At 47.0% G+C, this 139,079-nt stretch overlaps 12 protein-coding genes across 17 annotated transcripts in view; 6 read left to right on the top strand and 6 right to left on the bottom strand.

Moving 5' to 3' along the window:
• The window catches only part of LOC143010795 (forkhead box protein J3-like), a 30,159-nt gene extending 12,420 nt beyond the window's left edge, over positions 1-17,739 (bottom strand). The window contains exons 1-4 of the mRNA XM_076163324.1: positions 17,371-17,739; positions 6,558-6,632; positions 4,526-4,609; positions 770-871 (exon numbers count right to left, since the gene is read on the bottom strand). Coding sequence (XP_076019439.1) covers positions 770-871; positions 4,526-4,609; positions 6,558-6,632; positions 17,371-17,739 — 630 coding nt within the window. The remainder of the gene's footprint in view (positions 1-769; positions 872-4,525; positions 4,610-6,557; positions 6,633-17,370) is intronic.
• Positions 17,740-30,923: 13,184 nt separating this feature from the next.
• rimkla (ribosomal modification protein rimK-like family member A) lies at positions 30,924-42,129 on the top strand. Its single transcript, XM_076163322.1, has 5 exons — positions 30,924-31,708; positions 37,571-37,801; positions 39,463-39,549; positions 41,147-41,350; positions 41,477-42,129. The coding sequence occupies exons 1-5, from the start codon at positions 31,546-31,548 to the stop codon at positions 42,001-42,003; spliced, it is 1,212 nt and encodes a 403-aa protein (XP_076019437.1). The 5' UTR covers positions 30,924-31,545; the 3' UTR covers positions 42,004-42,129.
• A 3,009-nt stretch (positions 42,130-45,138) lies between these two features.
• zmynd12 (zinc finger, MYND-type containing 12) lies at positions 45,139-52,559 on the bottom strand. The gene is made up of 8 exons (XM_076163373.1): positions 52,420-52,559; positions 50,436-50,577; positions 50,087-50,258; positions 49,801-49,970; positions 49,377-49,499; positions 49,193-49,277; positions 47,811-47,956; positions 45,139-46,243 (listed from the first exon to the last, which is right to left on the bottom strand). The coding sequence occupies exons 1-8, from the start codon at positions 52,557-52,559 to the stop codon at positions 46,121-46,123; spliced, it is 1,101 nt and encodes a 366-aa protein (XP_076019488.1). The 3' UTR covers positions 45,139-46,120.
• Positions 52,560-52,977: 418 nt separating this feature from the next.
• Positions 52,978-55,401, bottom strand: emp3b (epithelial membrane protein 3b (MAM blood group)). Its single transcript, XM_076163407.1, has 5 exons — positions 55,259-55,401; positions 54,236-54,323; positions 54,027-54,129; positions 53,796-53,936; positions 52,978-53,559 (listed from the first exon to the last, which is right to left on the bottom strand). Exons 2-5 carry the CDS (start codon positions 54,311-54,313, stop codon positions 53,384-53,386), a joined length of 498 nt encoding a protein of 165 aa, XP_076019522.1. The 5' UTR covers positions 54,314-54,323; positions 55,259-55,401; the 3' UTR covers positions 52,978-53,383.
• Positions 55,402-56,704: 1,303 nt separating this feature from the next.
• Positions 56,705-68,903, top strand: ccdc30 (coiled-coil domain containing 30). The gene is made up of 28 exons (XM_076163323.1): positions 56,705-56,886; positions 57,458-57,679; positions 58,429-58,611; positions 58,696-58,816; positions 59,010-59,200; positions 59,449-59,538; positions 59,664-59,738; positions 60,178-60,334; positions 60,651-60,722; positions 61,166-61,275; positions 61,362-61,453; positions 61,562-61,754; positions 61,888-61,986; positions 62,118-62,246; positions 62,413-62,550; positions 62,711-62,889; positions 63,005-63,272; positions 63,465-63,587; positions 63,683-63,853; positions 63,937-64,146; positions 64,638-64,795; positions 64,928-65,093; positions 65,275-65,396; positions 65,576-65,717; positions 65,843-65,979; positions 66,127-66,244; positions 66,366-66,430; positions 66,552-68,903. Exons 2-28 carry the CDS (start codon positions 57,665-57,667, stop codon positions 66,766-66,768), a joined length of 3,741 nt encoding a protein of 1,246 aa, XP_076019438.1. The 5' UTR covers positions 56,705-56,886; positions 57,458-57,664; the 3' UTR covers positions 66,769-68,903.
• A 1,230-nt stretch (positions 68,904-70,133) lies between these two features.
• Positions 70,134-76,364, bottom strand: znf362b (zinc finger protein 362b). Its single transcript, XM_076163450.1, has 9 exons — positions 76,014-76,364; positions 74,264-74,327; positions 73,782-74,043; positions 73,341-73,445; positions 72,873-73,188; positions 72,462-72,686; positions 72,249-72,327; positions 71,974-72,132; positions 70,134-71,632 (listed from the first exon to the last, which is right to left on the bottom strand). The coding sequence occupies exons 2-9, from the start codon at positions 74,324-74,326 to the stop codon at positions 71,516-71,518; spliced, it is 1,326 nt and encodes a 441-aa protein (XP_076019565.1). The 5' UTR covers position 74,327; positions 76,014-76,364; the 3' UTR covers positions 70,134-71,515.
• A 1,349-nt stretch (positions 76,365-77,713) lies between these two features.
• Positions 77,714-84,299, top strand: LOC143010876 (tumor necrosis factor receptor superfamily member 1A). Of its 2 annotated transcripts, none has more exons than XM_076163451.1 (10): positions 77,714-77,941; positions 78,592-78,685; positions 78,779-78,910; positions 79,224-79,355; positions 79,494-79,533; positions 79,864-79,976; positions 80,334-80,462; positions 80,799-80,836; positions 81,072-81,180; positions 82,485-84,299. In XM_076163451.1, exons 1-10 carry the CDS (start codon positions 77,927-77,929, stop codon positions 82,787-82,789), a joined length of 1,107 nt encoding a protein of 368 aa, XP_076019566.1. In that variant the 5' UTR covers positions 77,714-77,926; the 3' UTR covers positions 82,790-84,299. The 2 variants fall into 2 exon arrangements, with proteins under 2 accessions (XP_076019566.1, XP_076019567.1); XM_076163452.1 differs by having other exon boundaries at positions 82,488-84,298.
• A 1,571-nt stretch (positions 84,300-85,870) lies between these two features.
• On the top strand, positions 85,871-91,038 carry ttc34 (tetratricopeptide repeat domain 34). Its single transcript, XM_076163372.1, has 7 exons — positions 85,871-87,561; positions 87,641-87,863; positions 88,550-88,742; positions 88,835-89,001; positions 89,126-89,399; positions 89,496-89,710; positions 90,396-91,038. The coding sequence occupies exons 1-7, from the start codon at positions 85,871-85,873 to the stop codon at positions 90,939-90,941; spliced, it is 3,309 nt and encodes a 1,102-aa protein (XP_076019487.1). The 3' UTR covers positions 90,942-91,038.
• Positions 91,039-91,134: 96 nt separating this feature from the next.
• alas2 (aminolevulinate, delta-, synthase 2) lies at positions 91,135-97,036 on the bottom strand. The gene is made up of 10 exons (XM_076163349.1): positions 96,894-97,036; positions 95,153-95,506; positions 94,951-95,043; positions 94,619-94,841; positions 94,301-94,485; positions 93,959-94,138; positions 93,365-93,529; positions 92,300-92,568; positions 92,002-92,164; positions 91,135-91,754 (listed from the first exon to the last, which is right to left on the bottom strand). The coding sequence occupies exons 2-10, from the start codon at positions 95,490-95,492 to the stop codon at positions 91,591-91,593; spliced, it is 1,782 nt and encodes a 593-aa protein (XP_076019464.1). The 5' UTR covers positions 95,493-95,506; positions 96,894-97,036; the 3' UTR covers positions 91,135-91,590.
• A 126-nt stretch (positions 97,037-97,162) lies between these two features.
• On the top strand, positions 97,163-111,765 carry LOC143010814 (N-terminal EF-hand calcium-binding protein 1-like). Its single transcript, XM_076163354.1, has 12 exons — positions 97,163-97,682; positions 100,957-100,981; positions 105,137-105,245; positions 105,717-105,742; positions 105,950-106,047; positions 108,745-109,003; positions 109,091-109,170; positions 109,617-109,670; positions 109,790-109,902; positions 110,089-110,166; positions 110,343-110,434; positions 110,607-111,765. The coding sequence occupies exons 1-12, from the start codon at positions 97,569-97,571 to the stop codon at positions 110,633-110,635; spliced, it is 1,077 nt and encodes a 358-aa protein (XP_076019469.1). The 5' UTR covers positions 97,163-97,568; the 3' UTR covers positions 110,636-111,765.
• Positions 111,766-114,557: 2,792 nt separating this feature from the next.
• On the top strand, positions 114,558-124,035 carry LOC143010813 (large neutral amino acids transporter small subunit 1-like). 4 transcript variants are annotated; one of them, XM_076163353.1, is made up of 11 exons: positions 114,558-115,863; positions 117,688-118,200; positions 118,308-118,433; positions 119,746-119,851; positions 119,969-120,013; positions 120,097-120,220; positions 120,306-120,409; positions 120,913-121,009; positions 121,358-121,507; positions 122,759-122,933; positions 123,719-124,035. In XM_076163353.1, exons 2-11 carry the CDS (start codon positions 117,750-117,752, stop codon positions 123,793-123,795), a joined length of 1,455 nt encoding a protein of 484 aa, XP_076019468.1. In that variant the 5' UTR covers positions 114,558-115,863; positions 117,688-117,749; the 3' UTR covers positions 123,796-124,035. The 4 variants fall into 4 exon arrangements, with proteins under 4 accessions (XP_076019468.1, XP_076019467.1, XP_076019466.1 ...); XM_076163352.1 differs by having other exon boundaries at positions 117,685-118,200; XM_076163351.1 differs by lacking the exon at positions 114,558-115,863 and adding an exon at positions 115,870-117,110.
• A 3,913-nt stretch (positions 124,036-127,948) lies between these two features.
• Positions 127,949-139,079, bottom strand: part of LOC143010885 (TOX high mobility group box family member 2-like) — a 73,987-nt gene continuing 62,856 nt past the window's right edge. For both annotated transcript variants that reach the window (XM_076163467.1, XM_076163466.1), the window contains 5 exons: positions 138,120-138,350; positions 135,023-135,103; positions 132,629-133,033; positions 131,582-131,721; positions 127,949-129,643 (listed from right to left, as the gene is read on the bottom strand). In XM_076163467.1, coding sequence (XP_076019582.1) covers positions 129,601-129,643; positions 131,582-131,721; positions 132,629-133,033; positions 135,023-135,103; positions 138,120-138,350 — 900 coding nt within the window. In that variant the 3' untranslated portion in view covers positions 127,949-129,600. The remainder of the gene's footprint in view (positions 129,644-131,581; positions 131,722-132,628; positions 133,034-135,022; positions 135,104-138,119; positions 138,351-139,079) is intronic.

Raw genomic sequence — 139,079 nt, 5'->3', positions numbered from 1 at the left:
TATTTTATAAATTTGTCAAATTTGGACAAATCAGGGGCAGAGAGCAGAGACGAGGAGTGGAGGAAACGAGGAGAGGAAAGGAGACGAGGAGAGGAGACGAGGAGCAGTGGAATAAGCTGTCAGGTCCAGACGTGACGTGCTCGGCTTATACGAGCGTCTGCTGCCACGGGACAAATATTCACTTTGGTCGGGGTCAGAGAGAGAGGGCACCTACCACACACCATCATTCTGAATGTGTGTGTGTGTGTGTGTGTGGGCAAGAGTAGACAGGCGTCAGAGGTCCCAGTGGCTGCTTGATCTCTGACCCCCACACACACACACACACACATATGGGGAAACACCCAGCACAGCTTCTTTTACCGAGACAGAATGTGTGTGAATGTGTGTGAAAGTGAGGCCACTAATGGTGTGTGTGAGGGACAGAGATGACTTACTGTAGCAGAGCCCACAAGCGCCCACATCTGAGGTATGACACAAGCACTACACACACATCCCTGTCAGAACTTTCATCGCTTTTTACACTTCTTACACTCATGTCGTCGCACTCTTCTTCTTCTCTTCCTTTATTGGTGTATTGCTACTGTTCTGTCACCAACAGACACTATGTGTAATTGCATGAAACAGCCTTGGGACCGAAATGGACATTTTATTTACCAAAACATGGAAAGTGAAGCGAGTTAACGGCCAGCAGCAGCAACTCAGCAGCTCCAACAGTGTGTGTGTGTGTGTGTGTGTGTGTCTCCTCATGCTGCAGTATTCGGTGTGTTACCTTGTTGGTGACAGCGTTGATGGCCAGGGTGGGCGACGCCGCTCCTGACATGATGCAGTCCATTCTCAGGGACTCTGACTCCAGGCTGTAAGGAGTGGACGCCTGGAAGGAGACAGAGGAGTGAGGAGGAGGAGGAGGAGGAGGAGGAGGAGGAGGAGGAGGAGGACGACAGAGGGAGCCTTCATACAGCATGTTAAAGTTTTGCAAGTTTATTATTGCAGACTCCAGGCCTGATAACGCCAACATCAGGTCGAGTAATGCTTCATATTGTACATCAGAAGTGAGAGCAAATGTTCACCAAATTTGGTCACAATAGACTCATTCAAGAGCAAAGCCTGAGCAAAGACTGATGAGTGTGAATCTGCATGTTTACTTCTGCTCCCACTGCTTTGTTTGTTTCCCTGTTTGTTAGTTACTATGATAACAAGAGTTCAGTGAGATCCGATGGAAAGTTAAGTCATCAGCCAAAGCAGCCAGTGATTCGTCTTTGGTGAAGGTCCAGGAAATGTTTTGAAGGACATCTCCGCCTTGCCAGATATCTACTAAAGGCATTTACGTGAATGAAACCCTGGCACAAGGATCCGGGTCTCTGACTCAGACCTGGATCCAAACGCAGTCTGGTCATTGCGTCGGGATTAAAAGAGACATTTGTCAACCGTCCTGATGTCGACCGGTCCTTTGCTTCCAGTTTCACTCAGCGTGCACAGCGGTGAATACCAGAACAAGAAAATCTCTGCAATAAATTCAAATCAACGACAATAAAGTTAGATGTGCGAGCAGCTTCGATGGAGGCAGAGCACGTCAGCGCTCAGTCGTTGCTTTTCGGTTGGGCGACGTTTTAAGTCGGTTATGTCTGTTCATTAGCATGCGGGGATATTTCAGATACGCTCGCTGCCTCGTTGGAAATATGCAGACGAGAGTGACGGGAAAAATGAGGGAGGAAATGAGATGTGACAAAAGGTTATGAGACTTTTTTTTCTGTTTTTTTTTTTTTTGCACACGGCAACTTCATGCTTCTGCACGGAGCCTCCTGAATCACCACGACGCCCCGGGCGCAAACTGTGTGGACTAGTTGAGGTGCACTTCATTTAACTTGGCGAACAGTTAAACAGCCTGGAAAGTGGACACATCACTCGCACTTGATAAGATAAATCACGAATCATGAATCATTCAAGCGTGCCCGAATATATTCAGCAGCGGTTTGCTCTGTGTTGTCCTGGCGAGGAGGCAGAGGAGGGTTAACTGAGTGTGAGGATAGGAGGAAGTCTTCAAAGATGGATGGAAGGCGAAATTGATGAAAAAAGGGAAAAATAAAGGAGAAATAAGGATTTTCCCCCCCTCTTGTCTCACTCTTTTCACGGTTGGAGACAGCTTGCGTGCCTCCCCAAACTGCTTACAGTAAGAGGATTGGTTGGTAACAATGCAATCTTTAATATATGATAAACTCCCAGGGAAGCGGGTCGTCGGTTGCCTGGTGGAGGCGAGAGAAGGAGCGGTGAAGGCAGGGAGCGAGGGAGGGAGGCTGCTGGAGAAAAAGGGAAGATAATTGAGTTGTGACGGACAGACGGGAGGGCGGAAAATGAAAGAGCGGCGCCGGGAGACGCAGGTACTAAACTAAGTGTTCTCACGGTGCCTGTCTGCACGTCGGCACACCGCATTCACACGCTGACGTTTAGCCCCGCAGACGCCGTCACATCTTTCCCATTTAAGCGCTTTCATGGTGCTCACAAACCCTCAAACGCACTGAGCCCACCTTCCTCTGACGCCGCCGCCGCTGTAACTCTCTGCGTTTACAAGAAGAAGAAGAAGAAGAAGAGGTTCCTTCCCCCTGTCTTTTCCCGGCCCATGTGACGGCCCCCAGTGTGTCTGCCAGCAGTGTAAGTGAGGCGTAAGGAAAGAGGTCGGAGGGCCCATCCATGTAAGACGAGATGACAAGGCTCTGAATTAATTAATGTTTGTAATGAAAAAAAATTGTTGGTGAAGAAAATATGTCTAACGGCAGCCCCGGGGCCTTCTGTGGTAATTAACTGGAACACAAGCCTAGAAAACGCTTCCTCCTCCTCCCCCTCCTCCTCTTCTTCTTTCTCTCCTCTCTCTTCCCCCCTCGTTTCCCTCGCAGCTTTCTGACTTTTTCCCCTTTTGCTCGATGCTTTTCTCTTGTCTTACACCTTCCTCATCTTTTGTGCCGTCACTCTCTCTCTCTCTCTCTCTCTCTCCCTCTCTCTCTCTCTCTCTCTCTCACTTGGAAGGATGGCACAGATGAGGCGGCGATTGGGGCGGACGGGAAGAGAGATGAAGGGAGGAAACAGACAAACAGAGAGAGAAACGTGACGATGAAGATGCAGTAAGTGAGACGGGCCGATGAAGACGAGTGCCAACTTGCAGGATTTCTACCACACACACACACACACACACACACCTCGGCGGGTCAGCAGCTGGATGAAACGATCAATGCAACACAAAAAGAAAAAGGTATCCACACGCTGGAATTAATGCTCCCCTGTGAAAAAGGCTCGGCGAGGAGGAGGCCGAGGAAGAGATGCTGCGTTCAAGGCGGCTTTGACTCCAACTTACAGCTATACTTCTATTTTTTCTCCCGTTGATCCGCACAAACCCCAACACCGACCGTTTTCACTAATAAGCTCCTCAACCTTGGCTCAATATCGTGCTGCTGTTATTGTTTCATAAGTCAGATTCAATACAACGGCTGAACGACGCAATGATTTTTGAAAAACACAAAGCGTGAACGTAATTATTGTTTTTTACCTTTGTGGTCGTATTGGCAAGATTCTGGTTATGATTTTTAATGAATTATGTCAATCCAAGAGCCTAACATGGATTAAATCCTATTGATCTGCATCCGTCTACAATCTGAACATGTGAGGATGAAGAAATCACCCTCTCTCCGTGTGTGTGTGTGTATGTGTGTGCGTGTGTGTGTGTCAGATTTCGGGATTTTGGAGCAGACACTGGCCATTAAAGGGCCAGTCTGCGGTGATCAAGTGATCAAGTGGCCCAGGCGATTGTGTTGTCAAGGATCCCTGAGAGCGGCGCTGGCAGCTCCCGCCTGCTCAGACCGGGCTGAGGGCACACAAAGTCCTTTGCTGAACAGAATCTTTGACTTGCAGAAAACCTCCAAACAAGCACAAAGCAGAGCGGGAAATAAAAGCAAAAAGCCAGCAGAAAAATTAAGCATTTTTCATCGTCCTCATAGAGATTAATCTGCTCACGCGGCCGCCCAGCTGTGGTCTGAATGAGTCAGGAGGGGTTGTATCTCCTACAGATGACAGGAGCGGCCAGCAGATTCCCCTCCTGTAATTAAAACGGCCCTGCTGTCATACCCCCCAACAGGCGCCACAGAGCCCACACCAAGTGCCGACACAACAATATATGTGCCATTCTGACAGCGTAATGTATTTGTTCATTTGTTCATATGTGATTACGGTTTGGTTTGCATTATTCAGTGTTCTGTCTGAGCGGTTTTAACATTTCCAGCACATCAAAGGCTCCTACCTGGTCCTCTGCTCTGTCTTGGCATCATACTTCATATTACACTGAAGTTTTCTACAATATATAGGAGGTACAACTGAAATGGAGCAAAGAAAGACCAAAGTCTGGAGTATGGACCCCACAAAAAGTCCAAAAGTTACAGTGAGAGTCTTTGTCTGTTTTTGAGATATCTGAAGAACTGCAGCTTGAATATCAACACAGAATACAAGACGTAGGGACAAAGGTACTACACAGTCCAATACTTACTCTTTCTCCAGAGCGTGGCCTCTTCTTCGGCCTGCTGGGTACTGTGTCCTCTTTAGGGTTGGTGTCTATGGCCCAGTAGGAACCCTGGATAAGGAAGACAACATCCATATTCAGAGACATTGCAACCAAAATTAGACCTCATTCCACAGGCGTCCCTCAGGGCTCCATTCTAGGCCCTCTGCTGTTCAGTTTCAGTTCGTCATTTACATACAGATGTTTATATAAAGCTGTACGCTGATGACATCATTATCTATTCACACATGCTTATAGGTCCCTATGTCTTTCTCAATTACAAAACTCCTCCCGAAATGCTCATGAGTGGAGTTGACCAGCAATTTAAATATTTTGTCTTATTGTTGAGGTTTAATGGTCAAATGTTTACAGTGATGGTCTTGTTACCAGTATAAGTTTGATTCTGCTTCTATAATAGAGCTACATACTGATAGATTTGTGTCCATCTCTTGCAGATTCCTTGTATCGATATGTAATTGAGTTTCTTCAGGTACAAACTGCTGTAGAGAATCCTCCATCACGTCCAGGAGAATCAATGCACCGTACAGTTTTCTCTAAGTTTAGTTTTCCTGCTGCACGTCCGCTCTTCCCATCCCCAGAAAATCCTGCCAAATCCTTTTGATACACAATGTTAACCCACAGCAGCCTCCAAAATAAACGTATACAGGACGAGTGGAGGAAATCAATTGCTTTTAGGTCCTTGATTTCCTCCCGGTCTGCTCTTTCCCTTTCACTTTCACCCTCCTCTCCCACAGAGGCCCAACGCTCGCTGCAAACAGAATTCAGGATTCATCTAGGCCACACACACACACACACACATACACACACACACACACCATCCTTACCTCTACTCCTCCCCTTGTCTCTCAGTCCCACATCGCTGTGAACAGCGCGCAGCCAATTAACGTTAGCACATGCATGATTTAGCTGCTCCTCTCTCTCTGCCCGGCTTGAAACAGAACATGTATTCGGCTCCTCTCCACACCGATGACCTCCCCCCATGCTGAGATATCGATTACTTCGATCGGTGGTGTGAATTAAGGTGCTGGTCAGGTCCAAGTCAGGCTAATCAGGGGGGAGCCGCTCTCATTGTGTCTTTGCAGGCTATAGGCCTGCGCTCAAGCCCCAGGATTTGCTTTGAATTATTTAGACTTTCTGCACTCTTAATTCATTTTTCAATGGTTTGGAATTCTCTGAAGCCTGGAGAGATCTGCCCCCCCCCCAACAGAAATGAGTTCTGAGCACTCGATGAAAAGTTCTGGCTTGTCGGTTTGTCAAAGTAGTGGACAGCTTCTCACGTTAGCTCGGTATCAGTTAAAATGCAGACATTCAAGCTTTTATTAAAAATCTTGTAAGGACAAGCTTCAGTGATCAGCAGTAATTATATACTTTCCCCGTCTGAGCGATTCCTTCGATTCAGCACAAACAAGGAACTTGACAAATCACTGTTATCAAACTGTGGCCGCGGCAACTCTGCTACCGAACCACCAGAGCGGCAGTGGAGGAGCAAGCAGCTCTACGGCTCCTTGTGATGCGTACGGCCCTCCGACAGAGATACAGAGCGAGGGAGAGAGAGAGAGATGGAGCCTAATAAAGCATAACAGATGCGTGAGCGGCCTCACATCTGAGGAAGTGTACCTACATATACTTATTATTCATTACTCCCTGTACCGCATTATTACTTGGCAGAATCAATATCGGAAGAGCAGCTGAAAACAGAGAAAGCTGCATTAGGCATTCAGCACAGCCGCCTATGGAGCTACAAATTGCTTTTAAGTGCAGACACTGCATGTCTATGTGTGAGAGACAAAGGAGCCAAACGAGATAGCGAGGGAGTCTACGCGCGCGCCTGCGGTAAGAGGGCAGCGGAACACGTGAAAAGCAATCGGCAGCTGCGGTGGCTGCCCGGCCTCATTCGCCAGCTCAGGCGAGGAGGCGCGCCTTCTCATTGTGCGGCGCGGCGGCGGCGTAATTCAAGGTGAGCTTTTTAGCCGCGTTATATTGTTCAGGAAATACTTACTTTTCCAGGGTCGTCTTTGGAGCGAGGCACTTTGAGAAAACACTTGTTCAAGGACAGGTTGTGTCGTATCGAATTCTGTAGGGAGAGAGGGGGGGGGGGGGGGGAGAGAGAGAGGGCGAATGAGTGAGGCAGGGAAATAGGAGTGATAGGCACAGGCAAGGCACATAACACATCTATAGCACTCGGCCATAATGAGAAACACAAACGCTTTGGAACACATCCCCCCAATCTTAACACCTCGCGTTGTTTGTGTATATATTTTAAAAGAAAGAGAGTGAAGAGAGAGAGACAGAGAGAGGGAGGCCAATAGAGAGAAAAGGCCCTGGAACGGCGCTGGCTAACCTGACATGAACCTGTTCTCCCTTCAGGCTCCCATTCTCCACTCATCTGCCGCTGCTAATTAATACCACTGGGGAGGAGGAGGAGGAGGAGGAGGGGGAGAGAAGACAGAGGCTGGAGGAGGAAGAGCGCTCATCCTTCCCCCATACTTCTCGCTGGTTGCCTCGTCTCTCTCTCTCCAGCTCCAGCCCACCGTGACGCCTCTGCCTTCCCACCTCGGCCTCGTCCCGATCCTGCCTGGAGAAGCTCGGGGAGGTGTTTCAGGCTGCTCCACTTAGCGGGTCACTGGGCTGTTAGCGACGGCCCGTCAAGGAAGCGCGTGACAGCATGCGGGGAGGGGGACGAGTCGCGGAGGATCATCACCGCCACGTAAACGCAACCATCTGTTCCAAAACGCTCTGTCTGACGCGGCGGCGGGTTCATTACCGCCATGACTCCAGCGGGCCCCGACCAGCTCACCTCTCACCTCTGCTTGTTTATTTACATACGACTTCTTACCACTCCAGCAGTTCTGGCACACCTGCGCCTTAGTTGCACTGTCTGCACATCTGTGTGTTCCTCAGGCTTTGCACTCTGGCACTTTTCACTTTTAAAGGAATGCGTGTTCTCTAAAGTTCTCGCCGAAGATTAGTGGGACGCCGAAAACTCACCAATAATGATGCAGAGGTGTTGGGGGGTGTGTGTGTGTGTGTGTGTGTGTGTGTGTGTGTGTGTGTGTGTGTGTGTGTGTGTGTGTGTGTGTGTGTGTGTGTGTGTGTGTGTGTGTGTGTGTGTGTGTGTGTGTGTGTTGGGCCAGAGCTCCCTCCTACGTGCAGCCTGGACTGGATCCATCAAACCAGCTTTACTGGTGGGAAAGAAAATCTTCGTTTATGATTTATTTAACAACTTTAAAAGATATTGTTGCATTTTCTTTACAAAGTCAATTCAGAAACCAATTATACATGAAGTAGTTTGATCTATTTTGAAGCCATTTTGATCCTTCGGTGTTAGAAAAACACATTGATCCACGTCTTCGCTTACTGCAGCACTGCTATGCACACTGAGTGAAACTGACAGTTGTTAGATACCAGACCACTCTGTGAATAGCTTGTTTTTTAGTTTAGGAGAGAAGCTTCCATCACGGAGCTCTCTGCTTGTTCTACAAACACTCGATGCAGCGCTACAACATGAAAAGGCGGAGAAACTCAAACTCAAAACGCTCAACATTGAAATGAATTAGTCTAAGCTCCATTAAGCAGCTTTTGTTGGCAGGAAATCCAGAAAAGGAGAGGCATACATTCAAACGCAGACACGAGCACTCAGACTTAGAACAACAGAACCACAGATAGAACAGAAATATCAAAGTTGCCCCTGTATTCTACATTTATTTACCCTAAAAACTCAACTATGGAACAGAAAAATGCCCTTTAAAGACCTGAAGAACTGACTGTGTGTGTGTGTGTGTGTGTGTGTGTGTATGTGTGTGTGTGTGTGTGTGTGTGTGTGTGTGTGTGTGGTGCCTATACGTCCTGTAGCTGAATACTCATTATCAGTGAACGTACTGATTAGCAGTGCTGTGAAGTCAGATAATGAGATTGGCTGCCGTGTCGTCCTTCGCCCACTCCTCCTCTCCTGCCTGATTAATGAGCGTATGGGGCCGGTCTGGGCCGGCGCCACGGCTGCCCAGTCGCTGATGGATCACACAGACATCTCCCGTGATTGTGTCTCTGCTTTTTGCTTCCTCTGTGTGTGTGTGTGTGTGTGTGTGTGTGTTTGTGTGTGTGTGTGTGTGTGTGTGTGTGAAATGTAGGAAGGGCGAGCGGTTCAGTCGCCATAACTTTGGCACAAACAAAATTATATAGGCGTGCATATAAACGCTCACTGTTTCCACTTTGGGAAAACGTCCAGCGCTCTCAGAAATAGACGGCGTGGCGGCGGCAGCGGAGTCGTCTGGGGCCGACACGCATCCAGCAGTCTGCGGAACCAACGCAAGTCCATAGGTTCCCATCCCACTCACTCTTAACTCATGGAAAAAGCTCTCCTGGTGGGTGTGTTTGTGTGCTGATCCAGGGATTCAAACCTTTAGTCTCTCGAAGCCGCTCATGCTGTGTGGCCCAGCTTTGTTCAAGCCCGCCGTGCTATTTGACATTCAGCTAGAGAGGGCAAAGTTTCCAAAGATACAAAACATGTCAGAGTGAATTCTGGGGAAATGTTGCAAAAGTCCTCCAGAAATATTTTCCATTAGTCTGTTTTGATATCCGGCTGAAATAAGGTGTGTTTTTTTTTGGAATATTTGACTCTGTAAGCTTCATAAAGCTCAAATGTAGAGCTGGGAAAAGGAAATACAGAACAAGTTTGTGTCGTTTCTCTTCAGGAGGAATTTCAATACGGCGTTGGGCAGAAATTCAAATATGTCACAATTCACTTCCAACAGAATCACTTGATCAGGATTCATCTAGGCCAGACAGACAGACAGACAGACAGACAGACAGATTGTGCTCTGGGCCATTTCCTTGTCATTCATCAAAGCTTAAAAAAAGGAAAAAATCAATCAAGCGCTGGTCATTAAGTCTCAAACGCAGCTTCCTCGTGAGTGTGTGTGTGTATGTATTTGTGCGTGCGTCCGCATGTACACACTCTATACATCATCTCGAGCCACGACACGCCGGCACCTGCATCCATTCATTTGGAAGCCTATACAGTTACAGCATAATGCCTCCTGATTGTGGAGGCAGGAGATTAAAAGCTGCGTCGCCGAAAAATAAGGTCGAGCAACCACTTACTTACTTACAACTATAATTAGAAACACAAGACTGTGTGTGTTATAGATACACTGTATATGTGAGCGTGGAGATACATGGATCCATTTATCACAATCTCTCTCTCTCTCCAACACAGATATGAACACACACACACACACACACACACACACACACATCCTCGTAGATGGCATTTCTACTAAACTGAATTTAACTGTCTTACAAAATTACATTTCGCAGCTCTGACATCGCTGATCAGAGCTAAACGGCTGGTTTGGTGAGTCTGCCTCCATGTTACAGTCACTATTAGAGAGCTGGAGTGATGAAGACACACACAGGACAGATGCAACATCTCTAAGGACGCCGTATTCAGATCTCTGCGTATCAGAGTTAGTTTGAGAGCCCATTCCCTAACGTGGCTTGGCGAGCCGTAACTCAGAGGTCTAAGAATGGAAGGCTTTCATCCCCGCGTGTTGCGTAAATGCCACCAACAGCCTCTGCTTCTGTGTGTGTCAGCAGGAAGCAGGAGGTCAAAGGCCGCAGGTGGTTCGCTGGCCTGGGCTTTAACCTTCCAGGGCCCTACGGAGCTCGACAGACGCAACACAAACGCACACCCACACAGCCACATCTCTCTCTCTCTCTCTCTCTCTCTCCCCCTGTGCCCTTCAGCATAAACGCAGTGTTGTGTCAAAGAGGGAGTCCTTGTGCACCCACGGACGGATATTGCGAGCGGAGCGAGAAGAGATGAGCGAGAGAAGGAAGAGATTTTATTAACTTTCAGCTGAACCCGTACAGTGCATAAAGAGGGTAAAATGTGGAGAAGTTTGAAGGTAAGGCACAGGAGAAGGAGCGGAGGAGGAGGAGGAGGAGGAGGAGAGCGAAGGAGGGAGGGCGCGCCGAGCACAAAGGAATAAAGAAGTGGAGTCGGCTGGTAGAGGGAGTGTGGGGGTACGCACACACACGGACAGGTGTCTTAGATGTGAAAGTCTCCTGGGTTCTAAAGCATCATTGAGACACCTTATTATATCCTGACGGTGAAGGAGTGACAGACGCTCGCTGAGAATGCCAGGTTGAATACAAGTCACCACTTCAAACCCCATCTTATCCATATTCATTCCATTTGATGGACCCTTCCCCCGCCCTCTCCACTCCTCACCCGGCTGCTTCACACCAGCCAGCTATAGGATGAGAGGCGGGCGGGCGGGCGGGCGGGTGTGTGTGTGCGGGTGTGTGAGCATAGCTGCATGCGTGTGCGTACTCAGGTGTGCGTTCCCTTGCACCTGTGTGTTTCTGTGTGTCTGTGGCCGTGTGTGTTCCAGCATCCGCTCCTGCAGTTTTGCTTGTGCATGCACCTGTGCACGTACGTGTGTGTGTGTGTGTGTGTGTGTGTGAGTGAACGAGTGCAGCTGTGGGTCCACACCTGTGCAAGCCTGTGACTGTGTAGGAGTGGGCCCACCTGTTCATCCATGGGACTGTGTGTGTCTGTGTGTGTGTGTGGGTGTGTGTGTGTGTGTGTGTGTGCCTGTTTTACAACATGAGTGTGTGTCTGCTGGTGTGATGGAAAGAGAGAGTGAGAAGAGCAAGAATGTGTCTGTTTGTGTGTGTGTGTGTGTGTGTGTGTGTGTGTGTGTGTGTGTGTGTGTTTGACTGACAGGCACAAAGACGTCTCAGATGAGGTGGAAGCAGGGTTGTGCTGCCGTCTCGGGGGGATCTGGCAAAAAAGAAGCTCCCATACAGTAAAACGCTGAATATCAGTGAGAATCCTGCAGCATAACGTGTCCTAATCTGTCCTCCACCGCCAGTCAGAGACACTCGGGGACACTCAGGGACACTCAGAGACGCTGGCTAACTGTCACTGCTCCTCATGTGTCACGACGGCAGGATTTCTCATCAACAACTGATTTAGAATGACAAATCCTCTCAGCTGTGGTTTTAATATAGACTTTCAAAAATAACGCCGGAGCACCAAACTGGGTTGGAGGGCGGCCAGAGTTCAGGGTGGCAGACTGACTTCCTGCTGCTGCTCGTGTCTGTGGAGAAAGGTGATGGCTTCTGTCCACAGAGTCCTGATCGTAGTCCAGAAAACTCCCAACTAGATCACTAACTTTGAGTTTTGCGATCACTTCCCAGGACTCTAACGGAGCTCTAGACCTCTAGACCTCTAAAGCTTCTCAACATGGAGCTCAAACTCTAATTCCATACAAGTAGGCTCCAAAGTAAATGTGTTTTACAAAGTGTTAGGGTCATTAGAGCACAACACCTGATAATAAATGGAAACCTGCAAACAAATTACAAATTGCGTTCTCTCTCTCTCCAGACTCTCTGCATGCACACTGCAGTGATGCAGCACCAGGCAGTTACTATACGATGGCCGTCTACACAAAACACAGATGTTTCAGCGCTAACAACGGCGCCAACAGCTGCAGAACGCTACAAGTTTAGTATAACAATCGTCACTTTAAGGTTACAGCCAACACAGTCGCGAACAGACGAACACGTAACGCCTGCGTACGTTAAGGCGACACTTCCTCGCCTCGTGTCTCTCGTCTGCTGAGGAGTGCGACGCCTTTGTTGTTCTTATTTGGGTCCTGACGAGAAACAGGCATCATTCTGAGACGGTCGACCGTTTTTTTTTTTTGGGAAACCAGAGGCTGTGGAATAAGCTCATTCTCTGGTATAATTGTTGCATTCCACAGCGCTTGGGAAAGCAGCTTTAAGCCTATTATTAGCCATATGGAGAGAGCTACAGGCCGCGCTGCTTAGAGGGGAAATGCAGAGCTGGATGGGCGCCAAATCCTCCAGGAGATAGAGGAGAGAAATTCCTCGCTTTTAATTAAGAATTTAATACTGAGACTCCTATTAGTGATTAGTGTGTAATTAAAAGCTCTAGCAGTGTTACACACACAAGTATAATTAATAGCTGCGTGCATGTGTGTGTGTGTGTGTGTGTGTGTGTGTGTGTGTGTGTGTGTGTGTGTGTGTGTGTGTGTGTGTGCGGGAAGGGAAGGGAGGAAGAGGAGGGCAAGATATGACAACGACGCCAACGGTAAGATTTAGCGGTAAACGTGTCGGAGGAAGAGCGGCTCCTCCTCATCGTCACCACTTCAACCATTTTGGCAGCATAAAGGAGCTGCAGTGAATGAGAGGCATGAGCTTTATGATGGGGGGGAGACCATGTTTGGTTGCTGTATTAAGTCTTTATTTATTGAACTGTAAACTCCAGTGAAAAGGACAATTGGATTCTTGAAGTTTGAGAATTTATTTGACTAAAATAAAAATGTGCTCCAACTTTCATAAGCAAAGTATTAATAAATCATTGGAGGTGCAGGGAGGAACGAGGAGTTCAGACATCAATGCTACATTTTACATTCACCAATGTGATGCCTGATGAGACTACGACCTTGAGATCTGCTGTTAACACACACGCGCACGCACGCACGCACACACACACACACACACACACGCACACAAAGAGAGAGAGAGAGAGTCGTCACAGGCACCTCGTGTGTGTGTGTGTGTGTGTGTGTGTGCGTTAGTGAGAGCAGCTCAATAAAACATTTGAACTTTTACACGACACATTAATTAAACTAAGATCATTTGATTGAATAAAGTATATTGTGTGTTTTATCTTCTGTATACTGGATGTTGTGCTTCATGAAAAAAGGTTTAGTCTGACGCATGAGGGAGCAGTTCACCTTATTTTGCTGATATATACAGTACAGTAAATGTCAGACGGCCTCGCTGCAGTGGAGCTCAATATGCTCCATGACGCTCTGTGGTGCTCTATGTGATGCTCTATCTATAGTATTAGAAGCCCTGAGCTCTGAGCCCTAATAGGACCTAATGTAGTGAAGGTGTTAATCATTATTCATCTATAAGGAGGTGTAACTATTGATTCAGGAAGGAGCTGAAATGTTGCATGCCTGACACACACACACACACACACACACGTATGCATGTACATATATAGACAGATTTGTATCACAGATGAATCTCACTAAGCATATTAGCAGTGACAAAATCTTTGCTCCCGAGCCTCTGGAGCCTCAGTGCAGTGACATAATGACATCCAGCAGCCAATGACAGCAGCCGGCCTCCATCTAAGTGCACTTGACACTGTGCACAGACCTCCACTGCGCTCAGTCACAGATCTTCCGTAGAGAGGGCACGAGGGGATGGAATCCAGAATAATGACCCGGCGCTGATTCATATCAGCCGATTGTCTGTGACATGCAGTGTTCAGCCAAAGGCCAAAGGCCGCCGCAGCCGCGCTGCCCTTTGCAACGTCACATTAGGCCTTGCTAATTCGCAGGCAATTAGCCTGCCTGCATAGGAGTTAGCCTGAGGCGACCGGGGTCACAGGAGAGCAGATTAGTCAGCACAGACTGCAGAGCGGCGCTGAGGACACAGGCTGCATTTCTGAGGTGGTAAATAATGGGGAAGCATTCATTTCAATAATAGAATAATGGTGAATAAGTAAGTCAGTATCCAGGTCAGTTAGAGAAAATGCCAACGTGTCTGTGTGGATTCATGCTGGAGAGGCAGCAACAGCCAGACAGGAATGAATACCTCAGTCAAGGCCCAGAGGTAGTTATGTATCCTCCCACAGAGACAGACGTTTGATGTCCGCTTCCAAAACTTAACTGTTGTTGTTACAACGCCACCATCAGGTTGATCGATGTATCAGTGTTTGCCTAAGCGGTGATGTCACACGTGTCTCTTCTGAATACAGCCTCAATGAAGCGTGTCAAGAATAGAAGAACAGACAAAGTCACTACAACCTGATTACGTGTGGCAAAAGCTGGACCCCAGGGACAAAGAGGTGCAGGGTCACATGGGTGCAGGGACACAGGGGTGCAGGGACACAGGGGTGCAGGGACAGGAGTGTGTGAAGGGACTGCAGAGGTCAAAGACACTACAGGGACAATCTGAGGCAGCATGTCTCTCTTCCGTAAGCGGGATGCTTTCGGCCCGAGCTTCGTAAACAAACGGCTCATGGATGCATGCAGCGTTTAATTCCATGATTTGGGATCTTTATTTTGCTGCGGATTTAAAGCTGCGGTCCTCTCTGCTGCAGACGATGCTGCTGCTCATTATTTCGCGGATCATATCCATATTCATTTCCAGCTAGCACACAAACACACACGCGCACACACACACACACACACACACGCACACATCTCATGACCTTGGCAAGCTACCTGATTATAACTGCTGGCTAGATTGGGCGGGCTGGTGTGTGTGTGTGTGTGTCTGCATTTCTGCGGCTGTATCACACACACACACAAACACACACACACACACACACACACACACACACACACACACACACACACACACACACACTATCAGTAAGGTTGTAGTCTACAACCGGCGTACATTATTCTGGGAAGCTCATATGTGTGTGTGCATGCGTGCGTGCATGCGTTTGTGTGTGTGTGTGTGTGTTGTCCTGGTTTCAACTCTAGCGTTCCTGCATTCTCACATTATCATACAGAGCAGACGGCGTGCGTGTGCTGGGTAGTAAAACTCTCCTCTGCTCCCTGACAGTCTCTTCTCTCCCCTCTCTCCTTTCTCCCCTCCTCTCCCTCCTGCCTCCTCCCCCGCCGCCGCCGCCGCCGCCGCCGCCTCTCCCGCTGAGCTCCCTGTGAGTAATCTGCAGACTGCACACGTACTCGGCCTACCTGAGCGGGAGTCTCTCGGCACGTGCACGTGTGTGTGGCGGAGGGCGAATGGGAGCGGCGAGCGCGGCAGAATCTCCCCCCCGCCCCCCCCAACACGAGGCCATTTTGAAAGCTGGAGCGGTTGCGTGTACAAACAGGAAACAGGCGTGGGGGGAAAGCGTGTTCTCAGGACGCGTGCCCGCCATGACAGCTGACAGCAATCACCTGAACTGGAATGAACCGGACTCGTGTAAGTGTCCCCCCAGCGACGCACGCGGCCGCTACAAAAACAGGCCCAGTGCGGCGAGCTGGGGGTCCGTGTGTGTGTGTGTGTGTGTGTGTGTGTTATCAGAGGCACAGACTTGATTTGTGCTCTTCCTCTTCACTTCTATTAAACACAGCAGAGCTTCATTTGTTTGGTTTTGCTTTGAAAAAGTCGGTTCAGGCTCAGGTCAGTGATGATGAAGATGTGACTTCACCGCTTCAGAAACACACAACAATGCAAACACACGGTTCAAGTGTTTCAGCTGTGAAAACCCTCAATCTAATAAAGAGACTGATCAGTGTGAACAAAGGGTGTGAATGTTGAGGGATTCGATCCGATCAGGAAACTTCATTCCTCACCATCAGCTGAGGATGAAGAGGAGGAGGAATGTGCTTTTTGTCTCATATAGGCCTTCATTGACACACAGGTCTTAACACCCCAAGTGTGCAATAGAAACAGCAGGGGTTCTCAAACCGTGGTATGTGTACCACTGAGGTGACTGCACCAGATGTCTGGAAGGAATTCTGCAGAGAATCAAAACAACCCAATTCTATATAAATGTCTTTAAATCCTCTCTGCTGCTTCCACACAATGTACTTCTGCTTTATGTGGGCGCCTGTAACGTTCTGTGCTCAAACTGTAACACACTGATCTCAGTTTACATAACACACACACACACACACACACACACACACACAAGGTGATTCTGTGATTCTGCTGGCGGTGCTCAGATGTGTCGGCTTGTTCACAGGCGGCGGTGGCGGCGAGTTGAAAAAGTTCTGAGGAGCAGAATCTCGCCCCGATCTTACAAAAATCTCTCGCAGTAAAACGCCAGAACATGTGAAAGCAAAAACCCGCCTGGCCGTCACTATAGAGCTTAATGATGCTGCTAGGATGCGGCCGCACGCACAAATCAATAAATCTAGAGGTGTAATTACGGGATAGTACAACATCCTGGCACGCAAACGCAAACCACACCAACAAGAGGAGGCAGGCACGAGCGGCGGCGGGAGCCGAGCTGAGCGGTATCAATAACCCCGCGCCTCTCTCTGAACAGAAAACTAATTGACTGAATCTCACTTGCAGGTAAGAAGCTTCTGCCAACAAAACCCGGCTTGTATCGTAACCTTTTTGTCTGTTTCCCTGGCATGCGTCTGCGCTCGGGGAACGGCGTGCTGAATATAATAGACGGGGAACAAATGCAGGTTTGTGAAAGGAAAAGGGAAGGAAGAGGAGAGAGAGAGAGAGAGAGAGAGAGGAGGGAGTGAGTGATGAAGAAGGAGAGAGAGAGAGAGAGAGAGAGAGCGAGAGAGAGAGAGAGGAGGGGTAGAAGTGCTTGAGAGATGAAGATAGGGAAACGGGGAAAGAGGGAGAAATAATGAGAGGAGAAGAAAAATGTCCCGGCGCTCAGAGAGAGATGAATTGGTTGATAGTTTGCAGACAACCTCTCAGTGTTTCAGAGGAAGGACTATATCCATCCTCTTCCTCACTAATAAGGTAGAGAATCCCCCAGACGCAGCGGTGGGGATCTATTCATCCGTCTCCAATAACACTGCCACCTTTCTGCTCCCATTAGCCGGGATTTGCATAGCAATGTTTGCATGTGGACTTAATAACGCCCCGACCAGAACCAGAGACATCTGCCAATCTGTCCCGCTTTGCTAAAAGGTTCTCCGGCTCCTCCGAGTCGCCGCAGGATCAGATTGTTGCACATGAAAGCTTTGTAACGAGCGCCAGGAAGATTCCACATCCCATAACTCTCTCTCTCTCTCTCTCTCTCTCTCTGTCTGTCTGTCTCTGTCTCCTACCTTCCAGCCGCTGCCCGCCTCTCTGTAGTACGGGAAGTTGTCGCAGATCCACTGGTAGATCTCGCTGAGGGTCATCCGTTTGCGCGGCGAGCCGTTGATGGCGAAGGTGATGAGGCTGGCGTAGCTGTAGGGCGGCTTGCCGTCCCGGTGCTGCGCCGCCTCCTCCTGGTCCAGCGTGGTCCCCGGGTCCAGGTGGGTCACCTTCTTGCCGGGGCCGTGCCCGTGGTGGTGGTGGCCGTGGTGCAGGTGGTGCCCTTGGTGGTGCCCGTGGTTGTGGTGTCCCGGCTCCGCCTTCTGGATGGCCGCCCTCATGCTGAGCTGGGGGAGCCAGTCCATGGAGGTCAGGCTGCTCTCCAGTTCAGAGGTCATGGCGCTCGGGGGGGCGGGGGGGCGGTGGGGGAGGTCGGCGGGGGTTGGAAGGGTGCGGGCTGCAGTGACGTGGCGTGCGGGAGGTCTGGGTGGCTTCACTGGATGGGTGCTGTGCGGCGGCCTTGGCTCATGCCTGGAAGAGCGGGAGGATTGTTTACTACGCCTGCTCCCCCCTTCAGCTGGAGCAGACGGGAGCACACTTGGCACAAACACACAGCTGCTAACATGCACATGAGTTTCCATATACAGTAACTGCATGTGTGTGTGTTCTGTGTGTACAGTACGCAGCTTTATACAACGGAAAACTGAACATTCTGACGTCACTGAGTCTTTAATATCATGCACAGATATGACTTGATGCTAGTCTGTGGATAAATGCTTGTATTCTTTTGCATTATAGTGAGAAGCTAAACATGTGGTGTTGTGTGTGTGTGTGTGTGTGTGTGTGTGTGTGTGTGTGTGTGTGTGTGTGTGTGTGTGTGTGTGTGTGTGTGTGTGTGTGTGTGTATGTGAGAGAGTGTGTGAGTGTCTTACTCTTCCCATTCCTTTCCATCTTTCTTTGGGCCCGAGCATCTGGGGAAGTCTCAGAAGTGAAAGGTAGAGTCCTTCCCTCGTGCATGTTCACAAGTTCTTCATTGAGCCACTGCAATGGCCGCCGCTGCTGCTGCTGCAACGCACAAACACAGACCCACACGAGTCGGTGAGCTCGCTCTGCCAGACAGCCTTCATAAGATATTAATATCGCACAACAGCTCAACTGGCCTCGGCATCCATCCAACCCGATTAAAACTCTCCTCTCCTTCTCTCTCAGTGCGCTGTCTATCTGGATTGCCTCTCCCTCTCACTCTGCTTCCCTCCAAAGTGGAAATGGCAATTGGATCTGCAGAGTGACTAAAAGCTGGGGAATTGTTTTCACAAGTGCCTGCCAAATGGGGGGAACAGCTCGGGAGGAATTCCAACCCTCTGGAGGAGCTGAAAGGCTCGTCCCATTTCCCTCTCTGCAGCCCCCCCACTCCACTCCCCCCCCCCCCCCCGTTCTACGATTCTCGACGTGCCTCACTCTACTGTCAAGTCCGTAACAACCCCCCCTCCTACGCCTCCCCCCCCTCCCCTCCCTTCAGATCCCGATCAGAAGGACGCAAACCATGAAAAAAAATACTCCGGCAGCCTCCAGATTTTAATTCGTTGGCTATTTTTAGAGAGAGGCTGGACTTAAAACGAATCCCGCGGAAGTGGAGCAGGAACTTTTTATTTGTAACGGGGGCTTTTGCAAATACTTGTCGTCGCGTGATTCAGGGTAAAAACAAATGCGAGTCGCTGCCAAACGTGAGATATTACTCACCAATTGTTCTGTCAGTCACAGAACATTCGTAGATTTATCACTAATGGACTGAGAATGTCATGTAACTGTTACTCATCGCCGGAGTGAAGATGCTGCATTCAGACCAGCGCTGATTCACAACAAAGACGCTGCTTTGTTTGGCGCTCGGACGCTCGATGGTTTAGATTCTGGAAAATGTAGAAGTCAAAGTAAAGGCGGAAGTTTTAGCTGAGAAAGGGAGAAGCCGGTTTGTCTAAACTAGGTCATCGCTTTGTTTGGAAGTTGTACCTTTGTGAAGACATCTGGGACCTGAGCAGGTCTGCAGGTCCAGAGATCTGGTCTGTAGTCCATAGAACTGAACAGAACCACAGAACCAGGGAACGCAACCAGAAGCTGCTCCACATGAAGTGATGAGTTCAGTTAGAGGCACTTCACCTTGATACTTCTTCCAAAGGCCTTCAAGTTTGCCGCTTGTGTTTGTGTCACGTCATCCCAGAGCGTGAAGGAAGTAAGAGAACGTTACAAAGACCGTCCTTACATTCAATTTGCGAATCCGGCTTTTAATGTGTTTTTAACCTCTGTCTTTGTGCTCCATTCAAAGGAGCACAGAGCAGATTAAGTGATCACCTGATCGTCTGCAGAATTCTCCACTTACAGACATAATAATCAATGTCAACAACCTAATTCAGGCACAGATTTCTAAGAAACCCATGACATTTGGTAAAATCAGTGTAGAAAGGCAGTAAGGATGAGGAGTTGACAGTAAATGAGCAGCTGCAGCCTCCTCAGGCTACGGAACTCCGCGTCAGAACCTTCATCTCGCATCCAGTACAGTGACCTTCACGTGTCCTTCAACAACAAAGCGTGTACGCAGGCCCACGCAGCTCCATTCATGCTCACCCAGTGTAATCTAGGTGGGAGAACTTCAAGGAGGTTGCCTACCAGGAGGAACACAAACCTCCCCGTCTCTCTGCACCGATCCCCCTGGAGAGCCCAACACACCGGGAGGAAGAAGAAGAGGAGAAGAAGAAGAAGAAGGGAAATATTCACCTCCTGCAGAAATAGATGCTTAATTACTAGTCGAAAAAAATAAAACTAATGTTTAACACAGACGCATCAAGCCAAACAAACCAGGGAGCCAGGCTGAGGGAAGGGAAGGAGGAACGCCCGGCGAGGCCTCGTGCACAACATGCCCCCCCTATCCTATCCCCCCCCCCCCCCACACACACACACACACACACTCCCCCCCCATCTCCTCCTCAAGGCCCTGCCACTGTGGGAGAAGCCGTAGCCAAACCCCCCATTCCAAATCCCAGGAAGCTATCTTAATTAGAGCACCCTTTTTCCGCTGAAGGGAAGGTAGCGGTAGCTGTGGCGGGTGGTGGGTAGGTGGGGATGGGGGTGGTGACACACAAGACACAGAACACCAAGTACTTATTTTCCCCTCATTAAAACAAGGCTCAAACTGCAAATCAGCTTGCCACAAGTCCCGACCTGCTGTGCTGCCGTGGCTGTTGTTATTGGGGAGTTTGGAAGCGTGGGCTGGCTGCTGCGCGGCGGCGCGGCGCAGCCTCGCGCTGCGAGCCTGGTGAGGCGCCGAGATGATGAGTAATAGAGGAGAGCAGAGGAAGACGAGAAGGGGGCACGGCAGAGCTTCTGGGGAGAGAGAGAGAGAGAGAGAGAGAGAGAGAGAGAGAGAGAGAGAGAGAGAGAGAGAGAGAGAGAGAGAGAGAGGCCCTGCAGGGAGCGGAGACGCAACCAATTACCAAGTCAACTCAGTCAACCGGTCCCACAGTGACTGGGCTCACCTCGCCACTGTGCTTTCTGTTAGCGATAGCTTCAGCGCCGCGCCTCCCGTCGGCCTCAGAGACCCCCCGTGGAGTCAGAGGGGGGGGCGGATCCATCTCTGCTCATCAATGGGTTATATTATCTTATACTGGGCTGCAGATCTATAATCCATACGTGGCAGATGAGAGGAGCTGTTGGGTTTAATGTGGCGTAATCACATCCAAATCCAAGATTAAAATCAGAGTTTCACGCTCTGGCTAATGTGCATTCCAGCTAAGTGATGATGATCTCACAGCGGTCTGACAGCTTACACACGCCTGTGACGTCGCTCTGACACTTTTCAGCCCCAATGTGTAACAATCCAGTCGTTGTGTGCGATTGCTTGTGTTTTGCTCTGCGACCTCCTCCGCCATCAGAGGTCAAATTGGCTTCAAACTCAAAACACCCTTTGCTTTGTAACACGCCGTGCGTCCTGAAAACGCTTTCCTGTTGGCGTTTCGCCAATTCGCCCCAATTTCCCACCGTTGGGCGTGTGTCACTTTACCCCGACCTTTGAAGATTTCTCATTTTTGTTGTTGTGGCAGAGCTGGAGGATCCCACACACACACTTTAGATGCTCCGTAAAGATCTGGATTCTGGATGATGCTTCATCTTTACTGTCTTTTGTCAACAGAGACCAATCATTTCTTGATTTATGTCACAATAATCTGCAGATTAAGTACAGCAGGTTTCATCGTCTGCTCGTCTGCTGTAAACCTCAGACATCAGATCTGTCTCATTCAAACGCAGCACCTGAGCGTTCAGGCTGTAACCCCGGACGACACGATCGCGTCACCGGAGTTCACAGTTGAGGCCGTTTCAGTATGTACGGCCGCAAACTAGTGCAGAGACGACACATTTCAAAGAGATGCAGTTGAATAGAAAATAAAGGTAGAAGGAGAAGAAGAAGAGGAGGGGATCCTGCGAGAGTGGACGGTGCAGACGGGCGGCGTTTGGATAAATAGGTGGCATCTTTGCGGCGTGAGCGTTTGAGGAGCATTATCAGGCCTCAAAGGAGGTTCAGCATCAGGCTCAGAGTGCGTTCTTTCCTTTTGCATATGAAAACTGGTATAGAAAGGGGAAATGCGGCAGTTGAAAGTTTGAATGTATTCGCTCGCACATGCAGGAAAAAGACGAGGAGCGCCAGTCAGAAACCCGGCGGCTCGGATTTGGACGTTTACGGAGGAGAAATGGCTACAAAGACCTTAACACGTTCCTGACAGCAGCGTTCCTGACTGGGAACATTGTCCCTTTAAAGGAGTGGAGGGGCTTGTGTGTGTGTGTGCGATTGAATGTATTCACCCATTAGACTGTGTGGCTGTGATGCACTCACTCAGCTGTATGCATCACTAACAGCTAACAGTCCCCCGCTGCTAGCAGGCTTTTAGACTTGAGCGAGGCTTTACAGTTCTGCATTTTAATAGAGAACTTTCAATGGAGTGACGGGGGATGGGGGGGAGGGAGAGAGAGAGGAGAAGGGTGGGAGAGAGGGGGGCGGGGGGGGGGGAGGAGGAGGATGGAACCAAAAGGAAAAAGAGGCATCAAAATATTTTCAGAGGAAAACGAACGTCGTGACAAAATACCCACCCGGAGCGCGGCGGCGGCGGCGTAGCAGAGGGGGATTCTGGGAAAGGACTGTCTTGGCGAGGGCGAGGCTAATGTGTCAAAAGAAAGTCTGTAGGCATACTGAGTGCTGTCATGTCGCAGTGAGTGCGGCCCATTCAAAGGCAGGAGGAAAAGGGGCCAAAAAGCCGAATTCAAAGTCTTAATTACTTTCTGCTCCGGTGCCAGAAAACATCCCCCTGAAAAGGTTCAATTATAAGATATCAAGGCAAATCAGCTGCCCTTATAGTGGCTGCTTGCTCGTCGCTAAATGGAGCTGGGTTAAGCAATTATCCTTTGATAGTGTCTACTTACTCTGGCAGGAGACCTGGAGCTGCAGCAAAGTTATGCCGCCGATTCAAACCCAAGATATATTTTGTGGCCTCGGTCCTCAGAGCGAGCGGTCAGGAAGACGAGAAAGGCTTGAAAGGGAAAAGGAAAGGAGGTGGAAACGTGCGTGACAGAAGAGCGGCGGCGGCGGTCTGTCCGTGGCTGACCGACGCTTTCATCAGCGGCTCCTCAGAGCTGCCGGCAGCCAGGAGCCGACCCGGGCGATCCGTCTCAACCCGGGGAAGGAAATGTGTGTTTTTCACTGATCTTTGTTCAAGGGAACGCGGCGGAATCGAATGATCCTCGCTGCGTTCTCAGGTCTGGAAGCAAAGCCAAGACCGAAGGGGGGGAGAGGGGGAGGGAGCTCTGAAACCAGCAGGTCCCGCCAAGTCCCCCCAAGGGCCGGGATGAAATATTCACCCCGCAACACCTGGAAACATCTGCCGAGGCGGAGGGGGAAGCGAGCGGCCCCGGAAGGTTTAAGCGCCACCGCCGCTTTCCGAGGAAGAAAAGCTGATCACCGTTCCCCGACTCTGACAACGGCAAAGTTAAAAAGGCGTGTTTGGTCATAAATAAAACATAACGGTGCAGCATTTCGGCAAAACTCCCCCAACGAGACGTCCCAGGAGAGGCAGACGGGATTCTGTTTGTGAACTCTGTGCACAGTAAAGGGGGCTACAGCGCTGCGTCACAACAACTCAAGCTACACGCCCGAGTATTCAGCCAGGACCGCGCCTCTTTAAAAATTCATTAATTTACAGCAAAAAATAGATTAAAGCGCCCCAACTGCTCCAACCTAGAAGTTTGGATTGTGAAGAGCATTAATAATGGAGGCCGGTGTAGAAATCCGAGAGGCCGCGGCTCGCAGGCATCGCTTGTGGTTTTGTTGCGCTTTATAATGGGGAATAATTTACATTTTGTTTTAGAAGTATTACAGTGTTTTGATGCTTGTTTATAATTGCATTGTTTTACATGCAAATCGTCTCACAATTGCTGCTCATTAAAACATAACGGGGCGCGGCGCCGCAGCACTCCGGGCGCCGGAGCCCTGCGTTTACGTTGAGGTCGGCGCTGAGCTCAAACCGACGAGGTCATCGTAGCCCGCGGCGATCAGCCTTTATCTAAAGCGTTACATCTTTCCCCCCCCCCCCCCCTCCCCCTCCCCCCCGTTTCAGATCAACAGCAAAGCTTCCACAACACAATCAAAGAGAATTTTGACAGCGTAAAAGGACTTCTTAGATTTCAAATTACGTTTCGTGCTCTTGTGTGGCTGACGCAAGGAAATAAAAAACAGAGACGGAGAGCAGAACGGTGGAATTGAAAGGTGTTTTAAAAGGAGAAGCTGGTGCCGAGCCTTCCGCTCCTTGTCAGCCTGATGATAAAGGGGGGAGGGAGGGTCAGAGTTTGGTTATTGCTGCTTATTAAAGCAATAATCAACACATAAGGTCACTTCCATCAGTGTTCTGTTCCAATGATATTTCAGTCATTGCTTCGTAACGATCTTGCGTCCCATCATCATTTTTAACGAAGCGATTACGGAGACGACCCGAGGTAATTAAAATGACCCGCTGACCCGCCCGTGTTGCAGCCGCCCGGCGATTAGAGGAGCTGGAAATAAGAGGCCGTCTACTCCGCACGCCGCTCGAGAGCAGATGAGATGTTGTCGCCTTCCCCGAGTAATTACAGTGGAGTGTCTTTGAGCAAGGCACTTCACCGACAATTACACCGGCGGAAGTGTCGGGGTGGAGAAGGGTTGAAGGCTGGTGGCAATACCGCCGCCGCCGCCGCCGCCGCACACACACACACACACACACACACTCCCACACGCTGGCTGCACACTGAACGTCTGCGGCTGTTGGTATTGCTTTAAGTGCATCTCCTCCTAGGTCCTTCCACGAACAAACACACGCACAGACACACACACACTCGCAGTTCCTCCAGAGTTGAAAATCAGATTCTATATAGCAGCACCGCCGTGCGAAGGTGACTCAATGGTGCGTCTCGCTTATATGGATTCACGCTGAGGTGGAGACGGCAAACACTTTTTGCACGGCTCAACACGAGCAGTAAGAAAACACTTCTGAGCGATATGATGCTAATGTTAACCACGCTGGGCCTCGGAGTACAGGGAACTTAGTGTGAGCGCCGCACACACACGGGGGGCCGCCGCCGCCGCCGCTGCATTGTATGGACTGATTCTAAATTGTTTAAAAGACGGCGAAATGTTTTGTTTACAACAAGAATGAGACGCTTGACAAATTCCCTCTCTTAACCCCATCGAGTCTTTAATTGCTCTGCGGATGATTGTTGGCGTGAAAGCAGCAGAGAGACGCCGCCCAAGGGTCTCGCTAAGGAATATTATAAATCCTGACGAACGCGCGGGGGGGAGACGACACGACAAAACATCCACAGCCGTGACCGATTCACAAACTGACACACAAGAGTTCATATTTATCAAAGAAAGTCATTGAAACGCGTGCAGTATAGCCACAAATAGCCATTAATCCCACTCTCAACCACGCCGCCGCCACCGCCGCCACCGCCGCCACGCGCTCGTCTCTCTCATCTTTGCATTTGCTGACATTGACGATAATTACGACGACCTTTTCCGCCGATAAAACGCAAATCAGTAAAACATTACGAGGGTTCCTTCTCTTCACGTTTCACGCGATTCTGCATAACGCTTTAATGAGGCATTTAGGGGGTCTATGAGTGATCTACTGAGAAAGTCTACAATGGCAATCAGCAGCGAGTGTGGCAGCTGTTCAGCAATTAAAAAGCCAAATTACCCTCAATCAACACCATTTACTAGCGCACATAAATCTCAGAGCAAATAATGATGAGAGAAATCTGTTCAGACAGCTCTCATCTTGATAGGAATTAGAGGTGCATCCAAATCAGGAGCAGGGTACTCGCTCAAACGCCTTATCTGTCTCTCTCTCTCTCTCTCGCACACCCTCATGTACACACACACCTCTTTGTCTGTGTTTTTGGGGAGAGACACTATTGTATAGCACCGGCTGGCTCTCAACGCTGCAGCATGATGAAATATAATGACTCCTTTACAGTAGAAGACGGTCAGTGTTCCTCAGTGTTTGTGGCGTGTGTGTGTGTGTGTGTGCTGATGGAGGGGGGACTACATCTGTGTGTCTATTCGAGGCAGCCCTATGGAGGTGAAATCCATAGTGGGGCCGATAACTGCACCATCAACAAACCGGGCTTTACTGTATGACGGCAAATAAAAGTGACATGCGAGCGGCGGGGAAAAATGCTGCATTCAGGGACAATTATGGCAACGTTACAATGTGTCCTTCAGCCGGCAGCGGGGAGAGGAGAGACACGTTTAAGTGACTTTTGTGGGGAGTTTTTTGTATTGCATTCTTCTCACTCCATGTTTTTCCTGTTATTTTTTTAAAAATCACAATCAATCGGATCTTTTGAGGATGAATCTGATTTTGATATTTTTTTAATAAATTTTGACTTTACTTGGATACGACTGCTATTCAAAAACAACAATAATATAGCAAAATATGACAATAGTTGAGCACAACACTGAATTTTGAAGTCACATTAAACTACTGTGAATCGTTTCATCCTAACTATACAGGAGAACAACTTCAATACATCTAAAATGCAACTTTACTTTGCATATTTGCCAACATATGCAAACAATATCTATTATAGGCAAATACTGGTATATACTATAATCATGCCAACGTATAAGTTAGGCTCTAAACATAAGAAATAACATTATAATGTCATTGATCATCCCATTAGACTCTCCATGTGTGTGAGTGTTGAGCCAGTCTGTGTCTTAATCTAAACACAGACAGACTAAGATGAGTGAGATGAGACTCCTGAGTACAGGCAACATGAACAAGCATACACAAACACACACACACACACACACACACACACTCAAACGAGTCTATTCATATCCTGGTGTTAGTGGTACCTATGTGGCAAAGTTGCTCAAATCTTTTGAATCTTCAAAATCTCATTAATTGCAGCGTCCTAACTTCTCTCTGAGGTGCTGTTCTGCTCCTCCTGGGTCACTACACACACACACCACACACTCACACAACACACACACACACCACGCTCACACAACGTGCACGGTTCCTCCCTGTCCTCACGTTGTTCCATATAGTTCCTCAAGTGTCTCATCAGTGTGTGTATAGAATACCCCGGCTCTCTCCACACACACACTAATTACATTGCTGCCAGCAGGGACGCATCACTGTGGACTGACTCATTGTGCTCGGAGCCTATAAGCTGCCGCTGTTATCACTTCAAAAGTGCTCTCAGCTGTGCTCGGCTCCGTCTCATGTGCCTGCACACACACACACACACACACACACACACGGCACCACTGTTTGTATTAAACACCACTTCACGTCCTCTCATCCCGCCGTCTGATCGCTCCCGAGCGACTATTAATGCAAACTTATGGAAGTTGCCTTGATGATGAGGAGCTGCGTGATGAAGAGCGGCGCTCCGGTGCCTGTCTGCATGCACACACACACACACGCGCGCACACATACACACACACTGACAGGCAGGGAACTTGTCACCGCCTGCCATTAAGTCACAGCCCCGCTCGCAGCTTCTCTACGCTTCTTGTCCGGTCCAACATGTTTCCGTTCCCAAACCTCGCAGTGTGACATTGAAAGATTCCCCGCACACACTCACCGTCTGTATGTTTCCGTCAACCGGCTGAAATTGTTTTTGTGTGTTGGGGTTCAGAAGCTCCAGACGCCCGATCTGCACTTGAAAATCCCCCTCGAAGACAAAAGCTCCCGCGGTGCTGAGGCGCCGTGAGCCGGGCTGCTTGCTCGGAGCCGTGCGGGCGTCACACTGACCGCTGCTCCGGTCATTCCACAGTCATGACGGCGGACTCGAGCCGCTATTTGCATTTGCGCTCAACAAGGCGAAGATCCCGGCTCACTGTGCTTCGCTCCGCCGCTACACCACCGGAACTACTTCCAGCGCCAGCCGGAGCACGTTGAAGATGAATTCATGCACCACAATGGGAAAAATGAAATCACAACCATTCAACTAGTCCCTGATTTTAATATTTAATGAGATTTATCTGGGACACCGTAGAGGCGCCGCCTTAAATATGACTGGCAGCCGGGTCTGATAAGAATAATAAGAATAATAAGAATAATAATTAATAATCATAATAATAATAATACAGATACATTGCCATCATGCTGTTTGTTAACCATTTGCAGTATGTTGATGCAGGTAAGACCAAACTGTGATTTATGTAGAATATGTGAGTTTGGAGCTGTTTTACTATGAAGCTCAACATTACAGAAACACTCTGTCTCCATGGCATCCATACATACCAAAACATAGGATGAACATATCTTGTTTACAGCTTGTCTACAGCGCACTGATGCTGTTTAGAATGAAACCACATCACTACAGTCCAACAACAAATAGTGGGTTATGGATCTTATCTGTAATCTTAACTTAAAGCAGCAACTTGTTGATTGAATATGAGGATAAGCCTGATGTAAACACACACTGAACTCACCTAAACAAGATGTTATTTAAAACACCTGAGATATCCAAGCAGATCTACACTGACAGGTTTAGCATCAGACCCACGCCTCACCACCACCACCATCATCATCTGAAAGTTGCATCCAAGTTTACTGAACTCTGCGCTATCTTGAAAGTTAGTGAGAAGGATATGGAACAGAATAAGATGAACCCATAGACAAAAGAGCTCATAACAGTTTGATCTGCAGCAGCTTTTCATGTTGGCTTCATTTCATTCATTCAGACTGAATTTAATCTGTCATAGGCTGTAAACTGCACTATTTTATTTTATTGGAAAGACAAGGGTTGATTGCTCATTTATGTGCTTAACAGTTATATTTTCAACACCATCCTATGTCGACACGCTGCCAACAATCCTAGAGATCTCTTACCTCCGTTTCATAGATGTCTGATTCTTGGATGCCTTAGAACTCCTCCACAGACGATGTGATGTTGTTATCAGATTCCAGTCCATTAATTTCTTCATAACATCTCAGAGCAGACTCATCGCTCATTAGATTTACGTGTGGAAAGAGATGAGGGCAGGATAATGGATGGCATAAGCCAAGACTAAACCTATAAACATCCAGACATATTAGATGTCAAGTGAAATTAGTTTGAGTCCTCATACAGCTCAGCTCAGAATCATCCCAATATGAAGCCGCAGAAAAGTTTAACCAGACAATTCACACAACAGGAATGAGGCAAATATCAAACCTGTGTTGTGACGGTTGGTAGGAGGACTACATGGAAACAAGCAGATATCTTGTTTGACAGCAAAGGGAGCAATCATCCTTCATCCAGTCTACTGTGGTCTTCTACCCTTGTGAGTGGGTTTAACTGTAAGCCCACTGCAATCACTGGTTCCTGTCATCTGTTCACAAAGTACACAAACCTCTTCTCAAAATTCTTGCAGTACATTATGTCAGACTTGGAACAGATTCTGTGTTAGTATGTGAGCTTTGTCAACATATGGAGAGACAACTCAGTGCTGCTCTCATGTGGATGGTGAGGGTGCATGCACTGGCAAAAATGAATAATCGTTACAGGATTTGAGAATGAAGGAATTTAATTTAATTTATTTTTTATTTTTTTTACAGTGGGCATTGCCCATACTTGGGCATTAAGAAATAGATCGTGTGAAAAGGCCATGACTCTACATAAGAGCCCAGGACTGTGTGGAATACTGCTGTCAATGATAAAACAAAAGATATAAAAGCAGATGATGAGTAAACATTAAACAAAGGGGTAATAAGTTATATAGTGAAGATTAAGATGGAAAAAAACTAATATGAAAATGTAATAATGCAAACTCACAAACTAACTCCTGCAGTCTGTAAAGCTACCACCAGGGGGCTCCCTAGACTAACACAACACTATTGGAATTAAAATCAAACCATAGTTCGTCATACCTTACAGTGTTTATGTTAACTTGTGTTTTTGTTTCTAAACCTATGGAAAGTGTACATATGTGTTCACTTTTGTCCAATCTAACGCCACATAAGGCGTCAACATCACTTTTTAAAAAGTCGTTTTGAGACTCGTTTCACAAATTAATAGCTCACATGACACGGATTGCATATGCATGAGGTCAGTAAATTACGACTTCACCCACATTTAATGTTCATACATCTGTAGTGCTTAAATTAGTGCCGGGGTGACAAAGACGATCAACTCTGATTAGACAGAGAGCAAATGTACTGCTTCGCTCGGTTTGACCCACTTGGCTTTCCGTAGATGTAGTCAATCCATCTGAAAACGTGGTGATTAATTAGAGAATAAAATAACAAATAAACTCATTATATGGCTTCGTGATAGAACTGGGTCACGGTTCATGACATACCCAAACACATAACTCAACATAAAGAATGCATTTAGCTAAAACAAAAAGGGCGGTGGGCGTGTAAATGGGTCATTCATACTAATGGGCTTACAGAACAAACACTGATCACACAACTGCAATGCGAATTTCTTTGGAAGTCTTCTGGTATCTATGTTATTGTTTAAGGTAACAATGAAACCCAAAAGACAATACGATAAAAAGAAAAGAAAAATTGTTTGTGCGTTTCTTCTGCGCTCCATCCGTTTCCTGCCACTTCGGCATGGAGACAGTGTCGTCGGTGTTCGCCATACCTCCTTGCACCGCCCGGTCTGGTCTGAACCGGTTCGGGAAGTGCACGCGGTCTCGTGTGCAGATCCCACGCACTAATTCACGCTAGTCCGCGCGCCCCCACCAGGCTCGCCCCCAGCTTCCTTTCAAGCCTTCTCATTGGCTGCCATCGCTCCGGCCCGCCTACCCCTCCCGCGTGCAGCGTACGCAAACGTGTGCGTTATTTTCTCTACCCCACCCAAGAAGCGACAAGAAGGCGGGCAGTCGGGGGGTGTGTAACCAATAGGAAAGTGAAAGAAGGGACGTAGGGTGCGCGCGGGGTTTAGCCAAGACGCGATTGGTCGACGCCCCTGCAAATCCGTTGTTGTGATTGGAAGGCCTGTTGATCGCACACGAACGCGGAGACGTGGAGTTGTAAATGAAGCGCGTGAGCGGCGAGCTCCAAATAACGGCGTGCATTTTTCAGCACCAGTACGAAGTGGATAGCAGCAAAGCGGAGCCGTCGAGGTTTGTTCCATTGTGTCAAACCAGCCTGTAGTTTGCAGTTTGCAGCCAGTGTTGCGTTTGCGCGAAAAACTTTGTTCCGTGGCGGATAGAGAGGAGGTACGTGAAGGCGGCGCAGGTTGAGCTTTGTTTGCCCCAGTGGGCGATTCATGCCGAGCTGCTGCGTCTCGGCTGACAGAGAAGTTTTTGCGGGTAAACCCCCCCTCTCCTCCGTTAGCCGCCACACTTCGCCACGGTCTGGGTTGAACAAACTGCGCGCCCGGAGGACTAAATGGCTGCAAACGAAGGGAAGCAACGGTGATCGCGAAACTTGTTCATCCTAGCTGGTTCGGTCTGAGCCGTGGTCCCGTTTCCCAGCCCGCTCCTGCCCGCCGCTAGCCCGCTCTCCATTGTGTTGAGCATCACTGAGCTTTTTTCTGCCCGACCCCCGGATCCCGCGCCGCCGCCACGCACCTGCCACCCCCCCTCGGCTACTGCAGCGTATTGACTCCGATTTTTTTTTTACCTCCACAATTTCCCATTTTCTCACTCGACCCCAACACACTCATCCGTATCCACAATGTGTTCCCGGCTTTGGTTCGTCAGCGACCGGCGTATCAGCCAGGAGTACCCGCAAGTCCAGATCCTCCGGGCACTGAAGCAGCGCTGCGCCGAGGAGGAGGTGGAATTCCGCTCCCTGCTCATGGATCAGATCGTGCTCACCATCAGCGAGGGACAATTGGGTGAGTGGCGTTCACTGTCGATATCGCGATAGAAGCTCTAAGTCACGGATGTAGAGCAGCTCGGGTTGTTTAAACTTTAATAACGCCGTCCTACGCTTTGTCCGAGCTCCAGTTAGTGGCTAACGGGTATTGTTTGGGGGCTTGTGTGTGTGTGTGTGTGTGGAGGGGGCTAGCCTGGTCAGCATGCTAGCAAAGGGAGGTGCGCGTAACTACCGCCGTGACCGCCTAACCTACTTTCCAGCTGGACTTCCTCCAGACAAGAGCAGGGAGGAGGTTCGGCTCAGACCCGGGAAACACGCTGCAAACCCGGCAGTGGCCGAGGAAAACGACATATAATCCGGATCCCAGTGATGAGGACGGATCCATGCCGGTGTAGATGCACTTCCGTTTACGTCTCCCTGAGCTCCAAGCTGAGGGAACAGATGTATGACTTTACTTCATGTGTTAAACTGGAAACAGGTCTAAACTGAATCCTTTCATATCCAAACAGAGCAGACACCTGGAGACATGATGCTCACTAGAACAGCAGGCATCTGAGCTTTAGTCTGTACTGATCATACATTTGTTGTCTAGATGTCTAAAGGTTCTCAGTCATCCAGGTCACCAAGGAAACGGTGACCACCTGGTATCCGAGGGAAGTGGATGTTAGGCAACTGGACCAGCGAGTAAAGACCTGAAAGGTCCAGTACTACTAGTAGTACTAGTCTAGTGGACTAGTAGACCTAAGATGGACTTCCCTTGGGTGTAAATGTAGATGTAAAGTCTAGATCTATTTTGTGTGACATCACTGACAAGATAAGTAAATCAATAACACAACAATGTCAACATAGTGGCCATGTGACCAGGCGACACACAGTTAGACTGTAGTGAAGGAGCTCATGCTGACAGAGACAATTTGACAAATCTCCTTCACTCGATCGTTGTCATGTTCTGTTTATGTAACATTGTTATCTTCAGGTTGTCATGAAAGGACCATATCTCATGTGTTCCAGTCAGCAGGCCGTGATCGGCTGTTGTAACTCTCTTTGCTGAACAGAGTCACTTGGAATTTGCCAGGGATGTGTGAAGCGGGGGCCATGTCACCAAACGAGAGGTGTATAGGTCTCAATTAACACGTAGATGGCGCAGGCTGGCACAGGGCGAATAGTTGGGAGAAGAGGTGGGTCGAGTGTGAGAGTGTTGCAGCCTCGCCAAAATAAAGCTCACGTTCATGCCTAACACGCCGCTTACACCACAACTACTGTACGGCTCAACTGTGGCAAAGCTCCATGGTGTCAACACGGAGCTTTAAAAGCCAACAGTGGAGTGTCACAGCCGACAGCATGGCAGATTAGACGTGTGGTGTGTTCTACATGCCACGGGAGCACAGATTTGGGACTATTTTTGACGTGTTCCAGCTGACTGATTTGGCTTCATAGACAGACGAGCTGCTCAATGATATCATAGAAATTGTTGTTATTCTAACGTGACAAGATAATCCATTTTAAGGAAGAAGGTTAATGTTATATGGTGTTCAAATAAACAGATCCTAGGAGAAGCCAGGAGCGAGCGAGCATTAGCAGCATAAGCAGCTAGATGAGGAGACCCTGGTCTAGACTTACAGTATACCAACACGGAAAACTGGATCAGGGCAATTAGCACGGCCTGTAATCCACAGTGGGCCAAAATCTACAAATGGATCCAATCTCTTAATTTGGCAGCACAGATTGAGAACCAGTAGACAACTTGAGTTGTACCTCTCTGGTTCTTTACATGCACGTTGGCCTTCATACTCATCCTGTACGAAGACTTGAATTACGCACACTTCATTTTCACGCACATCAAAAACTCAAACACGATTCGACATCTCGGTAACATTGCGTTGATGATGAACAACCTGAATGTAGTGATGATTTATTGCCTCTGGTAGACTCCTGCTAACGGGTGAAGGCAAGTCTTGGTTCCAAAATTACAGCACAGGATTTGTAAAGCCTGTGAGGAGTTTACAGCTGTGTGAAGATGATGAAGACGTTCAAACATGGATCCAGTCTCCGTTTGCGGTATAACACTGGAGACGGGTTCATTGTTTATTAATTAGATACACTAAACACCTGCTTTCCCTTCTTTTCAAACAACTGAAATGCTCATAAACCACAAAAACATACAACAGAAGCGCAGGTCAGAATGCCGACATAACGTTCAAACTCATAATGGTTTGTTATTTCAAGAATTTAGCATTTCTCATGCTACTGTATGTATTTGTCTATGCTGAAGTTAATGGGTTCACTTTGAACCCAGGAGGAGATTATAATATGCAGACACACACACACATCCATGTTACAGGAGGAGCAAAGACGAGCCCTTACATGAGAAAGCGCCAAACCCAACTCAGTCATCTGCTGGCATTTCACATCCCATGATTGGTGCTGGAGACGCTGGGGCCGATGACAGGATATGAACCCAGGTCTCATTTCCCTGTGATCCTTGTGCATGACCGTGGGCACGCGTTTAAGCCAAACACGGTAAATGCAACACCTCCATGTCATGCTAAGACAGAGTCCCAGCTTAATTCAAGAGCGCGGTCTGGCAACCCAAGAGCAGAATGTATTTATTCACCAACCCCTCACACTCAAAATGCCTCTGCTTGCTCCTGCTTTGACCAATGAAATGATCTCTGCCGACGGTCAACAGGGTCACCAAACCCAACGCTCGTGCTACACGGCTACTCTCAGGCCTTTATATGGCTAATACAGTAACAATACGGAAACTGGTCTATACTAAAGCTGTGTCATTTAACCTACGGACACCATTCAAACAATGTTCTTTTGTCTTTTCTAATTACATTTCTAATTGTTTACCATTGATTATGTGTCTGTGTATAAGCAGTAACGCCCACATGGGGTGGAGCTATTTCATTAGTAAGGACAGAGCAGCACACTGATATCATGTAGCATATCTGCTGGTCTCAGAGCTGAAAGTGGATACGTACAGTTTTAAAGTTGGTAAAAAGCAAAGCAGTCCAAATGGAAATTGCAGTTTAGTTTTTAAAGGTAAAGTGGAAAATGTATCGGTCTGATCTAATCTATCGCTGCTTTTAGTGTCTGCTTTCAATGTGACTGTCAAACCAAAGAGACGCTCCACTCTTGGGCAGCCAATTGTAGCAAAAGTATAAGGAATTCAAATAAAAAGAATACAAACAAGACACAAACTGGCCCAGACGTTCTACATGATACCCAAACTTAATGAGTTCTTTCCTGGATCGTTTCCAACCTTCACACAAGTTTCATGAAAAGCAGGTGGTACACGTGTGAGTAATCCTGCTGACAGACAGACGGACTTGGACTACATACCTACAGTCTCAGAATAACATCCTGTTCTCTCAGCCAACAGGGTCTCATTCGCTTTGGTACATTTGTACTTGAAGAGATTAAGCTTAACAGGTTTACTCTCCTTTTTCTTCCCACTGGACCGGGAACAAACCTATGAAACCTCCATGAAACACACATGATTCAGAGGACAAGCATGTACTGTCACACATGTTACACCCTCTGTCTCTTCACATTGTCTAACTCTGAAGACTCGATTCTACCATAGTAGGAAATGAAACTCCATAATCTTCTTCACGTTAAAGCTACAGATGAAGATCAGCACGAGCCCAGGTTTGGCCTTTGAATAACCCGGTCATGATAAATGGCCGGACTTTCCTCACCATGAAAACCGATTTGGGGCCGTTCATGGTAAGGGGACGACATATTTGAAATGTCGGTGCCAGGAAATCGTCTCACTCGCAGATAGCAAAGTAGCTGAAGGACAGTCAGTCCCACTGTACTGTGGAGGCTCTGATTACATCATATCATAATCACTATCAAAGGCAAGGATTCCATTTGTTAAAAACTCAAAATGAGCAGTGAACTCTGAGGTCAGTTACTTAGCTCACAGTTGTTCCTGGACTTCATAGGCTGCATTCAAACACAACCAGCATAGATACTCATCTAACACAGACATGGTGTGTGTGTGTGTGTGTGTGTGCGTCCTTTGTGTTGTGACGTTGCAACGATGGAAGACAAATCTGATCAATAGCGCCATCAAACAAGCCACAGCCGCACAACATCCACCGCATGTATCCATGTTCTTTTGTGTGTAACGGTCAGGAGTGTCACATGATGGACGGCGGAGTGTAAACCAACACTTGCACAAATGAATAGGTCTGATTCATCTGCTCTCTGTTTGGTTCCCCTGGAGATGGGGGACGAGCACTGTGAACACTGGACACTGTCTGTCAAAAGCCATGAGACCCCCCCATCGTCCCCTGACACTTCCCACTGTAACGCCAGTCACAGTGCTCCCAGTGCCTGCACAATCAGAGCTGTGTGTGAAAGTGCTGAATGTGGGCAGAGACAGTGTAGCCTCCTGCTTCTATACTGAGACAGTGAGGAGGAGGAGGAGGAGCAGCGAAGGGGAGGGGTAAGCAGGCTTTTCATGGCTTCACACCCTCCTGATTTCACGCGTCTCTAATTCCCCCTCTGCTGCCACTCTTCCTCTCCCTTTTTTTTTCTTTCTCCGAGGCTGCGGGACGTCCCTGACCTTTCCCTTCTGCCGCCGTCCTCGTTACCTGTTTGCGCGCGGAATGAAATAAGTCGCCTCCGGCCTGTCGCCGCGGCGCTCGTCGAGCTCTCGTGACCCCCGATGATCTCCTCTGCTGGTGGTGTCATTGTGTGAGCGTAAAATGGCTGAGATTCAAGTCACGCTGGAGGTGGAGTGCTTAGTGATAGATATTTACCTTCCCCGCCTCCCCGTATGTACCGTGCTGCTATAAGCATACACACACACACACATACACACCCAGGCACGCGTGCGCACACACCCTCCTGCGCCGGTTCCATCATCGCCCAATCTGTCGCTCCTGATGAGCTGTTGGGCTGCAAAGCCTGCACAGAAATCTCACAGACTGTCTCTGTTTCCTCTTCTCGTCCAAGGTGACAGTGTAACACCAGCCACCAATAAAAAGCCGCCAAATCTTTGGCAGTGAATGGCTGCCGAGGGTGCCATCTGTATTTGGCACATAACTAGCCAGTATTCCAATTCGTCAAAGCCTTATTGTGTTCTGCACATTCTAGTTGTCTGGCGAATACGGGGAATGATTTCCTAGAGAGTGTTTTCCCAGATCCTGCAGCTTGTAGGACAAGATGTCAGTCCAATCGCCTCCATTTGCCATCTTCATGAGTTACTTTGCTTTGTCTCCCCTGTTTGACATTATTGCTGTTCCTGGTGTTGTGCTGGGACGCTGAATGAGCCTTTCAGATGTCTTCAGTCGGCCTATACATTATGCACACAGAGACCAAGCGAGCCAGACTTCACTGCCTGCGTCTGGAAGATCATCAGTCAAATCCTTTGTTGCCTCTGTACAGTTTATGGTCAGGAACTAATAATGTTCTTCTCCCTGTTGTGTGCTCACGAGTTGATTAAATTCCAGTCACGCTCCGTGCTGTGTCAGGCGTCCCCGTACCCCACTGCCCTACATCCAGACGCTCGCATGTAGCGTGTCGTCTTATCAGCCAGGATATCTCTCTCTCTCTCTCTCGCTCAGTCAGCCAGGCAGACAGTAATGGCCAAGCGTGAACGCGAGTACAAAGACGCAGAGTCTGAATAATGGCTGCAGCAGGCTTGACGCCGTCAGTGATGCCGTCGCTCGGCCCTGTAACCCGGCCAACTCCTAGTCGGAGCTGCCTGGCGACGGCTGAAGCGGTGCAGGCGAACGCAAGGCCCCCAAAAGAGCAGCAAGCCTTCCAGATTATGCAAATGTGATGAAGTAAACGAATACGGACCTGACAAGAATGTACAGATGCTAACGTGTCTGTCTGCGTCTCTCTCCCCTCCCTCCAGGTCTGCGGGTGGAGCAGGAGATGGTGACGTCTTACCCACAGGTGGTGGTGGTGCGGGTGCCCACGCCCTGGGTGCAGTCGGACAGCGACATCACCGTGCTGCGCCACCTGGAGAAGATGGGCTGCCGGCTCCTCAACCGGCCCCAGGCCATCCTCAACTGTGTCAACAAGTTCTGGACCTTCCAGGAGCTGGCGGGCCACGGCGTCCCTCTGCCCGACACCTTCTCCTACGGTAAGATCACGGCTTGACCTTTACCGGTGAAGGAGACGATGTGTGACTGTCAACTAGCTCGTGTTTCAATATCAATTATTGGTATTTGTAGTAGTATTTGTCTCTGTTACAGAAGTAAACAGACTCATGCATTCAGGGTAAACAACGTGGAATGGAAACAGTCCTGAGATTAACCAATGACAGCACTCGTATGAAAATGATGTCACGCAGTCTAACTATCGGAATGTGTGTGTTGTGGCTTGGCGTTTCAGTTAAAACAAAGTGATTTGACTGATGTGCTGCGTTACATCACAGGCTCTAATCCCACATGTGGCTGTGACGCAGATTAACAAACCATCTGTCAGACAATCGCGTCTTCTTCCAGAGAGCCGAGCCCCATTTCATTCCTCCCTCCGCAAAATCCTCCTAGCTGCAACACAGACGCTTATCATAGTTGACGAATGATCTCATGGATGCAGGATGTGTGTGTGTGTGTGTGTGTGTGTGTGGTGTTGGGGTTCATCTTTCAGAGCCAAAGCCGGACTGATGTTGATTATTTTTATCGAATGATTTTAAAGGAAAAAGCACAGCAGGACATCCATCGTAGGTTTTTTGTCAACATTCCAGTGCAGTGCAGTGGCCAGAGCAGCAACATAAGGATACACACGGAGGGAGAGAGAGAGAGAGGCGGAGAGACAGAGAGAGAGAGAGAGAGAGGGAGGGGGGGCGGGAGAGAGAGGCAGGGAGGGTGTTTGCCCTACATTCCATCAGTCTCTGCACAGTAGGCCATGCATGCAGAGCGGCGGGAGTGCTTATGTAACACACCCCCTCGCCCTCCCCCCACCTCACCGTTTGTCCCCCTGATGATTCCCAGTATAAAGGATAGGACCCCCCCCCCCCCTCTGTCCCCCCCTCCCTCCCCCCACCCCTCCCACTCTCCACTCCCCACCCCCCGCCCGGCCTCGTCAGCTCGTGACGTGACCCCGCTCTAACATGGTGTCCTCCTCCTCCTCCTCCTACCCACTTCCTCCACTCCCACTGAAAACACATGTGAGTGAGGTGGGTGTGTGTATGTGTGTGTATGTGTGTGCGCACGTGCATGCGCGCATTTGGGGAAGGAACAAAAAAGAAACATGTGTCGGGTTCTTCACATCTGCACACTGAACTGAGAGGCTGAAGACCGGACAAGCAGAAAGAGAGAGATGGAAAGAGTGAGAGAGAGAGGGGTGGGGGGGGGGGGGGGGGGCACAGAGGGAGAGAGAGAGACACAGAGGGAGAGGGGGAGAGAGAGAGACAAACAGAGAGAGAGACCAAGCCGTTCCTTTGTGATTGTGCTTGCATTTATCCAAAAATTTCTCAGTGGAAACATGTCTGTTGCTTTAAGGTGCAGTCGTGTCACATGCTCAGCTGGTTCTAATTAATGTGTGTGTGTGTGTGAGACTGTAGAGCAGCGACCTCATGATTTAAGCATAGACACAGTAAATGTAAGCCTCAACTACAAGAAACCACAAAGAACATTTCCACATTTCTTCCTCTGTGTTTTTTTGTGTTAACATGTTGTTCTGTTACACCACCTGTGTTTAGTCTCAACCAAAACCGTGTGTGTGTGTGTGTGTGTGTGTGTGTGTGTGTGTGCGTGTGTGTGCGTGTGTGTGCGTGTGTGTGCGGTGTGCATTTTCCAGGAGGGCACGACAACTTCCGTAAGATCATCGACGAGGCGGAACCGCTGGGCTACCCCGTCGTGGTGAAGAACGCACGCGGCCACCGAGGTGAGCAGCCACGTTCCGGTTTCCTAGCACGCCTCAGAACAGAACGCCGCACGTCCACGTTCCCAACAGCTCCATCCACCTGTGTATGAAATTCATGAGCAGAGTGTTAACTGATTAGGACGGTGGTGCTGCGGCGGCAGACGTGAAGCAGAAGCTCCGCCCCGCCTCTGCGTGGCGCTCTGGCGCTCCGGATCGGCTTCAACTTCCTGCGGTCACAGGGAGCCAGCGTGGGAAGTCTGAGCCTCACCGTCACCGCCGCGTTTCCTTTCCTATTCTTTGTTATCGCCGCTCGACTGACTGGGCCATTGTGTGAGGCGGTAACAATGGCTGTCCGGGCCGCCATCACAGGGCATTGTTAGGGAAAGCAGCCGTTGGTCAGTCGCTCACTTGACCCTGTGTGTGGAGTTCAGCCTGGTCGCGTTGTTTTCCTGCCTCCTGCGGTTCACCGTTGACATTGGCCCGGTCCAGCTCTGCTTTCCTTATCTCGCCGCTGCACACGCTGTCAGCTGCACACACTCACACACACTAACTGACTAACACAAACACACACATGAGAACACATTTGCTTTAACACCGTTCATACCTCTGACTCCTGAATACTGAGACTTTTCAAACACACACACACACACACACACACAGATTGACTAAATAAAGATCCCAGCCTCGTGTTTGAGTGTGGACGAGGGAAGCCGGAGCTTTTGGAAATGTGCTGACGCATCACATCGGGACAAATTACACTTCAGCACAGTTGCGGGCGCGGGGCTGCAGCTGCGCAACCGATTCTGTGTGCGTGTCTGTGTGTGTGTGTGTACTACATTTATGTGTCCAGTGCAGCAGCATGGAGAGCCGGAGCCAAAGCGTTTATTTGATCTCCAACAGGGTGATCACACACACACACAAATCATTTCTACATTGGAGCAGTTTCCAGTTTCCAGTTCAGCTGACCTGCACGTGTTTGGACCGTGGGAGGCCCCTGGGCTTTCACCAGCATGAGCGAGTGAAGTACCTTCACACGAGATCCTGATCTGATGTTTGGAACACAATTTAATACGATAGCTGCAGTAGTTGTGCATGTTTTGTTCCAAACCCCATTTTTAGTAGCACAGGCAGAGATCACTCATGTCCCCGTGCCTCCATGCCTGTCTCCTCTTTGATATGTGAAGTGTTGCATCATCCCTGCCACTGCTCATCTTCACATCAGCGTGATGATGCTAAATGGGAGCGTCTTGTCATGCTACCAGCTGGTGTACACACACACACACACATGGACACACGGACACGTACGCAGCACTCACATGCTTCTCCCGGCTGGAACAGAGACAATCAGCCCGACAGTGTTAATTAAAAACAGGCGTCTTTCTTGCCTGCGTGCGAAGCCGTCCGCTGGCCCCTAGCAGAAGTGTCCGAGCCGCTATGTGAGGGAGGGGAGCTGACACCCGCCGCCACATTTGTCTCTGAGGGAGACGTGGTCAGCAGAACAGCGAGGTGTCAGCAGGAGAAGAAGAAGAAGTTATCTCATCTGTGTGGAGAATATGCCAAAGTCAATGTTCCTCATTTCCACTGTCAGACATCTGGTATCTGTCCATCCCTCCCTCAGGTAAGGCCGTGTTCCTGGCACGGGACAAGCACCACCTGACAGACCTGTGCCACCTGATCCGCCATGACACCCCCTACCTGTTTCAGCAGTATGTTAAGGAGTCGCACGGCCGTGACGTGCGGGTGGTTCTGGTGGGCGGCCGCGTTATCGGCTCCATGCTGCGCTGCTCTACCGACGGAAGGATGCAGAGCAACTGTTCCCTGGGTAGGTAGAGGAGAGAACAAACCCCGCCCCCTTTATATTTATGTTTACATGCCTGTTCTTGATGCATAATACCTTTGAATACTCTCTCTCTCTCTCTCTCTCTCTCTCTCTCTCTCTCTCCCTCAGGTGGCGTAGGGATGATGTGCCCGCTAAGCGAGCAGGGGAAGCAGCTGGCCACCGAGGTGTCGAACATCCTGGGCATGGACGTGTGCGGCATCGACCTCCTGCAGCTCAACAACGGCTCGTTTGTGGTGTGCGAGGCCAACGCCAACGTGGGCTTCATCGCCTTCGACCAGGCGTGCGGCATGGACGTGGCCGGCATCGTGGCCGACTACGCCCTGTCGTTGCTCCCCAGCCGCCTCACGCGCAAGATGTCCCTGCTGTCTGTGGTGTCCAGCACCAGCGAGACCAGCAGCGAGCCCGAGGTCTGCCCCGTGCCCCCCGGCGACGGCGGCGGCGGCTCGCTGCCCGAGGCCGTCTGCAACATGAGCGTGGGCTCCACCTCCAGCGAGAGCGACCCGGAGCTGGCCGAGCCCGCCGAGCCCTCCCAGTCCTCGCCCCGCCAGGCCTCGGCCTCCGCCCTGCCCGACCTGCCCGACCCCGCCTATTTCAACGCCCTCCTTGCCAACGAGATCAAGCTATTGACTGAGTGAGATTTGCGAAGCTTCATGCGCACACACACAAACACAAACACGACAAATGCATATCAGACACACACACACACAAACACACACAGACAGATCATACACACTTCCTGCACGCATGGCAACAGACATTCCTTTGAAAACACACACAAACCCCCAAAAAGTACAAAAAGGCTACGATGTTGACGTGTGAAACAAACGCAGAACAAACAACCCGACACAAACAGACGCACACATCACAGACATCTGAGGCTGCTCCCCCGACCCGCCCAGCCAGACCGCACTTACACTGATGCATGCTGGGATTTCAGCATATCTTAAGTTTCTAGCTTTGGCTTTTGATGCTGGCCGAACAAAAACGGCGGTATTTGAAGCTTAACCTCTCGTGTTTTTAAAGACTTTTCCTGCTGAGACTGCAGTCGGGTCGGTTTGGTGGATCGGAGGTGAAATGAATTTTTATTCTCCGCATCGATGTAGCAGCGACGTCGTCCAATCCTGCGGCGACACGAGATGACAGGAGACACACACACTCCAACAGGCATGAATTTAAATGGGGGAGTGTTTTATATCTGGAGCAGGTTATTGGACGGTAAATGATTTGCGAGTATTGTTACTCCCGGTCGCACCAGAATATCGTAAACTAGCCCGTCTGAGGTCACAGGAGCTACAAACACGTCGGCGTTCCTCTCAAAGCTTCACGAATAAGTCGCCGCTGTCATTTAAAACTCATTCAATATTTAGCACTTTATAATAGACCGATGCATTTTTTAACATTTCTTTTCTTACGTCAGATGACAAATGTATGAAGGAGCAGGAAGCTTTGGCCCGGTTTACCTCAGCACAGACGACTTCTCACTGCCGTAAGATGGAGCCAACGCCGCGTGCGATCACATATCAGCCTGGATTCACGCGCTGTTCTAAAAATTCTCCCTCACACATCACATCAGCCGTTCCTATCCCTTCACGTCGACACAGACGGACGCGTATCTGGCTTTGTGTTTGTTTTACGCTTTTAGGTGTTAGCTTAGTTTGATTGCTCTCTGGGTTTCCAGCCGATCGGACTGGAAAGGCTGAAGTCAACTGCCGGGACGAAGCCGCCGCGTGACGTCGAAACGCTCAAACTGACATTTGGTGCTAACATATCTGGATTCGGTGAGATATGGTTTGCAGGCGTTTTGTTTTTAGTCGCTTATAGTCGGCAAACTGCGTCGGCTTGTTGTACAAATACGAAAAAATAGGAAGTTATATTTTTGCAGTCTGTTTGAATAGAATGTTGCTTTTTCTTTCCAGTAAAGGAAAAAAAAAAGGTTTTCCAGGGATTTCTTACTGCCTAAGGCTTTTATTTGTCTTTGTTTACCTCCTGTACGCCTTCTTAACTAAACCGACACACAGGTTTGAACTCTGCCCTTCACCAAATATCATTTGTTTCTCCAAAGCACAAATGTTAAAGTCTTGAAGTTGCTCCACCACATCGGGGATTTTAGGCTCTGAACTCTTTCTTATTACTAATTATGACAGCTGAACGCAATTCAGGGGAGCAGCCTGGATCCCCCCCCCCCCATATACACACACACACACCCCTAAAGACACAACATATCCATCTAAACACAACACACACACACCAGGTACACAAACAACAATGAAAAAAAGCTTGTAAACTTGTAAAGACAATGTGGTGTTTACCATGGTTAACATGCACTTTTTTTCCTTGCTTGTTTTTATATTGTTCCTTGTTTTCTTCCTAATTTATGGTATTTTTTTAAAAGGAAAAAAAGTGGTTTGTGTGCACTAATATCGTCTCAATAAAGTGAGACCGCTGTGAAGCTTGATTTTATTTTCCTTTTTTTTTTTCTGGATCTGAACGCCCCCGGCCTGCCCGGGGTCGAGGGGCGCCAAACCCTACGGTCACTTCAATGCGCCACACAACAAGGAGCGATGACAAAAAAAGGCAGATTTGTTGATGAAACTCTGCTGTGGAGCGATGGCGGCGGCGGCGGCGGCTCCACACCATTTACACTGCTGTGATGTTGTCCAGTGTCTGTGTGTGTGTAAAGAAAGCATCTTGACAAATAAACTGTGAAATCCTACACACAAAATCTCCACACACACACACACACAAACACACAAACACACACACGCAGCCCAGTGTGTGTGGCCCCAGTGCGAATGCTTCTGTAAGGTGACTCCATCTCCGTCTTTGTATTGACGCCCCGTCGTCATTCCACATTTGACACTGTGTCGTGTACATAAATGTAACTCCATCGATCCCACAAGTGTGTGTCGGACATTAAAAGCCAACTACAGGAACGAGTCGAGTCTGACATGGCCCTCTGTATAGATACACAAACATCCATATGCAGGCACAGCGGGTGGATTCATCAAAGGGGGAATCCGCCGGTTTCACACACGGCTTCATGAGGTTTTGTGGCTGTAGAGGTGTGAAGACAGGAAGTCTGACCTCTACGACATCACGTGGCCCCCCTTCCCGTCTCCTCAATCAATCATTTCCACATTGCCGTCAATACAGCTTCGACTAAATCCCTGTACACACTCTTCCAAGCCAACTTCTTACGGCCCCCAGTCGGAATGGGAAACAGGAATGTGTGTGTCGGTGTGAACAGGATTTAAAGCCACACACACACAGCATCGGGTTCAATGAATTCACTCCAAGTTTAAAGCCCCCCGTTGTGACGTCGTAGAGGTCAGTGTTCCGGCGTGTAATGGTGCGACCGTGTGACCAGTAGGAGGTTGGATGAAACTGGCGGAATCTCCCTTTAAAGGTTCAGTGCAGCTGTGCCCTCACAACGTTCAGAATGCCTTTTCATTGTCTGGTTGTAAAGATGAGGGATCATAGTTGAGGTTCCTGCTCAGGTATGATTTATTTCTCCCGCCTGGTCTTAGCGGATGGGCGGTCAAAATAGAATGGAAGCTGATGGGCGGGGGGGAAAAGCAGGAGATGCTGCCCGTTACTGAGAGAGCAGAAGACCAGGGAAGACATGAGATGGTCCTTGTTGGATGACTCCAGATCTTGACCTTTGCTGTATTTGGTCAACCTGAAGTAAACTGGTGTCAGTCGCCTCTGGACTGGTACACAACACAACAAGGCTGTACACAAGGTTGCTATTTAATTCCAAACTGCTGCTAATGTATATTTGGCTCGAATAGTAAAAAGGGAATATAAGGAAATCCAAGTGTTTCCATGTTGTGCTGACTCAACACACAGAAGATGAACCTGAATGCCAAAAAAACAAAACATTTTGTTGTATAATTTAGTACTAATAATACTAGTAGTGAAAGGATTTTAAAGGTGGTTCTTTGTTTTGATATGAAGAATACAAACTGTTACAGAGTTGTACAGAGTATGAAGGATTTCACAGGTTATCTCTGGGTTCCTTTCAACTGTCAAGGTTCTCAAATCCAGCTCGTTTGCTTTGAAGGTTTAGAATAATAAACCTTGAACCACAGCAGGATGAAAATGCAAAGTTTATGCGTCGGTGAAACGATGACGCTTGTCTGGTGAGGACATTTAGACAGTGGAAATGTTCTGAATCTGAATCTGATGAATATGAAACAGTGTTAAAAAAGGTTCCAGGTTGCTGCGGCTTAGGAGAGAACATTGGCGCCACTTCCCTGCTAAGCGTTCTGACAGTGTTACAAAGGGATCCCAAAATGACTTGTAATTCAATTATGTGCAACATGATGTAAATATGCCCCCCTCTTGTTTTTTTTTGTTTTTTTTTTAGATTAAATAAAGATGAGTCATTATAAACCAATGAAAACGGTGTGCCCTCATATTTATGTTTATATTCTGCACAAGTTCAGCTTTTTCTCCTCTGGATTAAGATGTGAATATATAATTAAAACTCTCACTCACAGCTGGGCTACAGAAAATCAATGTACTCAAGAAAACTTGTAAAGTGAAGTTAAGTAGAAGTAAAAAAAGAAGTATAGTGTTTTAGTCACAGTATCCCCTTATCAATACTTGATAAGGAGGATGTGTCACCTATTTCTGATAAAAGCAAATACCTTAGTAAGTAAACAGTGGCTATTGTTTGGTGGAAAGAAGCTGTCGATGAGTTTATCAGATCCCCGAGCCAGTGGACAGGTCAGAGGGCAGCCGGTGTGGCTAGTCAGAGGCAGCATGTGGCTCAGTCTCCAGCAGCTGCATGAGGCCCTGGATGGAGTCGTTCAGCTCGTGGTTTGGTATCTGCTGGCTGGCGTTCAGGGCCCTGCTGGCAAACCCTCCAGCCTGGCACACACACAGACACAAACACAGGGGCTACAGCTGTTGAGAGTCTCCAGGGAGAGAGTGAGATAACTTACAGAATGATTTCACACGGCCAGTCAAAGCTCTTAAAGGCGTCTCCCATCCAAGCTGCAGGACTCTAGACATATGAATGGACTCTTATGGATCACTGTGGTATTACGTCAACAGCACAAAGACAGAGGTTACAAACACTACAATTAAAGCTAAACATATCCTCTGGATTCCTAAATCGAGCTGCGTTATGCTTTGACAGTGATGCCTTGTAAATCACTTTTCCTTACAACGCCCTGCATGTATACTGTTTATCGCTGCTACTAAAAAATACTGAAGATTCACGGTAACTTTTAATAGGAAATCAATTTCTGAGGTAACTGTGAACATATTTAGTATCTAACCAAACTCGTAACTTTACACTGAGGAGCATTGAAAGTCTTTTCACAGTGGTTAGCACAGAGATCCATTGGGCTCCATTCAAACTCTGAATATCTCCTGAATGATGCAACTTGTCAATGACCTAATTTGGACATGAGTGATCTGAAAAATCATTGAGTTCTGTAGAATAGCTGTTGATTCTTCATCCAGCCATTAACAGGCAAAAGAAGCACAGTATTAGTATTAGCAGAGGTCAAGTCTGTGCTGTCCAGTGTCGTGTGTCTGGTGTGGTTCCTGTTTACTTGCCCGATGGTTTGTACAGTTCAGCAACTGGAGCTCAACCACGCACTCTTATCCGGCCCCTTTGCCTCCCACAGCTCGGGACCCGCTGATCTCAAAGACCCCGACGAGGATTTAGGTCTGTGGCCATCACCTGTCTGATACAGATCTTCTTACACGGTCAGGGCAGGGATGGACCTTCTCAGGCTCTAAGCCCTTTTTAAATCTGCTTTTTCCTAAAAGAAGATAGTGTCCTTTTTTGGAATGTTTAAAAACAAGTAGATGTTTTCTGTTGTTTTTACATTTGGGTTGGATGAAAATCTTATCAATTGTCTTGGAAAAATCTGCATTCCAAAAGTGCATCCCGCCGCCAAGGCTGAGAGGACCTACAATTTCAACCAAAATAGAATTTCAAATGTCAATGTGCAAATGAGGCATCTTTGGGTGGATGCACTCAAGGAATCCAGGGTAAAACATTTTGATTCGATGTCTTACAGTTCAAAAGTTACAGGCTAAAAAGTGGTTATTACAGCGCCACCATCGGACCAAACTGGTAAAAATGAACTGCTTCTTCCAGGTGTAACATTTGAGATGTTCTGCTTATGGACAGTGGGACAAAAGGACAAACGCAGCGAAAACAGAGGCGAGCTTCTTGCCGGAGGTAATAAGCTCTATCTTATGGATAAAATGTCACGCCTCCATCAAGGAGCAGTATTTTCACAGAGAGACTAAAAACCAAGCCAAAGTCAAAACAGCTCCCGCTAAGTCCCAGCTCATCTTCAAGGCTTTACCACTTAGAGATAATCCCGTCTGCCACTCCAAGGAAGAGACGCACACGCAGGAAATGGGGGAATTGTGTCACTGTGTCAGTCAGCGTAACCTTGTCTGGTGGACTCACCTTTTGGGAGTCACCCCCCAGGAACCAGAGCAGGGCCAGGCAGTGAGCCGCCAGCGCCACCTGGCAGGGGTATTTCCCTGAGTGGTCCTCCTCAAATTCCAGGATCGTCCTCAACATCTGGTCCAGCTCTGCCCTCTGGGACTCGTCTGCAGGGAGAGAATTGATACGTTTCAACGGCTGCAGATTTAAAAGCCGGCCTCGCTCTGTATATGAGGGGCTTTTGTGGTATTGTGAGTGCGAGCATCCTCCCCTCCTCTCTCTCCCGCCGCCGCCGCCGCCGCCGCCGCCGCCCCTCCCCCCCTATAAACATCACAGTAAGCCCAGGAAATTGTGTGGCAGCTAACAGGCTTAGAGTCATATGTAGGCCAGCAGCCGTGAGTGAGGGTATTGGTGCGGATGCAGCGCAGCCAGAGATGTGTCAGCGGCGCTCTTTGGTTGGGCTGCGAGCGTGCAGCGTAAATCTGAGGGTCAGCTTTAGGATCGCACGGCTCAGCTAAATATAGCACGGCTGACCTTATTCTGAGTGATGGGCCGGTGATGTCATCATGTACGGTCGAGGTAATTGTGTGTTGTGTTGTGTTGTATTAGTCATTTGCTGCTTAGCTTCGTGTGAACACATTATTGGGACATTGTGATTTAATTAATTATAGGATTTGTTACATTTACAAATGAGTTAGTCCAGTTGAGTCCCACATACACTGAAATATGAATAGCCAGTTGTTCCACATGTGGTTTTCAGGCCTTCAGGCTGACTCAGTCCCTGCTTAATTGGCTGCACCTGTTGTTTGTAAATAATCGGCAGCATCAAACGATTTGAGCTTTAGCTGTCACTCAAACTGTTTCTCACTCCTTCATTCAGAGTGGTGACAAACATTTCTGAGCACTTCAGGCTTCATTCGTTCTGTTCTTTTCAACATTTTTGCATATTTCATGGGTTTTAAGAAAGACATCAAACAATGCTGCCCATTTTAATATTTTCTTTGCCATTCCCTATTCAATTACATTCAGATTTCCTGCAGGCCTTCATGCTTTGAGGCCTTCATACTTTCAGGTAGAGAAAGCACTCAAACATTCTTCAGGCATTCAGGCTTCAATCTGTCAGGCACTTGTTCAGCATTCGGCAAAATTTTCAGCTTTTGCAATCACAGCACACTTTCTACATTTCTACATTATTAACTATTAACCACCATCTTGATTTATTGATGACAATTTCTAGTTGATACTTGGTACCAATAAATATATTTTATAATATAATACAAGATAAGATAAATATGAAAATTCTATTGTTGGGATAAATGCACTCTCTCCACGTCGAAAACCATAACAAAACACAAACAACATAATCAAATGTACTGAATGTGTATGAAGAGGAAAAGACGCACCTACAGATGGCTGTGATGAATTTGGAACATTTTCAGTGTGAATCCTCAGCAGTTTGTTCAGATGTGAGTGCCAAAAATGTGCCACCTATAAGATAAAGACAAAACAAATCATAAATCACAACAAACAAACAGCTGAAGTAGAACAATATGCAGTAACAACGACATTAAAGCTGCGTGATCTTACCTCAGAGTATAAGGAACGAGCAACGAGCGTGTTCCCCTGTTTGGCAAACACGTCGGCCATGAGGAAGTAGCCTCCACACGTGACCGCGCTCTCCACGCCGTACGCCTCACTGGCATAGTAGATCTGTAAGCAAAGAGGAAAGTTACCATTAGCTTTAATCTAAGCTGCATTTAGTGGAACTGGGAATTTGCCTCGTTGTATTACTGCACAGAAGGCAATTTAAAGTGAATAAAATACAAAAAAAACAATAAATAAGCAGTAGGTAATGATTATGTACGTGTATATTGAGAGAAGAGGACTCTAAACACAGTGTTTATGTTTGACAAAAATCTCTAAACTCCATTTAGTGAGCAAACTCCAATCATGTAAGTGTTGTTAAATTGTTTATGTGATGGATTTTAACACAACTCATGCAGATACGCACATCGTTTGCAAAGTGGAACAGGGCTGTCTGCAGATTGCCAGTGGCTGTGTAGAGGCGGCCCAGATTCCTGTGCAGCTGGTGATGGACCTCCTGCCCGCATTCTGGGCTGTTCAACACCGTCCACTCCGCCTGGGACAAGAACTCCTGTGCCCGGGCTACATTACCCAAACCTGGAAACAGACACACAGAGAAAGGCTCACACGTTGATCATCTCGTACAGCGGGAGGAGAGGAGAGCATTCCAGAGAAGAAGGTCAAAGAGGCCACGCTGTACTTCCTTTCCCTACCCATGTTGGCCTCGGCTAGCAGCAGGTAGGCAGGGACCAGCTGGACGGTGCTGGGCCCGTGGATGTCCACGGCGCAGCGCAGGCAGGACTGGGCAGCGGGCAGAGCCTCTCCATGCTTCCCCGCAGCCATCTTGCTCCGAGCCACCGTCTGGGAAATCTCCAGCAGCTCCTCCTGGGCAACGGACGTGACCCAAAGCTTAAGTCAGGTCATGAAACTGACTCATGTGCCAGGAATATCACAGCACGTATGACCAGAATAAACTCACTATGCATTTGCTTTGATAGAAACCATGGCAATGCCTCAAACACAGTGCATTATGGGCTGTACAGGGGTCCAGTGCGGCCTCACCTGTCTCTGCAGCGTCTTGGCGCGGTGCATGTCACGCTCAGCCAGCCTGAAATGAACCTGAACCGGGCTGCGGATGGAGGCGAGCAGCTCGCAGATCTTCTGGTGGATGCCGGCCCGGTCGGCCTGCCAGTGCTCCTCTCCGCTTGAAGGACAAACCCACAAAGGCCCTGCACTCAGATCCCTGAACTGTCTCACACACATCAGGGATATGTGATTATGTAAAAACAGTGAAACGTCTCCGTATCACAGAGTTTGAGTTTGTTTAAGCAGAGGTTGTTAAGCGTTCCCTTCAGAGTGCACAGAGGGCACTTTAAAGTGAACGCCATTATAGACACTAATAGGTCTGTAATTTTGCCCGTCTGGCTCCCTGTCAGTGAGCCTCTTCCTTGGCGCACGTCTGTGGAAACGCGCTTGGCTCCTTTCCATTCATTACCTTTCCTTTCCTCTCCTCTCCTTTCCTCTCCTCTCCTCTCCCTTATTCTCTCCTTTCCTCTGAACCGTGTGAGTTTGTTTTTGTTTCTGGACTCCAGACAGAAACAGCGAGCTTGCAGCAGGAACGACTGGCCGCATTACATCAACAACAGAAGCACTGCGCGCATGAATGTGTGAGTGTGTCTGCTGGTGTTACCTATCCACACGCACACAAACACACAACCTAGGGGTCTTCTTAGGACACAGGACTACTTTTTTTTCAAATTGCAGAATTCCAACCACCCAGGCAAGCAGTGACCATAAACATTAGCCTGGATAGCAGCCAGTCAACAGCTCGCTAATATGTTATGACTCATTAGGACAGAACCAGCTCAGCGCCTCAGAGCTTCACAGTGTGACAGCTTTACACTGTTATTCTGGGCCAAACTGACCCACAAGTAGAGGATCTGTGAGAAACCCAAATATGACTCATTGCTGAGGTGGAAATGTGTGCAAGCTCTCTCTCTCTCTCTCTCTCCCTTTCACTTTCACTGCATTTAAATTTCGTTGTACTGTTCGTGCAATGACGGTAAAGATATTCAATTCTGTTCTCTCTCTGTCTCTCTCTTTCTCTCACACACTCACTCTCTCTGTCTCCGCCTCTCTGTCTCTGTCTCTCTCTTGCTGTACTGTAGTTTCTATGACTGGCTCACTGACAGGCCCACAAATTAAACCAGATCAGATGGGTGCAGATGTTTTCTCCCCGTCTGTACAGTGGGATTGCACACATTCTTCAGCTGTTTGGGTTTGAGAATAATTCCAGAGGACATTCAGCCTTCAAAAGTTTGATTTCTTTCCTCATTTGTCACAAAAAGTGTGCTTTCAAATTCTCCTGTATGGTACAAAATAGTTCTCCCCAGACATCTGGTATAAACAAAGCTTAACTAACTTACTAGTGGCCTAATTACATTTCAGTGTTTGTGGTATTTGTGTTTTTGTGTTCGGGCCAACAAGCCTCGAGCTGATAAAAGTGTGTGTAAGCTTCATTAGAGTAGCTGGTTTTAGTGGCTCATCCCTTTAAATCCCAACAGGAAAGGATGTCACCACATGCTGCGTTCACGGCTCCTCTTCGCGTCGGCGTTCAGAGAATGAGGATTTCATCAAACACAATATTAGCAACGATAATTACACGACTAATAGCTTTTTCCTTTGGTCCGCTGAGGATTTTAGGCTGAACAAAAGCGCTGTTCTTGTCGATGTGTGTGTGTTATGTAACCGTCAGAGGCTCCCTGGCAGAAACACGCACCAAAATACCCTTTGTGGTAATTTCATTTCCAGCTGTTCCTCTGTCACATGAACGTCTTTCACGCCGACGTGCTGAGTGTGCTGTTAAATAACCAAACGCAGCGCACACTGCCACCTAGCGTCCAAACAGAGAACGTCCCGGGGCCCCCTTCAGACGGTTTAGGAAAATAAAACACCAGATAACTATCGCTTTTGTTGATTAACTACTGCTTAATTGACACATGTATAACCGAAATAGTCATTTATATTAAATATTAAACAGACTTACCAGTAAAAAGTGACCCGGCACTGGGTGCATTGCAGGTGAGCTCGGTTCTGACAAAGTTCGCACAGCTTTGTCGTCCCTTTAGATAACGCGAGAGGAAGGATCTCAGCTGGAGAACACGAGTCAGGAGACAAACTTTCCATTTTCACAAGCGGCTCGATGCGAAATGAGAGAAAACACCCCCGTTCTACTGGGCTGCTGAGAAATCTGTGCCCTGGCCGTTTACAATCACTATGGCAACGACCTTTGAACTAGGAGTCTTAAAAACGCAATGTCTCCCACACGGTAATATAATTGTAAGTATGAATGGCGCGAATAATAATTAATGGCGTCCTCATGTAGTTTTGCGTGTACTTGTGAGGTTCATCAAAAGTTTATTTCCCTAAACTAATTCATTATTTAGATTAGTAGATGTATGGTATAGTTTAGTAAAGTGTATGTATTGTACTGTGGCGAGTATCTTAGTATAGTTTACTTTTGTATAGAGTGGTATACAATTTAGCAAAGCACTTCAGTGACTATCCCATATAATTAATTCAATAAATACAAATTGTGCATTCATTTCTGTTTTTGTGTGATATTTATTGAGAAAATCACAGGTAATTATGAAATGCATGCGCCACATAAGCTTTACGTACAAAAATATATTTCCACTTTGCTCTGCATATTATTAATGGCAATTCAAAAGGCACATAAGGTTACAGGCCCACAACACCAGGTCAAATCAAATCAAATACAAATCTGTGCTTTGCTATTTGGCTTCTTTGGTGAACACATATCTTCAAATGTTGATAAAATACAAGCAGAAGTTTCAATGTCTGATAAAGGGACGTCACAGAGAAAAGAGAAGCACCTCCACCATAGCAACAGCTGCATGATACAAATGTGTCTAAACTGAGACGTCTCATAATATACAACAACACCCAAATGCGTGAACATGTATAGCACTGTGTCCTTGTGTTCATGGTCACTCTTTCTTGCGCAGGTGGATGTATATGACGCCACTGCACAGCAACAGAGGGACACACACCCAGGCTAGGATGAAGCAGTAGCCAAAGTGTCCTGAGGTCAGTTCTCTGGAATCTTGCAGGATCTCCTTGTTGTGTAACGTGTAGATGAGAGCCGCTGAAAACGCTGTAAGACCTACAATGCAGACATTACGGATAGGAATAATGTTCAAAAATCAGAATCCTTTCCACCAACCTTAACCCTAACCCTAAAATTATAATAAGGTAAAATTAATCATAATAATAAAGAAAAGGTAAAGCCCTTGCTATTAATAACACATAGCAGCAGCAACAAGTACAAATGTCTGCCAATATAAAGCAATCTATTATATTTACTCTGCATCAAAGGCTCATTTTTCACTTGCTTGTTACCTCCAAATACTTGACACAGCCCGGTGAAGTAGAAGAGACCCCCCTTGGACATAGTGAACAGCTGACCCAAGAACACCAGGAAGGAGACGGAGGAGAAGACCACCGAGAGGACCATCAGGACCTGCACTGCCTGAAGCCACTCTGCAAGGAAAAACAGTGAGAAGTTCGTACATTTGAGTCACAGGTTGAGTAGAATTTAAAATAGACTGTAGAGGTATAGTCGTTTCGTACCAGTTTCCCTGGAGGATGCGCACAGCCAGGTCTCTGTGAAGTTGTCGAACCTGCAGTTGTACCACAGGTCGGAGTTCTCCATCCCATCCCACACCCACCAGGACTTTAAAGAGAGGAGATTCACACACACGGTTGGAAGCGTTGCACTTGTTGAACGCCGCAGTGAAGTGAGTGAACATATTTAGTCTTATCCTGAACATGACTAATACCTTTTCCATGGTTGCGATGAACAGCATGGCCAGTGTGATGAGATGCAGCAGGGTCACAAACATGAGCAGGTAAGCCATCTTCACGGCCCTGTCAAAAAACAAACAACGTGCTGAATGTAGGCGTCCAGTATAAGCAGGGAAACAGTGTGTGACCCGATTTAACGCGCTTCTCGGTTCCACACAGAAACTCAGTGTTGGGGAACCTTCCTGTTTTGCCTTGAAACATAAAATGGAAAATGTGAGGAGCCAAACAAAGTATGGCCTGTGTTACGTAAGCTGGATGAAAACAGAGTGCAATGAGCTCTTTCTCCAAACGCCTCTGTGACTGCTCTGTGTGTGCGATGCCACACTGCAGAAACCTGGGCGAGGTCGTCGGAATCTAAACGGTGCCAAAATATTTACCCAATCAACCTCGCCGCACTTCTCGCTGCTTGTTTTTATTGGTCAGAGCAAAAACAGTTTCTCCTTCCACTCACATTTGGTTTTCATTAAAGGCTGCTGTTTTTGTACATTCGGAGGGAACTCCAGGCCAAAGAAAGTCCTGTCATTTCACCAAAGCAGTTTGTTGAGTTGTACACAGTGGCGGTGGAGGCAAGCAGTGACGGGGTTACAGTAGCTGTAATGAGTGATTGCACTTTGGAGATCTTTATCTGTAGGAGAGGTCCACAACCAAACAGGGTGGGTGGCAGAGTCCTGATTGCTGTCAAATTATGTCATTAGACTAGATTACATCCATCATGCCGAAAAGTGAATTTACGGTCATAATTAAGTGAAACTGGTTTAAGAACCGAGCTAAAATCTAATTTTACAAAGTACACACAACATCCTTTACAAATATGTGCTTACAGATAAAGGCAATCTTTGTACTTTCCCTCGCCACCTCTTACCTTTAAAGCTTGAATGAGTGAGAGATGTGATGCAGAGTCGCCACAATCCAATCTCTACTTTGGATTCAACCCTCTTCCATTCCAATTTAAGGATTACATTCACAGTAAAAGTAGAGTAAAACAAATCTCTACTTACCCCAGGTTATTTCTAGTTTCCTCTGAATCAGAACTTCAGCAGCTGCCTCAACCAAGCTCACCACCACTCTGCAACGTGCTGCCCCTCTTGGTGGTCCTCTCCTTTCCAGCCTCGCCACACCCCCTCTGCTTTTTTCGGTCAATCCATCCAAAGTTTCCAGAAGGAACGCCCATTTCCTCCCCGGCAGAACAGAGCTCCCTTTTGCTCTCTCTCTTGTAGTCCCTCAGTACAACATCACGGTCCAAAAAAAGGCTCAGGCGAGACCCACCCATGGCCAGTGGGAGCACATGTAACCACATGAAAAGACCTCGCCTGTAAACAGTGCATTTGGGCCGCACCACCTATAATGAGCATTCTGACATTCCTGCTCAAATCCCTGGGATGAGTCAGGAGTGGACAGATATGAAGGATAATTACACACATGTGACACATTTCTGCTGCAGAGGATCAGGAGTATTCAGAGTATGTTAGTCACAAAGAAAACATCTGGGCTGAACATGTGAAGTCAGCGGAGGGACCAGAAAAACCACTCATAAAGTCTCAAAATATCAATGAAAGCTTTAATATAAATTTGGAAGACAACACAACCTTGAGAAAAGTGTATGTTTATAAATATTTGAAGATGGCTTTCTCACATTGGTGTTTATATTGAATTTAACGATAAGTAAATCAATAAAAACCTTACTGTCATTTAAATGCTGAGATCATTGCAGAATCCCAAGGATGGATTCTGAATTTCACATCCCATCCATATTCCCACACATGTAATAAGGGTTATGACGAGGCGCCCCCTGGTGGTTTGACTTCAGTTTAGCTTAACGTCTATTTGCAATAACTACAAGTATCCTAACCCTGACTTCAAATGTAAAATAGGAGGAATGCGGATGCACATATGCATATGTGTCTACCGTGTATTATGTTAAGCTCTGAGTGCTTCATCAATAAGTGATTTGCATATCTAATTTTGTTGTATTTGAAAAATGAATTGTATTGTAGTTTTATGTAAGTTAATACATAACAATTCATATAAATATAGCCTTGTTTTACCCATTTTACATTAGTGTATTAAATTATGAATGCCTGACCTATCCAGGCTACAGGAAAAGAAAATGAATGCAGCTTCCAGGTTTGATTTCCATAAACTTTATGTTAATGTATGTTTGACGCCCAAAGAGCACCCTTATCTGACACCATGGCAACCCTACCTCGTTGAGGTAAAAGCCTCCAGAGTTGCTTCCAGGAAAGTTTAACTCGCGATGACGAGGTTCGAATGTTTGATACAAACAAAAGCCTATTTTCGTGGCATTTATTTGAATTGCCCAGCATTTTATTGCGAATATACTCCTTATTTATCTTTCATAGGTTCCCCTGTATCCATACGATGGTACGGTCCGTTGCCTAGGTAGCTGAAGAAGCCAGTCCACACAGCCACGCCTGCTGCCCCCCGCACCTGGTTCACCGCCGCTCATCGCTTTGGAGAGGCGAGTAGAACTTCCCATGCCTGCTGGAAGCTTCTCCTCCATCACTGCACCCCGGCTGAACTCTTCTGATCCGAGCGGCCGTGACGGGAAACACCGCAGCCTTCACCATTTACTGCCCGGTGGCCACTGGAGAGAGCGGCGGCTAAGGTTAGCGAGCTAGCGGGAGGTTAGCGGGACGCGGAGTTGAACTAACTTTGGCTCTAACTTTGCTCACCGCGGAGCTCCGCCGGTACAAGCAGCTGCGTGGAGCTCCTGCCGGGTTAACACGACGCAGTTTAGCTGGTTTGGGATTAAATTCGCCTCATATTTTGATCCAGTGAGCTTGCGGGGCCAAAAGAATGCAAGAGGCTAAAAAAGGCTCCGCTCGCCCCTCCTCGTCAGACATTTTGGGGAGACTGGTGAGGAGCAAACTGGGCTGTTAAACGCAGAAATACGCGACAACATCACCGTTTATGCTGCGGCTCAGTCATAAACACCTGATTATTAATGGTTACGGTACAAAAATGCCGGACAGGCAAACACACGCTTGTTGCAGATGTCACACTCACTCATGTCAACAATGGAAGCTAAAACACAACACAGCAGTCTGCTCCATGTTTCGAAAGTGATGTAATTGCAGTTTGTCATTGTGATCATTAAGCCGAAAAGGTGCGTTGTGTTATGACTGCAGGTCCAGACTCGACTGTGTAACTTTGCTCTAAAGCTGTGATCTGTACAGGGGAATCAAAGACAAAGAGCAGCAGACAGGATGGATTAACTACGGCAACAGCAATTACAGCAATGATGGAGCTGAAGTGTGAGGATCTGCTCTTCTGTGGTGCCTTTTTGGAGATGAACTTGTCCCTGAGATGCCATGCAGGCTGTCGTCACTGAGGAAGACCGTCACCGCTTACAGATGCAGCTTCGTCTTTCTTAATGTGTGAGGATGGATCATGAAGAGGTGACTTTTAATTTGTTTACAGATCCTCATACCAGCACTGGATCTTTCATTTGAATCCAATTTGCTCGGTCCAGTGGATCAGTATTAAAGTGCTGCCTGTAGTTGATGCCTCAGCTTGTTGCCTTGTAGTCCATCATGACAACAGCAGAGACAGATTAGTGTGATGGTCGAGTACAAAAAGCACATGAGACCTAGTGCTGAGGCCGGGTCCTGACAATCTCCAGGACCGGCCTAATTGCTAAATGGGGGGGTCTGATCAGGTTACAGCCCCTGCAAATTACAGTATTGAATTCAGCGACAGGTGTTTAGCACTGGCATGCACCTCCAGCGTCAAGTCTGTCGTCTGAATGTCAAGCCGGGGATCAGTTTGCAGCTCCACTGGCAACCTCCATGTTGACAAGCTGACAAGTTCTACCTGCATTGTTCCCTGCAGCCTTGTTAAACACGTTGTTGGGCAAAAGAACATGAACAAGCAATGATCTGCTAATCATATCTGAATTGTCATGGTGATGATAACAATGACAGGCTGCACTGTTTTCTTATGGGTTCTGTCATCTGTCGTTTGTTTATCACTGTGTGAGTGCCTCTTCGTGTTACACCATAAAGATGTGTGCATCATAAACAGGAGGAATCGATTTAAGATGATTGAATGGAATTTCTCTGCATAAAATCTTACAAACTGCAGCTAAACCTATAAATCCGACCTGTAGACAGACAGAGATGATTCAGCTCCTCTCCTGGGTCTTCAGGTGCAGACGGAGCTGGACCAGATTGCTTCGCGGCTGCAGGAAGATGGCGTACCCGAGGGGGCCAACGCAGAGGAGCGGCAGCGCCACCTGTGGCAGCAGCTGCTCGACTGTCAGTCGCAGCTTCAGTCGGCCACACAGGAGCTGCAGACCTTACGAACCCAGCAGGCCACTGAGATGAAGGAGGTCAGACACTGTACGCTCCTCTTGACCTGATTGTGATGTCTCTCAAGCTGGGCTCCGGCTGATTTGCTCTCCTTTGTCTGTCAGGTGGAGAGCTATGTTGAACATATCCGCGGGCTCCTGGAGGAGCGAGAGGGTCTGACTGCAGAGTATGAAAGAGACAATGAGCAGCTGCGACTCGAGCTCCACCGGGCCACGCTGCAGCAAGGTGAATTCACTGTAGCTCACATTTTAGCTTGTCGCTTGCCTGCGTCCACTCTGTTTGACAAAACCAAATTCCTTTAGCCACAATGGAAGACAAAGGTTTGTTATGCGTCAACAATTTTGTCTTTTCGAAGTAATTTCACTGCCCTGTTAGATAAATGAATGAATGAACGTTGACAACTTCCTCTTCCTCCCAGAGAGTCAGAGCAAAGAGCTGGCTGAGATGCTGGCCCAGGAGGATCTGGGGGAGATGGGCCTCAGCAGCCCCAGTGAGCAGGTGGCTTATCTGTTGGTGGAGAGGGCCACGCTGCTGGAGAGGCTGGAGGCTGCAGAGAGACGCCTGGACAGCCAGAGCCTCACAGGCAACCTGAGAGAGGTTCACCTCCAGGTAAAGGAGCAGCCTGCAGTCGCTCATGAAGAACACTCAATATAGTTCATAAGTTTGTGTAAAGAATCGTCACTGGGAGTGTTCACAGCAGACATGCAGAGTAAATATCTCATCTTGTCATTTGAAAGATTCAAATGCTCTTCCCCTCCATGATGCATGTGACTTTAATCATTTACCTGCTAAGGCAAATGCAGAGATGATATGAAGTCAGTGAAGTGAGTGTCTGTTCCTCTGTGACGCCTGGACAGGAGGAGATGGCTCACATGCGACAGGCGATGGGCCAGGAGCTCCTGCAGCAGAGGGAGGACATGCAGAAGACCATCAACAACATGACCAAGGTGAGCTCGTTTTACTCTGGCTGACCCGGTAAAGAACTTCTTCTCCAGGCTGATTTGTCTGCCAGAAAGAACAATAACTTTCCCTCTGATGTGACTCTACACACGTTGGTGTTTCCTCTCAGCAGTGTTCACCCCAGAGTCCGTGGAGGAAGTTGTTTGGACTACGCAGGTCTGCTCAGAGCAAACACAATGGTGCCCCTGTAGGTTCCCACCGTGAGACTTATCCTTATACTAACTCACTAACGGTGAACTTCGGGAGGGGAAAGAGCCAAACTGTGGCGTCACTCTCACTGTTTCACTCTCACTGAGCAGCAGTTCTCTTTCTCTTTATCCACACAGAGGAGATGTCCTGATATCTGCATGGCCTATAAGATGAAAAGTGCATCGCTTGTCTCACTAACACACCTGTGAATGTAAAGTCCTAACACTGAACAGTGCCTGAAAAAGGGTGGATGGGAGGAAGGGTAACGGCAAGGTGTTGGAATGCGACTCATTGCCCTCCCTCCTTCACAGGGCCTGAGGCGATGATGATGATGCGTCCTTATAATGCACGTCTCTCTCACCAGCTGCATGTCGGAGCAGTTTTTTTCTCCCCTCTCCATCTCGTCTCTCATTGCATCTTTTCCTCTTCTCCGTCAGCCCCACGGCGAGGAGCTTTCCAGGGAGCGAAGCGAGTGCCAGCGCCTGGAGAAGGACCTGGAGGAGGCGTCCAGCAGGCTCGCCATGGCTCACCAGGACATCCGCAGGCTAAACAATGAGCTGGATGCCGCCAAAAATAACAACCTTGAACTTAGCGGTACGTTCCCAAGGTTGTCGTTCAGAGTTTTAGTAGAAGAGAGCACATTGTGAGTGGAATGAGAGGTTGTTTGAAATGCACTGCAGATGGCATAGGCCCACTAACATGCTGCTTGTGTGAGAGGTCAAAAGATCTTTGGAATGGATTCATGTTTGTTAATCTGAAGGCTTTAATTCAGTGATTGTCTTCAAATTCTAGAATCTATTCAGGAAGGCTTTCACACATTAGATGGCAAACGGAAGCAACTTTGGAAACGGGACTAGTGTGTCAGGATGACAGCATTAGAAATTGTATGTTTGTTTTTTCATCATCTCAGGGTCTGACCTGCAGGGAACTGTGGATGAAGTGGAGAAGCTGAGGGAGGAAGTGGACAAATTAAAACATTGCGGTGAGACGTCACTCATTTTCTGTGTGTGAAGTTTTGTTGACACTCCCACACTCTCACTGTGACATCAAAAGTAGTGAGGCGGTACTAGTTACCCAGCTACAGGAGTAACTCTTGCTCAGTAACCATGGGAGACTTGCAGAGTTGTTATTGTTTTACCGAGGCACCGATCAGAAAGAACCGCGTCTGCTGTATTCACGCTGTCATTAGTCTTTCTAAATGTGTCGTGTGTTTCTCTCTGCCTCACCTCTGTTAATGTGAAGTAGAATGAAAGTTGACAGGCTGCAGTTTAATGTGTCTCAATCTGCACTGAAACTGATGACCTCAACTTTTGTGAGATTGTTGCCCTGGACTCTTTCATAGTCAGGTGTCAGCAAATCACAAATTAGCATCGAGTGTGGCTGTGGTGAAAAACATAAATGCTAATATATTCTGACTTTGCTCAGATGTGATGGAGCTGCAGAGAGCCAAAGAGCACAACGAGAAAGTAGAGGCTGAGAACAGAGCTCTGAGGGAACGAGTGCACACTTTAGAGGCTGAGAAGAAAACACTCCCGGTTTGTAACTTACTGACGTCTAAATTAAAATATAAACAACAAAGGGTTTTGCGATAACGTGGGATTTTTTGGTGGCATTTGTCCAGAATGAAGCTAAACCTGCCGCTGCCATCAAAGAAGAGGAGGGAAAGGTCAAGGGCTTAAGCTCACCTGAGGAAAAGGATCACAATCATGAACGGTGAATACATTTCCACGCCACCTTCAAAGTGTTAGAAGTGAATTTGAATTTGTGTTAGCCCACAGGCCCACTTTGGCTTCACAGGTGATGTTTTCCCTCCCGTGTCAGGTGTCGGGAGGCAGTGGAGGATAAGCTGGTGCAGGTGAGGGAGCTGCAGCGGCAACTCCAGAGGAAGCGCGGGGAACAGGAGGAGCTGGAGGAGCGGAACGAGGAGCTGGAGGCCCTGCTGGGAGACGCCCAGAACGCCAGCAAGGAGGAGAGGCATCGCCACGAGGGAGAGCTGGAGGGACTGCACAGGAGGGTAACCAGCAGCTTTCAAACACTCAGTCAGACAGGGAACACCCCAGTTTCCCCTCACCTACATTGATGCCAGCACTCGACTGCATTTATTCACTAGACTCAGACCCATAGTGTGTCTGTGTCGTCTCATGCAGATCAAAAGCCTGGAGGCGGAGCTGAAGAAGCACGGCGGCCAGAACAAACTACTGAAGAATGGAGACGAGGGCAAAGAGACTGAGTCCTACTTACACCTGGTAAGCAAATACGGGCTTTAGATTCCTTTGTGTGCGTGTTTGAAATAAATGATCTACTTTGGGTTTATATAATGTGCATTTAAGTACTTTGGGCTCAGGCCAGGCTGTAAATGCTTTGTTTCACGGTGAAGCACCTACGAGACAGCGGACAGGAGAGGATGGCTCTGCTGGAGGCTCGTCTGACTGAGGAGAAGGACTGGAGGAAACAGCTGGAGGTCGACCTCGGTGCCGCCCAGGCCGCCCTGAAAAAGGACAAGGAGGTAAGAATGTGCAGCTCCAGCACTTCCTCCACTGCAACTGCAAATCAGCGGTGTAATGTATTTATTACCACGACCAAGATGGAACAGAAAACAAACAGCAGGGCGACTGACGTTATCTGGCAAGTCTCTACATGTTCCCTAAGCCCTTCACTCTGTAACTCTGCAGGCTTTGCAGATTGGCGAGCGAGAGTTGAAGAAGCTGAGATTGGAGGTCAACAGCCTGCAAACAGAATGCCAACAAGGGAAAACGCTCATCAAGAGCCTCACCCAGGTCAAGGGTGAAAAGGCAGTGCTGGAGGAAAAGGTTTGTTACATTTTAACACCAGTCAGCTTATTATCGCAAACAGCAAGTGCTGCAGTGAGGTTAAAGGTTAATAACACTGGAAACATCTCCAGTATAAAGCAGAACAGTATGAAGACAGCTGAGGATATGAGACTTCTTGTCCGTCTCGTCCCTCTGTCAGGTGGCCAAACTGGAGCGCGCCCAAAGCCGGCTGCAGGGTGAGCTGGAGCGCCTCAAGGACAGCGGCCGGGCCCAGGAGGACCTGCAGGAGCACAGGCTGCAGGTGGAGCAGCTGAGAGAGCGAGCTGACCGACAGGCTGCTGAACTCACCAGCCTCCAGGCAGCACACGCCAAACTCAGGTGGTTGTCACTCCAGGCTTCACAATGATTATAGACTATTGATCTGCTCTGAGAGACGTGCTGGTTATCATTTGTTACGTGTACTTTTGTCTGACAACTTCTTTTGTACACACAGGGATGAGATGGTTGCCGAGCGGCAGCAGAACACAGAGCTCCAGGCCAAACTGAGCTCCAGTGTCCAGGAGAGGCTGGCAGCTGAGGGAGAGAGAGAGAGGCTGGGGATGGAGGTGCAGCGTCTCAAAGAGCAGCTCAAGCGGCAGCACCAGCAACTCTCATCCACGCAGGAAGCACTCAGCAGAAGCCAAAAACCAGAAGCTCCTGTGGCTCAAGTAGAGCCCAGCCACGGTCCAGCAGAGAAGAGCAAAGAGGAAGATCTGGATCAGGTACATAGGATAGAATAAAAGCACCAGGATCTTAGATTAGGGACTACAGTCTGGAGGGGTTTAGTCTGGCCATGGCATGTAGTTTGAGATGGTAGATGTAAACATAAAGAGGCTTTTCTCTCTCAAGATGATCGTTTAATTAGATTATGAGTATCTGCTGTTCTCCATGTGTGTGTTGTATTTTGTCCCTAGCTCTTCCGTATGAAGCAGGAGCTGAGTCATGTGCAGGCGGCCCTGCAGCAGGACAAGCAGCTGGCCGCTCAGCACCAGCTGACCCTGCAGGCGCAGGTCAATGAAGCTCATGCACGCGTCAAGGTGTGTGTCACTGCCTCAGTATAGCACGTGATCTGTTCCTTTGCTCCTGTCCAGCTTTAACATTACACAGCCTCGTCTCTCGTGCCTCTATTCAGTCCCAGGATTCAATACTGAACCAGAAGGCAGAAGAAGCCAAGCAGCTGAAGCAGGACGTGCAGAGGGCCCAGAGCCTGTTCACCTCAGCAGAGAGAGAGCTGCGCTATGAGAAAGAGAAGAGCATGGACATAAAGAGACACAACACCCTGCTCGAGCAGGAGAAGCTCAAGGTGGGTGAAGAATAAGTTGTGTTATCCAGTCAGATTGTATCGTATGTGTGTTCATGCTCTCTGGTGTCATGGTCTTCATTCAGCTTTGTGCCGAGCTGAAGCAGACCCAGAACAAGCTAGTCCACGTAGAGCAGAACGTCGGCAGTCAGGCAGCCGAGTGTGAACGTCAGCAGGAGAAGATCAGGGAGCTGGAGCTGGACTTGGCACGCAACGCCACAAACCGCAGCACCACCTCCAGCCTGCAGGAGGAGCTGCAAGCGGAGAGGGCACGACTTATCGCTGCTGACAAGAAGGTCGGTGGTGGAGAAGATCTACAGGCACACAGTTTGTCTCCAAGCACAACAGCTCAGTATTACATAACATGTCTTAGAGGGCTTTAAAGGTCCACAACAACAAATGCTTCCCTATAAAGCTCTATAACAAGACGAGGAGCCTCACACAGAGACATGTCCTCTGCTGCAGCCGCCAGGTGTGCAAGAGGAGGCGTAGGCGGGGAAGATATAAATGCACAGTAGATCCTCCTCAGAGACCTTTTGTTTTAATAAAACCTACACACTCTGGTTTCTTCTGCAAACAGACATGGATGTACATAGAGCCGACGCTGCTTAACTCAGTGCAGCTCCATGTCTCTGCTTTATTCATCCAGGTGTAGCGCTCGTCTGTTTGACATCTTCAGAAAATTCATGAGCTGCCCCGGGTGAGCGTGGGAGAATGTCAGGCTGGTGCTTAGCTTGTCTGTGTTTGTTGGCCTGAGTGAAGCCCGTGGCTCTGTTTCAATTTGAAGGTACTGGAGCTGCAGCAGCAGCTGAAGAGCGCCCAGCACCAGCTGCGTGTGGAGGAGGCTCGGGCCGGGGAGAGCTGCCGCCTGGAGAGAGACAGCAGGGACCTGTCTGACACCTTGTCATCACTGAGAGCCCAGCAGCAGGAGGAGCACATCACCAGGTCAAACAGCCCGCAGTGCTGACACCACACTGTTTACCTCGGACGGCAGCGTCACCGCGAACGCTCTCCTCTATTAGAGGGCACGTTCCCCCGTCCAGATGTAACCCCTCATTCTGTCTGTTGTTCTCTCAGAAAGCTGTTGGAGCAGCGTGAGGAGGAGCTGCAGCAGCAGGTGCGCAGCCTGAGGCTGAAGGAGGCGACGCTGACCAGGACAAACGCCGAGCTCAGCCACCGCGCCCAGCAGCTGGACACGCGTCTGAACCTGCAGGAGGCCGAGCTCAGCAAGGCCAGAGAGGAGGTCAGACATCACACCTCACACACTTCACCTCAGATTCACAACCTGGAATGTGTTTTAAGGAAATATACTGTATATTAAAGTCATATTTTGGTAATTTTCCAATCTCTTTTACATGTAATGTAATATAAGATGTGTGTCGATGCTTTATTGCTACATTGAACGCGTTGTTCTTGTCTTTCAGGCGAGAGGAAGTCAGAAGTCAGGCCACAGGCTGCAGGAGGAGCTGGCAGCCGGTCAGCAGGAGTGTGACAGACTGCAGGTGGAGCTGCAGCAGGTGCTCCTCCAGCTGGACACACACATCAGGTGACACACACACACACACACATTTCATCAAGGCAGTGCCAAGAAATTGGACCTCAGTTCTTTTGATGGCACAGTTGTATTGCTCTCCAGTATCCAGCGTATTGGATTCTTGATTTTTGGTGACAGTTTAATGTTTTTCTTTTGGCTATTTCACGCCTCTCCACTCTTCTGTTGACCAGGAAGTACAATGAGAAACAGTGCCAGCACAAAGCCAAGCTGCGTCTGGCCAAGCAGGTGTTCCTGAAGGCCACGGCACAGAGAGACTGCACCATCCAGAGGCTGGAGAACGACCTGGCCCTGGCCTCCAGCCTCTCACACAAGGTCAGAACATATATGTACATATATGTACTGTCTGTAGTTACTTAGACTCACATAGAGGACTGTTATCTTTGTGAACGCTGTGGTCTAAGTCATCCGTCTCATTTCAACGCCCTGCTGGCACCCAGGAGAAGGAGTGGATCCGCACAGTGATGGATGAAAACGAGAAGCTCATGGAGGAGAAGAGGGAGCTGCTGCGGAGGATAAGTGAGGCGGAGGACATAGGCAGCACCGGCATGAGGACTGCCTCTACTGTCCAACACAGGTATTACAATAAATCTGCGCTCAATAGAAATGTTCTGTTTAAGGTCGTTCAGCCGCAGGTTAGTAATTTAATTTCCTTGTTCACTCTTTCTCCTCACTTGGTTATTGTTTGGGGTTTGTTTGTGTAAGTGAACATTTGTTATTCCAGGGTCAATGTGTTGGAGGTGGAGAACGGACAATTACAGGACCGGACCCTGAAGCTCTCCAATCAAGTCAGTTCCTTAGAGCGTGCCCTGAGGAACATCCATTCTTTCTACAGCCTAGAGGTAACAGATGAGTGGCAGATGATTTCAAACCCAAATTAGGTGTAGTGATTTGTGTGACCTGTTCCTTACTCTGTCTGTCTGTCTGTCTGTCTGTCTGTCTGTCTGTCTGTACACTTTGTAGAATGCCAAGAAAATGATTCCCTCTGAAAGTCTCTGTGACAACATCCTCCACACGTCTACACTAAGGTAGGACAGTTTGTTTTTGTCTGTGGTGAAACACATGATAGATTTCATTTGGCCTCTTATAGTCCATGACTTGTATGCGATGGCCGTTGTGTCTCATGGTGTCTTGACCGTGTGCCACCAGTCTGACGTCAGGCTCTTACAATCCCCTGGGCATCCTGGACGCCATCTGCCGAGTGAAGGTGGGCGAGCGCGCGGCGGTGGAGAGCAGCCGATTCTCCGTGTCCGCTCCCCAGCCGCAGCCCTCCGAGCTGGGATACCTGAACCTGACCTCCCCTGTGCTCCTTCCAGACGCCAAAGACGGAGGGGAGAGCGGCGGCAGCGGCACTGAAAAGGTATGAGAGGAGGGACGCTGTGCCGACTACAGCCTGTGCTGCCCTCTTATCCAGGACATGTCAGAGGAGAAAAGAGGCGTAAAGGGGCGTGGCCAAATGTATGGATGCTGGTAGACCCAAATCATTTTGATCATACTGCATGTCTTACAGTTCAGAAGTATTAGGCAGTGGGGAGGCAGTGGCTCAGTGGGTAGTTTTCTGCTTGGGAACCAGATGGTCGCCGGTTCGAGCCCCTGCCGAGGTGCCCCTGAGCAAGGCACCGAACCCTCAATTGCTCCCCCTCTGCGAAGGGTGGTAATGTAATGTAAGTCGCTTTGGATAAAAGCGTCTGACAAATGATCGTACTGTAATGTAATGTAATGTAATTAGGCCAAAAATCAAAGGGTTTATCACAGCGCCACCATCAGGCCAACATTGAACGCGTTCCTCTCTGGATTTTGGTTCCTAACTTTTCGCGTAATCGTGCTGATAAAGGGAAAGACGGGCAAACCAACACGTATGAAACATACAGAGCTTTTCATGGGAAACTTATTTAGCAGGACAGCAGCTCTCCTCAATGACATGAACATCTTAGTGTAGGATGTCAAAGTTGCACACAGTCTTTGTAGAAAAGACAATAATAATGAAAGGGGGCTTCCCCTGCAGCTTTGCTCAGGACGACATGTATGTGACGTGTTGTGTTCTGAGTTCAAACTGAGAGAATCAGAATTTGGCAGATTTGCTGAAAGCGTGTGCCGTTTTTAATCATTGACGTATTCTATTACATAAATTATGTATATCTGAATCTTTAAGATGGAATGTCAGCTGACCAGCTTTTGAGTTGGTAGCTGACCTCACGTGTGTGTGTGTGTATGAGTGTGAGCACATTTCTACTTAGGAGGATAATCAGCTGTTTGCCTCGGTACACTAAAGCAAATCAGAGCGCTTCAAATCTTTGTTTAATGGCCAAGATAATGAACTGTTGTTACTCAGTGGTACTGACGATGATGATGGAGCTTCACTCTGTAGTGAAGTCGGCATCAAAGAGAATTGGACAATCGAACGAGACGAGTTCAGTGTAGCACTTTATCAGATGTTTTACTTGTGTTGTTGTTTACATGCAGTGAGATGTAGCGAGGGAATGAAACATGACGGCGTGCGTTTCTGCCATGATGCGTTTCATCTGGGCAGCGTTTTCAATCAAAAGATGCCTTAAGTATTGGACGTTTATGCTTTTATTATTGGTTTAAACGTTTTAAAATCCATCAGTAATATTGAAAGTTTACACATTTACGTTGAAAGATGCGTTTGATGCGTTTGCGGTGGTGAACTAGGCCTTAATGTAAATATTGGAGTATTTGCTTTAGACGTGAACGTTTCTTCCTGTAGTTTCTCAGCTGTAGCCGCTCAGATCTTTACAATGCGGAGGATAAATGAAACGAAGCGTGTTCTATGTTTGGAGCGGTCAGAGAGCTCTTAAAGAAGTAAAGTAATTCCAGGTGTACTTGTTGTCTATGTCGGGGTTCCTCATCCTGATTCTGAAATCGGATCAAATGGTTTCCTCCAGTGAGTCTAAAGGTCAGACAGCACTTATTACATTTGCCATAAAGATCGTCAGCAGTGGACGAGGGATCAGATCCACTTCTTCATACCACTAAGGTTCTTTTGTTAATGACATCAGGTTCACACTTCACTTTATAGTCGACGTGCCCGAAATGATGAAGTGCTTTAACTTAGTTTGGCTGCTGCTTGTGGACTTACAGAGCTTATACAGAGCAGCAGGCCCACTCAGCTCTAGATCAAGCTAACGATTGGGTTTTCAGAGGCATGTTTCTCTCATGACTTTCAAAAAAGTGTGATTTGAGTTTTCTGTCCATCTATAAAAGAGTATAGAAAGAAAATACAGCATTATGTTTCCATTGTTGGGCCAAAACTGAACAGAAGTGAATCCAGACTAAAGCAATAGATTTGTGACAGACATGTAAAACCATGAATCACAAGCTCTGACTGTTGTTGTTCTTATGTTAATGCATTTTTTTTTTACACATAAAACTATTTTCATAAATAAAAAAATCACCGAATCCCAATGTAAATGTGTTTCTTGCTCTCTCTCTCTCTCTCTCTCTCTCTCTCTCTCTCTCTCTCTCTCTCTCTCTCTCTCTCTCTCTCTCTCTCTCTCTCTCTCTCTCTCTCTCTCTCTCTCTCTCTCTCTCTCTCTCTCTCTCTCTCTCTCTCTCTCTCTCTCTCTCTCTCTCTCTCTCTCTCTCTCTCTCTCTCTCTCTCTCTCTCTCTCCTACAAACCAGCAGAGATGAATTTATAACAGTCTGTTTATTAAACAAGGTAAAGATACAAAGCTTTTTCCTTTTTTAAACATTGATATCCTTAGTTTTACTTCTCAGTCTTGGCTGTGCATATTTAGTTGTCTAGAAACGGTATACAGTATGAAACCACAATGCAAGACAGGAAAAAGTGTAATAAATCTACGCAATATCTTTTCATAGAGAACATGGGTTAAACAGTTATCATACAGATTACAGCTCAGGTATTCCATGCGGAAAGGAAAACCAAAAATGTTTACACGACTGAATACTGTAGAACACAATACAGAGTAATGGAAATGGGATGATAAAACAGTTAAGGCTTATACGTAAATAACTGATATAAAACATGAATATTAATAACATACGGGTCGACTAAAAGAATTACAGTTAAGTTCATACAGAAACAAACATAGCTCTTACAAAACCCAAGCGGAACGGTTTATGAAAACTTAAAAGGGGGGGGGGGGGGTTCTATAAATGAGTAACATGTTTTACAGTACAGCAACATGTACATTTCCCCTTTATCTCACAAAGAGAGAGTAAGTTGAAGAGGCAGGGTCTGTTGTTGGCGTCTGTTTTTGTCAGGCCAGTGGCTTGAGTAATAAGATTTTCTTCTTCTTGAAAACATACGATATACTGTATATGTATTTTACATTATTCTCAGTTCCATCTCAAACGCAACGTCTCGCTGTAGCACCTTTTCAGAAGCGCCCTGAAGAATACAGGGCACGCCGTTAGTACCGTCCAGAGTAACCAGAGGTGAAAGTTACAGTAAAAATACAACAAACAATACTGTGTATATTAAAAAAAGAATACTAAAGTGAGAAAAAAAACGAGAGGAGAATCGTCGCCTCCATGTTAACTCAGGATATAGGCCTGTGGAATAGGACGCACAGTATACTGCAGTTGATTTCAAAAGCATAAAGCTCATTAACAATAATAAAAAAAAAAGAAATACTTGTTCGGGTCGGAGTAGCTTCACATTTTGGTCCAACGTCTAACTTTTTTCTACAATTTATCACTCGAGTGAAATGTTTGTATTTCAGTTGAAATGTTTTTTCAGAGAGTAGAGCTCAGTAGAGTTGTTGCTGATACACGTGCAAATGTATTCAACCTTGGCTACAGCTTGGGGGGCCAGATTTACTAAGTGAGACGCAGAGGCACCATCCAGGTACATTTCAACGCACTGCTGCTATTTAAGAGGCTACCTGCTGTCTCTGCTCTTCATCCAAGGGTTTGGGTCACGCAAAATTCAAAAGAGAATTAAATTTCATCAGAATCTCTCGCCTGACATCAGTTTACCTCATGATTCAATCTCTAATCACGTGTTTTAGATAAAAACCATTTAGTAAGTGAAGTAAAGTCCTCATTTCCAGTTGACTTGTTTCTTGCTGCTTTGCCTACAATCTAGGGCCGCGAGAGTTAACCCCCGGTGTGCCACGTTAGGAAATACGGACGGTCTTTCAGAGCCTCGCGTCAGGCTTAGTTAATCTGGCCCATAATGCCTTTTACTTCTAATACTTTGACAAGTAATACTCGAGAGCTTCATTGCTGACGAACACGACAGGATTTCCTTTCTCATAAAAACCCTCATCAGGTTGCTATGGCACTGGGAATAGGACGTGAGGATCTGTAGCAGTGTTTAGTCGATCACGTGTCATGATCATAAAGGTGCCATAGTGAATGTCAATTATGGAGTGAAATCTTTTGGACATACAACATTCATCTTTCTAACCTTTTTTCCCTCCTGAATTCATTAATACAATCATAAAAAAAATGTTTAATTGTCATCTACCGATTGCCTTTCTCCAAATTTTTAGATGACCCTGTAAGTGTGTACGAGCACAAACAATGTGAGTAAAAACACAAAGGAACAGAACGGACTGTGGTTTAGACACAGTCTATACTCTTAGCTGCCACAGTAATGCCCTTTGGCATTTTCCATCCAACAAGATTGAAACAATTTGAGCCAAACCCACCAGGCCTAAAAGTGCTTTAAGATTATCTTTGGATGTTTCCACAACACACCCAGCAAACCGTTTTCTACTTTCTTGATTCTTTATAAGGGCAAATATCGTCTGGCACATTTTGGAAACCCATTTCATGGAAGAGGAAATAAAAACATTTCTAACTTGATGGCCGATGCAATCCGGCGGTTTACATGACGCTTACGAAAGTGCTTATTAAATCTGACGTAAGACATTCTGAGCCACTCGACCCTCTGGACAACATCTAGCTGTATTGTTACATTCACAAAATAACGCTGTGCTCATTTGGACAGACGGCGTGTGTCGAGGCGGGCGGAGGCTTCCGTCCGTGTACTGAATCTAGCACTGAATGCTTATGTCAGCTGTCATATGCTAATGTAAGCCTTATGTAGATGGCCGGGGGTGCGGGACCCCTTAAGCTCCAGCCTCACATAGACGGCGACTCCAACCTCCTGCTGAGGGGCTCAGATGAGGGAGATGCGTATGGGGATGTTGGGGGACTCGGTCCTCTGAGGTGACTGGTGGCTCACTAGGTGCTCCACCACCGTGTGTTTGGACATGTGCTTCATAAGGTAGGTCTCCTGCAACAACAACAACAGGACACACAACACAGCTTCAACCAGGGAAGAGGCAGACAGGGCAAGAGGCGAGTGTTTATCATCATCGTCAGGTATGACATCATCAAGGAGTATGTTTACGTGCATGTTATCTAATCTTGTCAAGTTTATCAGAGCAGCTCAGTATGGAGTCTTATCTCTCAAAGGTCTAGCCAGAACACACACGGCAGCGTTTCATCACTGTGTTTGAAAAGGTGACAGAAGTGAAATCGACCCGTTTTCAGGCTAAACATGGCTTTATCGACCGTCTCAACAGTCCCGAGGCACACAGAGGGGAAAGACAGACGACAGAGACGGAGACTCACTGAGGTGTACGCCCGGCCACACATGCTACAGCAGTACGCTTTAGCATTTTTGATGGCGTGCGCCGACAAGTGGATCTGCAATGATGCTGAGTCTGAGTAGGCACGGTAGCAGTTTGGACATTTATACGGCTTGTCTTTATTGTGCTGCCTCTGGTGAGACTGTTCAAAGGGAGAAAGGGACAAAGAGAGAGAACGGCAAATTAACATCATTTAACGATTTGGAATCACATGTTTTCACAGACTGGCGAAGGAATATGGTGGGACGGTGCACTGACCTGGAGGTTAGAGAGCTGAGTAAAAGCCTTTTCACAGCCGGGGTGAGCACATTTATAAGGTCTATCGCCTGTATGGATTCTGTGGAGAAAGAGGAAGGTCAGAACGAGACGTTAGATTAGAGAAGAAAGGTAATTTTACATGAACAGAAGGACTGAACCCTGAGTCCAATGAAGCGGATGATGTAATGATAGCGGACGGAGCGTTCACACGACCTGGTGTGCTGCTGCAGGTGTGACAGCTGACGGAAAGAGTTCTCGCAGTAGGAGCAGTGGTAGGGTTTGATGCCCAGGTGGATGCGCAGGTGTTGGGACAGGTAGGAGGCGTTGGCGAACGTCTTGGAGCAGTGGGGACACTTGTGGGGCTTCGCCTCCGTGTGGGATTTGGAATGGATCTGCATCTCTGACTTGGTGAGGAAGGTGAGCGGGCACACTTTGCATCTGGACCACAGAACACAGGCAGGTGAGTCAGTCTGGTGTGGTGAGTGGCATATTTCATATTTCTTAATCTCATTTGAAAAAAACAAAGAAATGTGGGGGGATAATTTGATTTGACATTTCGGTTGCCGTGGTATTCCAGTGTGTTCACTTAAATGTCAGCCTGAAATTGTTAAGAGCCGGTCCCACCTGTAGGTTTTCCCTTCTTTGGGTGCGATGGTGACACAGCCCTGGTCAGCCAGGATGGGGTAGGGCACCACCAGCAGGGGGCCGGATGGGTTTTCAGCTTTGATCTTCTTCCGCCCCCGCGGCGCTTTGGGCGGAGGCCCCAGGAGTCCCGCCAGGCCCCCGGCCTTCATGTGGTCCATGCCGGGACCGCTCGCCAGCCCGGAGATGATATTCAGAGAGGGGGCTCCGCCCAGCCGGTTCAGACTGCTGGAGGTGGGAGTTGTGGGCGTTAGGGCCTCCGAGGTGCTGTGGTCGTTTCGGGATGAAGGTGCCAGACCTGCCACAGGGGCACAGGAAGTACATAAGGATACACAGCTACTACAGGACTACAGTACTATCGACACATGACCAAGGAGGCTTTGGATCTACGTCATCCTTCGTCATTTCCATATTATTGTGACCCTCATCACAGCCGGCTGACTGTAGTACCTGAGCGATGGTTGATTCGGCCGTGCTGCTCTGTGAGCTGTCTCATGTGCCAATCTTCCCACAATCCTTTGGACTTCACCAATGATTTGTCGTCCATGTTTCCATCTGAGGAGATATGAGGAGACGGCAGTTCAATGACTGAAGATTTAAAAAATCTGTGCTGTGTGTAAATAGTATTTTCATTACATATACACTTTTAAAAACTTATTTTGACGAGGCTGATGAAACATCCAGAGAGAATGTATTTGCTCAGATCATAAGCTAAATTTCCATTTCAATGCTTCTGTTGATCATTATGATTCAGGTCTTAGTCATCCAGAGTTTTATAACAGAGGTTCCAGTGACTCCCCTGTGGGGAGTCTGCATGTCAAAGTTTGCATAACTCATTAAAGTCGCCATAGAAATGTGCAGAGTCAGTGAGCACAAGAGGTCAAAGTGTACCTGGTCCAGCGCTGGAGGCCGGCCGGGCGTGCAGAGCGATGTCCGGCTGTCCGGAGCCCTGCTGCTGAGAATGGTGACCCGGCACCTGCTGCGGCTGGGGTTTCTGCACAGACATGCCGTGCTGCAAGCCCCCGTCCGGCGACGAGGAGGGCACCAGCAAGGGCTGCTGGGAGGGGGCGGAGGTAGGCTGAAGGTGCAGGGGTCTGATCTTTTCGGCCATCAGCTGCTCCTTGATCTTGTTGATGAGCACCAGGTTATCCAGCTGAAAGGGTTAATGGGTCATACTCAACTGAAAACAGCCACCATGTGTGAATTTCATTCACGACCCATAACTGCAGCCCAGAAGGAGCGAAAGACGGGGAATCAGCGTGAGATGAAACAGAATACAGATTGCTGCTAAATGGCTGAAATGACGTTCACATGTGGAAACAAACGGCAAGAGAGGAGGAAATCTCACAGAGCGTAAATGGAAAAGGACTTACCTGGCCCGGCATGGAGGGAGGCGGAGGCCAGAAATACGGATTGTTAAATCGAGGTTCCGCCATCCTGAAAGAGTGGAGATTCAAGGAGTTTATTGTTTGTCAGTGTTAAGTTCCAAACATCAACACTGGACATTGGTCATTCATCTAAAAGTTTCAGCCTTAAGTGTTCCTGATGCATGAACAATAAATGAGTTATAATCTTTTTACAGAAATCTATGATATTGATGACATTGCCAAAAAGTTCTATAGAAAGTGAATATTTTATTTGAGCTCCAGTCAGTGTTCAGTTCATTCACAGTTATTGTTAAAGACGATTTCAAGGCTTCTGTATATCAGTCTTGTACTTATACTTCTTAATGATGACCAAACATGAAGACAAGATGTTTGAACACACTCTGCAGGAAAGCAGAGACACTTTGAGTACTCAAAATATATTCTGAGGCAAAACAGAGAGAGCTTATATTGTGAATAATCACTTGTTTCATCCATGAATGTGACTTTACTGACATCAAAGTGCTTTTGTCTTTTATAGGCAAACGACAAGACTTAGAGCTGCTGGACCCATTTAGATTTTCCTCCAAAAGGACGTCAGTCAGGTTTAATATGAGCTTATTCACAGAAATACAACAAAGGCTTCACAAATTTAAATCTGGGGGGCTTTATTCATTTCTAAAGGCCTGATTTTATGTGACATTTAATACAATTCAGAGGCTGCCACCGTCGTGTTGTAGCCTTGATGTTGTTAATGATGATAATAACACTGTTGTGGTTATTTGGGGCAGTTTAAATATCTTTATAATGTCTGATAATGAGTGTGTCAGCTGTGAGTAAACACTGAAACACGCTGTAAATGTCACCTGGCGACGTTTTTACGACATTATTTCCAGATTTGCTCCTAAAAAGCAGCGAGTGTGTGTGTGTGTGTGTGTGTGAGCTTTAGCCGCTTAGCATGAACGTGAACATGTCGCCCCGGTGCTTCTCCTGTCTGCCGGTCAAACCTCCACATTACTACACTTCGCTCCTTTTCTTTTACACGCAAACACCACCGGGACCGAAGCAAACTTGTCCTTCTCTAGACTTCGGGGGGACATTAGCTCTTCCCCGGGAGCATCTGTGCGGCAGACCGTAGGGGAGGCTTCGGCGGCGCGGCCTCCCCCGCAAGTCCCAGACATTCTCAGACAGTTTGCTTAAAACATTTCCAGACAAAAGAGAAACAAAAATGGCAGCCTTATTTTTATAAGGCGGGACGCCATATTCTGCAGAGCCCCCCAAAATTTAGGAGCATCTCGCCGAGGAGCCGTGTGGGGCGAGGAAGCGTCCCTGCGCGGAGACAAAGGTGTGTTTATCATGTCAAAGGCATGAATGATTGTTTACGGCCAAATGCAGGTTTGAATAGCCCGGCCTCCCCAGCTCTGAAAAAACTGACACTTCCTACAACAACCATGCCTGCTGCGAAAATAGCTCCGAATGATGCAGCTCGACCCAAACACCGACTAAACAGCGGCGTTGACGCGTAAAGGTCAAAATCTACCCAGAGCGCAACGCCTTTATCACCGCCAAACGCAGCGACGGCTCGACCCAAAACGCACTTTGAGCTCCTTTTCGCCACATTCTGCAACTTTTTCCGCGGAATCGAGGGGAAGGCGGCTGCGTTTGTGCACAATGCAACAACGCATACCGGGGGGGGGGGATCGCGGCTCGGTTGAGGCGACGCACGGCAGCACAGACACACAAAGACATGCACAAATACCTGATGTCCCGGTCGCAGATATTGTCTTGCGAGTGCAGCTATAATATAAAAAGGTTGATGTTCTTTCTGCCTGCCTCCAGTCGGACCACCGCTTCCGGGTCGCTTTGTTCACTTCTGGGTGCCGCTGCGGGCTCAGAGCACCGACACACGCCGAGGAGACGCCGCTCCGGGGTTTGACATGGCCTCGTTTATTTGCCGTTTAAAGCGGCACAATGTGTCCCGAGTGCGAATAAGCGTCAGTCGGTGCGGTTTCCCCGCTCGGTGCAGCCCGCAGAGATCCCGAATGAGCCCGGTAGTGTGGCGCGTCTGGAGGAGCGAAAAATCCATGTGGATCCTGAAGGCTGCACGGGGTCTAACATGAAGACATGCCAGTGATGTTTGAAGGCAACAACGTTACAAATGTGAATTAATACACACGTGCACCCATGGGTGCTGCAGGTCATGGCCCCCATTAGCCTCTGACTCTGAGGGCTTTTATGTTTAACGATTTTTGTTTCACTGATTGAGAACGAACCCTCCCCCTTAAACTAATACAATTTTGGTATTTATTCAGATCTATTGTCACTAAGAATCTCTCAAACAAGTACAGTTATGATATTTAAGGCAGCCTGACGTCACATTACAGGGGTAAAGATGCTATCTGGGCATTTTGACAGATTTAAAGGATGTTTGCTTTGGCATTTGTTAAACATTTACTAAATGCTTGTAAAGTTTTTATTATGCAGTTTACAACAGCTTTTACTCACAGGTGTAGTCAGGCTGTTGGCTCACATCCCATTTTACCCCATGTGATGCTTTGTATTGCTCTGGAACAGAACTCTTAAAAAGATATTTAGGGATTTATGTAGATGAAATTAGTTTAATGGGGATTCTGTCTGCCAGTGACTTTATATTCTCCTGCTTTACAGTATTTATACTGAGAACAGACCCGGGTGTCATTTGGGTTGTAGCTCAGCAGCCTGCTGAATGGATTCAAAGTTTTTGTTCTGATGTTTTGTTTGTTTGTATTTTGCAGTTTAACACAGGGTTGAGCTCAAACCTAAATCCAGAAGCCTACTAGACTTGGTTCCCTGTAACTTCCCCTGTCATCACGGATTCCCCTCAAACTTTCGAAAGATGGATTATGAGTTTGAGATCCAATCAAAATCAAACAGATCATGTCAACAGTAAATCAAATCTTGAATCAAATCAAAGGAGATATTTTCCCTCATTCTCATCATCATCCTCCCCTCATATTATCAGTACACACAGTCTATGCAGAACTGGGGATTGCTGTGTGGCACAGTGGAGTTAAGCTGTTTGCTCTAAGTATAGGTCTGTGTTTCATATTCCCTTCCTGTATATTCACGGGTTGATGTGACGGTGCATCTCCTTCTCTTATCTTTTATTTCACCTTTTGCTCGTAAATGGACCGACACATGGACTTGTGTTTAGGTGGCGGATTTGCCCAGCATGCAGTATATCAGCGGCCTGCCCCTTTGACCTTGGACCTGATGTTAACGGTCACTCACCAAACATTCCCCTGTGTGTCACCGCTCTTTCTGGTCAATTTTCATAATCAGCGAGGTTCAGCGGAATTACAGGAAACAACCTGCAGAGGAACTCCTCAGTTGACGTACGCTCGATTACCACCAATCAACAGCGTCGCTGTGCGTGTGTGTTTCCTGTCTGTGTGTGTGTTTCACAAGCAGTGAACTGACACACATACACGCTCTGGCTTCTTTTAAGCACGTCAGTCACTCTCTTTGACTGATAGCCTGACTTGAGAATGACTGGAACTGTAGTGAGATCTCACAGGGTAACTGCTAATAACCGCTTCAGTTTAGACTCTTTAACTTTGTTCTTCAAATGATACAAGCCAATAGTCATCTCCAGGGAGCCGATTAGTAACTTGAAGGCAGCCGTCTTCCAAAATGGGCTTTGCTTTGGTGAGTATATCCAATTCAGGGGTTTATGATTTGGATCGACACCATGTTTGATTTACCCAGGATGCATTGCTACATTTACCTTTGTCATCAGAATTAGAATGATTGTTACGCATCTTCGTAGGAAATGCTGTCATTGTTTGATAACACCATGTCAGTTCATTACATGTATGTAGAGAAGATGGGGGAAGGAGATGATTTTCAATAGTTGTTAACTTGTCATGTATACAGTTAACAATCTACATATTAAGTGTTTTTCCCCCAGTTTGAGACGTGTGAGTGAAAGCGCAGCAGGAATAATTTAACTTGTTATCCTTACAAATCATATCACATCACCATTGAGGATTTATTTTGAGAGCAGACTGAGTGAGCCAGAGGTGTATTGGGAAGCCAGGGAATCCCTCAGATGCCTCCTAAAGGTCACGGTCTGACCTTATTTTGTGTTGCTTCTCCATTTGTGTTTCTCTTCTATTCACCGTTGGGTGATATGGCATTTACACGTTCTACCTGTGAATCCCCTACTGCATCTCGGTTAGACCTGACAGGGATGTCTGTTTTCACTCAGTGTGCATGATGGTAGAATGGTGGTTTGCATTCAGGTTCCACCTCAGCTGTCCTCATCAACCAGATGCCTGGTCTCTCATGTCTCTCAGGTGTGTCCACTGATGCTCACCTTCCTTTCCATTGGACTGAGCGTCATGGAGGTGCAGCACAACATCAGCCTGTGTTCGGCGGTGTGTCCAGCAGGTGGGTGTGTCCAGCAGGTCGGCCACAACAGAAGCGGCCCTGTGTTGTGGATGATCCTGAGCTGACATCTCTCCTCACTCTGCTCTTCTTCAGGCTCTTTTATCAAATCATACTGTGATGGTTCTCCTGGCTCTTATATCTGTGAGAGTTGCCGTGAAGGTAGCACGTACTCAGACGGGAACAATCTAAGAGAATGTCGACGCTGCACCCCATGTGATGGCAAACGTAAGTTTCTTGTTCAGCTGTCTTTAATTCAATAGGGTGGTACAATAGAGATGTATGTTGTGGAGTATTGGCCAAAGTTTAGGAGGAAAATGTAACTTGAATATCAAAAAAATACATTGGGGGAGAATTTGAGTGTTCCAATTCTGGAATGTTCCCTGAAATTTGCGAGAATCCATTTTCTATTTCTTTTGTTTTGAGAATTTCAAGTTTAATGTAGTGGAAACATGTCAAACCAAATCTGTCCTTGTCTTTATAATTGTGATTGTTCCTGTGAGTGAAAGGAAACGCTGCTGAATCTGTTCTTTTTCTCTAGATCATCAGGAAGTAGAACAGGCCTGCTCCTCTAACAGGGACACAAAATGTACCTGCAAGAAAGGTTTCTACAATTCAGAGACCCTTCACCCCCAACAGCTGGACTGCAAGAGATGCGACCCCTGTGATGGCTGTAAGTGGATCAGATGGAGGCACAGCTTCTGTATTTGTTCCTGCTTAAATTTACAACAATCCCATCTTAAAGCTCAAGTTAAGGCCATGTTGTTGTCTTTCGGATTTGTCAGAAGCAATCTCATCTTTTGTTTTCCAGATAGAACGAATAACATGAAGATCTGCCAGCCGTGCCAAAGGTGTGAGATCTTTACGACACACAAAACACAGCCATGCTTTGATTCGCTGTTAATATAAAGGAGAATTCAGATGATTTGCTCTTCCCAATTGCAGACAAATGGAAACATACTGTACTGTGAGCCAGGACTTCCTGCCATTTGGCTGAAAAATTCCAAATTCTTTTTCATGTGTGTTTGACATTCGTTTTCTGTGTTTTCATGGAGCTCCCAGAAACCACCTCACCTGAGGAGTGTGGAAGCTTTTACAGTGTTGTGTATTTGAATGCACAAACAACTTTGTCGTCTGATTCCATTCCTTTTTTTCCATGTTGGTTACTATTGTTTCCCCAGTAAGGAGAACAGTACAACAAAGCCGTCCACCACAATGACAGCTACACCTACGACCACGACAACGATAACTACAGGGGCAATCCCAAATCCTGTCATCAGTCCATCAGCCAACAGTCAGTTCCTCACATGTATCCCATGTATTTATTTAATGTATTTTGGCCATTTTACTTTGAAATTCCAACACTTCATAACCTTTTCTAGATTTTTTTCTCTTTTCTCTTTTTTGCAGAATTCTTGTAGACGATCCCTAACATTATTTCTGATGCGATAAATTCTAGAATTTGAAGATTTATTCCCAGAGCTTCTTCCTACACTTATTAGTATGACATCATTCCCGGATATCTTTAATTTCCTCTTTTAATCTTCCTCTCGTTTTCATCACCACTGCTGCATTTCGTCAATTCTCTTCCTTAGACTATAGAAACCAGATCAAAGTCTTAAGGTTTGTGTTTGGATCTGTGTCTCTGCAGCAGTGACCCCCGGGCCTGTACTGACCCTCCTGGCGGTGGTGGTGACCGGTCTGGTGCTGTTGGTCATTCTGGTGGTCTTTACCAGACAGCCACAATGTTGTCCCAGCTGCATCACCAACAGTTTCACGGGTTAGTATGAAGCCTCAATGTGTCTCATTTCAAAGTATGAGCTGTTTATCATGACGTCAGATATTTTGAATAAGAGCATCGTGTAGAGTCTGTGGTTGCAGATACATACATGATTGCTGAGACATACATTTGCATAGAAACCATCAGAGCCACAGAGACACACATATGATACTTCTGCTTTTGAGGTTTACTTCAATGTTAAGTGTTTGTTCAGCAGTGTGACCCATTTGGCAGACACATTTTTTTGTACAGAGTTTTAACTTAGTGTGCTTCTTCACAGTTTAACCACTGTGAGCAGGAAACTTTGTGATCATATCTGTTTGCTCTTCCTGACAGAAGAATACACTGATCAGCTCGGCAGCCCGCCCACACAGGTTTGTGCTCAGTTTCAAGTAGTTTGATCTCTGCTGATGTAAAGATAACAGAAACATTGTTTTAGAACACAAAATAATAAAGCAAAGGTCAGCAGCAGAGAAGGTGAATTGTAAATATAATTTAAATGTAGGAAAGGTTTTACATAAATCCTAGGAAAGTCCAGTGCTTTAGATTTGTCCGTAACATAACTTACATTCACTCCTCTATCCCCTTTCTCTCCTTTTTTTTTTTTAGACACTAAACATCTGTGAAGAAACACAAACACAAACTCTTTGCTGCAGTCCGGCCACAACTGGACATCCAAACCACATCACTCCTCTGCTGCTGGATGTGGAAAAGAAAGGTACGGTTCAGTGTGACGTCATTATTTTGTTCTTCTTGTATCTTCTATCCTAAAAAATGAGAAAATATTGCTGAACTTTTTCAACATAGCCATAAATTGATGAGTTTGTCCAAATAATTTTATCTTATTTTATTTTATTTTATTTTATTTTATTACAATGTTTAATTTGCCACATGAATGCCAAACTCAATGCAAATTGAGCGTGTAGAGGCTGGAGGGTGAAGTGTTGCACTATCGCTTATCGTAAATCAGCCATGTCTCTCAGTGTGGAGGTGTAAACTGGAACGCAGGACGCCTTTACTGTTTCACTTCTGTCACCGCGTCGACCTAATGGGAAATGGCAGATCTGATAGTGGCTGCTGCTGCTGCTTTGCATCTTTCCTGTGCCTTTTATTTACACGCCCTTTAAGATGATCTACATCTACTCACTCAGAATGGCCTGACGAGGCTCATCACAGCCCAGGAAACCTTTCAAATTCCCTTCTAACATGGTTGGGCCGCCCTTGAGTGAAAATTCAACTGTGTTTCCTGGCATTTGTTTGCGTGGTGTCTTGTTGTTTGTGGCTAAGATAAAAAAAAAACCCTTGTGGTTACGCCTCTATGGGAGATGTGATGTAGGTCTGCGCCTGCCGGGATTCCTGTTAGCTGTAGCAGGGAAATTACATCGGCCACCTGCTTCCAAATCGACCGCAGCGACCCCAGTTTGTTTTGGACTCATCTTCAAGCCCGGTGTGTGTTTTAAAGTCATCAAACCCTCCCCTACAGGAGGGCTGCAGGCGTCTTAAAAGTTTACAATTCAATTCCTTCAAGTGTACCAAGTGTACCAAACTGATACTGCAGTGTTCTTGGAAGTTTCAGCCCACATACTGTTTGTTTTTACCCACAGGGAGTGATTCTTAGAAACGCAGATAGTAGCGGTTCCTGCTCTGCGCAAGCAGGATCCAGGGCTGTGGTCACATGAGCTCTGCTTGACTTGGACTCTCACTGACTTCTCTCAAGCCTTTTAAGTCTGGACTTCCCCAAACCATGAGATGTAACATTTCAAAACTATAACTTATCCACAATATGCATAAACTGATAGATTTGATTAGGGAGCAGTTCCACTTGTGCAGGACTTCACTTGTTTCTTGCCTGGGAGTATTTTGGAGTAGTTCCACTTGTGATGTGTTCACTTATTTAGAGGAGAGGTGAGTAGAGTTTAGCGTGTCTGATCGTGTGCTGCTGCTCATCAACAGGTTCCTCCAGTAAATACAGCAGAAATGTCATTCTTCTTTGTTTCTCTTAATGTGTTTCTTTCCTCCCAGCAGCCAGTGAAGAGGAGCATTCAGACCAGTGGCCCGCCATCGTCCTCTACGCCATCATAAAGGAAGTGCCCCTGCGGCGGTGGAAGGAGTTCTTGCGGCTGCTGTCGGTGGCGGACCAAGACCTGGAGCGTGTGGAGCTGGAGGCCTGCCCGAGCCTGGGCCTCATGGAGAAGCAGTACCTGATGCTGAGGCTGTGGAGCCAGCGGCCCTCTGCCTCGCTGGACGACGTCTACTTGGCCTTGCACTACATGGACCTGACCGGCTGTGCCCAGCTGCTGCAGGAGAGGCTGGGGAAGCTGCAGTAGATGCCGACGGACACAAGGGGGTCACAGCCTGCAGAGGAGATGAGGGAGAAAGAGCAGAAATCACAAGTTCTCAGGGTAGAAACCACTGAACTGTGGCCACTAAGTGGAACCACAGAAACCTTCACTGGGAACAGACTGGTGGTTATATTGCTAATGTGATGTCACCAATCACACATGCAGTAATAAACGTATTAGACCCACAATGCAACAGGTCCAAACCTACACAAGGTCTCTGGGGAACAACCTCCCCTAACAAACGTGACATGTAAGGATGAACTCACAGTAACAGGCAGAGGACAACGATTGCAATAGAAAATAGGAAACGGTGGCAGACGCATAAAACGCTGAACCAAGAAGAGTTCACAGTGATGTAAATCCCCCAAAAAGATGCAAAAACAAGTCAGAAGCTTGTGGCATGCCATTGTCAAAGGTCAGTGAGGCGTCTGTGGTCTATGGTTGCTAAGGAGATGCTTGTGGTGCTCAAAGGTTGATTTTGAGGTGTCTGGTGTGGACCTTTAGAGGAGTGGAGCATGGAGGGGTGAATGTGTGTCTGAAGTGGTTTCTTCCAGAAAGTCCCTTCCCCTATCAGCACAGTGCAGAGATGCCAGTGTGTCTCTATGTGATTGTTTACAGTGTGTGTTTAAATTATAAGCAGCAGAGTGGGGCAGGTCCTCTAAAAGAATCTCCTTCCATTTCTGTGAATGTAACCCAGGCCGGTGTGGCCTATTTCCTGTCTCTGGAAGCTGGTGCTGACGAGACTACAACGTGATTTCATGTTTGTGTATGCACTTGTAGTGTATCTATGTGAGAGGCGTTTGATCGTCTCACCTTGTCTTACACTTTTGTCACAGAAGTAGGACGTTGCGGTCACTGAATCAACTCACAGAGGAAGAAATCTGGAATCCCCACGGTGCATCACACTTTCACTTTCCACTAAACCCGTGGGGCTAAGGTGAACAGGTTGGCTCTGGTGCTCTTTGTTGTGGTGCAGGAGGATCTCAAGGTTTTTTGTTTGTAGATTTAATGACTTACTTTGTAAATAATGCTTTACATAATAATGTAGTTCTTTATTTGCCTTTGGGTTTGTACGCTCTGGTTTTTGAGTGACAGGCCCTTGTTGTTATTAAGTTAAAGTTCTAATGCTCATATCAGTACGGTACTTGAATAAAACTGCTATTAGCCGCCAGGTGTCAGTGTTGGCCGTGTGTGTGTGTGTGTGTGTGTGTGTGTGTGTGTGTGTGTGTGTGCGCTTCAGCAGCTGCCCTCATGCTGCTCATGGCGCCTCTGAGCTCAGGCTGCTCTCTTTCTTTACATGGATTAAACTCAACTCATGAATTGCAAATTGTGCTCCGGCCTAAAGAACAGATGTCCTACATTGTCCCTGTCCACCTGCTGGGACTGAGACTGGAGACAGCAGAGGACACGTGACACAGAGACAGACTGGGTAGACAAACACAACAACAAAACAAATACTGTATGTGACACAGATATCAACAAAACATTAAAGTATTGCCAGATTGGCTGCAAATACACAGTTGACGAATAATTTAACAAATCACAGTTTCTCACTGGTCATCTATTCTTGCTTTTGGTTTCCTATTTGAGGGGTTTAATTACGTCTTGATGATGAAGATAGAATGAAGTCACAGTGTGGAACAACAAGTGACTTGGCTATTACTTTCAAAACTTTAGTAAAGTTATTTTCTAAAATATACTTTTCAGACTTAAGTAAATTAACACCAGCAGCTAAATGACTTTTATTCGAGTATTTTCTCTAATGGGCGATTTTTACTTGCAACAAAGTTAAATCTCTCCTCTCCACAACACCGTTAAAATGTTTCACCCCGCTGACTTCTTCCTCTTCAACCCTTTGAGTGTTTGGATTAAACTGGATGTTTCTGTGTAAAGTTGCGTGTTGTCGCACTGAGACTGCGCCCCTCGGTGCGCGTTTACTGGTTACCACTGGCAACCGGACCCGAGCTCAGGGACAACAGGTCCCAGCCCCGGACCCGTCCCGAACCCGACAGCTGCGACACCCGGACCCGGACCTGGAGGACTTCGCCCTGATGTGAAAGACTTCCTGGCTCTTTTAGAGATGAGTCCTGAGAAAAGTTGACGCTTTGTTGTCGCAGGGGGACTCTTGTTGTCCTGGAGCTCTCAGCTATTGAATTACCACAGATGGGGCTCAGGTTTGGAGTGTCAGAAAGTCCAGCGGCACAGAATCAACCGAGGCCGCGTCCCGCTTCAGCTGGAGTCTGTCCCGAGCTTTTCACACTTTAAGAGTCGCGGATTCGTCTCACTTTTGTCCCGTTTTTTGTTCCTCCGGCTGCTGGCAACAAAAGCCGCAGGTAGGTCACACGCTTCACTCCGCTCACGCTGGGGGGCGCTGTAAGCCCCTCTGAGGGAAATGTTTAAAATGATGCATAAACAGTATCTGTTTCTCATTGTGACAGAACCTTCTTGTCTTTTACCCTCTGGGGTCTCTTTTTTACACAGTTTTGATTTGAACACTCATACAAAAGCAGTTTAAATCTCAAAGTGAGACTCAACACTTTTTAACAAAAGACTACTTGACGGTGGTATTAAGTGACACACTGTCCCAGAAAATAGATGACAAAGATGCCAATTCCACATCCACCGTTTTGGATTGTTTCCTATCAGGGCTTTTACCTTTTCAAGTGTACACATGAGGAAGCAACACTTATTTACAACTTGCAGCTTTCAAACAATGATCCTGCTCACACCTCAGCCGTCGCTGTGGCTACTAATCCATGATTCTGGCTTTGAAGGAGTCCAGCAGCGAGTGTTCTCACCTGATTTGGCCCCTCAGAAGTTCACCTCATGCCTCAGATGATGACGTGTTGAAATCCCTGTGGCATTACGGGGAAAGTGTGTGGAGTTAAAGGGAGATTAGGCTACAAAAAAAAAAACTCAATAACAGCAACACTCAGATCTTTCTGGGCTCAGAACTTATCATTCAGACATTGTTCAAGAAAAACAAACTTTTCTTCTGATGTAGTTTCCTGTTTCTTTGACCACCAGCTAAGAGAGGAGGAGGAGGAGGAGCTCTGCAGCCTGACCATGACCGCCATCGTTCCACCCGGAGCTGCTGTTTCCAAGCTGTGCGAGAACGGAGATAAGCTCCTCGAAGCCGGAGACCTGGAGAGGGCCACGTCCCTCTACATGTCCGCCTTCAGGACCCACGCCGCCTCCACTGTGTCCCACATGCGAGGCCTGGAGAGGAGCAGCCTGGCCGGGGTGATCTCCACATTGGAGACGTGGCTGGGCGGTCACGGGGAGAAGCAGGCTGCTGAAGGCCTGAATAAAGGTCTGGCTGCTGTGTTTCTCTCCACGCTCTGCCCCAATAACATGTCTGCCACCATCTTTAAAATGGAGTCCCTTCTTCAGAGCGGCGGCCATGGCTGCGAGGAGATCTTTGCTCGCTGCTCGGCTCTGCTGGAGGCGAGGCGAACCCCTCATCTGGAGGGTTCTGCTCGTGTGATGTTGGAGCTCACGCGCGCTCTGGCGTGTTTGTTCTCTCATCCGCACAGCAACAAGGGACCGAAGCTTTACCTCAAAGCTTACCAGAACAACAAATGTCAAACTGTCTCACTGGTCAAGAGCAGACAAGCTCAGCACCTTCCCAAAATTGTGAGAGCCTTTACAGAGCAGATCCTGCACATGCACCCGTCTCTAATGTCAGAGGGTGAGAGTGCAGAGATGAAGGGGAATGAGGTCGACGCTGAGGCTTCTTCTAGAATGCTTGACTTCTTGTTGGCTGTCTCACCAGCTGATCGGGACGTGCAGGAACTTCAAGCGTCACATTTGTTTGTGACAGGCAGGTTTGTGGACAGTGCAGAGGCGTACTCTGGCCTCCTGCAGCAGCAGACAGACAGCAGCACAGAGGCGTCAGGCCAGGAGACGCCTGAGACCACAGCCAGGCTCTTAACCAGCAGAGCAGCTGCTTACTTCTCAGTGGGTGGACGAGCTGCAGAGGCGTGCAGGGATCTGGGGGAGGCTTTTGAGATTCACCCCGCCACGGCCCGAATTTATTTCCAGAAGCTCCTCACGGATCACGACACAGGCGTGTCTGCCCGCAGCCATCTCCGTCAGCAGGCAGAGCGGGGGCTGTGCGGCTACAGAGAGAAGGTCCTGATGCGTTCAGACCTTCGCTCCACTGAAGGAGTGGAACTCATGGATCCAGTGATCACTCAGTTCCGAACTCTGTGCCATCTGGAGCCTGATGGAGGCGGCAGAGAGCTGCGGGTTCGGCTGGCTGACTGTCTGCTCCTCCGAGGGGAACACAGAGAGGCTCTCTCCATCTGCAGCCAGCTAGCTGCTGCACCAGGACAGCAGAGCTACCAGAACACCGTGCAGGTACTCAGAGGATATGCACGCCTTCTCTCTGACGACCACAAGGGGGCGTTACAAGACTTTCAAGCCGTGATAGAACACAGCGCCCCCCATCCTTCCTCCTGTGTGAGGGCCCTCTGTGGCAGGGGCCTCCTGCGCATGGTGAGCTACTCACACTACCTGACCGCTCTGGACTACATGACGGCCAGCAGGCTGCACCCTCAGGACACGGCGCTCACCGTCCGCTGCCTGGTGCCGTGGAACTACAGAGGGCTGCTGTCTACGGTTTTACTGGAGCAGGGACGAGTCATGCTGGAGGGGACGGGACAGGACGGGTCCAGCTCCGGTCCCAGTGAGGACCCCCAGCAGCTCCAGCAGGGGAATCAGCGGCAGGCCCAGGCCAAGAGAGAGCGAGTCGGGTATGATGGACGCAAAAGGTGATTAAGTGGTTACAGTTCAACTCAGTTTATAGATTACTGACCCCTCTATTTGCCCTAGGACTCCTTCTGGTGTCCAATCTCTGGCCCTGCTGCTGATGGAGCTCCAGCCCAGCGCCGACGGGCCGCAAATCCTTGCAGCCGACGCCTTGTATCAGCTCGGCAGGGTGGAGGAGGCGTACCGGCTGCTGCTCGCCGTGGGACCCAACACTCCCAGGGCCCCCATCCTGGCTCGCCTGGCCCTGCTGCAGCTGCACAGGGGCTTCCTGTACGACGCCAACCAGGTAGGGGCCGCATAGAGAGGGTAACAGGCCCCAAACTGGAGGCTTTCAAGGAAGATCCAGAGGGGGTTTGGTTATTAATCTATGTGAAGACTTGACAAGTTCATGTTTTAGGATCTCGTGAAGGTTGGCAGCTGGTCAGATGTGTGGAAGTGGATCCAGAGAGTCAGTCATTTCCATGGTAACGCCATTTAGAACAAGTATTCATCCACTCAGAGGTGTTTGCCTTGTTTAACATGGTGCAGTGTGTCGGCTTGTATAACCTGAGCTTGATTAAAGCAGACAGGGAAGCTCAGACATGATAACGAGGTTGGCTGTGAAGAAGGTCGGCACCATTACGGCCCCCCAGACACTGATTCAGACGGCCTGCATCCAACAACCAAACAGCCACAGGGAACATTTACACTCCATTTTCTAAGCAGATCTCTTTATGTGCATGAAGCGAGCAAATAAATAAGAGTTTATAAGGGAGGAGAAACAAATCCACACAAATACAACAACACTGTGATTAACAGCTCAGGTCCTTTACTATAGTGGAGCTACTTTGAGCTATAAAAGCTTTAATCTTTGTGTTAATACTATATGAGAAGAAATATAAACACTTATATCAACTATCATATAAACAATACAGTAACAGGACAGCTCTTGTATATCTACACTGTAAATCTGTCCACTCTCCTCTGTCTCAGTTGCTGAAGAAGCTGATCCAGTGTGGCGACACCAGCTGCTTGCGCCCCCTGCTGGCGGTGGCTCATCAGCGGGACCGCTCGCTGCTGCGTGGACACTGCCACTCGGCGGCAAAGCGCATCCTGGACGCCGCGAGAGAGGAGAGCAGCGTCAGAGAGGCGGTGGCGTACCTCTCCATCGCCATCATGGCCTCAGGTGATTACGTCCTAACTGATACTGATTCTTATGGACCTGATCAGTTTAAAGGATCAGTTTTAGGATAAGAGTGTGTTGGTCTTCTCTCTCAGGTGGGGAGGCAGCAGACTCCTTGTTGGAGCGAGCCGGCTGCTACGCCTCGCTAGGACAACGAAAAACAGCCATCTATGATTTCAGCGCCATTCTGAAGGAGCAGCCGAACCACGTCCAGGCTCTGTGCGGGAGAGGCTTCACCTATCTCACACTGAACCAGCAAAAGGTACTTTGAAACTCCAAACAGGTGGAGATGTGGAGCAGAAGTATTTACGCCACAAATTCAACCGCACACACCCTCCACTCAAACCTGTAGCATTCAGGTTGATGTGTGTTTCACCTCCTCACAGGAATGCACTCACGACATCCTGGCAGCTCTCCACATCGACACAGACAAAGTCACCAAAGACATCCTGTCACTCAAGGACAAGGCACGGAAACTGGTGTGTGATTGGCTGCATCAGCACTGCCGCTCCAGTCTGTCCGAGGCGCTGGGCGGTAATTCTGTCCCTTGTCACCAAGAGCGGCTCAGAGACGCTTCTACGATCGCCTCAGCTCTGATGAGGACGGACTGCAGAGAGCCCAGATGGCACCTCCTCTACGTTGACACACTCCTCGCCAAAGGTGAAGGTTGCCAAATGTTGCTGGTTTGATTTCGCTGAATGAACCGGAAATCCTTCATTGATCCTTCCCCCTGCCGTTCTGGTCCGTGTGCTCCAGGTGACGTGAAGGCAGCGGGGGCCCATCTGTGCCAGGTGTTTGGTCAGGAGCCCAGAGATGCGGCGGCTCAGGCCCGTGTGGGGCTGGTGGAGGCCTGGCAGCAGAAGCACCACGGCGCGGCTCGCAGACTCAGCAAAGTGGCCGAGAAGGATCCACCCAGCCTGGACTTCCTGCTCACCCTGATGCCTTTCAATCTGAGAAAGCGCACGGCACAGGTGAGCCCGGGGACCCTGGGGTCAAGGGTCAGGATTAGGAAAGAGCGGAGGGAGAATTATATTTGATTTCACTCTATTCACACTATTTATTCCAACCTTTCACAACAGAACCTGTAGTTTATAATACTGAGTCTTGTATTCATGTTTATTGGCTCTCTGACACTGACTGATTACATAATATCAACTCATTGGAGATAACCTCACCAAGAAATCAAAGAGACACAGTTTCCATGAGGAATTTGTGATTAAATTCCGATCATTTGAGTGTAAATGAATCTTGTTATCTTATATGTGCTGAGTCATCTTTCAGCTGCGCTCCTCTGTGAGGCTCCAGATCCTCTAATGGAATCTTTCATAGCTCTTCTCTTGTAATTTTCTCATATCTTTTCTGCTCTCTTCCCATTTGTCCTCTGTTATTGTGTCAGCTACAATAATAATTTCAGTAAAACATATTAGAAATAACAACAAATCGACACCCCATCAATACCTGTTATTTGTGTCTTACATCACTGCAGACTGACAAACTGCAGCTGTTCTCTCCTCTTAAATGAGCCAACAGCATCAGGAAACACAAGCACACTGTATGATTCAGGGTTATAGAAGACAACACAAACGATAACTCACCACATCACTAATGTGTTTTAATTAATTGGGTGTTAATTGCTTTGCATCCATCTTGCCTCAGGCAGCAGCGCAGGAGGCCAGTGCCGTGTCCTCGGGGGGCCACTGGGATCAGGCTCTGTGCCTTCTGACTGTGGCAGTAAAAGCGGCGGGCACGCACAAACTCCAGTACCTCCGTCAGAGGGCCGCCTGCCTCGCTCAGCTGGGCCTGCACCAGAGGGCCGCGGCAGATCTGGACAGAGTTATCCAGAAGCACGGGGGTTCGGACTCCAGCGGCCCCGATGACCCTCAGGTCTGGGCTGAGGATTTGTGTCGCCGAGGCCGCAGCCTGGTGCTCTGTTCCAGGGAGGGAGCAGCTCTGGAGGACTTCACCCAGGCCTTGAGGCTCCACAGAGACCACGCCCTCCAGTGTATGGAGGCCGGTCTGGGGAGGCTGCGCCTGGCTGACTGCTTCCTGCGGGGAGCGCTGCAGCACTACGGGGAGCAGCAACTCAGTAAAGCCTGGACACTGATCGAGTGCGGCTTAGTGGTGGATTGTGAGAACACAGAGCTCCGCAGACTCAGGGCAAAGGTCAAACGAGAAGAGGCCAGCCCGTGCAACGTCAACTGACATCAGGAGAGCTCAGCATGCCTCAGATGTCATGTAAAGAGGAAGAGTTTCATATGTTCTTTGAAGAGGAGGCAGCTCTCATTATGCAGGTTTATATTATGTCTTCCAGATTCTAATGAAGTTTTTGCGATTAACACTATTGTTTGTATTCATCAGTGTAATCAAAACACAACAAAATACTGACAACAAAAAGTATCAAGAATAGAGGGATTCAATTTTATTAAATGTATTATTATAATTGTATTATTGCTCATTCATCAGCAGTGCATTCAAAGCCTGAAGAAGTCATGATGGGAATGGAGACAATTCATTTAGAAAACATGAAATTAAACAGCGTAGTTTAATCCAGAATACTCCACATATTTTAGAAAGTGCCCAGTGTGCAGGTTTTGTTGTGTTTGGAGTGGGAGAGGCACACTTCATTCATCACACAGCACTAACATGTCACTCCAGTAAGCATAGATACAAGAAAACATCAATAAATATTAGAATTTAGACCACTTGATTGTCAGGAAATAATATCTTTGTATCTACAGCTGTTTTCTTCTCAGAGCACCAGGATTACAATTTCACAACTACATTCAAATATAGCATTACATTCAATCTATATTATGTGTTATTTGTTTGGAAAAGATCAAGTACGCTGGTTTTACGCGTTCACTGTGATGTATTGTGGTTCCATGTTACGGAAGTAGGATTTCTCCCAGTCACTCATGAGGTCAAAGTGCAGTGGGCGGTCACAGAAGGTGCAGGAAGCCGCCATTGGGTTGTTCAGCTTCAGCCCCGCCTCCCGCCACACCTCCACCAGCTTATCTGTAAATGAAACACACACACACACACAAACACACACACACAGTCAATTTACCACTGATATATGGTCATTTTTACCGCATTGCAGTATATTGTATAGAGGCCGGTCCATGCCAGGAGACGTACAGTAAATGCTGACTAAGCAAACATGGTTCATTCATACTCCTCCTCAATGTCCACACCTAAATGGATTGGATGTGTACAAGAACAACAGTTTGGCCGTGTTTCTGCGGAGAAGACGCCCACTCACCCACAAAGTACTCCATCATGGCCGGGTCGTGATGAGGAGAGGGGGCCAGACGCAGCAGCTCCCCGCCCCGAGCCACCGTGGGGTAGTTGATGGCCTGGACGTAGATGTTGTGTCTCTCCAGCAGGATGTCACTCACTTTGGTGTTGAGCTCAGCGTTCCCCACCTACAAAATGAAAGTGATGTGAGGCCTATAGTATTATGACAGCATGATTCTTTTATTTGTGTGTGTGACGATTTCAGGAGGTTTTAATCCCATAATGCAGTATTAGTATCAGTGTTACTTCACACTGCTTCATACCCATATAGGGATGATGTGGCTGGGGCAGTTGACCACAGGCAGGCCCTTGTCCATGAGCAGCTGCCTCATGTGTTTGACGTTCCTCTGGTGGGCTCTGCGGAGCCCCTGGCCCTCGTGGCTCATCAGGACCCTGACGGACTCCAGGGCTCCAGCCAGGACCATGGGGGGCAGAGCCGTGGTGAAGATGAAGCCTGCCGCGAAGGAGCGCACCGTGTCCACCAGGGCGGCGCTGCTGGCAATGTAGCCTCCCACACAGCCGAAAGCCTTACCTGCAGGAATACCAGAGGTCAGAGGGCGTGAGAGGTGAAGATGAGGGCAAGGGTTTATTGATCATATGGCAACGCTGATGTATGAGCCACAACTACAAAACCTTTGAGTCTTAGAAATTTCAGATTGCCTTTTCTCATTAAGGTTTAAAAAAATTGATCATTGAAAAATATTGATTGCTCATATTATTGTAGAAAATCTTTAGCATGAAAATTTTAAAAACAACAAACATTTACATTCTTAATATATATTGAATAAAGATTCTTTTTATAATGGGAAAAAAAATAAACATTTTCAGGAAAGAAATATTATAGCAATATAGGAAAATAATATACAATTCTACAAAAATGTTGATTCCACAAAACCCTCCCATACTTGAGTGTTGTGATCAAATAATGGATCGAGTGTGAAAGAAGTGAGTGAGTCTCTCAGTGGACATTGTGGACATTGGACCACATGCAGGCTGTGCTGCTTGGTGGTGGTTTTTATCACAGTGAGCAGAGTGGGAGTGAAAGCGCTGCACAGCTGATAATGCCCTCATTTAGCCATCATCAGGGCAGCATCACGCCTGCTGTCTTATATCTGCTCATTTTGCAACATGACAGTGTCAGTTAGGGCTAATGGGACTTATGCCAAGAAGACGCCCAATTAATCTACGACAGTTTGACGTCTGCATGTATTCATTCCTGCCCTGCTGTGGGCGGCTGATGTAACAGAGGCCTTTCTGAGGATTTCATCATCATGACAGAAACAGACATGAAACCAGTCAGGATGATTGCTGGAGCGTCTTCCCCTCACCTAAGGTCCCAGAGACGATGTCCAGCTTGTGCATGATGTTGTCCCTCTCCCCCACTCCTGCTCCGTGCGCTCCGTACAGGCCCACGGCGTGGACTTCATCCACAAAGGTCAGAGCTCCGTATCGGTGAGCCACATCGCACAACTCCTCCAGAGGACAGATGCCACCTGCAAGCCGCGGGGAAGAACAATGAAGAAGATGTGATGAGATGAGATGTGTGCAGCAGGTGGACAGCAGAGAGAAATGACGTAAACGTGGAGAGATCGTCATTTAAATGCTCCTGAATCTAAACACAGGATGGCAAAAACAGTTGTTACATTTATTCATTTTGCAGATGGTTGCATTTCAGTTGCATCCTCTCTATAAGTCCTTGGGGATTTGCGGCTCTCATATCCACCTCAAGCTTCCTTCTTATCTCTATTTCTGGAACATTTATCGATTGTAATAAATTATGCAGTGGTATATAAACATTATGTGAACAAAAAGGCAAAATGTTTCCCTCAACACATTGGCTACTGATTTAAACTGGCTCTTCTTTCTATCTACAAATCCTGCATGGTCACGCTGAATAAAGCTCAGGGTTTCTTTGTACTCACCATCCATTGAGTGCACCGTCTCAAACGCCACAATTTTGGGCATCTTAGGGTCTGAGCGCTTCAGCATCTCCTCCAGGTGTCGGCTGTCATTGTGGCGAAAGATGAAGCGCTTGGCTTTGCTGTTGCTGATGCCCTGAATCATTGATGCATGGTTCCCCGCATCAGAATAGATCTCGCAGCCTGTTACGCCACAGTAAACACATCACAAAACCACTGGAGATGACTTCCCCTTAAACTGTGTCAACACTCAAGCTACCGAGATCTAACAGACAAACACACTGAACCATGTCAGCTGATTCTTGGTCTGTGACCTTAAACTTAGGGGTCAAGGTCGGTATTTACCTGGCAGCATCTTAGCTAGAGTGAACAGCGTGGAATCATTTGCCACAAAGCAAGAGGAGAAGACCAGAGCGGCGTCTTTCTGGTGAAGCCCAGCCAGCTCCTTCTCCAGGTTCACATGGAAGTTACTGGTGCCTGAGATGTTCCTGGTTCCTCCGGCTCCTGCCCCGTGCCGCTCCACAGCATCTCTGACCACATCCAGTAGGAAAAAGATCAAATACATGAATTTATGCCCCATATGTTGCCAAAATCATGTTTAACTGCTTCTAGTTTCCAGTTTCAGGCTGGATGGAGATCTGGGTTTAGTTCTTGCTGTCTCACCTGATGGCACCGAGGACCTGTGGGTGCCGACTCATGCCCAGGTAGTCGTTGCTGCACCACACAGACACCTGGGAGCCCTCGCGCCCGGACAAAGAGTAATCCTCGGCAAAGGGGAAGACCTCAGCGCTCCTGTTCACCGTCTTGAAAATGCGGTAGGTGTGGTCCCTCTTCTTCTCGGTGATCTTCTGGCTGAAGAAGCCGTCGTAGTCGTAGCTGAGCCCGACTTCAAACATGGAGATGTGGAGATGGTTTAGTTCAGTTACTTTGACTAAAGACTTTGTTTGATAGTTTGCAGGTAAAGCAAACAGGTAATAGTTTCTAATCCAGCTTACTCATGTTGTCTTTGAGGAGGTGGGTGATGGTGTCGCCTTCAGGTGCTGTTGGGAATATTGATGCCTTTAATCCCTTCAACATAGACTTCATCCCTGTGAAAGCAGAGAGAAGGCCCAAGAATGAGACACACTGCATGACTTTGCTGGATTTATGACTTTGATGTTTGTCTTTTAATCGCCTTATGATAAGCGTGTTTGATACCTAATTTGGGCCCTGCTTCCACATCCTCCTGTACCTCCGGGCTGGCTCGGACCACCCCGATCTGGGAGATGACAAACGGACAGGTCTTGGATACGGACGCAGCCACCTGTGCAGCTGCTTGAGCAAAACGCCTCCTCTGCACCACAACAGGCTGGACGTCCTTCAGTTGGGTTTCGGCGACATCCAGCTTGATCTGCATGGAGGTTGGGCCGCTCACACTGATCTGCCGCACGATGATGGGGCATCGGTTTGCCAGACACATCAAGGCAGACCCTGTTCTTCTCAAAGCTGGTTTAGGGGCAGACTTCAGAAACGGGCAGTGGTGGATGAAGGCAGCCATGGTAACCCAGCTGTCTGAATGAATGAGAAGGGGAGATCACTTTGTTTAAAGCTAAAAGACAAGAGAGTTCTGCATGATGTATGTGCCCACTTTGGTGTTAAAGGGGATTTGTGGCTGTAGAGGCTGCAAAGTCAGGGGATATGACCTTTATGACATCACAAGGGTTACTTCCTTTCGTTCTAATGATGCAAGTTCCAAAAATAAAGCCATAAAACACCATCAAGAACATATAAGCTTGTTCCTAACATGTGAAGTCGGGCAACCAAAGTTCAACACTGAGCCGACCAGGATGTGAGAGCCGTGGACGCTGAATAATTTGTTTCCAGTGATAGCGCTCTAGGTGAGAGATGTTGGGGAGGGGCTATTAATGTATGAGCAGGGGAGCGAGGGCCTCAGGGAGCGGCAGGTCTGCTGCGGCTTATCTTCACTCTGCAGCCGGCCCGACACACGTCATTGGCTGAGGCTGATTACTGCAGCGGCTATCAAATAATCCTCTATAAAACACAACGGGGCTGCATTTACCTCAGCTCATTACTAACATCACTTCTCTCCTCTAAAGCATTAAAAGTTTCCCACTGTAGCAGTTAGATAAATGTTGAATGATGGTTAGGATTGTACGCTGGCGTTACACCGCTCGTCAAATGAACTCAAAAGGAAGAATGTAATGTTGATTTTCTATGTTGATTTTATGGGCAGTGATATAGAGTGTGTGTTTACTTTACATTCAGAAGGCCCTGATGCATCATTTTCACCCTGACTGTGGTTAAGAGATAAGACACTTCTTGGTATTTGTGGCTTGTGGCTTCCATCTTATCTTTAAGTTCACGATGCCATTACTAGGTCAAACATTTAGTTCACTTTGGTAGTGTTTTCATTTGTGTTGTTAAAGAAAAATCAGCTATAGGTTGGAATTTATTCATATAGAAAAATGTTATACACTCAGTTTCATAGCATATATAAGTATAAACACAAGTATACCATATAAGATCTAATAAGTATGACAATTATGAAAGTAATGTAGGGATACAGACATATAGCTATACATCTATATATGCAGTAAAAACATGCACATATATATATATATTCACAACATATATTTTAGAGAAAGTATATAAAATCATATAGTAATTAATATAAATCATCATTCAATCAATCATTTTAATAGTAATAGAAGAGTTGCTGATGTTTCCTTGTTAGTACTACTGCTGTTAATACATAATACTATTTATCATACAACAACAAAAACAACAACAACAACAATGCCAAGAAAAGGAATAAGAAAAGGAATAAGAATAAGAATAAGAATGAGAATGAGAATGAGAATGAGAATAAGAATAAGAATAAGAATAAGAATAAGAATAAGAATAAGAATGAGAATGAGAATAAGTATAAGACTCTTACCTGTTGTCCTGCACTGAGGACGAACTTCAAAACAGCAAACAGACTGGAGGTCAGGTCGTGTCAGCAGATATTGGGCAGATTCAGAGGAGTATTATGCAATGGAGCCCAGGCCCACCCTCAGGGGTGACATGGGGGCCTCAGTGGAGTGGGAGGTGCAAAGATGCTGACTGATGCTCAGTGACATCATCCCCTGTGGTGAGAAACCCAGTTTGTGGGAAAACACACTCACACTCACAAACTCACTCTTTTGCCCTAGTGGACAAAACACAAGCACACACACACACACACACACACACACACACACACACACACACACACACACACACACACACACACACACACACAAACACACAAACACACACACACACACACACACACACACACACACACACACACACACACACTGAATTGTTTTCGCTTGTTTCCCCTCTAACCTCACTCACCGTGCAGCTGACTGTCCAGTAGGTGGCGCCCTCCTCTGGCTCTTCACAAAGAGCTGCTGGCTGCTGAAGGCGGAGTTTGCTGCTGATGCTGATGCTGCTGCTGCTGAGTGGCTCCATCATCCAGTCTGGACCACAGGACCACACGGACGCGGACCAGGACCAGGAGCAGAACCAGGATCCAGCCCGGAGAGACAAGAGGACGTAAGGGACAGTTTCCATCTCGCAAGCAACCATGCTGGCCTGCACCGAGATGATCACCATGTGTCTCCAGTCTGCCAAGCACGAACACCTGAGGAGGCAGCAGGAGGCAGAGCAGCTCCACCAGGGCGCCGCTCTGTTCCAGGACGTGAGTACGGATCACACCTCTGCATGTCGGTCCAGCTTTGCGTTGGTCTCCCCGCAGGATTGAGGCTATATTTAGACGCGTTCACCTCATCCTGTGGGGGGTCGTGTAACGTTCACGGTCCTGCTATCGATTCGTCCGTTCTTTATGAATGGTTCGCGTTGAGTTCACGCCCCCCCGTCCGCAAAGCAGCCTCATTATGTAACAGAGGTGAGAGTGTGTGTTCGTTAGTGCGTGAATATCACCGCGGACACCAGCGAGCACCGGGCTCACACACGCGTTTATAGGCGGTATATCCCTTTAATAAGCCGCACATCACCGTGTTTACGGTCACTGGGCTGTATTTCCATTTATCCACATGATACTGATGAATCACACACACAGTCTCTATATATAACATGACATAGTGTTCATTGTTCTCATGTCCTTCATTCAGCATAAACACAATGAAACCATTGTATTCTGCTGCCTGAAGTACTTAACCACACACTTAGTCTTTGTGCATTATATGTATATATTCAGATATATACAGTATTTGCGTGTAAACCTCTTTCTATCTAAAGAAGTCAATGCACACGTGGTATTCTATGCTTAAATAAATCGCCCGCCCTCTCATATTTGCATCTCTATTTCACTTTTAATGGCTCCTTTGTGGCTGTTTTAATGAGCAGATCCACCACAGCAGCGTCTCTCCATCATCCTCAGGCCTCAGACTTCCTGACTGCTCACTGTAAATGGAATTCTCCATCAGATTATGGGCCTGGTAAAGGAAACCTTACACTGCAGCAAGTGCATATGTGGTTTAAATGTGGTTTGCTTGCATCCTAACAGCTTCTCCTCCAGACTGATGCTCCTTCCAGCCTGTTACTCTGATAGATTCCTCCTTTAGAGACACTAAGCAAGATGGGAAACGTACTTTTTACTGCAATGCATCCTTGTTTTTCAGATTAAAACGTTTACAAGAGGGCAGATAATCTATTGAATTTGCAGAGGAGCATCAAAGCAGAAACACAAGCGCTATTAGCTTTTAGATAAGATAAAATAAGATTAGACTTCATTCATTTGCAGAGGAAAATGCACTGCCAAGAAAAGACAACAAAGCTGGGGAGGACAAAGTGAATGGAAAGCTGTGAATTGCCATATGAATAAGATACATACAGTATATATAGGTGCATACACATCCATCCATCCATCCATCCATCCATAGATACATACATCCATCCATGGATACCTGCATACATATGAATGATGTATCAAGATATGGCCTCGTGTGATGAAATACATCCAGTCTATTGAATATTGAAGTGAAATACTGCACATCTAAGAAGCTCCCGTGAGAGGAGGCTGAGGCTTTATGTAACGTTGTTCAGATGTACATCACAGTAACACACAGCACAACCTGCTCAGTAACCAGTAAGGAAACCTCTATAGGAGTGAATGATAGTCAAGGTTGTTCACACTGCCGTCTTTACAATGAGATAGTGTTGCTATTGTGGCGTACATTTTACTCCTGGTTCTCATTGATTTGTCTGACTTGGAGGATATTTTCCATTCAGCCATTAGTGCTTTTACTGGAGGAAGAGTATTTCACTAATTCTCCCCGTGCAGATAGAGAATTAAACCTCAGGAGTCATTTCAGCTTCCTCGCTCTTTGTTAAAAGCATTTTTCTCCCCCTTCTCTCTAATTCCATTCAATTAAACAAGCCGACAGTCTGGCTGTTTGCTTTAATAGACTCGTGGTTCAAGTAAATCTGTCAGCTCAGTGAGTAAAAATGCCACTTTGTGCCCGTTTCAAAGGCGCCTCAGTGTTCTCTCGTCTCTGTGGCGTCGTGCCTGCTGCATCAGTCACGCTTCCCTCCCTGCTGCAGCTCTATCAGGCCCGGGACTCGCTCTGTGTGTGTGTGTGTGTGTGTGTGTGTGTGTGTGACGCCAGAGGCTGAGGTGGAATGTACAAGTGAAGCAGCTCATACGTGCTGTAGCTTAAACACTGCTTCCTCATCAGCGCTGCGTGATGACAGCAGCTCCCACTTAACGGCACCAAGGAGAATAGAGGCCAGTAAATCCTCTCCCCCCGCCCCCCCGGGGGGCCGAGCACTCGGCTGCCTCCAGGGTCGCTGTTTATTGCTCTCATTTTGTTTGTCAGATTTTATGGAGCAGCTCCCCGTTGGCTTCCTGTGCGGCGTCTTCAGGCAGGATGCTGATGCCAGCACTTCTTCTGTGTGCAGGGAGAGTCGGGGGGCAGATTGTAACTTTAAAGCCACACAGCAGCCTCTGGGCTTCATGCTGGGCCACAGTTTAATGCATCCAGAATCATGGTGGACTGAGCCTGGACCAGGGAAAGTGTTGCAGTGCTGCTTTACCCTCGTTTGGATCAGACCCAGCTCGTAGTTTCACCCTCAGCTGCTTGTTTGTTTGCAGAATCACTCAAAAAGTCCTGAAAGATAAAATTTGATGTCACCAATTAAAAGGGAAATATTGTCCCTTATTTGTAGAATTTTTATTATTACATTTTTGGGAAGCGGACATCCGGATCCTAGGGCAGATCCAGGAATTGTTTATTATTAATGATCAGGTAAATTTGATATGACAAAAGACAGAAATAGCAATGAAGGTCTCTGCTTTCACGAGTGCCCCTCCAGTTGTGGCTGTGTGGCCTGAACGGTCGTTGCAGGTGAAGCAGGTGGAGGCCTTCATCTTCATCCTTTCATCCTTCATCGAGCTCCAAAGGTGACAGCTGTGGGTGCGATGCAGTTAATCAACCAGCCGCTGTAACACAGGAAAAATAGCAGCCGACCGAATCGGGCACAACACTGACTTCACCAACGCCTCACACACGACTCTGCCTGTCTTCATGCTTTGGTGTGACACGATGATGAAGATGGGGACGGTCTTATTATCATGTTTATACCAGAAACAGAATGATCCTAAAATATGTCTCCTACTGTGGCACGATGGTCTGAATGACTGGAAGAGACAGAAGCTATCAGCCCAAATGTCAGCGCTTCATTTCCCCTCACGTCTCTTCTCTTATTGAAACGGGGGAAACGATGCGTCTTCTTCAAAGAAAACAGGAACGTGACCCAAAAAAACGTTCCTGCACACAGACTGATCGCTTCAGATTGGTGTTGTCGTGCATCACCGCTTCTCCCATCAGTGTGAATCTCTCCACATGAGCTGAATTTGATGTTTCCCCGTCTCTCACACACATCTCCACACGTTACATTACATGTGATTCATGTGTGATTCATCTTAACGTGAGGCTTTTCTCCTGTTTCAGATTTTCCGCCGGGCAGACAAGAACGGTGAGTAGGCGAATTTTTCACTTAACTGAGTTGTGCAAGTAATTAAAAAGCCAATTAAAATCACTTTGAGGGCGGTTTGCTACACAGACATGAGAGGTTCCAGGACACTCCAGTCGACTGCTGATGGGGAAAAATGACTCGTTACTCATTCTTGTCCTCGTTTTTGAGATCAAGACGACATAAATCAACACGGTCAAGCTTGGCTGCGTTGCTATAGTGATGGAGAGGAGGATGTGATGTTTCCCCCCCCCGCCTTCACACGTGTCAGTGTTATGTTTGATTAATTTGTGGATCACTCAGGTCGCCTTTGTTCTTCAAAGGCAAAACCTGCGAGGCCTCCTGAGGGGGAAACGTTCAGCTGTGAGAAACACCGCTGACAAACCAGCTACGACGCTTTGGCTGCTCGTTTCTCATTCACGCGTCTCATCGCTTCGACGTGTAATGTGAGGCAAGATGCAACACTTATGCACGCAGAGCAGAGCAGCTTGGAATGCTGGACAGGTTCCTCAGGAGGATGGAGATCAGGTTACCTAAGTAGCGAGCAAAAGGTCTTCTGAGGTCGATCACAGCCCGTCTCTAAACAAGGCTCATACCTCCAATATGTGTGTATGTGTGTGTGTGCGTGTGTGTATGTGTGTGTGTGTGTGTGTGCGTGCGTGTGTTTGTGTGTGTGTTGACTTTTAACAAGCAATACAATTCCTACAATCGCCTCGAAACTTGCCAAGTTCAGGTCCAGGATGGATGTGTTGACAGAGAGAAGCTTCTCAAAGGCACCGGCTCGACTCTGAACAAGGATATTAGAGACATCAACTACTTGGCTATCTTCCCTGGAGAACACACACTTTCAGCTGACACACTTCCTGAAGACAATCACAATGATGCACTGCCTGTCCAGTTCCTGAACTCCTTGACACCCTCTAGAATACCTGAACATAAAATGAAATTGAAAGTAGGAGCTCCAGTCATGCTGCTGTGGAAGCTGCCAGCAGGTCCTGATGGAACCCTGGAGAACGTCTCCAGGATGCAGCAGCAGCAGCTCCCTGTCAGGTTGGTCGGAGGTCCGGAGAGTGAGCGAGTTGGCATCTACCTTCCTCAGCCTGTGTTCGCTCAGGGCCATGCAGCCTCTTGCAGGGGAAAGAGAGCCAGCAGAGTGAAAAGTCTCACTGAAGGTCATGAGAAGAGGACGCGTTGCCAGATCTGGATCAATACTTGGACACTTAGGGATGAATTGCCCCTTCTGATCGTCCATGTTAGGATACACTCCAGCACAATATGCGATACACAGTTATTTCTTTGACACTGATGTCTTCTGTGCGACAAATAACACAAAAATGACGGCAAATTTCAGATAAACTCAACATTAAAGAAAATTCCAGTGTTTCTCCAAATCGATTCAGTAAATATTGCAGGCCCACAAGTGTAAGTGTGTTATTATTTCTTTCCGCCCCCACATTTAGAATTCTTTTATTCCTCCCTCTTTGTCGCACATAATAGTCAAGTCTATTGCGTGTTTTCGGCAGTTATCTTCACTTTGCAGCAAAGCCCTGCGTGCCTCTCCTGTACTCTGGGGGAAAAACATCTTCTTCTTCCAGTCGGCATTGAGTGGGCTGCCGTGATTGGATTTACCTCACAATGAGGGTCTGGGCTTCATCCCAAATCGCTCTGTTGCTCTGTAGAAGCGAAACAAGTGCAGGGATGCAACAACATGCAGCAGATCGAACGAGCTTCTCCCCGCCGGGCCTCACGCTCCGATCAGTCACACTTCAGGAGATGTTTCTGCGTGGTTGAGGCCTAATGGGATCAAACTGACTGGGAGTAATTAATGATATCATCACAAACAACAGTTACACGTGAGCGAATCCACGGATAAATCAACATTTGGAGTGTGTTTGTCTCCCGTGTGGAGGAGTAAAGAATTTGGTTAAGCGTGACGCCTCAGGGAAGTTGTGCTTGTTCTGATCTGAGCCGAGTGTTGAATGAAGTGTTTAATATCTCCCAGTGTGCCTCGTGGATCGTTTCAAGCACGCCGCCTTGCCTTTAATTTATGGCTGTGTGCTGAGCCGTACAGGCAGGAGGCTCACGGGACGCAGCGATGACGCAACCGAGCTGCAGCTGCATCTCATTAACAAAGAGCACATTCAGGAAAAAGTGCATTTTTTTGTTTTATACGTTGATAAATGTCGCACATACACTGCAGCCCCGCCCCCTCACACTCTATTCTCACCTCTCATTCCTGAAGCTGCACCGCGTTGTTGAGCTACATGAATTATTACTGACATCTCTTTGGATTTCCCCCTCCTGCTGATTTAGGGAGGATTTTGTTTAGGCTGCAGTTAGAGCCGTCGTGTCGTTAGAGCAGGCCGGGGCGACTGAAGCCATCGAGCCGCCTGGTGTCCGTCCCCCATGTAATGATTTGTCATCAGTCCCGTCTGAGCTCTGAGTGTATCAGCTGAGGTGTTGTATCCAGATAAGTCTGTGGCAAAGCGTCGGGATCAATGGGTGCAAACGTTGCATATGCTGATGAAGTTACACCGGCAGAGAGCTCAGTGTCGACTGATGAACTCAGCGCTTTTCTTCACACACAGAACAAAACGTTTTGACTGACAGAGGAGCTGAGCTTAGCTGAGTTTTAATAATAATACATTAGATCCTTTTCCCAACACACAGGGTCACAGTACAGTGCTATGATTGTGACACATGGTGGCAGAATGAGGACAACAGGCAGTCAGACGGTGACCAAGAACCGGTTTGATCTTAAGTTTTGAGAGCAGGTGAGGAAGGTTGTTTTCAGCTCTTTGTTCGATTATGTGGGCTGAACCAGCTGGCGGAGATGCGGAGTGTGTGTGTGTGTTGCCGAGATGAGGGACACAGTGGATGAAGGCTCAAACTCCAACAGAGAGAAGAAGGAGGAGGAGGAGGAAGAGGGTCTTGAGATAGACGTCAGAGAGCAACAGCTTGTATCATTATTTCTGGCTTGTTTGAGTCCAATTTCCATTTTGTTCTCCTCCGTCTCAGAGAATCTCTAAAGCTTTACTCTCTCTACTTTGGAGAGAAAGCAGCTCGTACTGTAAGTGTATAAATTCCTCCATCCCACCACTGCACCATTTTCGTAACATTTGCATAATGTGCCATCAGAGCTCCAGCGAAAACTCGTAATTGGGTGTGAAAGCAAAGCAAGGCGGCGAGGATGGAGGAGACGTGAGTCAGAGGTGCAGCAGATTGTGTTTACTCCTACATGGTGTGGAGAGGAAAGGAAAGGAGGGAGAGCGAGGAGGGACCGGTGATTCTGTCAGGCTTTCTGTCCAGCTGGGGCTTAATTAGGCCAGGAGAACACAGCCCTTATCAAACAAACTGCCCGTGCTTTACATCTAGTTTACCATAATCTCATGCAGATCCCTCCTGGAAAATTGCTCAACTTCATTATAATCCTTTACTGGAAACGCATCAAATCCAGACGCGTCTTGTGTGCGAGCTGGCAACAAGTCAAGATGCTCCCAACAAACCCACAGATGATGTGATTTACTTTTGGCTCTGGCCTCTCAGGGAGCTGAGCCTGAGCCTGGCGAAGAGCGGCTCAGCTCCGAAGGCTTCAGCGATTGCAGAGCAGAGATGGCAGTGAGATCTCATTACGGTCTGAAACCAGCCTGAGCTCTGACGGCTCAAACTAGCAGCAGCTCCCAGGTCTCCCAGGACAACGCAGGAGCACAAACACAGAGTATACGCTGCACTCAGCCTGAGGTAAAACTGCACACTGCTCCATGTTAAAATTCCATATATAGGATTCTTAACTCATTTAAGAGATTGCATACCTCTGCCAAGGCCGAGCATTCCTCCAATTATGACTCTCAATGAGGAAAGAGGTTACTAAGGAGACCAGGAGTGCCACCTCCCCAAAATTCTGGGAAATGTTGTGAGTTGAAAATGGGCGTGGCCTATATGGATGCAGATAGACCAAAGGAGTCTAGGGAGAAAATAAAGAGGTCATAGGTCAGTTTTTAGGTTTTAAATCAGCTCGTGGTGCGTTCAGGTGATGTTTCTTTCAATGAATCACTGCAGCTCCACTGTGCTGAATGATGGCTGCACTCTCCCAAAGCGACAGAGCCTCACAGAAGCGTTCCAGCGTTCACATCTCATTTCTCATCCCGTCCCCTGCAGATGACGGCAAGCTCTCGCTGGAGGAGTTCCAGTCCTACTTCACCGACGGAATCCTCACAGAGCAGCAGATGCAGGAGCTCTATCGCTCCATCGACAGGCGGCAGACAGAGTAAGCTCGCACGCACGCCCGCCGCGCCACCATCTGCGCCAACCTCCTGCTCTCCTCCATCCTTACCTCCACTCCAGAGGGGACGAGTACATATTCCATACAGAACTCTAATTAAAGAGGACAAACCCCAGATTCTAAGCAGAGAGAGAGCGAGCAGCTGTTTGTTTGCACTCATAAGTCCTCACAAGATTAAGAAATATATAAACATATGCTGCCTCTGCTGCTATTACTGCTGCTATTCACCCAGACAGTGATAGATTACATTTGGTGGCAAATAGAAAGAGAAGTGTTCATTTATTGTTTGATTCATTGATTCTTTTGCACGATTTGATGATGAAAATTGTGGAGCTGCATGATTGAAACACTGGAGTAACTGAGAAATGACCTTTAAGTGTAAAGACGACGTGATGACATAATGTTTCTCTCTTCCTCGTCCTTTGACTAACACGTCTGTCCTCTTCCTCCTCTCAGCAACCTGGACATTGACAAGCTCTCAGGTAATTTGTGCTCTTATCCAAGTCCAATATCCTGCTTCCTCTGAACAAACAGCTAATAAACAGATGATTACAGAATAACCCCAGTTACATCCATCCTAATAATCATTCTCATTATTATGGCAATTGATTGAATCCAGGTGAGAGATTTTCTGATCAATACGCTGTTCGGAGGCCAATTAAACCTTTTTTCTTCTTCTTCTCCATCAGAATATTTCAGTCCACATCTGGGAGAATACGTCAGCGTCCTGTCGGCTCTGGAGAAGCTGAACGTCGCCATCCTGAAGGCCATGGATAAAACTAAAGAGGTGGGTGGGAACGGCTTCACTGAATTTGGCGTGTAAAGATGTACAATGGTCGACTGATAAGTTCTGAGCCTGGTGCATGAGGAAGCTAGTGACGGCTGCAATATTGGCTAAGGACTCTTCGCACATCAGCTTTCATTTAAGTTGAAACTTTAAGAACTCACAAATTCCAAGTAACTCACATATTAAGGTGAGAGCAGCAGCAGAATGAAGCAGTCCATTTTGGCTCAGTCGATGACATCGCTCCATGCCAGCATCTCTATAGCTACTGATGCCAGAGGTTTGTGAAGGTGGAAGGCTCAGAACTTTTCAATCAGCCAAAATGAATGTGTATTTTGGCGTCTGCAGGCTATAATCCACTCAAACAGCATCTGGAACATTTCATAGTGTTACATAGAGTAACAAATATAGCTGTGTTGTTGAACCAAAGCAGGACTCGAACATTTCAGATTACAACATCGTTTCAGTTTAATTCTACACCTTTACAGCTTCACCTCTCTCACCTCTACTGCTCTCTTATCTGCAGACCAACGAACCTAACAAGCTCCCTCCTTACTTTCTCACACAGCCTGACCTTGTGTCTGCATGCTGCTCCTCCCAGCCTCTCTTTGTATCTTAAGCACTTTCAAACTCTGTATTTTCACGCCAGATAACAAGGCACTTCATGTGGAGGCTCACTGGTGGTTTGCAGGCTCTTTGTATTTTTTTTACAAATGATCACACAGGACTCAGCATTTGACTGTTACACTGTTTTTCTGCATCAAACCCTTCAAAATGAAACGGTGATTCATGTTATTTAGGTCAAAATCATCAAACGTGTAAAGATACATTTGCATCTTGTCATAATATGACTGTAGCGTCTCCAGATAATGAGCTCTGGGTTATGAAAGATGCCAGTTTGAGCTTAGCCTGATGGTGCTGCACCTGACGCGCCATCAGACAGGACGCCCAGAGCAAAGCCTTTAATCAGGTTGTTCGCAAATCGACATCAAAGAACCTCCAGTCGCCTCATCAATAACACAGCCCGCTCCTCATTGATCCCGGCGACCCCTCCGACATTCACCCGGACAGGAAACAGTCCAGGCCGAGGGGCTCTGAATGGACGGATGGACAATTGGATGCAGATGCAATCTCAGGGTGAATTGGTTTCCCATCATGTGCCGTGACTTGATGCTGCATTGCAGACGGTGTGTGTGTGTGTGTGTGTGTGCGTGTGTGTGACAGTGACAAGCTCTGACAAACTCCCCCGGCTGTCCTCAAACTGCACCCCAAACCCACTTCATTCATCACCTCCTCTTAATCCTTCCTCTTCTTCTTCGTCTTCCTCTTCTTCATTCTGTCTCTTTTTAATCTATTTATCCACTCAGGGCACACAGTTTTCTCTACCCCTGTTTTATCTCCGCCCTGTGTGCATCCATCTTCCCAGGCATCGTCTCCTCCATCTTTCTCCTCCTTCTCCCTGTTCTCCGTATCGCCTTGCCTGCCTTCCTGCGTCTCATGCATTTTTCATGCTGCTATTAGAGAGCCGAGGGGCTGTCTTTGGCCTGGCGAGCGGACAGCTTTCTCCACGCCGAGGCAGAACTCCATCCTCCGTCCTACAGCAGCGCTCGCCGCCGGTTCCAGTTTGGCTCTGAGCAAACATAAGGCTGAAACTTCTGCTTCATCGCTTTAACGCTCGAGCAGAAATTACGCATTCAGGAACAAACAGACTTGGAATATGTCTCCTGTGTAGCCGCGGTGCAGCCACAAGTCTGCTCTGTTGTTCTGCGCCAAGGAAAAGGAGGAGAAAAAGAAAAAGAAAAAAGAGAAACAAGGTCTGTGACTCATGAGCTGCGGAGGATTCAGGGTTTCTGCAGAAGCCCGAGTGCCGTTTCTCAACAACAGCCGTCCAATATGTCCTGCTGTCAATATGTCTGAACTCTATTTCGCAGCACTTCAGGGTGTGTGTGTGTGTGTGTGTGTGTGTGTGTGTGTGTGTGTGTGTAGGGGGGTTATTCGAAAGAAAAAAGTAAGAAAAGCATCAGTCAGAAAGGCTCACTGGACTCATTTGGCCTGGTGTTCAATTCTAAAGACAGATACTGCACACACACACACACACACACACACACACACACACACACACACACACACACACACACACACACACACACATACACACCTGAACTCATTCAGTCCTACAGCTGCAACAACATGTCTGACATCAAGGGTTTGTGGCAGTGAGGCGACGTAATCCGGACAAAAGGCAGAAACACAAGGCATTATGGGTAGGAGGACATCTCATAGACTCCAATTATTCACGCTGGAAATGCTGAAGTCAACAAAATGAAGCAAAGACAAACTGCTGCCTGGACATTTTGAGACATTTCACTATTCACATATGATTGATATGAAGACCCACAATGCACCTGAACAGGCCAACAAATCCATCATAAGAATTGAAAACATTTCTGCTTTAATTCAGACTGAGCTTAAGGTTAATTAGTGTTATACATTACACAAGTATTCTGATTAATTAGTTCATTTTTATTGTGAAAGAAATGTCAAGAAATTGTCTTCGCTAATGAGCTTCTTTTGTTTCCATTTTGGGAAACTGGAACCTGCAAGTGCTCCAAATCTTTACATGATAAATGGCGGAAAGTATTCATCCATTATTCCATTGATCCTTTTGTTTGATCATAACTCACCTGCTCTGCCTCTCAGGAGTACCAGGGCTCGTCGGTGCTGGGCCAGTTCGTGACTCGCTTCCTGCTGCGTGAGACCACCACCCAGCTGCAGTCCCTCCAGTCGTCTCTGGACTGCGCCACTGAGGCGGTGAACGACCAGGGCTGTGGGGGGAAGAGGGTGACCAAGGCGCCCGAGGAGCTGCCCATCCAGCGGGCGGCCAAGCGAACCAGCCGACGCATCCAGAAGAACATGTGTCTCTCCCCCACCGACCCGTACTCCGGCATGCTCACCACAGGTCTGTGTCAGGGACGCCGCGAGGTCATCGGCGAGGTCATCGGCTCACATTCTGACATGGACACTGTCTTCTTCTGTTCTGGCTCAGGGGTCAGCGTTGAGCCCGACAACCACTGGGGCTCCCAGATCGATCAACTGGAGGAGCTCATGGACAAACTGGAGTGTGAGGTGAGTGGAGATTCAGTTGTTTGTGTGAGCATGGAGCTGCTGTGACTCCATGTTTGGATTGATTGGTGCAAGAACTTTGGTCAGAACTTCATGATCCCCAGAGGATGGATCTGTGGGATTTTGGCGGATCAGTAGCCTCTTTTGTATCTTCACCAGCCGGTCACAAATGTCTCTGTGGCTCAGTTGCATAGGCGCCATTTGTAGTTGATGCGAGCCAATAATGTTTGAGTTGTGAGTGAGAGTCAGGAGTGTAAAAGAGAACACTGGCACGAGCGTCTCAGCGTGTGTGTGAGCTTGAGTCACAGGCGAGGAAGAAGCACGACGCCTCCTCAGAGCTGCATGGAGACGCTGCAGAGTAAATACCAATGTGACAGCGTGAGCGCTCACTGTGAGGAGCTCAGCCATGTTTGATCTGATCACTCAGATGTTCACGTCCCCGTTTTCAGAGTCCACATCTGGAGCCGCTCAAAGAAGACTCTCTGGCAGGGACGTACAAATCGGTGAGTTCAGCTGCTGCTAAATATAGGCTCCTTGATCGCAGCGTGCCAGGAACACAGTGTGATCTGGACTCACAGTGTGTGTGTCTGTGTGTGTGTGTGACTCCCTCCTCCCACTCCAGAACATTCTGCTGGTTCAGAGACAAATGTCAGTGAAGGAGAAGGACGTGGAGCCATTTCAGCAAGCGCTTAAGATCTACACAGATGCCACCAGCAGCCAGCTCAACAATCTGCAGTAGGTCCTCCTCTCCTCTCCTCTCCTCTCCTCTCCTCTCCTCTCCTCTCCTCTCCTCTCCTCTCCTCTCCTGTCAATTTTCGCAAACACATGAGGTAACCCCCCGCCCCCCTCTCTCTCTCTCTCTCTCTCTCTCTCTCTCTCTCTCTCTCTCTCTCCCCCTCCCTCTCTCTCTCTCTGTCTCAGTGTGTCAGTCCAGAACCTTCCAGACAGATCTTGCTTCATCATGTACGAGTTCTGGCAGGACCGTCTCTCCTGGATGAGGTATAGGCTCACAGCGGCTCAACCACCTGACTTTGCCTCATTAACCCCCCTCCCCCTTCTCACGCACACACACACACACACACACACACACACACACACACACACACACACTCCCCTCCCCCTCTGAGAGCCAACCCTTGGTGGCGTGTGTCTCATCCTCTTTCTCTCCTCTTCAGCTACCTGCAGTCGTCCATCAGCAAGACCTTCCAGCGCTGCGTCATCGACTCACTGGAGGAGGCAGAGATGGTCTCCACCATGCTCCTCCCAGGTATCAAAGACCCCCACACACCCCCAAAGCCGCATACTGCACAGAAATACTGTGAATAACAAGAAGAATAAGAGTTTTCAGCTCAGGAATAGAAAATCAATGAACCCGACGGGGTGGATTCTTGAGCTGTAATGAGCCTTTAATATGAATGATGCCTGTTTCTCCTCTGCAGCATCCTGGTGGATCATGAACAACAACTGATGGGACACAATGAGAGAAAGAGAGGAAGAGGAGGTGGAGGAGGAAGAGGAGGAGGATTTATAGAGTTTAGAGTTTTGTTGATTTCTTCTTATTTCACTCTTTGATATTCACATTTTTCCTTATGGCATGACCCCGCCCCCTCCCCAACCCAGGGATTGTTTTGCTAAATTATCTACGGTTATAAAAAAAAACAAAAGAAGAAGAAGAAGAAGAAGACGACTGCTCGGCCAAAAAAAAAGAACCCAGTGGACCGAGAAACAAACAACTCCATCCTGGGAGAGAAGCAGCCGAGGCGATGCAATATGTTTGTTTATCTGCGTCTGTGCTGCCTTTGATTTCACCACTTTGGCACATTTCCTTCCTTCCTTCCAATTTAATCAAAGAAGAAGAAGAAGAAGAAGAAAAAAAAGAAGATATGCATGGTTCCTTTTTTCTCTTTTGCAAGTTTATTTCCAATTCAAACTTCATTTCATCTTCAGAGTAGATCAGAACAGTGACGTCGTCTTCTCTGTGTCGTCCGACGCTCGTGGGTTCCGTACAGATGTGTCGGCCCACATGTTCACCTCCTTCTGTCTGTGGTCGTGTAGCGACGTTTGCCAGGTGTCGGCTGTGTATGTGTGTGTGTGTGTGTGTCCTGTGGTAATCTAACATCTTTGTGTCACTCCTGCACTTTAGCTAAATAAGGACCTATGTGTTGAGGAATGGACATTTGCTGTAGATTTGTCTAATAGAAGCCGGGGAAACATTAAGGGACGACATCAATTTATGAAGCAAATACTCGTGCAGGAGGCTGTGCTGTTATTATCGTAGTAATGCAGTGAAATGCAAAGTAAAAAGCCATTATTTGAAGAGTTTGCAGCGTCTAAACACCAGAGTCATGCAGGAAAAGTACAAGTTTATATTTTGTGTACAGAAAATGAAGCAACAAAAAGATGGAGGGTTTATGAAGAATATGTACAGTAATGAAGGCTCGTGGATGATGTCATTGTTGAACTCTGGTAAATGTATCATAGCGTAATGAGATGAATGAATGGGGTCACTTGTGTGTTCAGTGTTCCTTTTATGAAGATTATACAGTTGTTATGTGGATGCTTCGTCTATTTTCTGGCATGAAATAAAGTTCATGACATGATGACAACACCATGGTGGTTGATTGATTGCTTCCCGTCGTAGCACTTTGAAGGAGACATGCGATACTTTGTGTTGCTCTCTCTCCAGTCTGAGCTCTGAGAGTGTTATTATTGATTAGTCATTGACTTCCATGACATGTTTACATCACACACACACACGTCTTTTTAAAGCGTGGAAAACATTAGAATAGAATGGAATCAATGGAAACAGGAACGTGGACGTCTGAGTGTGAGTGTGTGTGTTTCAGGTATGTCAGAAAATAAACTGGGAGTAATAACAACAACAAAAACAATAACAGCTATGGATGTGAGCCATAATGTGCTAGAATCCAATTTAGCCCTCAAAGAAACGGCCCAAAAAAGCAAAGGAAGCGAAGAAAAGACGATATTTTCTTTCTACTTGGCTGAATAACAGTGAAACACTTTCAGTCTCAAGGTCGCCACGCTGCAGGGGATTTGCTGCTTTACACACAAGGGGCGGCCGCATCTCTCTCCTACCTGAAGCAGCCACATAAACATGAACACTTTGAAGCAGCCGTCGGCGCTGGCAGCTCATACTGCAGATTTGCCGCCTTGACAGTGTTTCCCCCTCAGGTCAGCGTCTTCATCCTGGAGTTCATTAGCAGAGAGACAGTGGGACTCGTGCAAATTTAATGCCCCCGTAAGTGCTTAATGCAAATCTCTCTGGTACGCAGTAGCACAACACAGCTGCACATAACAGGCAGTTTATAGGCACAGAAACGGCTTTGTGGGTTCTTACATTTAATTATGCAGAAATGGATACAAAGACGTTGGAATCACCTTGCGTCGCTTTATTAGATGGAGATACAGTCACACTTCCAGTCAGCCTCTGCAAATGTCTCTCACCCTGCAAAGATAAGAGATAAGGGTGAAGTGTGGGATGTGGCCTGATCCTCATCTGCTGGAATTCTCTCCTCAAAGACAGTGGGATACCTGACAGCTACGGAAAAAGCTGCTATAAATATCTTCCTAGTATGAAAGCATAAACCACAACGTCAGCTGTGTAGGAAAAGATCAAAATTCATGATGACACCAAATTATATGTGACACCATTTTGTGTTCCTGCCTGCAGAACGATTGGCTTCCACAGCTAACGGACACTGACTAAATATAGGATTGACGTACGAGAAGGTCGGTCAATATGTTGTGGAATAATGCTGTCGTTTGTAACCACTGCTACCATTTTGCAGACAAGGAGCTTTCCATTCACGACGCTGTCATTGCTGGTCCGTTTGATTAATTACAGCTGGGCCAGCAAAGAGTGTGTGTGTGTGTGAGCACCAGAGAGGAACAGTCGAGATGGCGAGATACATACATGAGGGGAGGAGGCGAGGGAAGGAGGTGAGGGGCCTTGGGGAAGAGGCGGAGAAAATCAGGGGTCGACTGCCAGGTTGCGTTGATGCTGAAGGGAAGCAAACTAAAGCAGGAAGTAGCAGGACTGAATCCCTGAGCTGCAACACACACATTCACACACACACACACACATATTCACACTTAGACACACACACACACATGCCAGTGGGCAGACTTGTGTTAGGAGAACAGAAGGATGGATGGAGGGAGGAAAAAGGAGGAGGTGAAGAGGATTCAGAAAAGGAAGCGATGGGAACACTTTAGCGTCTTGTATCATTTTAAAGGGCAGCTTAGTGACAGTTGATGGAGCAGAGGATTACTGCAGGCCCCCCCGAAGCTCCAAATATATTTCTGGAATCAGAAGGCGGTTTGATCTGCTTTATCAGATGGGCTCTGCTTCCACTGGCATCTGAGGCAGATGACACAAACATAAGCACAGTGAGTTTGTCTCCTCTTAAAGCCAAGGACTGTGAAGCTTCTTGAGATTGGCGAGTTTAATGGCATCTATCTAAATAAGACAGGAAGCAGTATGAAGCTACTGGATACATTCAAATTCACAGAGACACAGAGAGTTTCAATGCAGCATTAAATGAAATATAAATATATTAAAGTCATACTTGGCTTTGTAACCATAGATACGGCAGAAACCTGTGCAGCCTAATTGTGTCGCTGCTTTGCAAGCTTCAAAGAGAGTCGCTGAGCTGAGATCACCACAGCAGCACCACCCCAAGATGGCTCTGCTCATTTATTAATGAGGAGAAGAACTAATGAGACCTCCGCCATGACATTCACAAGCACTGTCGGGATAGTTTGGCTAGTGGAAAACCAGGAAAAGCACTAATTTCCCACATCATCATCACTATAAGGAGACAGATTTGGGTTATCATTGCAACATGAAGGAGATTCGAGGAAGACTTATGAAAGCACTAAAGGAGATGAGCAAGAGTGTTGGCAACGGGGATAAGGTTGTTGGAAGTTCTTTGAAGAGTGCTAAATTGGCACAGAGAAGGAGAGACAGTCGACAAGCCAGCCACCATTTGAAACACATTTTGACCAAGAAATGGCTTGAGGTCTGATATTTGACGGTCTATGAGACTTGAAAATCTCTATAAATTGTACATTAAAAGTGCTTGATTTTGTGTTAGTGTGTAGTCAAAGTTGCCCTGGACAACACCATGTCAGTCATGATCAGTAACTATGTGGAGATAATATGTCATAGCCCCTCAAACAGCAGATATCAAGCCATTTCAAGGTTAAAATGTGTATTACCAGCTTCTTTTAATAAACGGACGGGGTCACTTTTGTATCCTCGCGTTAACTTCGCCAAATTCCGTTGAATGCTTTTACCATAAAGGTGAGAATACTCGTGCACTCTAAATAGATAAGTGCAGCAAGCTATTCACTGCTGAGATGTGTAAACAAAACACTGGAGCCAGGCTGGAGGGAATGGAAACAAGGAAATTAGATTTAAAAAGTGCAAAAAGAGATAAGAAAAATGATTGAAAATGCAATGAGAGAAGAAAATCTAAACCACGAAGAGGACTGACAGGTGAAAACGAACGGAAATGAGGAAAAGGGAAAGGTTAGTGGATTATAATGAAAGTCAAATGACGGACACACGGAGAGATAAGAGTCGGTTTGTTGCATTTTTAATGCTCTGACATTTCAATATAAATCCAAAAACATCTTCCAGGACAAGCGGAAAAACCCGAGGAACCCTTAAAAAAACATATATACAGTATAATGAAGTCTTGTTCCGACAGAATATTTCCAATTCCAAGATATATTGTAAACCCTTTAAATCTGCAAAGACTATAACGTGACAACTAACCACTAAACATGCTCAGTGTTTTGTTTAAATTTGGATTTTACGTCGTTCCCTAAACACGGAAGTATTTGCAATTTCCCATGATCCTCTTGGTTTGAACCTTTTGAGTGAATCTACTTTACGTATCGACGCGGATCGAAAACGTTCCTGCTGCGAATAAACACTCGTATTCCGCATGATCAGTGTCATAAAATGCGAATGCATTTCCAAATATAGCGCCACCGTGATTGTAATGTGGCTATCTCTGCTTCCGTATATATTGCGCTATGTCGGATGGTACATCCGGGCATTCGGAAGGCTTGCACTCTGGGCTACACGCAGAGAACTTGTTTCTCCCTTGCGCCCAGGGGAAAGTCCCCGGACCCGTAGCAGAAAGTGCCCCGGATGATTCCGTCGCTGGCTGGCGCTCACCGCTCCGGCTAAGACGTTCACACGAACTGAGCTCGGTGATCGTCAGCCGGCATTGTCAGCGCTCATAGGAATGCAAGCAGGCAGAAGATGCCGCAACAGAACGGGGCTCATTCTCCGAATGCACATTTTGGAAAATGTACAATATGTAAAATCTATTATGTTGTTGTCATTATATACGGTCAAAGAGCAAACAAACAACTGAATACGTCAGAAGTCTGAACCTCAATGATCACTTTAACGTTTACGCTCAACTTGATGCTGCAGGTTCAATTTCAGAAGAGGAATCAGTTCTTTTTAAATACGTGTTTAGCCTGCCACCTAGTGGTTTAAAATATGATGTACAATAATAATAATAATGTGCAAAATCATCTACACGTTATTTTCATTTTCAGATTTTAAAACTCAACGTCTTTCTGTTGGTCCCCTCGCACAGATTAGGCCGGTCCCTCCTCGTTCTTACTCTGGCCTGTGAAACGTAAGAGAGGGTGTGTGTGTACTTTAACTTTACAATTTCCAATCAAGACTTGTTTGGTTTATTTAACGTTTTTCCATAAGAGCTCCGAGCAACTTTGACCCAACCTGTCTGTCACAAGGGTTTCTACACACTCATTTATCTTTAGTAAATTAGTCTACTTAATGTTTTTTGAACTGTCAGTCATATTTTTTAATATTCCTTCATTTTGTCACAATTATCTCAATAATACATATTAAGTCTTTAACGTTCTTCTTAAAAGCGAATACAGGGTTTAGTTACTGCACAGAAAACAGTGGTCATCACCTTTGAGGAAGCTAACTGGCCTGTAACCATGGATACGATATAATATTTAAATATATATATATGTATATATATACATACAATCCTGTTTTTACTCTAACTTTTGCCCTCCAATCATCCAAAAAATATTTACAAAAGGCTAGATTCCCGTCTGCGACGTCAAATTAACGTTGCGCATATTAACACCACTCAGTCTCCATTTCATCTCCGGTGTCACACTTCTGCATGACGGGGGAACAAGATGCTTGTTTGTCTGCATTGAAACCACTCGGGGGGGGGGCAGCCACCCAACACACACACACACACACACACACACACACACACACACACACACACAGAGTCCAGGGCTGGATTAGGCTGCGCACGCACAAATAGATTACAGTGTCACATGGCAGCCCCTTCCTATATTTACAGCCTGTGACCTACTTCACCATCTGAGCATGTCGCATCATTCAGTGGGCATAGAAGCATCAGACTATCAGGCTGCACACAAAAGGTCCTGCCTCCTCCCTGCTGCATCCTGGAGAAACGGAGACACAGACAAAGACTGGAAGAGGGAGAGAGAGAGAGAGAGAGAGAGAGCTTGCGTGTGTGTGTATGTGTTTGTATGCGAGCAGGACAAGAAAGGTGTAGCATGGAAACAAGGAGAGGGAGGAACCTGTGTGTCAGCAAGAGACCGGTGAGTGTGTGAGGGAGGACAAGTGAGGGAGGGTCAGACAGAGAGAGAGAGAGAGAGAAAGAGAGAGTCTGAGGGATACAAAGAGAGAGAGAGAGAGGGAGGGAGAGAGAGAGAGCGACAGAGGAAATCAGCCACGAGGAGGACAGGAGCATAAAGGGAGGAGGAAAGGGAGCAGGGGGGAACTAGACCATAAAGCGGGAAGATGGCTGAGCCGGAGCTGAAATCACGGAGTAGCCGGGAGAGCGTTGCTAAGGCGGTGAGCCAGGAGAAGATGGGGGGTAGGTGCTGCTCACACACACATACACATACACACACACACACACACACACTGCTGCATATGCCATATGGTGCAGCGCTGCATTACCCACCATGTGCTCCTGTGTTGTCTGATGCAACACCGCCTTGATGTTGGACATTCCAGGTGATGTTGCTGTAGACGCAGACATTTCTGTTGACATGCAAATACTAAAGGAAGGGATACCCAGCAGTGCCCAAACTGGTTTTTGATTGTAGCATGTTGGGGCCTGGTGAGCTTTCATTCAGCAGCAGGAGCACGAGCATCATCCTCACGTTCCCACAGGCTAACATTACACAGATGAGCCAGTTCAACCTGTTTGTGTTGAGAACCTAAGTGAAGCACTTATGTAGAATTGTTGAACACAAACACCCAACATTCCTGTGACCTGCCTGGAGGCAAGAACATGAGTGTGCGGAGCTCAGTGTTGGTGTAAACATTCTTCAGGTCTGACTGGTTAATTTCATGAACTTTGTGGAAACAGCAGGTGCTCCTCTGATCGCTCTCTCCTCCTCTGGTTTCATCTCCTCCTCCCCCCGGTGTCTTCTCCCTTCCAGCAGCAGGGGAAGATGCAGATCAGGACAATCAGATCGTGGAGAGGCCGCCGTCTCCCTCCTCCCAGATGGTCCCCGCCGCCACCGACGGCTCGCCAAAGGGGGAGACCATCAAACTGAAACGCAGCATCACCCTCTTCAACGGCATCGGGATGATCATCGGCACCATCATCGGCTCGGGCATCTTCATCACGCCCACCGGTGTGATCAAAGAGACGGGCTCGGCCGGTCTCTCCCTCATCATCTGGTCCGTCTGCGGCGTGGTGTCCACCATGGGCGCCCTCTGCTACGCCGAGCTGGGCACCACCATCGCCAAGTCGGGCGGAGACTACACGTACATCCTGGAGGTGTACGGCGAGCTGATGGCCTTCCTGAAGCTGTGGGTGGAGATGCTCATCATCCGGCCGTCCTCTCAGTACGTGGTGTCGCTGGTGTTCGCCACGTACCTGCTGAAGCCGCTCTACCCCAACTGCTCCGTGCCCGACAGCGCCGCCAAGCTCATCGCCTGCTTGTGTCTTAGTGAGTAAAGGTCGCCGGCTGGGGTCACCTCACACAGCACCACACACACACACACCTCCTGACTCTCCTCTTCTTCTCTTCTTCATCTCACCCACGCCGTCATTCAGCCGCCCTGACGTTCGTCAACTGCATCAGCGTGAGAGCGGCGACCAAGGTGCAGGATCTCTTCACCGCCTCCAAGCTGCTGGCACTGTTCATCATCATCCTCTTCGGCTTCATCCAGATTTCCACGGGTAAATCCAGCTTACTCACTCACACACACACACACACACACACACACACACACACACACACACACACACACACTGGACCTGCAAATTCGATCACAAGATGTCCTCATGTTTCTACTGTTTGTACTTTGGAAACTAATCACCTAATCAGCTCAGACTGAAGCTAATACATAAACACGTCTGTCAGCTGATCTTTGCACTTTTGATTCTATAACTTGGTGTCGACTTTGTCTCACTGTGTTTGGAGTGTTTAAAAGATTTTCACCTTAATGAACCTCATATGTGACAATGAAGGGAACAAAAACAGAAACTAGCACTTTGTATTGTTAGTTACAGTGTTTAAAGTAAGTAAACATTGTCCCTGTCCTTGTGAATGTAACTGTCTCTGTCTCTTTTTTATTGACAAGGTGTTGACAGACTGTTGCAACATCCTATCCATGTGTGTTCATGTGTGTGTGAGGGCGTCTGAGTCTTTACCCTCAGGGAGTTTAAACTGAGGAGCAGATGAATGAACGTCTGACAGGACTCACTGTAGCCTTGGTCTGATATTATGGGATGGAGATATTGATAGAGACACACGCAGAGGCAGAACATTATGTCCTCAATCCACCGTCCTCCTGAGCGTGCAGGGGGACGAGACAAAGCTGCTCCATGTTTCTGTGAGCGAGTGTGACAAAGCAACCTGACTCGGCTTCATCCAAATGAAGTCAGCGCGGGAAGACAGCGTGTCCGTATCTGCATCTGCTGCCCGCCCCACCCCCCCCCCCCCCCCGCTCTCTCGCCAGGCCACACCTACCCCCTTTGTGCGCCACACTGTGTTTCCATGGAAACTAGGCGGTTAAGCCACACACTGTGGTCTCTCAGATAAGGAGGGAGAGAGGGAGGGAGGGAGGGACAATAACGGCGTGCAAAGCGAGCATCGTGGAGAGGAGCGTCACACACACACACATTCACACACACACACAAGTTCAAATTCCTTCTGCGTCATACAGCAGTTTTATAAATGTCAACAGAATCTCACAAAGCCCCTGTTAATATAAAGTTCCACATGAGAGTCCACACAGGAGCCTGTTTAATGAGCGATCAGAGGGTTAATAAGTATGAGAGAGTGGAAGTTGTATTACTGAAAGTTGTTGAGTGTACTGCAGCTACACAACCTTTGATTTTTGAATTATTGCACGCGTCTTTGAACACACATTATCAACCTCTTCTTCTTCTTCTTCTTCTTCTTCTTCTTCTTCTTCTTCTTCTTCTTCTTCTTCTTCTTCTTCTTCCTCTTCTTCTTCTTCTTCGTCTTCTTCTTCTCTGCCTGCAGGTGACATACCGTACCTGAAACCTGACATGGCCTTTGTAGGCAGTAAGTGGGGAGTGGACAACATCGTGCTGGCTCTGTACAGTGGCCTGTTTGCTTTTGGAGGCTGGTGAGGAGCAAAGGAACCTCACACACACACACACACGCGCGCGTCAGCCTCTCTTCCCTCTAATATGCAGAAACGTTTAGAATATCAATAAATCTTGTTTTATTGTCTTTTTCCCAGGAATTATCTGAATTACGTCACCGAGGAGATGATCAATCCAGAGAGGTGACAAATTCATTCAGTGCAGCCAATATGATCTAATAAATCAAACACTTTGACCTTTCACCTTTGACCTTTCCTCCCTGTAGGAACCTTCCCTTATCCATCATCATATCCATGCCCATAGTGACGGTGGTCTATGTTCTGACCAACCTGGCCTACTTCACCACCATCTCTCCTCAGACCATGGTGGAGTCTGAGGCTGTTGCCGTGGTGAGCATATTACAAACTCACGTTGACCGCTTGACAGACTTTGCCGATGTGGATGTTAACGTGCGGCGGCTTGGTGTTTTGGCAGAGCTTTGGCGAGTATCACCTCGGCGTGATGGCCTGGCTGATCCCCGTGTTTGTTGGACTCTCCTGCTTCGGAGCCGTCAACGGATCCCTGTTCACCTCAGCACGGTGTGTGTGTGTGAATGTCTGTATGTTGAGTTTGACCAGAGCAGAGTGTGTTATCACAGTGCAAATATCAGGAAATTTGTAAAAACTATTTGTAGTCTGACTCCTTATCCTGATTCTCATATAACCACACTCACACACACACACACACACGCACACACACACACACACACATTTATGGAGTTCATATTCATTTTGGAGCAGAAAATCTGTAATTTGAGTGTCAACAGAAAATCAGTAGCAATCAAACTAAAGAGTTTTCTGTTTGCTGCTCTGAATCTCGTCCTCCTTCTGCTCCACCACCTCATAAAACAAACAGCCTGTTGGCATCACGCTGGTATTCCGAGATTGGAACCCATTAGCGTTTCTGCAGCACATTAAAGAGCAAACGAGCAACAACAGCAACAAAGGAGAGAGAGGGACAAGGAGGGAAACGACATTTTGATGTTTGCTAGAATGAGAAGCTGTGATTGGATTAGCGGCTCTGATCATGTTGTGCTTTGCAGGTTGTTCTACGCCGGCGCTCGTGAGGGTCAGCTCCCCGCCGCTCTGGGCCTGGTCCACACTGACCTCTTCACGCCCGTGCCGTCGCTCATCTTCACTGTGAGACTCCGGCTTCTTACACATTCACTCAAACGCAGCCTGTTCATTAAAGGTCGGCTGCACCGGGGGGGAAGTAATGGGATGTTTGTGGTCGGCTGATCAGTCAACTGATGCAAGCAGAACTCCGGCCGGCTGACGCACGCGACACACACAAAGCTCAGCTGCTCGTTAATAATGAAGGACGTAGGAGGACATGTTAATAGATTCTAATGGCCTTATTTTCATCTGGGGGTCTGTTTATGAACCTTGAACCTTCTGAACACATCAATTGATCAGAAATCTCATTCCCAAATCTCTTATTTTGAAAGTACTAACCTCTGTTTGTGTCCCCCCTCCCCTCTGCTTCAGTGTTTCCTGTCCATGCTGTACGCCATCTCTAAGGACATCTTCTCCGTCATCAACCTCTTCAGCTTCTTCACCTGGCTGTGTGTGGGCATGGCCATCGCCGGCATGCTGTGGCTGCGCTGGAAGAAGCCCGAGCTCAAGAGACCCATCAAGGTGACAGAGTCAGAGGAGTAACGTCCGTCTGTAGAACCATGACGCTTTGAGAATGCTGACGACCTTTGATGTGGTGATGGAGTTTGTGAACCCTGAAAGGGTTAAAAGTGAGAGGAGACTGCGGCCGCTCTCATACTTCGTCTCACAATGAGCTGTGTTTCTGTATAAAGGCACCGTTGTGTCTCTGCTGCTCTAATTGCTTTCAAGTGGAAACGTAGCGTTTGTCCCCGACAGACAGAAGTGATTTGGACTCTAATAGATGTTTGTTATTTCTGTTTCATCATGGGAATAATTACTCTGATTGACGGGGGTCTTTCATCTCTCTCTCTCTCTCTCTCTCTCTCTCTCTCTCTCTCTCTCTCTCTCTCTCTCTCTCTCTCTCTACAAAGCACAGTGGGCTGATTCATGAAGCAGCCGTGGCTTTATTAGATTCAAAGCAGCAGCAGTCTGTAGGATAACATGATTGACAAGCAAGGTAGCAACTCCCCCGGTGGTGATCGCTGGCATTGTTTTGTTGGACCTCTGTCACATCACCTGGATCAGTTGATTGATCACTCCTCACCCTGATGCATCTCAATGGCATCAATCTGAGTCTGCACATCGTCTGTTCCCACATCAGATCCTCTACAAGCTGCTGCAAACATCTCCTCAGTTCATCTCTGTGTTTGTCATCTGATCTGCCAAAGCCTCTCTAGCTGCACACATGCACTCCCTCACTATCTCCCCTTCGGTAAATGGCTTTTAGTATCTGTTGTATCCTCAGGGAACACTGTTTTCAAAGACACACACTCTCTGTTCCACTGCTGTGATGTTCTCACAGTGTAAGTTCTGCCTGTTTGCCTGCGAGGTTAGAGTGACCCAGAGTGGTGTGTGTATGTGTGTGTGGGGAGGGAGGGTGGGCGTCGGCGTGATAGGTGCTGTTGATGGAAGTGTAGCACACAGTGATCTGAAATGTTCTTTGTCTGTATTTGGGAGCTTCATGGCTGAGAGTTTGGGATTGTCCGCTCCCCATGCAGTGTCTGGTCGATCGTAAACATTGACCAGAATGAAGAAAACAAACTCTGGCGGAGAGTAGAAACTTTTCCATTCCATGTCAGGAGCACAGACACCAGCCACTGTTCTCCTCAAAACTGATTCCTCCTCCTCCACCCTCTGTAAACTTGTCATCAGATTGCAGAATGTTCCTGACTTCTCCCTCTCTCTCTCCTTCTTTCTCTCTCTCTCTCTCTCTCTCTCTCTCTCTCTGTGCAGGTGTGGCTCTTCATCCCCGTGACCTTCGTCCTGAGCTGCATCTTCATGATCGTGGTGTCCTTCTGGGCCGCTCCCTTCGAGTGCCTGATAGGCAGCGGCATCATTCTCACGGGTATCCCCGCCTACCTGCTGGGCTACAAGTGGAAGAAACCCCGTGTGATAGCGAAGATGCTGGGTGAGTGACGTCCGGCGTGTTGACTCAGAGCGCTGCGTACATTACACTTTGTTATGAAATTGTGATGATGTTGATGCTATGATATCTGCTCTGAATCAGCCGTGGGCAGTGGGGCCTTCGCTTTGTTTGTGTAGTTTGGTCCAACTTTTAACCCTCTGGAGCCCACATCTTTAGTCTTTTGTAAGAATTTATAAAGGCATTTTCCCAGCATCTGAAAAGAAAAAATTTTTTTCAGTGTTTTTCATTCTCTTATTTCTACTTCTGATCTTTTTTTCTCTAGATTTTAGTTTTATGATAGAATATAATATTGAAAATTGTATTCATAATTTTTTGAGAATTTTATTTTGTAGGACTTTTTATACGTTTTCCTCATGTCAAAGTTTCTACAACCAAAAAAAGATGAGTTTTTATTAAAAATCCTTTTTTCTCAAACTTTTTTTTTTCTCTCTTAAATTATCGACGTTCTTTTTCTTTTTTATCTTTCTTGTTCTTTTTCCCACTGGTTTTGACAAGCAGAAAATTGAGAATCTAGTATTTTTATTTATTTCTATTTAGAATCAATTTGATTTTTTTCCCCCTAAAGTTCCATTCCTCAAAAATGATAGTTACATAAGACATTTATCACAAATCATCCGGCTTGGCAGAAACATTCTAGTGAAAGAGAAATCCCTGAAAACTCCAGACCCTTTATAGAAATGTGTGTTTGTTCCAGTTTGTGTGTTTGTTCCAGTTTGTGTGTTTGTTCCTGTTTGACCTTCAGTAACAGTGATGTTGTCTCTCCTCAGAAATCTTCACCATGTTCTGTCAGAAGATCTTCATGTCTGTTCCTGAGGAGAGGGAGGCTCGGACAGCGGACGACTAACTGTGCAACATGAAGGACAATGTTGATGTTTACATTCATTTACTGCTGATAATCTGAGCAAAGTCTTTAAACTCCTGAAAGTTTTGTTTAAGCAGGTTAGTCGACTGTGATCTTGACAGTCAAGAAGGTTTGACATGAATGTATCTGGATGTGTTGAAGCTTTGTTGGCCTCATGTAGAAACATTTTCTCCTCTAAACATCATTCTGAAACAATCTCCTCAGCTTTTGCCACTTTTCATAGCTTTTTAGTCTAAAACACGAAACATTCCCGTCTCCTTTCAGGAGCGTCCTGCTGTCTAAACGCCGTCAGCAGCTGCGTTACCGCTCTCTAGTGGCCTGAAATATACATCCAAAGTGCACAATAACATTTTTTTTAAACTTAAAAAAAAAAAAACTAACACAAATTAGTTTGACTGTTTGTTATAGTTTAGAATTGTACGGCGCGTGGAAACGACTGATGTGAGTACAAACTGACAAAGCACAGTGCATTAGATCACAACGACGGATCAGCGTAGCGATTAAACTCACATATTAGTGTGGAATAACTCTCATTTTGCATATGTCAGCATTCCTTTTTAACCCTTTGTGAAGTGATCCTAGAACGCTCAGCTCTGCTTTAAAGCACAAAGCCGTGTGACGATGATGATGATGATGATGATGATGATGATGATGTGGTGGTGTTTGTCGACATGTGGCTTATTTCCCAAAACATTTTCTTTACGTTTCATTACAAAAGCCAAACTAAGCGGCGCCTCTGTGTGCGGTGATATTGGATGACAGTATCCGTCTGTGAGGCCTAGATGTTGTCAGAGAGTGACGACCTGTGTAGATATGTATTAGCTGTATTTATGACTTCATTGTGATGTTAGTGTTTTGTATTGCGTGAGCTTGTTACCTGTGCTGATATTCCCTGAAATGATTACAGTTTTGTACCTGAATGAATGTCGTGTGCTTATTATCAACGCTTATTCCTTTAAGTCAAGTTCTCCCAAAGTTCTTTCTGGGATGCGTGGTGGGCTTTAAACCCACATCAGTCAACATCACAGAAAGTAAAATGGAGCCAAAGGGATAGAGAGAAGTAAAGGCTGTGACAGAGGCCCACCCAAGGAGAAGGTTTGGGTGATTTCTAGATGAACTGACAAGGTTCAAATTGGGCTACATGGCTGAAATGTGACTTATAAAACCTCCTAAGTGTGAAACAAGGACCTAAAGCATGTTGAAATGAAACAGGTTAGATTAAATGATCGTATGAAGTAATACAGACGCACAAAACTTTCCCTTTTGAACCAACTTTAGCACAGATTTGGGTGGTATGAGAGCATTCCACTTGAATCAGACCAAGACTTTATTTTGAATTTGGCAGTGATGAAGCAACGTTTTATAAATGTTCTGTGTAGTATCAAAAAACTAGGAAAGCAGGTGTACATGCACCTTTAATCAGTTTGTCTCTTTCTAATTTGTGCAATTATGAAGGTCATTCGACACAAACCTGATTTGTTTTCTTCTTCATGCTTAACAGTCAAAATGGGACGTTTGTGAGCACAACACAACAAACAGCTGATTTTTATTCTAAAGACTTGTTTGTACCCTTTGTCAGTTATTGTAACTGTTGTACGTCGGTGACCATGGCAGGTACATATAACATTAAAAGTATTTTTGTTGAAAGTTCCTTGTGTGTTTGTGTGTATTCTGTGAGACATCGGTGTCCCATTTAAGGATTGACGGTGCAGGAGTTTACGTTCAAATGAATCTGTTCCCTCTGTCAGTGTGATCTGTATGAATCCCACAGTCTGTCTCCCCTGGTTCCTCTTGTCTTGTTCTCTGGCTGTCAGACACTGATGGTGCAGATGCCCGTCAGGAGGGTTCATATCCGTCCGCAGAGGAAATGAGAAGCTGCTGATGGCTGCTGATGGAGCCGCTATCAGAGCTGCAGGGGACAATATTAGAGATGGGAGATTGGACCAGCAAAGAGCCAATATTGCTCGAGTGATGGGGACTATTTTGATGCAGTCTGCAAAAGGGAAGAGCCTGAAACATAATAAAGCATCTCATGATTACATCTGGACTCTGTCACTGGCTTGTGTAAGTGTTCATCATGGAAATTAAACATATTTGCTCCTTTCGTAAGTTGACTTCACCGGTAGCAATCCAACATGCATGACTGAATAAGAGCCACAAATTTAAGTTTTTGGATTGAAATGTGATCTTTTTCACACAATAACAATAACAACAACTGGGAAATCACCCTGGAAACCTGCACAGAGTTTTGAGCAATAATAATTCATAATGAGCATTTTGTTTCAGATTTGATACTGAATTAAATTACTTTTAAGATATTATACTGCAGGAATACTTATACAGCAGCAACAACTGATGTTGATCACAGTCAGCATGGCAACAAATCAGATGGTGTTGTTGTAAGTTTCACCTGAGTCGTCTGATGTGTCAAAGTGTAATCAAAGTCAATATTTCTGTAGAATGACCAGCAGATGGCGATAGAGGCACATCAGTGGGAGATCTTATTCCAGAGAGAGAAAAGGCAAGTGAGAAAGAGAGAGAGAGAGAGAGAGAGAGAGAGAGAGAGAGAGAGAGAGAGAGAGAGAGAGAGAGAGAGAGAGAGAGAGAGAGAGAGAGAAAGATCCATTCAACAATATGGATATAAAACTGAATAATTTCTCATCGATCATGTAAAATAAGCACCATATCAATCACTTACGTCTCATTTTACACGTAAAGATGTTTTTGGTCCTGTTGTAAAAATCTCGATGTTGTCTGTAAATCTCAGTATAACATTTAAATTTGAGTTAGAATTTAAATGTGTAGTACTACTAATTTGTTGTAATTAAAATGCAATTCCCTCTGCAAATAAGGAAAGAGATGAAGAGCTGTGCTGCGTGTTTACAAATCAACTCTAGGGGGCACTGCGTCATTTCGAGAGGAAGAAAAGAGAGAGAGAGATGAGGGGAGAGAAAGAGAGAGAGAGAAAGGGAGAGCGAGCGAGCTGATGGATTCCATTTCTATTCTACCTTTAATCCAACTGTGAAATTCATAAGTGAGTGTTTTTCCCCGTTCCTTTCCTCAGGTCGACCATGTTCTGCTCAGTTTCATCATCGCAGCTTTACAGGGAAAAAGCAGCCAGTGGGCAGAGAAATGTGTGTTTTGATTGCGTACATTTATCATGTCTGACTAAAAAAAAACACACAATAAAAATGAGAAAGTTCATTAAAGCCCAATCCCAAACCCTCACAAACACTTTACAACTAATGAGTCAGGTGACAGCGGCGCCATGAACCTGTGCATCATCACAGATAATATTACTTATTAACCTCACACAGGTGCAGGGAAGAGGCAACGCTACCATCAGGAAGCTCTGCACTCCTCATTACAGCTTTCACTATTTCTTAGAATTGGAATAGGAACATTTCTGGAAACCTTCATCCATTTTTATCACACCTTTAAATCAAATCAAATCATCAAACTACATCACAAACCCCCGACTCTTCTGGCAAAATCAAGCAGTCAACACTCCTAAACACTTCCTGGAGACACTGTAGCTCTAAACCCTGACCTTACCTTTAACCCTAACCCTGACCAGCCTTAATCCTTCTGTATGGGGGTCAAATGGAGGCACCCCTAAGGAAGTGAGATACAGACTCCAATCCAACTGACCCATGTTTCTAGGGGCCTAAAAAGGCACTGGACCAAGTTTCAGACCTCTAGCTCACGCCCTAACATGAAACCATCACACTAGCCCTAGAATCTGGGGCTCGTGTTCTATACCAGGCCTATATGAACAAGATCATGGTCTTTCAAAGTTTTTATTTCATCTGAAAAAATGGTCTTGGTCTTGGTTGACCCTTTCTTCCTCTCTGCCTCTCAGATTGTGGCAGATTTGATCACAGACCCACAGTGCAAAATGTGTTTTATGAATGAGAATGTCTTGCAAAAAGAGTGGATGAGATTTGCCAATGGTGTTTAACCTCATGTTGGTTAAGGTTTTGCCAAAAGAGTGACTGGTTGGATCGATGGCTTTGGTTCAGAGAACTGGGTTTAGTGTTTTAGTAATTCAGAAAAAGTCAGAATATGTTAAATATGGCTCTCAACACAACAAACCAATAGAAATAAGCAGACACGTGCACTTCCTGTTCTCCACTTTAAACATTTTATTACAGACAAAAGAAAAACAAAAGAAGTATTTGTGACACAAAATGAATCTAATGCTGGAATTGCACCAACAGCAATTGATGGAAAAAAATATTTATTATTCTAATAATGGGATGGTTAATCAATAATAATAATAATAATAATAATAATAATAATAATAATGCACCCTGATGAAAATAAGCCAAAATGTTACTTCATATCATTCATAAATAGATGTGAAACCTGCAACCAAATTAAATAGAATGACCATAATGCAAAACATATGATATTTAACAAAACAAAATGGGATCTCTCATCACCGGCTTTACAAATAAAAGAAGTACATTTGGCAGGTTTATACACAAAATTAAAATATCTACTCCCGTGTCCGTGTTCCTCTGAAACGCAAAATCCTGCTACAGTGAAAAACAAAAATATCTTAAGAATTAAATGCCTTTACGCTTTTTTTTCTCCACAAAAATGATAAAGATGAGTTCAACACAATTCTAAAACACCTAATAAAACTAGTCAAAAACTTTAAAACCCACTGTTATGTTTTTTTTTTCTTTAGTAACATTTCACATTTAGCAACTTTTTTATTCACCTGTACAAGTGGTGTTGGGACGAGGGCAGGTGGGTGGGGCAGGGGGGAGGGGTTTATGGAAAGGGGCGGTGCCTATGACAGAGGAGAGGAGGAGGAGCTAAAGGAGAGGTTTCAACCTTGGACCTCTACAGTTCGGGTATCATCCTGAGGCCCTACGACTCACTCACTCACTCTCTCTCTCTCTCTCTCTCTCTCTCTTTATGGGAGGAGCCACTGGAGCAGTTTACAGACTGCCGCCTCGCTCTTTACTCTGAAGAGAGAGCGAGGCCAGTGAACACAGTTTTAACACAAGGTTTAGTGTGTGTATTCCCTCACTGAATCCGCCTGCAGGGGAAAATCACAAAACCAAACGAAAAGGATGTAAAAAGAAAACCCAAAGCGAGGGACTGCAGCTAAATACACACATAAGAGGGTTCCATTTTGGTGATATTTACAATCACTCAGTGAGAAATAAAGGAGACGAGGGGCGTCCTCTCTCTACGAGGGGCGAGGATGATTTACAAATGTCTGACACTGTGTTTGTGACTATGGTGATTAAAGTTTTGCTTTGCTTCCACTCAGTCGGGGTGGTTCAGTCATCCACCCCTGCTGAGGAGACTATTTCCTAGTTCCTGCTTCCTAACCGAGACCCCTACACACTGAGTTTGCTTAGAGCATTTCATCTCCCCAAAGAGGGCAGTCCATGGCAAAAAAAGAGTAATGGAGTGAAGAGGAGAGAAACATCTTTAAAAATACAAAACAAAATGAGAAGACTTTTTTTTTTTTGGTCTTCATATCCAGAATGTTGGCGTGAGCTTAAAGCCCACTGCCCCCGCAAAAATGGAAAGTTCAGCGATAAGGACAAAAAAAAAAGCAAGAGAAGTGCCTCAGGCTTCTGGCCGATCTAAGTGCTTGGCAAATAGGTGAAGTTACTGTAGGAGTCTTTGGGATTTTCAAAATCCTTCAGAAAAAAAAAAACACAAAGGAAAAACAAAATGGTGTCGAAGCAGATACATGGATGTCATTGTCGTCTGTGTTGGAAAGCTCCCTGGAGTCTGACGTCTGGAGGTCTTCCGACTTCAAGTGAGGTAGAGAGGCTTGTCCCGAGCTCCCATGCCACTGCTGAGAGAGACACCAGTGTGTTAGTAAAGAGATGCAAACCCAGGAAGTCTTTATCTCACTGCACTGAGTCCTGATAACACAACACAACACAACCCACAGTTCTAAACAGTGACATATGTGAAACTGCACTGCAATGATTGTGGATATTTTGGTCAAGCTCAAAAGGCCAAGTTTGATTTGAAGATAACACTTTAGATGTTAAGTTGCTGATCTCTTTTACCCAGAATGATTAGCAGTGTTCTCAGATTGTAGCATGCTAACTTGGACGTGGAACAGTTCATTCATACCTCTGTCTAAGCAGAGTCTCATCAGGCTGTGAGATAAATTATCTTTTCCTTGGGGAAATTTGTCTAAGTTAGCAGCAAGGACGTGAACATAGACGCTAAATCTCCACACCAACACAAGACATCAATTACAGGAGGAAAAAGCACAATGCAAAAATCTAAATGTGCAGATCACTGGGTTTCTGAAATGCCAAACACAAAGTGTGTTGTTGTTGTTGATTTATCTTTGCTGACACACAGGAACCACTACAGTCGCCTCCAAAAGTCCCAAACTGGGCTGAGTGGACACAGAGGGAGACGGTTTTAAGGAAAAGACTCAATCTCGCTTCAGAAACCGGCGTCAAACGTGATTTGACCCCAGCCGTGATCCCATTTGACAAAAAGACGAATCAGCTTTAAATACGAGAGAGAAGCGGCCGGAAAAGCAACACCGACGTACGTTCAGGTGCGAGACCAAACAACGTTGCTCTTGTTCCTGCCTGAATGACTTGATTCAATAAGGCAATGTGTACCGAGCCAAACAAAGGGAAACTTAATTGGATGTCACACTTTCTCTGAGCTCGGCAAAAGTGTTGCTCTCGTCCCGCGTTACTGATTTCAATTTCAAGGAGACGCTTTGCTTGTGCTTTAGCAGGAAAATCACAGTTTATGATTAATACTGTCTGAGTTCTCAAGTGTGAGAGTTGAAGTGCTTTAGAGCAACTGGTTTGGAAAATGAGCAACTGTCAGACAACGACTCTCTGTTCCTCCTCCATTACAGATGCACTGGATTCAAAGAGGACCATTAGATTTCAACCCTCTGAAGTCACGGCTTCATATGTTATCTGTGACTTGCCACATAGTGAGACTTTGACCTCATCAACTATCTGTGCATCAAATCTATACAGAAATAGAGTTATTATGTCTGGAATTGAAGTGACTAGTTCTGCTCTGTGTGTAGAAATTTGTATCACGCAGGAAAAAAAGCCTCAACAGTTAGAATTAAGAAAATGAAACTTGACTTCCATCAATATTTGACCTTTGGAAAAAATCTTTTAAAAGGTAGGAAAACCCCCAAAATGTACCAAATGAAAAAATAATAAATAGTAATAGCAAATAGTCTGGAAACATTATACCAGAAATTTTAAGAAAATTGTTTAAGCAGAAATTTCCACATTTCACAACAAACAAATAATGGAAACAAAATTTTTTTAAACTAAATTGAAGAAAGTATTGGCAAGAAGTTTTTTTTTACTAATTCTGAAACAGAATTTACAGTCAAGAAAGATCTAAAAAAAAATACATAAAACAAACAAACAGCAAACAGTCAAACATCATACCAAAACAAATCACTTGACTCTGATTTTAGAAAATTCTTCCAAACTTGATGATCTAATTTTGATCTTTTATAAAATAACAAACATGGCCTTTAGATTGGCAGAAATATCAGCCAGACTTTCTTCAGCCAAAAATCCTCCTCCTATCCCTAGTGAAGTAATTTTTACAGTCAAGCTTTAAAGTAACAAATAAAATGATGACTTAATGACTCCAGACATTAGAGGGTTTAATCTTTTTGTGATGTGATTTCTGCCTGTTTAACCATTAAAAAACCTCACTCTCCTCACAGAAACCTCTGCGCTAATGTAATTGTAGGCGACTGATATGATGAGCTCACCCGCAGTGGTTGGGTCCACAGTCCCTGTTGCAGTACTCGCTATCCCAGTCGGGGTTCTGGCCGTGCACGGGGTTAGGGGCCCCCGGAGACTGTGAGCTCCCCACACTGTTCTGGTAATCAGCCTGAATGTGGGAGAACCCCTGTGGAGAAGAGGAAACATTAAAGCTATTTAAAGGGAAGCTGAAATCTGGTCCAGCCTTTGCGTGTAGTGCCCTCACTGGCAGCAATTACAGTTTGCTGAGCCATGATATAAGGCCAAATATAATCAGTTTCCTCTATCGGTGAATGGGGAGCAGGAATAGTATTTTTCTCTGCATTTGCTCCCAGTGCATGATGAAACGGATCACAGAATCACACTTTTACCACATTTGACAGCCCCCCTCCTGGAGCTGAGACTTTACAGACTCAGCCTGCAGAGAGGTAGGAGAAAATAGCCCCTTTACTACCAAATGGGTGAAAAAAGTCTGTTTCTTTTCTGCTTGCTTTTATTCCTGTGCCTCATTTTCACACGCAATGAGCCTTAATTCAGATTGGGTGATATCTGGGCTCTAGCGCTATAGTACAACCAGACAGCTATACAGACTTATTCAAATGAAAATGTTCTAACTTTAGGAGCTCTTTCAGTCGCTTTCCATCTTTCTCTAAATGCTCATCAGGTTTATTTGGTTGAACATGCTGGTTTTGACACCATGATCTGAAACTGAAACAGGTTGGCGGAAGCCTTTTTCATTGGAAAGAGATAAAATTATATTATTTCCATAAATAAGATATGACACCCGTGTCCTCAGGGTGCTCTGAATTCTTCCCACAGTCCAAAGACACACAGGTTAATGGAATGGGATGTGAATTGGAAACTATAAATTTCCCACATGTGTGTGTGTGTGTGTGTGAGAGAGAGAGAGCGAGCAAGACTACAGCAGAGTGGGTTCAGGCTCAGAATTGATCAACCCTTGAGTTTGGCCGGCTGTTGATCTACATTCATAAGCAATTGTAATTGTGCATGTGGAGCATTAGCAGATGTTTCCAATTTTTCAGCCTGGCACCAACCTGTTGGCTGAGAGGGGGGGAGTGCAGCGGTGCCTGGAGCCCCATTTGGTGTGAGATGATTGGCTGCGACTGCACCTGCTGCATGCGGATTGGCTGGTTGAGCAGGGAGCTCTGGTGCAGGGAGAGCTGGGCGTGGGGGTGCAGGGGCGGGCTGATCTGGAAGGGGGCCGGGGGAGAGGCACTCATGCTGGGCGGCAGCATCTGGGACTGGCTGAGGGTGGGGCCCAGGGAGTGACGGGGCGGCCCGGCGTAGCTCTGGAGGTCTGACAGGGGGAAGGAGCCCGGCGGGCCCAGGTAGGGTGAGGAGGGCTGGGGGGGCACGCTGTACAGAGGCTGCTTGGGGGGCAGCAGGTGGGAGGGCTGGCTGTTCTGCTGGGCACTTTTTGGTTCGGGGTCGTTGTACGTCTGTGGATTTAAAGAAAAAACACACAAAAACATCTTTAATAAAACAACTGCTGCTCATTTAGCGCCAATTTAGCATCGACAGAAGATGAGAAGGTTGGACAGCCGGAGTTGTGTCTGCTGAGTGGAGTGGCACAGCTTGCTTCTCATCCGTGCCGGTTGTAAAAATTGTATTTTCCTAAAATAAGTGGAAGAATCTGCCAACACAATGACACCAGTTCAGTCAAGGATTCATATATTTATCTCCATTCCTGGAAGTCATTTTCTTCATTCTTTTGCGGCCCTTTGCTGTAATATTTCTACAAAATATTTACTCAACACATAATGGCATCATAAAAAGGCCGTAAATGGAAGTAAAACAGGTTGATTTGTATCATGAAAACTAAAAACAACACTTCTGCTTGCTTCACGACTCAGATGTTGCACTGCATCAATGTGTTAGGATGCAGATTTCTGCAGTGTCATCTGGAATCCTCACCATCCAACATTCCAATAAGTCATCAATCATCATTCATCAAGCTCCGATCGCTAAATATCTGTTCTGCTGTTTCGTTTTATTGCGCAATCTATTTTAATTAAAACCAAACTTCAGCTTTTCTGATTGTGCATTACATCATCCCTCATCATTTTGCTGTTGCGTGGATCGATTTGGACCAAATTCCCGTCAAACGGTCTTCCTATTCCAGGGTGCCTCGCTGTCCGATGTGTGTTTAACCGGACAGCTGACACGCAAAGCACCCACAGCACATGATGCTCGCTGTGTAATGAGACTGTGTATATTTAATATTCACTCCATCCTCGGCCCCTGACAGCTTTCACTATTTATTTTGCACTACTTCACACATCGTGACACGTGCAGACAGGCTGACAGATGGGAAAACAGGGCCGGGGTCGGAAAAGGCCCTCAAACGCACCGTGAAAGGGAGGGAAAAAAAAACGCAAACGCCAAAACGCACACTGACCAAACTCTGTCAGCCCACGCCTGAACATGTCTCACCAAAACTTGACCCTTCTCGTTCTGGGTGGAATCACACAGAGCAGGTGCAGCACCCACAAAAAGCTCCCGCACCCATCGGCGCTCTGGCCCCGCCCCCTGCAGGCTCTATGATGAGCTGTCAGATTGTTCATCTCCAGCCATCAGTGTTGATTAGAAGGTAATGGAGCCCATTTGTATGAATAGAGCCGAGGCCGAGGTAATGATCAATAGACACCTTGACAGATAGATGGGAACGGGGGAAGGGTTTTACACACACACACACACTCTCTCACACACACACATAGATGCGCGGAAGAGCCTGGGCAGGGAAATGAGGCTGTTTGCCTGCAGAACAAATGGAATGACAAAAGGAATCTTCCCCGCGCTACATTGTGTGTTGTTAATGTAAGTCGGCACGAAACAATGCGATCCACATCCTCCTCCTCTTTGCTTCCCTATTCTTCCTCGTGCCTCTGAGATACAGGATGCCATCATTCACCGGGCCCCCCCCAAAAATGATGTCATAGATCTGAATTAGCGGCGAGGTGTCAGAAGTCAATGAGTGCTGGCGCTGAGTGTTTGGGGCACGTGCTTCCTGTTTTGAGGCGATGAAATGGACGATAACCAATGAGGTAATGCCATCTGAAGATACATTCCATAGCATATCTCAGTGCTACATACAGAACAGGCAGCGGCACTTCGCCTTCCCCCGTTTCTCATACATGTAATGTGGATATGCTTGTGCTCTATGATTGCCCGACCCCTCCCCCCACCCTATATCACCATACCAACTATATCGCCCAACCCCCACATCTGCACCCTATGGAAATCAGGTATTGTTCCAAATATGGCCTGCTCCTTTTCTTTCTTTTTTTTTTTTTTTGCATCAGATACCCCCTCACCACCGCCGCCGCCACCGCATCCCTGTGTAAGCCCCGCCCAGCCCATTAGCAGGGATTTTCCATCCAATCCATCATCAGTCTTAGCCGGGGCCCTGTGTGTGTCGTAAGTGTTACCTTGGAAACCAGGCTGGCTCGGTACGCGGCCAAGGCTTTCAGGTACTCCTTCTTAGCTGCTTCGGTTTTCCTCTTGTAGCCCTGCGGAAGAGAGAAAAATCAAAACAAGAGGGTTCGGGTGAGAGGAGAGGTTGACGCACTCGTAAATGCGCAGACGAACATGTCTCTCACTCTCCACACACACACACACACACACTGACACTCTTACAAAGACATTCTGCATGCACACACACACATACACATACACATGCACACACACACACACATCTCTAATGTTTCCCTTTCCATCAGAGCCAATGGTACAGAACACCTCCATTTCCTCATCAGAGCACTAATACTCCCTCATCTCAATGTGTCTCCCTCTATTGTAGCAACACATCATTTCCATTCCAATCCACCTAGAGAAATGAACTGGAACTTCTCACTCTCTCTCTCTCTCTCTCGCCCGCTCTCTCTCTCCTTTTAGCTGCACAATAACACTCACTGACATTAGTGATACACCACAATGGCTGTTGCCATTTGGAACATTAGGATGCGATCCTTTGCCCGTGTATGAGTTTTGTTTGAAACTGCCTTCAATATTGTCGTGCTGATGCACAAATCTCTGTTGCTGTCTGTGTTTTGAACGAGCTGAGCGAGTGAGTTTGTGAATACATAAAGGACGGCGAGTTTATGAGTGCATATAATTGTGTGTATGTGTATATGTACTCTCTGTGCCAGCGTGTTTGCACGCAGGCATTTTAGAATGGATAATAGTCACATAAATAAATTTGAGTGTGTCAGTGCAGGATATAGTAGCAGAGTGTATGTGTGTGTGTGTGTGTGTGTGCGTCTGAAAATAAAAAGTAAAAAGTAGCAGCTATTGGCTTTTAGAGCCACAGGGAAAAACCCGAGTGTCCATTATGCAAAACAAAAAGAGAACACAAACAAATCTGTGGTTGCTGGTAGAAAATAATAGTATTTATATGAAGTATGAGTACTCAGTCCTTTACTTAAGCACCAGTGCTACTATAGCAATATAATATATCAGCTCAGAACAGGAGAAGACCCCAGGTTCATCACCATGACAATGACCTGGAAATGTGAAGTTTATTTATTTGATATGGACATTACATCATCAACCAGGCTGGAACTGCAACATAGCAATTAAACGCGATCAGCAGATGTTTGCTGTGTTTAATGTTTATGAGCGAGGCGCTAATCTGCAACACCTGCTAACAGGAGGCAGTGAGAAATGTTTACTCTTCTTTCTAATACTGACTAAGGCTCTGAATGTGCCGTTTAATTGAATAAAGGACATGTTTAGGTTGACAGCAATGTGTTTGAGTTGATCTGATGTTGAGTTTAAAGTCTTTATCTGTAAAGTGACATCATCAGCTCAGTGTAGGGAAACATAAACTACAACGTTTCCCTCTAAGGTATGCTGGAGTTGTAAGCAAATATCTGACAATGTTGCTTCTTATTTTACACGGGTTCTTTTTCTGCTCCCCATCCAGAGGAAAAAGTACAGAAAATACATCAAAATATCCTCATCTGGCTCTCGTACCACTAACGGGCGGATTTCTTTGTTTCTGTCGGAGTTTTCTAACGCGTCGACTCGTCATCATTAAGGTTCCCGACCTGCAGGAGCTGCAGACAAAGTTCAGTAGAAACAAGAACAAGCTCTTCCTGTTCCGCTCATTCCTGGATAGCCGAGATGCCCTTCAGCTACGACCAAGGACGAGACGATGGTGCGCGTGTGTGTAATGTGTGTGTGTGTAGTATGTGTGTGTGCGCGTGTGTGAGTGGAAGGGTGATCACTAAGTATTCTAAGCAGGATCAAAAATAGCAGCAAAAGAGATATAAATAAAGAGAAAGAGAAGGAGCTTCACACACTCCTGCTCATCAAAGAGCTGATGGAGAAGATGCACAGTGAGAAGGCTGCAGGTAAAGGAGGCCGGAACGACACCTGGGCCTGGAACCCATGGGCAAGGTGGGTTGGAGGAGAGAAGAGTTCTACTATTTCTACTTCTTACTTTGATTTATTTGACTTTATTCTGGAGGTCTTTTTTTAGCCTCGACAGAAACTCTGCTGTAGAGAAAACAGTGTGTGTGCAGCCAGTACAACACTAATGAGAGAGAGAGAGTGGGAGAGAGAGGGAGAGAGAGAGGGAGGGAGGGAGAGAGAGGAAGAGAGAAGGAGGGAGAGAGAGAATGAAATGGAAATGATCTCTCTCTCTCTCTCTCTACCTCCCCCTCTCTCTCTCTCTCTCTCTGTCTCTCTCTCTCATGCCTGTGTCAGTTTATTAGGAACACCTGAGCAGTCAAATCCAATCATCTGATCCGATCCTTAATCAATACAGTAAATACTCAGTGGAGCTCAGGATGTTCGGTGTTTACATTAAATCTAAATTTTACGCTCACATTCAGGTTTTACGTAACAAATCTCATAATGACAAAAGGTTTTCGCACCCAAGAGGTACAAATTATTAGAATCTTTTCCTATTGTGACATAATTGCATTCTAGGAGTGCAACAACAGCAGAAATGAAGCAAAGACTCGAAACGACACCTCTGACACAGAGTCACAAGAAACCTGAGGACGAAGCTCCACAAACACAGTGATTTCCTGCACGTGTGTGTGTGTGTGTTGTGTTGGATTGCATCAGATTGTGCAGCGGCGACTGACAGATTGATAACAACTGAAACGTCCTCATGTATGTGTGAACATTCTCCCCAGCTTGACCGTCACTCACCTGTAAACAACCACATGTCTCTGCCTCACACTGTTTGATGGCCGCTGCTACACTGAGCCCCCCTCCCCCTCCCCCTCCCCCTGCTCCCCCTCCCCCCAACCCCAGCCTGAGCCACCCTTCCCCTCCTCTCATTGGCCAGAATTAAATTTAGTAACGAAAATCACTTTAATGAGAGTCGGGGGAGCGAGGATAAACGGATGGATTATCTTTAGAAAGAGAGGTACTGGCTCATTAAGGTGGAGCTCTGTCTCACAGCAACGTTCTGGTAATTACGCATAAATGTGAAGGAGAAGGACGCTCGCCTGCTGCCGCAACAGCGCCATCTACTGGTGGGAAGAGAACCTGCGTGTACTCGGGCCGTACCTGCTTCTGCTCCTCTCCTAGGCTGTCCCACATGGACGCCACGATCTTGGAGACGTCCCCGAAGGTGGCGTTGGGGTTCTGACCCTTGATGGCCGCCTGGGTGTCTCTGAAGAAGAGCGCATAAGCCGACACGGGTTTCTGCGGCTCGTTGGGGTCCTTCTTCTTCTTCTTCTTTTGGGGCTTGGGTTTGGGCTTCATCATCTCTGCTGAGCCTCGCTTCTCACCGCTTATCTGTGGAGACAGAGGGAGAGAGACTTCAGACTTGAGTAGGGAACATAGAGTCCAGGGTATATACACACACACACGCACACGTGTCACATGTTGCACAGAACACGCAATGGTAAAGATCAACCAAACGGCCGAGTAGAACATTGAAAGAGCTCGACTGGGTGAAAGAGCAGCAGAGTTCTGTGAAGAGCAGAGAGACGTTTTGTTCTCAGAAGAGAAAACAGATCAATTTACGGACATGAGTGAACAAAGACTAACAGGATGTCAGTCAGCCAGGTTAGTGTGTGGGTGTGCGCGTGTGTGTGTGTGTGTGTAGAAGCAGGCCAGATATTGGAAGGGAAACAAGCCTTGACCTAATTAGAATCTCATTGGCAGCAGCTCCACGTGGTTTCAAGTTGGCGGCTGGATTTGTCGATTATTCATGATTTTAGTTTGAACCCTTTGCATTCAGATCGCTAACAGATCCAATCCAGTTTCTGATAAACCATAAAAATAGGATCAAACACACATCTCCTCCCCCGTGTTGTTCTTTAAAAAATGTAACATTCTGCAATCTCTCCACATTTGCAGGGGAAGGGAAAGGAAACAGGCTCAGATTTAAAGCGATGCAGTCGACCCAACACACACCAATGGGTTTTCATTTTCCGTGCGAGGCTTTGACGGGGGAGTCAAATCCAGGTCACCTGATCCTGGTTGTGATTCTATATGGAAATTGCCTTCTTTGGTGAGGAG

The sequence above is a fragment of the Genypterus blacodes genome, unplaced genomic scaffold (genome assembly GCF_046128005.1).
Source record: "Genypterus blacodes isolate CSIRO-AG114 ecotype Tasmania unplaced genomic scaffold, CSIRO-AGI_Gbla_v1 ptg000131l_1, whole genome shotgun sequence".
Taxonomy (NCBI): Eukaryota; Metazoa; Chordata; class Actinopteri; order Ophidiiformes; family Ophidiidae; genus Genypterus; species Genypterus blacodes.
Note: the sequence above shows the minus strand (reverse complement) of the source record. Positions and strands in the feature narration are given on the sequence as shown.

Bases quoted from the DNA above. Each gene is read 5' to 3' on its own strand.
- rimkla (XM_076163322.1), top strand. From the start codon at position 31,546: ATGTGTTCCCGGCTTTGGTTCGTCAGCGACCGGCGTATCAGCCAGGAG. The intron at 37,802-39,462 runs GTAAGATCACGG...TGCATTTTCCAG, and splicing joins GCCCGACACCTTCTCCTACG to GAGGGCACGACAACTTCCGT. The intron at 41,351-41,476 runs GTAGGTAGAGGA...TCTCTCCCTCAG, and splicing joins GCAGAGCAACTGTTCCCTGG to GTGGCGTAGGGATGATGTGC.
- zmynd12 (XM_076163373.1), bottom strand. From the start codon at position 52,559: ATGGAAAGTTTGTCTCCTGACTCGTGTTCTCCAGCTGAGATCCTTCCT. The intron at 50,259-50,435 runs GTGAGGCCGCAC...TCCGTTGCCCAG, and splicing joins CCAAGACGCTGCAGAGACAG to GAGGAGCTGCTGGAGATTTC. The intron at 49,278-49,376 runs GTAAGATCACGC...TTTATCTTATAG, and splicing joins CTCGTTCCTTATACTCTGAG to GTGGCACATTTTTGGCACTC.
- emp3b (XM_076163407.1), bottom strand. From the start codon at position 54,313: ATGGCTTACCTGCTCATGTTTGTGACCCTGCTGCATCTCATCACACTG. The intron at 54,130-54,235 runs GTATTAGTCATG...CTCTCTTTAAAG, and splicing joins TCATCGCAACCATGGAAAAG to TCCTGGTGGGTGTGGGATGG. The intron at 53,937-54,026 runs GTACGAAACGAC...TTTTCCTTGCAG, and splicing joins CGCATCCTCCAGGGAAACTG to AGTGGCTTCAGGCAGTGCAG.
- ccdc30 (XM_076163323.1), top strand. The intron at 65,718-65,842 runs GTCAGAACATAT...GCTGGCACCCAG, and splicing joins CCTCCAGCCTCTCACACAAG to GAGAAGGAGTGGATCCGCAC. The intron at 65,980-66,126 runs GTATTACAATAA...TTGTTATTCCAG, and splicing joins GCCTCTACTGTCCAACACAG to GGTCAATGTGTTGGAGGTGG.
- znf362b (XM_076163450.1), bottom strand. From the start codon at position 74,326: ATGGCGGAACCTCGATTTAACAATCCGTATTTCTGGCCTCCGCCTCCC. The intron at 73,189-73,340 runs GTACTACAGTCA...CCCCTGTGGCAG, and splicing joins CCGAATCAACCATCGCTCAG to GTCTGGCACCTTCATCCCGA. The intron at 72,133-72,248 runs GTCAGTGCACCG...CCCTTTGAACAG, and splicing joins CTCAGCTCTCTAACCTCCAG to TCTCACCAGAGGCAGCACAA.
- LOC143010876 (XM_076163451.1), top strand. The intron at 80,463-80,798 runs GTTAGTATGAAG...TCTTCCTGACAG, and splicing joins CATCACCAACAGTTTCACGG to AAGAATACACTGATCAGCTC. The intron at 81,181-82,484 runs GTACGGTTCAGT...CTTTCCTCCCAG, and splicing joins GCTGGATGTGGAAAAGAAAG to CAGCCAGTGAAGAGGAGCAT.
- ttc34 (XM_076163372.1), top strand. From the start codon at position 85,871: ATGACCGCCATCGTTCCACCCGGAGCTGCTGTTTCCAAGCTGTGCGAG. The intron at 87,864-88,549 runs GTAGGGGCCGCA...CCTCTGTCTCAG, and splicing joins TCCTGTACGACGCCAACCAG to TTGCTGAAGAAGCTGATCCA. The intron at 89,400-89,495 runs GTGAAGGTTGCC...CGTGTGCTCCAG, and splicing joins TGACACACTCCTCGCCAAAG to GTGACGTGAAGGCAGCGGGG.
- alas2 (XM_076163349.1), bottom strand. From the start codon at position 95,492: ATGGCTGCCTTCATCCACCACTGCCCGTTTCTGAAGTCTGCCCCTAAA. The intron at 95,044-95,152 runs GTATCAAACACG...CTGCTTTCACAG, and splicing joins GGAAGCAGGGCCCAAATTAG to GGATGAAGTCTATGTTGAAG. The intron at 92,165-92,299 runs GTATGAAGCAGT...TTCATTTTGTAG, and splicing joins GCCACATCATCCCTATATGG to GTGGGGAACGCTGAGCTCAA.
- LOC143010814 (XM_076163354.1), top strand. From the start codon at position 97,569: ATGCTGGCCTGCACCGAGATGATCACCATGTGTCTCCAGTCTGCCAAG. The intron at 97,683-100,956 runs GTGAGTACGGAT...CTCCTGTTTCAG, and splicing joins GCGCCGCTCTGTTCCAGGAC to ATTTTCCGCCGGGCAGACAA. The intron at 105,743-105,949 runs GTAATTTGTGCT...CTTCTCCATCAG, and splicing joins GGACATTGACAAGCTCTCAG to AATATTTCAGTCCACATCTG.
- LOC143010813 (XM_076163350.1), top strand. From the start codon at position 117,035: ATGGCTGAGCCGGAGCTGAAATCACGGAGTAGCCGGGAGAGCGTTGCT. The intron at 119,852-119,968 runs GTGAGGAGCAAA...TCTTTTTCCCAG, and splicing joins CTGTTTGCTTTTGGAGGCTG to GAATTATCTGAATTACGTCA. The intron at 121,010-121,357 runs GTGAGACTCCGG...CCTCTGCTTCAG, and splicing joins TGCCGTCGCTCATCTTCACT to TGTTTCCTGTCCATGCTGTA.